Genomic DNA, 140012 nt, shown 5'->3' with positions numbered 1-140012 from the left:
CCTTGTTTGCTCTTCCCGGGCCTGGTGGCCCAAAGCACGTGCCCCCGTCAGGGAAGCACAGACGAGTGGCCCTCCGGGCCCGGCCCCGTCTGCTGAGGTGCTTGGGTGCTGAGACGGGCCCGGGACACGGGGTCTGGGGCACACCCCACGTCCATTTTAAGGGGTGGAGACACTGAACAAGGGGTCGCAGGAACGCCGCTTGAGATCTGTACCCAGGGGACCCCCGTGAGCATGTTAAGACAGAGCAGGTCCGAGCTGTTTTCTTCCTGCCCCAAACTCGGGAAGAAAGGCGTGGTGTCCCATGCACTGGAGACATGGTGTGCTTTCTCGACCGTCAGCCGGGAGCCCGGGAGCCGACTGGACTTTAGGGTGGGCTCGGGCTCCGAGCACCGGTCGCTGTGGTGGATTCTGGGCGTGGAGGGCACCAGCCGGCTCTGAGGGTCCCATGGGTGGGTGTGCCGAGCCGCGGGTGTGAAAATGGCCGCTGCGAGCACAGCACCCTGGGGCGGCACGTGCGAAGGGACGGGCCCAGCGGCAGACCGTCCCCTCCTGGGCGAGTTGCGGGAGGTTCGCCGTCCCCTGCGGCCCCCTCGCAGCACCACATCCCGCACACACCGCCGGGGGAGGGGAGCAAAGTTCCAGAGCTCCCGCCCGGGTCCTTTTTCTTTGTAGCACGGCACAGCTGCTCGGCTGCTGGTGGGGAGGCGCCCGCAGTGCAGGCGGCAGCTGCGTGCATGCACCTCTGGCTTGGACCCGGGCCATCGTCGCCTGGAGCCGGCTGAGTCTGACCGCACAGAAGCACGGGGGGCGTCGGTGCAGGCGGCAGCCTGGTGAGCGGCGCCTGCGGTTCTGAGGAACCCGTCTCTCCAGCACAGCCGCGACCAGGCCCGTTCGCGTGCCTCACGGTCGTCCTTTTCCACTGGACGCACACACGCGATTCCGCACGTGCTGATGGTTGTTCCTGCGGCCGGGACAGGATCAGGCTGCAGGTGATAGGCTGCGCTTCCCCGTTCTGGTTCCCCTCCAAATAGTTAGGGGGGCTGCTCTCTACGCCGATCCTGTGGGGGCAGTGTGGACCCCCCCAAGGTGTGGCCAGAGGCATCAGGCCACACGAGGTCCACACCCTCACTTCATTCCGGGATTCAAGGTCCCCGACACTCAGGGGTCGAACGGTGGCCACGGCCAGTGGGCAGAGGGTCCCAGGAGTCTGATTACTCCACCCTCAGCCAGGCACTGGGAACTGGGGGGCGGCCGAGGACCCCCGTCTGCTCCGACAGGCTCTGGGAGCCTCGGTCCTTTTCCGTGAGGGGGCGCTGGGTGTCTGCCCATCCCCCACTCACAGCGCTGCTAGGGCCCCAGGAGGAAGTCAGGGAGACGCTGTGGAGAAACACCCACATTTCAAGACCTCATAGAGGGTCCTGGTGGGGACTTTGGCTCTGGGGAGACAAGGGTGGTTGCTCCACGCCACCCTCAGCACCTGCACCTGGGCCCTGGGTCCCTGAACTCGGTGTGCCAGGCCCAGGATAGGACAGGTCTGCTAAGAAGGCTTGGGGACAAGAGCAGAGGTTGTGGTGGGCGTGTGCTCCGTAAGTCAGCCGGTTTGGGGGCCACATTATCCAAGATAATGTGCTCGGAATGCGGGAGGTGGTTGTCCGTCAGGCATTCTGGGGCAAAGTGACACACAGGCACTTCAACGGTGAAAGAAAAGGGGACTTTGGCCTGGACTGGGGGGCCAGGAGGGCAGCCTGGGGCCCTCTGGTGCACTTCTCCCTCCGGCACGCTGGCCCTCGTCTCTTCTGCATGCCCCTGCCCTGGCTCCTGCCCAACACAGGGGCTCCGCCCGCTGCCCCTGCCTGTCCTAAGGGGTCCCGCCCGAGCACAGTCCAAGCTGGTTGTCGTGCCCACCCCGAGGGCTTGCAAGTCTGTGTGTGCCCGGCGGTGGCTGCGTTGCCTGCATCAGGGACACAGTCGATGCCTCCGGTTCGTGGCTGCGCCCCAGCACAGCCCACAGGTGTTTGTTGAGTGAATGAACGAACTGCCCCAAGTGTGCTCAGCGAAGGGAGGAAGGAGTTGGAAGAGAAAGGCAGCCTTTCTGCTGCCCTGGGGGGGACGGGGGGCCAAGGCAGCAGCTCCGTGTGAGGGGACGTGCCCGACCTGGTGCTGCCCACGGAGAGGGGCCTCCCGGGGAGGGGCAGACCCACCCGAGGCTGGTTGGCACTCACACACCTGCCCATACTTCCCGCCCTCTGCCCTGGCCTTGCGCAGGCGGGCCCCCTCCCCTCTCCAGCAGGGGTCAGGGCCGTCCTGGCTCTGGCTGCCCCCAGCTCCCGAGAAGGCCCCTTGCTTGAGCCAGCCTCTGCGAGCAGGGACACCCCACAGTGCCCGGGTGGTTCGGGAGAGGCGTCCCGGGCCCAGGTGCCGCCAGCCCAGGAACGTGGCTCTGCACGAGAGCCGGTTGCGGGCGTCCCCGCTAACTCGGCTCGGCAGCGCCTCCCGACTCTGTTAATGGAACCTGGTGATCCGTAACCGCGAGTGGCAGGCGTCTGCTCGGGGTGATGGGGCGGCAATGCACACACCGGTGATCAATCAGCGGATTTGCAAGGGAGGCATAAAGTATTTAATTATAATTGCGCTGGCAAGTCGGCGTGGCCGCGGCGACATTTGAATAGGTCAGCGCCAGCCCTCACCCCGCTGTGTTGTTTGGTATTAAATGCCACTCACGGGAAGGGCTGGGAGCCCTTCCGAAGTCGCAGGGTATCACACGCTGGCAAATTGGAAATGTCCCTTCGCTCTTAAAACATGATTGATATCCTCTGCAAAACAAATGTTACACCTTGTAGTGCACCGGTCTCGCTGCTGGGGCCGCCCCCCAGCGCACAGGCAGCCCGGTGGGCTCCGCCCGGCAACGCGGGCGGACGGGCGAGCCGCACCGCTCCTCCCTCCCAGGCTGGGGTCCCCAGAGATTGTCTCTTCAGGGCAAAGGGTTTTCTGTCCTTAATCAGGCTTCCCTCGCCAACAGAATGCGGGCATAGAGCAAGAACCGGAAGGATAAAATGCACGTTGTATCTGCTCAGTTGAGAGCAGAAAAATGGACCTCCGGACGCTCTAGGCGCCGCTCACTTGTGAATAGCGCACCATCCAAACTGTTCCTGGCCTCGTTTCAGACACTGCCATTAGCACAACCGACAAAGGGAGTAAGTCGGAGGAACGCAGACGGACACACAGCGCACAGAGTCACAGCGTGCGCGCGCACGCCTGCCCGCGCACACGCCCGCATCCGGTCCGGCCCGCGGCGCGGCGGGCCCTCAGCTGAGCATGCGGACTGAGTGACAGCTCCTGGCGGGGCCCAGCGCCACCCCCGGCGGGCAGCAAGCTCCCAGCAGTCGGCAGCTGTCACTCGCCAGGCAGAGGCACCCTTCTGGTCCTGCTCTTGGGAGGGCCGCGTGAGCCAGAAGCTGCAGATGGTCGGCTGGGTCAGGCCGGGGGCACAGGTGGGAGGGGCGTGGGCCATCGCCAGTGCGGACCCCCGTGAGGGCCAGGCAGGCACCGCATTTCTAAGGGTCAGCCTCCTCTTCTTCCCCAACGGTGGAAGGAGCGCGCGGAGTCTCTGTTTACAGGGCGAGGGAGGCAGCTCACGGGTCAGGGAAAGGTCTTCTGAGTCAGAAATGCATCCGCCCGGCGTGGTCCTGTGCGCGCGCCATCCGCCTGCCTCGCAGCACGCCCGGCCCGTTTTCCCGAGTCCGACAACGCAACTACGCATGCCCCGCGGAGAGAGCAGCCTCTTTGCGCTCCTGTTTGCCCTTTACAAAGCCAGGCAGCCCGAGTCACCTCGTCAGTCAGACTGGGGGAATTCTTACTGAGGCTCCAGCACTGTCACGGATAGCAATCGACTCTGCAAAAACGGGCTCATGCAAAACGATAAGACTGTTCAAAAGTTTCACTGTGCATAACTGTGTTTTTTAAAAATGCCCATTTCTATATGGCAATTAAATAATTTACATTTACAAATGGAAGTGCCACCTCCAATGCGTGGAGTCACGCACCCCTCCCAAGAGGGTGGGGTTGTCCCCGCCTGCTCTGGATGTGACCAGGTGGGTGCACGGGACCTGCCTGGACAGGAGCTCCCTCCTCTCGGAAGCATCGAGGTGAGCTTTGCCTCCACGTTGTCCCAAATTTGGACCCTGTTTCTTCCTCCCTCCCACCCTTCCTTCTCCCTTCCCTCTTCCCTGTAGAAAAAAGTGCGTGGACTTCCCGAACAACACGAGCTGTATTTGTCACTTCCACGGACACAACCCTTAGCAGCAGCATGGTCAGAACGGGTGGGGGGGCAACAGCCATGGGTCGAGTGGCGTCTGCCTTCCGCGTTGGCACTTGATGGTCACTTCCACCTGCGAGGAAGAGGCCCACCAGTGTCCCTAACTGTCCCGGCACACACAGGCGGCTCCCGGGCGTGGCCGTCGGTGACAATGACCCTGTGCTCTCGGTCCCCCTGCAGGACTTCCCGGCAACTCTAGAGCAAACCGCAGTGCGGCAGGCGGCCGGTGGGGTGTCCTGCACGGGCCCCGTTCTGGAAGGGCGAGCTGCCGCAGGCCGGCTTCCCCTCCGGCCAGGCCGGTTCCAGACTCAGCGTGAGCTGCAGGTTTGTCCGGCGCTGCAAACCCAGCTTCTCGGACGGACTCGAGGCTGGAATCGCCCAGGAGACCCCCCGACTGTGTGGGCACCCGCCCCTCAAGGAGCAGACGGCCTCAGCACCCCCTCACATTGCCCAGAAGTGGAGGTTCACCTGCTGGGCCTCCTGCCCACTGGGTGGCAACCGGGGCCCAGGACAGGGGTCCGGGGAGGAGAGGATGTAGTCGATGCTGAACTTGATGTCCTTGTGCGGCTCCTTGCCCAGGGCAGCGGGGCTGGGGGGGCGCGGTGGCTCCTGGCGGAGGGCGGGGGACCCCGTGGCAATGGCCCGCTCCTGCAGACCAAGGGGACCCTGGGCGCACCCCCCTGTCCCCCCCTCACGCTTGGCTCCGCGCCGGCGCCGGCGCCGCCGGTAGTTGCCGTCTTCAAAGAGGTCCAGCAGCGACTCGCAGCCACTGGCGAACGTCCAGTAGTTGCCCTTCCCCTTCCCGTGGCCCTCGGTCCTCGGCACCTGTGCGAGGACCGGGGCGGGGGGGGCTCAGCACTGGGCTGCACCCACCGGCGAACGCCCCTCCCCCATCGGGGCCCACATGAGGCCCAGGGTAGTCCCGTCCGGGGGCGGGTGGCCTTGCTCTCGGAGCAGGCGGGGAAGCCCAGTTTGTTAGGACTGACCTTTCCCGTTCCTCTTCCTGCCACCCCCACCCCCGCCCCGGGGTCAGATGACTTGACCCAGGTGTCCCCAAGCCTGGGACGCTCAGGGGCGCCCGAGGGGGGGGGGCGGGGCTCACTTTGATGAAGCAGCTGTTGAGGGACAGGTTGTGGCGGATGGAGTTCTGCCAGGCGCGCTGGTTGGCGCGGTAGTAGGGGAACCTGCGCATGATGAAGTCGTAGATGCCGGACAGGGTCACCCTGCCCGTGGGGCTCTGCTGAATGGCCATGGCGATCAGCGCGATGTAGCTGCGAACCGGGGTGCGTCAGGCGGGGGCGGGGCCGAGCGCCCAGAGCGAGTCCGAGCGTCCCCCCGCCAGCCCTTCCCAGGCGCCCGGGGCTCCTCCGCAGACCACCGGCGCCTGGCGCGTCGGAGGGGAGAGCGGAGCCCAGGAGCTGTTCAGGGAGCGGCCCCTGGAGCCCCCTGCTCCTCCCCTCCTCCTGGCCCCAGAGCCTCTGGCTCTCAGGTCGTCGGCGCCCCGCGCCCCCACCGCGCCCCCGTCTGTCAACGTGTGGACGGCGCTGTCCCTTCTCTGAGCTCCGCCCGAGAGAGGGAAGCCCTTCCTCCTTCCGTCCCAGGCAGGCTCCCGCGCTCCGAGTGCCCTGCCCTGCGGAGGGTGCCCTGACCCCGCGGTCACCTGTACGCCGGCCGCGTGAGCCGCTTTTCCTCGTCGGAGCTGCCCGCGGGGTAGTCGTCGGCGTCGTAATTGAAGCAATTATAGGGGTACTGCGAGCTGTCAAACATCCTGGCGCGCGCGGCGCTGCCGCCTCCACCGCGCTGTCCGCCGGCCGCAGGGTCTGCACTGCGGGGCGCTCTCCTCCAGAGCTGGAACCTGGGCTTCTGGGGTCCCCGCCCGTGCCCACCCGGTTCTCTCGCATCCAATCCCGGCGCGGGGGAGGCCCCAGCCACCGCTAAAGAGGCGGAGGGGAGCGGAACCGCGACCCTCTGACCGTCGGGAAGGGGGAGGAGGGTGGGGCGCTGGGTGGTCCCACAGGCGGGGCGCCGTCCGCTGCCTCCCCTCGCTGCTCAGCGCCCTCCCCAGAGCTCCCGGCGGGGCCCGGAGGTGGAGGGGCTGAGTCCCTGAGCCAGAGCTGGGGGTCCTCCAGGGCTGCCTGCACCGAGGGACTTCTCCCGGGCGCTGGCTGGTCCGTGGGTCCTGGGTGCACCCGGAGACATGCAGGTCCTTCCCGAGCCCCTAGGTCCCCAGGGAGGACCTTCCGGCTGCAGGTCACAGACGGGCAGGCCGGTGGCTCCCTCCCCTGCCAGTCCCCCACCACCTCTTCCCCTCTCTCTGCCCCGGAGAGCAGAGGCGGCCCCCTGGGGTGGGGTGGCCGTCCATCCAGGGTGTCGCTGCCTGGATCAGAGCCCGTCCAGCCGCCACGGTCAGCACTTCTCCGGCGTCCTGTGTCCGCACAGCTCTGAGTCTCACTGCACACGGGTGCGCCTCCTCCCGGGCCCCCGGGCCAGCTCTGAGCCCCCGCCAGGTCAGCGCTGAAGCCGAGCGCCGCGTGCCCGGGCAGCAGAGCCGCTGCCGCTCCGCTGCCCCCAGGGGCCAAAGCTCCTGCTCCCGGTGAGAGCGGAAGAGAAGACCAGGGAGTCCAGGGAATATCAGGAAAAAGAAGTGAGGTGGGCCTTGGGGGGGGGGGGGCTTTGTTTCCCCATGGAGGTGCCACCCCAAGGAATTTCCACGAATAATCCGCAGAATTCTGCCCATGGTCCATGTCTGTGCACCCGCCTGGTGCCGGAAAGCCGGACAGTGTCCTCCAGAAAACCCTCCCTTCGAGCAGCACCCCAACCTCTGGAGCGGCCCATGCTCTGTCCAGCCAGCAGGCCCAGGGGTGCCAGTGCCGGCCGCCTGAGGCCCCGTGAGGAAGGGCGGGCCGGCCTGCCCCGGCAGGCGTGCAGCGGTCTGCTGGAAACTCTGAGGTGGCCGTGCCATCGCCAATCCCGCTGTGGCGTCGTGGCTGCCGGGCTTTGGCCAGCAGTCTGAGACCCACTCAGCTCAAATGCACTCCAGGGCCCCCTGCTGTCACCGCAGTCAGGCACCCAGGGAAGCGTTCTGGGGTGCAGGGGCATAACGTGGTGTAGCCCCTCTCAAAAACTGAACATGCTGCCACCACCACATGACCCAGCTGCTGCACCCCGGGGCGGTTTTCCGGGGGAGTCACACAGCACCTGTGTGCAGCCTTCAGAGCAGCTTTATCTGTGACACCCCCGGGTGGGCGTCGGCCCAGAGGACCTGCCCCAGGGAAACGGTGGGACAGGCTGTGGTGCGTCCAGGCCGAGGGACACCGCCCAGCAATGCAAAGGACCCAGCTGCGGAGAGCGGTGCACTGGGTGACTGTCCGACTGGGTGAACCGCGCTGGTCTCAGAGGGTCGCATACATGTGGTGCCAAGTAAATGACCTCCCTGAAATGACAAAATGACCACACGGAGAGCAGGCTCGTGGCTGCCAGGGGTTGGAGGAGGTGGGGGCCGCCGCAGGGATGTGGTCCTGGCTGCAGCAGGTGGCCCGAGGGGCTCTGAAAGGGTCCGTGTCTTGAGAGCATCGATGTCCTGGTCCCGGTCCCGGTCCTGGTTCCGGTCCCGGCCCTGGTCCCGGTCCCGGCCTGCACTAGGGTTCCCACGATGTTGTCGCTGCAGAAGCTGGGGACAGGGTGCATGGGACCTCTGGTCTTTATTTCTTACAACTGCGTGGAATCTGCAAAGACCCCAAAATGAAGACTTTAATTAAAAGCCTGGAAGGGCTCTGGAGGCCCCCAGAACCCTTTGTGCTGTGGCTACGGGAGCTGCATCCCAAAGCCGCCGACGCCACGGGGACGCACTGACTGAATGGGGCGGCTTGGGTGCTGAGTCACCCGTCAGCACCGCAGGGACGAGCCCCTCCCCGCCCCTCCCCCACCCCGTGGGGCTTGCTCTGCTGAACCGTGTTGCCCACACCCACTTGCCCGCCAGCCCCCATCCCCTCCTCCCTCTCTGTCCTAACCTCCAGGAGGCCCGGTCCTGGGCTTGTCCTCCTGGGGGCCCCACGGGCAGGCAGCAGCCAAGGGGGATGAGGGGGCAAGGGCCTGGCAGAGCTCTGGGCCCGTCCCCTGTCCCAGCCTGCGTGGTCAGTGACCCCCTGCTGCGGCTTAACCGCTCAGCCCTGTGGGAGGTGAGGCCACGACTTCACTCCAGCCTCCGGGGCTGACCCAGACCGAACCTGCCGGGAGGGGAGTTTGTCCTCCCTGCCCGGCACAGCCCTCTCTCTGCGGGACCACTGCTCCGGGGCCCCTGCATCCGAGTGTGCAGACTGTCTTCCCTCGGCGAGGGTGCACTCTGGCCCCCGGGGACAGGGGTCAGGGGACAGGGGTCTGGGCCTGCCTCCTGCAGCTGCTGGCCCTCCGGGCCCAGGTTTGACACCTGCCCTGACTCAACAGCACGTGCTCCCCAAACCCAGGGCTGATGGGGAACCCTGAAGCCAAAATGGCGTGACGCGGAGGCGGAGCCTCCCTCCAGCCGGCCACAGGCTGCTCTGCTTTGTTCGGGTGGGAACAGCCCCAAGCCGCTGGAGGCGCTTCGTGACCCCGCCCCCCACACACCGCGGGCACAATCCAGCTCCCAGTGGGAAGGCGGCGGACTCGTCCCGGGAGGCGGCCGGTTCTGCTGGCGCCTGTTTGGGGGCGCAGGCGGCTCGTGCCCCAGCTTCTGCAGGGCCTGACCTGTCACCCGTCCCAGTGGATCCCTGGGACCCCCCCGTCGTACCTGCACCTGGGGCCTGGGCGGCTGCTGGGTCACCTTCCGGCTGCTTCCAAACCCACCCACACGGAAGCACGGTTCATCTGCGGCCAGCAACGACAGGAGCCGCCACAGAGGACGGTCGCAGAGCGACCCGCTGAGCGAACCCGCAGCCGGCCGCGCTCTCGGGAAGCCGAAGCCAAGCCCGGGGGCCCCTCCGTGCGTGAAAATGCTCCCGCTCCTCCGGCACGTTCTCCGGCGGTCTCCAGGGCCAGCGCGGCTCAGGGTTCTCCACGTGCACGAACCCACCCGACCGCCGACCGCCGCCGGTGAGCGGCACGCAGCTGGTACCTGGCAGGGGCGGGGTGTCACGCAGACCTCGGCCCCCCTTAACAAAGACCTGGAAGAAGCTGCCCTGGCGTGGCAACACGGGTGACCTCTGGGGAGAGAACAGCCTCAGAGCTTTAATTTTTTTTTTTTAAGATTTTATTTATTTATTTTTAGAGAGGGAAGGGGGGGAGGGAGAGAGAAAGACAGACAGACAGACAGACAGACATCAATGTGCGGTTGCTGGGGGTTATGGCCTGCAACCCAGGAATGTACCCTGGCTGGGAATCGAACCTGGGACACTTTAGTTCCCAGCCCGAGCTCAATCCACTGAGCTACGCCAGCCAGGGCTGGAGCTTTAATTTTTATGAAGACGGTGTACCTCTCGTGAAACAAAATGATGTGCGAATCCACACTGATTCCTGGAACATCTTCGATAGCCTGGTAACCCACCGCCACAGGCTTCGTGGCGTAACCTACCGCCCGCTCACCAGCACGCAGCTCTGCGGTGAGCAGCCAGGCGCCGCGCACAGAGCACGGGCACCGTCGGCAGCAAGGCCAGAGCTGAGGGTGCAGGGCAAGAAACCCCACTGCTCGGAAACGCCACCCCAGGCAGTGCGTCCGAGCCTGGCTTACCTGCAGCCCGTGGCCAGTGGGAGGCTGGAGACCCCGGGAGGCAGAAGTGGGGGGTTGGCCCAGCAGCTCTTCCCACGGCCCCCTCTGGATGTGCAGGACCCCCCCCCCCCACCATGGTGGAGAAATAGCCAAACCATTCACTTGTTTAATTGAATAGAAAGCCTAGGCTGATAGGTTAGGAAATCTTTCTAATGAATTTCGGTTTCTTTGAGTTCTGAACAATTACTTCTTTTTATTTTTTTTTAAGATTTAATTTATTTTTAGAGAGAGGGGAAGGGAGAAAGGGAGAGAAACATCCATGTGTGGTTGCCTCTTGCGCCCCCTACTGGGGACCCTGACAGCAACCCAGCGTGTGCCCTGACGGGGAATTGAACTGGCAACCCTTTGGTTCACAGTTCAGTGCTCAATCCACACCAGCCAGGGCTTACTCCTAAAAAATAATTTATTAATTAATTTGGGGCCTGGCAATGGAAAGAAAGCCTTCTCTAGTCTTTAGCCACAAATTTCCTTAAAATACCACCAACAATGGCAGCACCGGCAGCAAACGGAGGCAGTGATGTCCCATGGTGTTTTCACAAATACCAGCTTCTCGGACGATCTCACGAGTGCGGTGCTGCCCTCGGCACCAGGGCCGCTGGAAGTCCAAGTTCAGGGCCGAGAATCGGTACCGCCGATGGATGTCACACATGACTCCCGACACCAGAGTGGAGATGGGCGGGGCCTGGGACCTCAGAACCGGGCTCTGACAGTGACGCGCCACTGGGAGCCTGTGGCCTCCCAGCACAGCCAGGGCACAGGTGCGAGGCTCACAGGGGTGTGAGTACCAGGAGGAGGGACCTCAGGGCTCTGCCTGGGGGCTGCGGCCCCCCAGGGAAGGCACACCCTCGGCTCCAGCAGCGTGGGGCACGGGGCACAGGGAGGGTCGGAAGTGCCCACACCAGGACGCGGAAGGAGAGCTGGGTGTGGCTGGGGGGCCCGTGCCAGGGCCCAGTGCTGGTGGGGGCCCAGTGTTGGTGGGGGTGGAGGCCGGGCTGGAGGGGACCGGGCTGGAGGGGGTGGGGGCGTGGAACCTGCCACGCTCAGCAGTGAGAGACAAGCAGCAGAGGTCCTCGGGGCCAGCTGTGCAGACCTGCTCCCCAGCCACGTGCAGAGAGGACCTGGGGTGTGGGGGGCTGTGTGGCAGGTGCGCCTGGCTCCAGCCTCCTGGGGGAGCCACAGTGGCCACGTTGTTCCGGAAACGCACAGCCCGGACCATGCAGGACGGCCTGAGAGAGGACCTGCAAAGGCGAGGACCAGACAAGCCCCCTCCCGGGGGATGTGGGAGCTGCACTCAGAACCGGGGTCAGCGCCGTGCCCCTGGCCTGGGGCGGAGGGCTCTGGGCTGGAGGCTGTGCTTCTTGAAGCTTCTGGAGGCCCAGAGTGCTTCCGTAGCTCCCATCGACTTCCAGATGAATTGCAGACTTCTGGTTGAAGAGCGAGTCTGTAGATGTTTACTGTTGTGCCAGGTCCTGGCAGGACAGTGGAGAGTGGGATGCCTGGGGCTTCCGGTCCGGCCTGGGCCGGCCGCATGAGCCAGACGCTGACCAGACAGGCTGGCCTGCTCGGGGCTCGGATGGCTGGCAGGGGCCTGCCTGGCTGGGGCCCCACCTGCCCGGCAGCAGGGGTCTCTGTGTCATTCGGACTAGGGCTTCCTTCCTGGCAGCTGATCCTCAGGAGCAGGGGGACCCCCGCCAGCACTGGTTCTCTGCCCTGCCGTTCTCAGGCTGTCCTCCAGATGGCGCAGTGGGACTGCGCCTAGCCATGTCCCTCCAGCCAAGAGCGAGGGGCTTGTGGGCACCTCCCACCAGTGCAGTTGGAGAAGACACTGACCTGGGCCGGGGCTCTAGTGTGCACCCCTCACCACCTGACCCCACACCGCCCGACCCAGCTCTGGGCCGTCAGCCCCAAGGGCCCCGCCCCCCCGCTTCCTCTCCCCGCTTACCCCATGAAAGCCACGAGGCCAGGGGCGATTGCCCTCCTCCAGTCGGGGCGGGCCCTGTGCCCAGCTCCCAGAAGGCCCGGGCCCCAGGCCGGCGGCCCTCCTGGCCCACAAACCCCTTCCTCCCAGACGCCACCTCCGAGTAGGATGAGCAAGGCCCTTCCGGCCCCCGGCACACACAGGGGGGCTTTGTGCTTCTGCTACGCGGACAGGTCTGAGGTCCACCTTCCCCCACCGAGAACCAGGCACCCCCCCCCCCCCGCCGCCCACAGCAAAGGCCACCGGGCCCCTTTGGGTGGGGGACTGACCCATGGTGGCTGGGCAGCGGTGGGGGGACAGGCTGAGGTGAGCGCACTTGGGGGCCAGCGGGGGGGCCCAGCAGTGCCCCTGTCCACAAGGCACTGTCCCCTTCAGGCCACGGCAGGTGGCCCCGGTCCTCGCCTGTGTCAGACCTCTGGACGGGCACGGGGGGTGGGATGCATCCCCGAGCCCACGGTGGGCCCCGTGCACACCTCCAGGTACCTGCCCATTCACTCGCTCCGACCCCAGGAGTGGCTTCTGCCCTCAGAGGCCCCCCGCCCCCCCACCGTCTGCTGGCCTCTTGCTCCTCCCAAGTGAGGTCCCAGGCCGACCAGGGAGGGGATTGGTCTGGATTTTTCTCTGTTTTATTTTTTAAATAGTGTTTGGATTCTCGCCCATGGGTTCTCCTGGACCCTCTGGCAAATGCTGCCCCAGATGCCGACAAGGCAGGCGGCTCAGCTCTGGTGGAAAAGCCATTTTCTTCCTCTCGGTCGACTCCCTCAGCCCTGGGCCCACACACCCTCCCCCGTCTCCGCTCCACACCGATACGTGGGCCAGCACCAGAGGCTGGGTGCACCGGGTGCTCCGGCGGGACCCCGGCCATCCAGCCGTCAGGCACACGTGGGCCCCAAATGCCACTCTCTCCACGCAGAACTCAGGAAGCCCACCCACCCGCCAGAGCCTGGGTCAGACGGCGTAAAACGGCAGGATGGGACAGGGTCCCGGCAGCAGAGCCCTGGCGGGGGCGGGGCAGCCCTGAGGCAGGAGGGAGGGTGCCCGGGAAGCTGTGGGCCCTGCACCAGGTGGGCGGGCATCACACCCCACGGCTGCGACTGGCGGATGGGGCGCCCACGCGGAGGCCGTGGGGCCACAAGCATGCTGGGCAGGAGTTGGGGTGGGGACAGGTGTCTGGGGGCCGCCCCAATGTCACGTCCGAGGCCTGGCACTCGGCTCGTCTGTGTGGGAGAGCCTGCCGGACTTGAGCTCGGCCCCAGTGTGTCCGGGGGCCCGGGGCCCAGGCTCTGCCATTCCTGGAGCCCAAACTGACCTTTGCACAGAGGGAGCCTCCCGAGCCTCAGTTTCCCCATCTGTCAGGTGAGGGAAACACTGACTTCTCAGCCCAGCTCCAGGGACCAGGGACACCGGTGGACAGGTACTGGGCCACGCCGGGGGGAGGACACGCCCAGTGAGAGGCCGGGAGGCTGGTTCCCAGACGCGGCTCCCGGGTCTCTCGAGCTCTGTGAGCACCGAGGCTCACGGCGCCCGTGTGTGCTCTCAGGAGATGCTCTGGCGGCTTGGACAGAGCCCGGACCTTCCCAGGCGGGGCTCACCGAGGCTGCCTCACGGCCCGTGGCCAGCAGGCGAGGGGAGCCTTCGGTTGGGGGGCTGGATCTCTTAGGCTCCTCTTCCTGCAGCCACCGCTGTCCCGGCTCCCCTGGGTGACCATGGTGCGCCCACCCGGTGCCGCCCTCGGCCTGCTCGAGGGGCAGTCTCCACCTGCCTCTCAGAGCTGCTCCCTCAGGAGTGGGACGGGTGGTGCCCGGCCGCCCTGCCCTGCCCTGCGCGCTCTCCCCCCGGAGAGCTCAGTGTTGCTCCGGGCCCCTCCTTCCAGCCCAGGTGCCTGGCCAGCGTGGACACTGCGAGAGCTGGGGCCTCGGCCGTGCCCGTCGCCAGCGCTCGCTCACCTGGGGGGCAGGCGGGGTGGGCCCCATGGAGGCCCCAACACGCACTGGCTGTCTCTTTATTGCACTTCCATCACATTGCAGACTACTCCGGAGAAGCGCGCCAGGGGCGCCTGGAGGGCCCCGTCGGAGGGACGCGCCATCGCCGAGTCTCCAAAGCAGAGTCAGAAGATGAGCTTCGGCCTCAGCTGCCCCCCGGGAGGGTCCCAGGTACTCGTGGGCGGCGCCGAGAAACGGAGTAACTGGCCGTTTTTGTCACTTTAAAACAGACGCTTGTCTGTCCACGCAAGTCCGTGCCGGCCACCAGGGCCGTGGTCTCGGAGGGGGCCCTCCAAGTGTGGCCAGGGAGGGAGGGGAAAGGGCTTTTATTCTCAGTTCGGCCAGGAGCCTGCGGGCCCTTCGCGGGGCACGTGGCCCAGGAGCAGGCCCCCTCGGTGTGGACCTGGGGTCTATGCAGCCCTCTCTATTCACACACGTGCGACCTGTGCATAAATAGAGAGCAGTGAACGAGGTTCCCGTCCGTGCGGAAGGGCGAGCGGCTGCTGTCCGCGGGGCCCCGTCCCCGACGCGCTCTGGCCGGGGAGACGGACGGAGCGTGTGCTGTGGGGCCCACTGCCGGGGGGCGCCCGTCCGAGGCTCCCGGGTCCAGGAGTGGCCCTGTGGGCTGGCGAGTGCGCGGCGCGGTCGCTCGTGTCCGTCCTCGGCGCCGGCCGACGGCTGCGGTCACTACCTGTCGGCGGAGCCTCTGTGCCCGGGGTCCAGGTCGTCGTCCACCACGTGGCGCAGCCCGTCCCTCCCCACACAGTCCCCGACGGCCTGCAGCACGAGGCGCAGGCGCCGGTCCAGGGCCTCCAGGTGCGGCTGGAACAGCACGGGGGCCACGCGGTCCTGGCGCAGGGACTCGGCCATCAGCAGGCTCAGCTTGTACTCCTCCTTGGCCAGCAGCTGCAGCCGCAGGTAGGTGGACTTCCTGATCCTGCGGGGCACGGAGACGGCGCTGACCGGCTGCGGGTGGGGGCCGTGGCACGCGGAGGGCCAGCGCCTCGTCGACCCCAGTGGGCCCCACCTGGAGGCCAGTGGCGCCCGGGAGGCCCGGCAGGCACCGCCACCCCAGGCAGACTCTGGGGAGAGAGGGGTAGCCTGCTTCTGGGGCGCAGTCCCCAGCCGGGAGCTCGGAGCAGGGTGCACGGTGAGGTGCTCCCCTAGCCCAGTGCAGGTGGTCTGCCCACAGCCTGCCCCCCCAACTGGAGGGGGGAAGGTGGGGTGGGGCGTCCCATAGAGGGGTGCGGAGAGGCTCAGAGTCTGCACGATGGGCCCTTAGGGTGACGAGAAGCTGAGCCCTGAGCTTGGGTGGACAAGCGTCGGGGGACGGCCGGGTTGCCGCTGGGCATGCCACTGGGCGGCGGGAGGGGCTGTGGGTCGCATCTGGGGCTCGGACGCCTTCCTTCTCGATTCTGGCACGGGGCGGGGGGCGGGGTGGCGCAGGGCGGCTCGGCCTGGTGTGTGGCTGGGGCCACGGGGCTCCTGCAGCCGGGGGCGGGGCTCCCTGCGGGGGGGCGGTACCTGCAGCCGGGGGCGGGGCGGGGGCGGGGCTCCCTGCGGGGGGGCGGTACCTGCAGCCGGGGGCGGGGCTCCCTGCGGGCGGGGGCGGTACCTGCAGCAGGGGGCGGGGCGGGGGCGGTACCTGCAGCACTGCTGGAGAGGCACCAGGATGGAGAGCTCGTCGTGGGAGTACTTCCCGAACCTGCGGGCGGGAGAGCAGGCCTGTGGGGAGGGCCGGTGCGCAGGGCGGCAGCCCAGGCCCCTTCGGGGACAGGAGCATGGGGCGGGCGTTGGGGGCATCTCCTGGGAGCCCAACACAGGGACTGGGGCGCTCTGGCCACTGGGCGGAGCAGAAGCTCATCCCCGAGGCGTCGGGCAGCCCCAGGAGACGGCGTGAGGCCCGTCGGCCGGGTCAGCGTGGCGGCACCTCTGACAGCTGGGACCGCGTGCCCCCACACGTGAACCGCCCAGGCGCCCGGAGCCGGCTTCTCTGAGGCCCGGAGCCCTCGCAGCTCTGACCGTCCGAACGGGGTCCCCTGCCCGCACACGCCCTCCCCGACCCCCTAGGAATGGACGACTCTCCCGCGTGACCCGGGCAGGGGGGCCGTTTGTCCCCGTGTGCCCGTCCCGGATGCCGGCTCGTGGGGTAGACGCCCCTGCCCGCTCCTTGGCCAGCGGCCTCTCTCGGCCCCAGTGTCCCCGCAGCCACTCGGGGGCGCAGCAAGGCCCAGCTCTCACGGTTGCTGCGAGGATTAGGCGGGAAACTGTTGCAGACCCTCCCTGCTTTCGGGGCCCGAGGGGCACAGAGTGGGCCTTGGGGGAGACCCCGCCTCCCGTCTAGGCTGGACTCCGGGGAGGTGGGGGCGGGGCGGGGCGGGGCGGGGCGGGGCGGCGGCGGCGGCTCACCCCCTTCCGTTGTCCAGGTGGATGATGAACGTCTCGTTCCCGAACTTCTCGAAGGTCTCGTAGTGGTGGCGGTCCATGTTTCCTGGGGAAGACGCACACCCGCCACAGCTCAAGCCGCACGCGGCTCCAGAGGCTTCCCTCCCTCCTCGCGTCTACCCCACCCCCCGCCCCGCCGAGTCCTGATCGCGGAGTGAGAGCGGGGACTGGGCGGGGAACGGGCCCCTCTCCCCACCGCGGCTGCAGGGGCCAGCCGGATGTACCCATGAGGAAGTCGAAAATGGTCATGTCCATGACGTCCAGGATGCGGTGGCTGCTGTCGTAGGGGGGCGTCCGCTTCACCTCCTTGCAGTAGTCGGGGTCCACCTCCCACCTGCAGGGGGCCCGTGTGAGAGGCCGGCCCTCCCGGGGCAGCGGGGGAGGCCCGACCCCCCGCTGGGGCGGCGGCCGCCTCACGCGAAGGGCGGGGTGTGGGGAGCGGGCGCCACTGTGAAACGACAGGTCAGCAGGCGGACATGCCCTGGCCGGCTGCTGCCGCCACTCACAGGGGCGAGGCAGCCACTCCGCTCTGCCCTAGAGTGGCCACAGCTGGAGGATACCGTCGGCCCAGGGTGCCCGGTGTTTGGAGGGCCACCGTTGGGGGACACGAGGGACCAGAAGGGCGGGAGGGGTGGACGCCATGTGTGGACACAGAGGCCAGCAGGCAGGGGTCACCCCTTGGGGCCACGTCCAGCTCTCGGAGTGAGGGCGCCCGCCGGACCGTGCGATCACGGGGTGGCCCTCACGCACACACACATATTCCTGTGGACAAGGCCCACACCCCTGCGGCCCCTCCTTCCCGCTGCGAGGGGGCAGAAGCAGGCCCTCCCGAGACCCCGGGAAAGCCGGAACCGGCCGCCGCGGCCTCGGCGGCCCACACTCACTCTGCCTTCTTGCGCTTGTGGTAGGAGCGTCGCCAAGGGTTCCGCCACGTCTTCCTCTTGGCCAGGGACAGGTCCGGCAGGAAGGCGGCCAGCGAGCCCTCGATCTGGTCGGGCCGCCCGCACAGGGCGTGCTCGGTGGAGCAGTAGTAGGAGCACTCCCCGTAGAAGCAGACGTTGTTGGCTGCGGGCGAGGGGCGCGCTGTCGGAGGGCCCTGGAGCCACGGCCCCGCCGGCCCCGCCTGCAGTGACCGCCCCGGGCCAGGCCCGGTCCTCCGGGGAGGCTCCCCCAGCTCTCCCCTTCCGCCTCAGCGGCCCGCCCCGCCCCCACGCTGCAGGAAGCTGGCGCCAGGAGGGCGGCCGGCCGAGGAAGGGGGCACGAGTGTGCGGGAGGGTCGGGACCAGGAGCTCCCCGCTCGCCCTCCGGGTTAAGGGCCCGAGTCTGCGGGAGCCCCAGAGCCCGTGCCGACGGCTGGAAAAGGCGTTTGTGCTGCGAGGAGAGTGAGGAGACAGCCCCCGACGGGGAGCAAAGTCTGCACAGCGTCGCCTGATCAGGACCCGGCCTTTCCCCGTGCAAACAGCTCTGGCAACTCGACATGAGAAAGAAAAGTGGCCCGTCCACCAGTGGGCGAAGGAGTTCGACGACCATTTCTCCAAAGAAGACCCTCGAAAGGCCGGCAAGGGTGTGAAAAGACGCCCAGCCTCTCTGCTTGCCAGAGAAATGCACGCCAGCCGGTCGGCAGTGAGATGCCCCCCCGCCCACTGGGGCGGCTCGGACCTAAAGAACCGGCAGGGCGAGTGTTGCCGAGGACGCAGAGGAACCGGCGCCGGCGCAGTGCTGGTGGGAGGGTGACGCGGGCGGCCACTCTGGAAACGGGCGAGCGTCCTCAGAGTGAGACACAGAGTCACTGCAGGTAGGCCCACGGCAGGCACCTGGCGCCCACGGCAGCTTGACCCCCCCTCCAGCGCAGGGCGGCGGACCCACCCGCGGCTGTCAGGCGGTGCGCGGACCCACCAGACTCGGACGCTGCTCCGCCCTGGGAGGAGGAGCTCGGAGCTCGGTCGGGCCCGAAAACCACGCGTCTGTGACTGTTCTCACGCGCAGGGCCCAGAGCAGGCACACCCGGACAGGGACACTGGCGGGTGCCCGGGGCTGGGGGAGGGGACAAGGGGGGTGACAGCCAACAGGGACAGGGCTCTTTGGGGCGGGGGGAATGTTCTGGAATTAGGTAGTGGTGATGTTGTACCACATCTCAAACTGTTCTAAAACCACTGAACGGTGCAGTTCAACATGGCCACCTTTACGACACATGAGCTGTGTCTCAGTCTAAAAGAAAGAGTAATTTAGAAAGCACACACGCTTGCTGCCGGACCTGCTGGGTGCCACGGTCCGCCGCTGTGCTGCGAGGCCCTGGCCGCTGCCTCGGGCGGACCCGGCCTGGCAGGGCCCGCTTGCTCGTGCATCTCCCGCCGGGGTGGGTGCGTGTGCTCCGGGGAAGCACTGCACTGGCGTGCTCGAGGAACCTCGGGAGCCTGGGCGGTGCAGGAACGTGGGAGCCGAGCACCCTGGACCCCACGGTCCAGCCCGAGGGGCCACACCCACGGCACGTTCTCGGCGGTAGCGGGCGCCGGCCCCTCTCTGCCGACCCTGAGACTGCCTTTCGGGCGTCTCCATGGAGACAGCCCTGGAAACAAGGCAGGGACGCGCGTCTGACGGAGGAGGACGCCAACCGGGTGGTGGGCGCAGGGGAGCCTGGTGTGATCTTAATTTTCGAAGCTCTGAAATACGTCACTGGAAACGTGGCCATAAAAACTGCACCAGAAAGCGGACGGGCGCGGCCAAGCGCCCAGGCAGCCCAGCTGAGCGGTCCCGGGGGCGTGGCCCGGGCCAGACCCCAGGTGGTCGGCACCAGGGACAGCACAGTCTCCGGGGGAAAGTTTGGAGACCAGCGGTCTCCCTGGCTGGGCCACCTGGAGAAGATCCCGGGGAGCTGGGCGGTTTCCCAAAATGATTTCCTTTTGCCTTTGAAAACAAGCAAATGGTAGAAACAAGCCCTGCGCCCACCCAGGGACAGGCCGAACAGGCGCGCACCGCGGGCGTGGCGGCCCCTTGAGGCAGGAGCGCGCGCGCAGGCGGCGGGAGCGCGCGCACAGGCGGGGGAGCGCGCGCGCGCAGGCGGCTACCGGAGACCGGCGCTCCGCAGTGTCTCCGTAGCTGGGCAAGGGAACCGAGCTCCTGGCTCCTGTGAGCAGCAAGCCGGGCGCGGAGGGAGCGGCGGCGGGCGCCCCCAGGAGCGTTCACCTGGAGAGATGAAGAAGGTTCTCCACAACTTCTTGTCCCGTGTGACGTCCCGGATTTCCCTGGTCATGTTGATCATCCTGCCGGCCACGGGAGGGACCCGGCGGAAGTCCAGGATCCTGGCGGGACAGGGGTGCGGGAGGGAGGCTTCACCTCGTGCCCCTGTGGCCGGCCGAGGTGGGGCCCACTGAGCGCCCCCGCCCCCCACCTCCTGGGCCTGTGGTCTGGCTGGTCTGCAGGACCGGGGTCAGCCCGGGGCTCTGTGCTCCAACCAGCCTGGCAACATCGTCGCTCTGGGCCCCACACCCCGAGCGTGGACCCCAGAGTCAGGCATGCGAGCTGCCCGTGGAGGAGGCGGAGCCACGTGAGCCCAGGGGCTGCTGACTGTCCGTCCCTCCCTCCCAGTCACACACTGGCCACCTGGCCTCCTCCGCAGCAGCAGGGGACCTCGTGGAGATCAGAGAGGAATTCCTTCTGCAGGTAGAGGTGCCCCCAAGACAGGTGCCTACGGCAGGGGTCAGTTGTGGAACTTCGTCCCTCCCTCAGCCCCCAGAGAAAGGTACCCGTGCGACCCCCGCGCCAGACTCCCAGTACGTGATGCCCCCTCCCCTCTCCCTTCGTCCCCAGCAGGCCACCGCCCCCCCTGGGGTGCCCAGCCACTCCCGAATCAGCCCTGCTGATGCCATTTCAGGGGTGGGCACGGCAGGGCACATCCGTCTGGGCCGCCACTCGGGGGGCAGGGGCCAGCCCTCCCTCGGGGGAGGGACAGTTAGGCACAGGGGCCACCGGCCTCCGTGGGGAGCGGCAGGTGGGCGGGCTCACCTGTCCAGGTGGAAGGCAGCGATCTCCGCGTTGTGCCTCTCGTAGTCGGAGAAGTAGAAGAAGTCAGGAGGCGTCTCCTGCTCTCTCGTCTGCCTGGGAGATTGGACAAAACGGGAAGGGCTCGTCCCTGGGGAAACCTTCCCGCGGAAAGGCACTGGTGGCTGAGCCCAGTCCCGCCTGGACCCCGGGGCCAGGTCCCCCTTCTCACCGGCTCCCGGCACCCCCCAACCCAGGACGGTCACAGTCAGAAACCTCCCCCTGTCAACATCCCCCCCCGCCGCCCCCGGCACCGCTCTGCTTGCTCGGCCTGCGGCTGCGCCACCGCTGACTCCCAGCAACCCCCGCCCTGGTCCTGCCTGCCCCCGAGCCTCCCCCGTGCTGTGCCCACAGCGCCCCGGCCGGTCTCGGCCCCAGGCCACCCCCCCCAGCAGCCCCGGACAGGCTCCTCCACACCCCGGGTCGCCGTGTGCAGGGCCCGGGCAGGAGGGCCTGGCTTAGCACCTGCTCGGAGCAGGCGCTCAGCAGAGGGTGGGCCGAGGGGTGGCTGGGGAAGACGCGGGGGGGGGCAGAGACCCCCATGCGGCGAGAGCTCTCTCCACTGTCGTTTCGTCACACCCCATTGTCACCACCGCCATCGTCATCGTCACCACCACCGTCACCGTGGTCACCACCATTGTCACCGCCACCGTCACCTCCATGGCCCTTGTCCTCAACACGTGGCAGACTCCCGCTGCCCGGCGTGCAGGGCCGCGGCTGTGACGCGGAAAGGCGAGCCTCTCTGCCAGGCAGCGCCCCGGCCTCTGTCTGCTCTCCCCGCCTCTGGGAAGGTCACACACCCGGACCGCGGTGGCTCTGAGCCCTGTGGCTCTGGGAAGAGCCCAGCCACTTCCTGCAGGCGCCGTGACCGGGCAGCAGGTTAGTCCCTGGTTCCCTGCCACCCGCCACCTCAGGCTCCCCCCGTCCCTGCTGTTCTCAGAAAGAGGCAGCGCGGTCCCAGCCTGAGGCCACACGGGCCCGGCTGCTGCTCTGGTGTCCACACACCCCTCCCTGGAAGGCCCGGGGCTCAGGGTCAAGGTGGAATGCTTTTCTGTCCGTGCACCTGCAGGCTGTCCTCACACCTGAGGGGGTGAGGGGCCCCAGGGCTTCTGGGCCGTGTGGGCGCCCCTCCACCCACCTGCACCGGTGGCTGCTGTTAAGGCTCCCTCGGACCGGGAGCTCCCGGGGCAGGGGCCCGATTCAACCCGATCGGGGAGGAGGGTGCACGGGCTGATGGCCGACCCCGGCAGGGGCCTCCCCATCCCTCTGTTTCGTCGGACGCCCACGGGTGGGCGTGGAGGAGCCCGAGCTGGGGGTGCTGGCCGGGCCCCTCAAGGAGGCTGCGGGAGTGCACTCCGGCCAGCCCCTCACCCTGGGTCTCCCCGGCCAGGACACAGGGGCCCTTTCTGCACATCTCCACCACCCTCACAGCACACTCAAGCAGGGCTCTGGGGTGCGGCTGGTGGACCCCGGCCCAGCGGGCCCCTGAGGGGTCCCCGCCCCCCACCCCCCGGGGAGGAGCAGGAGGAAGGGCCTGGACCGGCAGGAAGGCCCCCGTGAGGGGCGAGGCTGAGAGCGTGGCGCCAACCCGGGAGCCGTGGGTGGCCGGCAACGGAAGGGAAGGAACAGGGCCAGCCCCCCCCCCCCCCAAACGTCTGAGAGATGGTGGCCCCCTCGAACCACCAGCTCCGCCCCGGGCGGCTGCCCCTACCGCCAGCCCAGGCCCGAGGACCGTCTCAGGAGGATGAGAACTTGCTGCAGGGGGCGCGCCGCTGTCCTCGGGGCCCGGCTGCCCAGCAGGGACCCCGTGGGGACCGACGCGGGGAGGCCTGCCCCCCCCCACCCCGGGCCACGCTGCAGAGCAGCAGGTGCTGCCGCTGACTCAGCCATTCCGGGGAAACACTTCGGAAAAGTACTGACCCCACTGCCCCCGGCCGGAGGCTGGACTCGCTGAACCTGGTCACCTGGCAACCTCCCCTCCCTCCAGGTGCCGGGCAGAAGGTGTGCCCGGGGTGGGGGGCCGGCGCAGGGCAGGGCCCAAGCGGCCGTGGGCTTCCTCCTGGGGCCGGGGGTGGACACGGTGAGCAGCCTGCACCTGCCCGACGAGGTGGGGGAGGCGAGGGGGCTGCCGACAAGCGTCTCCCGGAGCAGCCCCCAGGAGCACAGCGCACGGAAGCCTGGGTGCCCTGCCGATGGCAGGGGCCAGCGAGCGGGCGGCCTCTGGCCCGGCCCCGGGCCTCCTTGCCCCCCTCGGGGCGGGGTGAGTGCCTTGAGCCTGCGCAGCAGGAGGCGGAGAAGGCCCAGAGGCCGACGTTCTTGGGAGCAGCGGCCGTGGCCCAGCGACTGCTGCAGGGAAGGGTGGCCTTGGCCTTGGGGACGAGGGGACTGAACAGGGGGAAGAGGCAGAACCTGGAGAAACGAAGAAGAGCCGGATCCCAAGGTCCCCGTCCGCGCCTGCTCCCCCTGGAGGGCCCCCGGTGGGGCACCTCTGCCTGGCGCGGGCGGTCACGCTGAGCCAGGGTGCCCTGAGGTCACGGGTGCCAGTGGGAAAACCGAGGCCGAGAGGGGGGCCTCATGCACACCCCCCTGCAGGACAGAGGCCGTGAGCACCCTTGGGGGAGGGCACCGTCCGCAGACGGAGGTGCACACGCCACGCAGCCAGACACACGCACACACACGCACACGCACTGTGTTCACACCAGGCTGCCCGGGCGCCCTGACACGCTCTGTCTCACACAGGCTGGCGAACGGGCCGGTGCAGGCCCCCCCGTGTGCCGGTACCAGGGCCGCGAGGACCTGGGCGTCTGAGTCGCCTGCGGGGACCCCCTGGGAGCTGGGGGGCAGCGGGGCAGCGGGGCAGGGGTCTCCTAGCAACACGGCTCCTGTTTTGGCCAAAGGTCTGCGATGCCTCGAGCCTCGCAGTGACCACCCGGGGCCGACGCGGCTCCCTGCCGGCACTCGGTCCCTGAGGCCAGACCGGCACTGCCCCCCACCGCCCGGCCAGCGCTTCAGAACGGTGGCTGGCCGCCACGCAGGCAACCACGAGGGGGCTTCCGCCTGCCACGCCGCCGGCGGCCGTGGGGAGACAACCCGCCCAGAAGAGGCTCCCAGAGCCGCGGAGCCCGATCCTCGGAAACCAGGCGTCTGACGGCGACTCAGAGGTCGCGCCCCTCAGGAGGTCTGAGACTTGTCCTTGCGGTGATGGCCGCGGTGACCCGGTGGGGGCGGGGGGCGGACGTGCTCTGTGACCTCAGATCTGCCGCCTCTCTAACGCCCGCTGTGGCGTGTGCAGCGCTCGCGGAAGTGACGAAGGCACTGAAGTGGGGACGGGAGCGCCTCCCCCGGGGCCCCAGGACGCAGGTGTGCACACGTCCCCGTTTCAGGGAACCCGGGGAGAGTCGAGGTCGCTGCCGTGCTTTCCCCCAGCAGGAGGGGCACTCGGGCTCTGGCGGCTGGCGGGGGGCTCCCCCTCGGGGCCATGTGAGGAGCTCCGTGAACACCGCCAGACCGGTCACACCGCTCCTGGGAGAAACGCCCCGACTTCCACTTTCCTTCTGTCCGAGGAGGACGAAGGCCACACCTTCTTCCCCGGCTTTTCACCTCCCCCCGCCCTTCCTGACAAGTAGGGCGCCGGCCCCCGCCCCCCGCCCCCCGCAGGGGCTGCAGCAGCCAGAGAGAACACAGGGACACACTCTGGACACTGCCGTGCAGGGCGGTGGTTTGGGGGGGGGGCGGGGAACAGCTCGCTTGCTTTGAATTTAAACGGAGGGGACAGTCTTTTCCAGAAGCCCCCAGGGAAATGCCGCCTCGGTCAGCGAGGCGCGGGGAGACCGAGGCGGGGCGGTGGGAGGCCTGAGCACAGCTGCCCACCGCAGGGCAGGCCCGGCGCCCACTCTCCGGGCCTCACTGCGCTCCTGCCCTCCGCACGTCTCCCTGCCGGGGCTGCAGCAGCGTCGCTGGGTCCCTCTTCCTCTCACCTGGGGAGCAGGGAGTTCTCGGGGGCCACGCAGAGCGGCCGGCGGACTTTCGTGGCCAGCCCGGCCCGAGGTGCGCGAAGGGGTGTCTGGGGAAGCCCGGTGGCCTCAGTGGGCCGAGACCCGGCTCGGCCCCCCCAGCCCATGGAGCGTCCAGGCCAGTGCGACGGCCGCCCGGTCCACAGAGGGCCTCGCAGGCGGCTGGCCGGCGCTGGCGCCACGCACTCTGTGAACCGGGGGCAAGGACAGCCACTTCCCAGGCGGCCGTGAGGGCTCGGAGAAGCCTGCGCCCACCTCGCCCCGGGTGCCGCCCCTCGGTCCCAGCAGAGGCCCGGCCCCAGGGCATCCCTGCCTCGGCCTGAGTCCTCCCCGGGGACGGACCCTCTGACGCGTCCCTGCTTCTCTGTCCGCCCGGCTGGCCGTCGGCTCCGGCGGAACTGCAGCTCCGTGCCAGGCGAGACTCCGCGTCTGGTCGTACGACGGCAGCTGCCGTCGGCCCTGCCGGCTCTCCCAGGTCACGGGGCGGGGCCGGGGGAGGGATGACCCTGGCCACCAAGACCGTAAGGGCTGGCTCTCTTCCGCACAGGGGCAGGGAGGCCCCGGGTGGGCCCGGCACTGGCAGATGCAGCCCACGTGGGGCCGGGGGCCCGGCGGCGTCCTTGGAGCCAACCCTGACCTGAGGGGGGACCCAGGCTGGGCCCTGCCCCCGCCCGCCCCGGGGGGAAGGTGCCGAGCTCCTGGAAGTCAGGAGGCGGCCAGGCGTGGGTCTGGAGGCGGCCCAAGCCCGGTGCGGACACAGAAGGGCCCTTGTCCGCCCCTGGCCAGGGCGCCCGCTGGCTCCACACCCAGTGGCGGGCGGTTGGGCGGTCTGTTTGCCTCCGGGCTGTGGGAGGGCACCTCTCCGAGAAAACGCGGAGTGTTTACCGGGAGAACGCCAGGACGCAGATGCTCCCGACCGAGAGAGATCGCTGGCCCGGAAACCCTCCCTCTCCCCAGGGCTTCCGCGCGTGAGCCCCGGGGCAGCTCCTGCTCCCTCCGCAACACCCCCTCCCAGGCCCGCCCACCCCCACCCCGCCGGCCCCGCCCGGCTCCTTCCCGCCCCCTCCCCCCGGGGCAGCTGCCCACAGGGTCCTACCCTGACTCCTGCCTGGGTCTGTCCACCCGCCGCCAGGGCGCCTCGCACCCAGCACCCTGACCACAGGACCCGGCCTCCCGCTGCCCTGCCCTCCCGCCCTCCTCTGCCTGGGCCTGGCGGCCTGGCGCACGCGGAGTGGCGGGGGTGGGGGGAGCTCCAGCGTCTGCGTTTGGAAGCGCCGGGCGGCAACCGTGCACGCGTCTCGGCCACGAAGGACCCCTGGGCCTCGAAACCCCTGTTCCCAGACGGTTTCGCTGGGACACGTACACACGTGTGTCTGTTACGTGCAGAAGGAAGGGAAGTGGGCGCCCCGTGGGGAGGCTCTGGGCACGGGATGGGGGCTGAGTCTGCACGACGACGCCCGGCCTGGCAGGGCACCGGTTGACCGAGGCCGACCGGGCACTCGGGTGGGGCCCCGCCCAGTGCGGGGCGGGGGTGGGGGGGAGGCGGGGACGAACCAGCAGACCGGAGGCCCCTCGGCCGCGCAGTGACCCTGGAGCCACTGACGTCTCAGCAAAGACGCCCCGGGCGGCCTGGCCGCGGCCGGACGTCCAGCCTGGCCTTAGCCCTGGTTTGAGCCCCACCCCTTGTTGACACTGAAACGCACCTGATCCCCCTGACGGACAGCCGGCGGTGAGCCTGCCCGGGACGAGAGGCCGAGAGACTCCGAGCGTGAAACCGCGTCCGCGGCCCTGGCAGGTGACGTCCGGAGCGGAGACGGTCAGGCACCGCCGCCCACACGAAGAAGCAGCTTTTTTTTTGGGGGGGGGGGCCGCTCCACCCGGCAGAGCAGCCCCCAGAGGGGAAAAAGGAGGGAAAGCGGAGCCGTGTTGGGCGGGGCGTGTGGCCCTCTGCGCACGGGGGGCGGCCAGCACGCGGGGCGGGAGTGGACAGAGGACAGAGGCCCCGAGGAAAGGCCGCCTGGCCCGCAGGCGCTTAGGGGACTCCACCGGGAACTCCAGAACTCCAGCCACACACGCCCCTGAACCGCTGCTCCCGGGGCAGGCGTATTTTTCAACATCAAAACTGTTACACTGCCCTGGCCGGTGTGGCTCAGTGGGCTGGGTGTCGTCCCGCCAACCGAAAGGCCGCCAGTTCGATTCCTGGTGAGGGCACGCACCTGGGTTGCTCGTGCCGGCCAGGTCGGGACACATTCGAGAGGCAACCAATGGAAGTTTGTCTCCCCCATTGAAGTTTTCCTCCCTCTTTCTCCTTCCCTTCCCCTCTCTCTAAAAGTAAGTAAATGCAACCTTTAAAGAAACCCTTAGATACTCCAGCAAAGTCACAGGCACCAACAAAACCTGACCGCACGTCCTCAGGACCGAGGAGGACACCACCGACACCACCACCTGCAGAGAGCCTTGCATCTGAGACGCACAAGGAAGTCGTCCGACCTGCCCCCAAACCCGCCCCGCCTGCCCCTGCCGGAAGGGGAAGGCCGGGAGCAGCACTTCTGGGAAGACCGGCCTGGGGCCCACGGGGACCTGCAGGCCCGCGGCGGGGGCGTCAGCCAGCAGGGACGCGCAGGGCGAGCCCACGAGGAGGCACCGCTTCCCGCCCGCCGGCGCGGCCCCAGGCGGAGGAACAAAAGGGCAGTAATGAGGGGTGTCGGCGAGCGCGCGAGGCTCCTCCAGGATTACGGGGTAACTGCTGCGGACAGCAGTCTGGCAGCCCCGCGAGCGGCGAGATCCGGTCATTACTCGACCCCCAGTTTGTGCGCCTGGGTGTTTGCCCCGAAGACACGGACACATGCGTCCGCCCGCAACCGGCAGGCGAACGTCCCAACAGCAAGACTCTCGCGGCAGAGCTCCGCCGGGGTGACCCGCACACCCACAGCGGAGGGACGCGTGGCATTCGCCTCGGGGGGGGGGGGTCAGCCCGGCCCACCCGAGTGCCGCCCCGTGCACGGCCCCGAGGACACACCGCCGCGCTAGAGGCGCAGTCACAGAGCACACGCGTGTCATGATTCCGTTCACGTGAAGCCCCAGAGCAGGAAAACCCACGGAGACGGGGGTGGGCCAGGGGCTGTCCAGGCCCGGAGGAGGGCTGGCAGGAACCGGGGGCACCGCGGGCCCCCGGCAACACTCTGCCCCCGGTCTCTGGGTCACGCTGATGGGACGCGCGGGGAGCTAAGTCCCATGTGCGTCACTTAGCCGGCGGTGACACCTTTCTTCGCCACCTGCCGTCTCCCAGAAAGCTGCAGAGCCCCTGAGGCCGCTGAGCGGGGACTGGCTGTGCGGCTGCTCTCGGGAGCCGGGCACCGGGCGTGCCGACCACCACGCGCACACCCAGGCTGCTGAGCTGTGGCTGTGAGCGGGCCAGCGTGCGCCGCGTGAGCCGTGTCCTGGCAGAGCTGTTAGAGCACCCCGCGCGGCGGTCCAGGCACTCACGGGCTGGCGGGCTTGTTATTTGCTCTTCAAAACACGGACCTGGCCGCCCTTCAGCGGCCAGGTCGCCCACAGGTCAGGACCCCTGGGCCCCACCGGTGTCACCGGCTGCCCCTCCCAACTTACCTGCTTCAGGATCTGGGGGGAGGGGGGGAATACTACCACCTAATGAGTTGACACTACTCTACCAACAACTTGCACAGAGTATAGGTTTGTAAGAGAAAGTTTCTAAAATTTCTGTATTTCTGTATTTCTGGCTCATCTTGAAAATCAGATCTCAGGGCGGGTGTCCAAGACCTGCGGAAGCTGCCTTCCCAGCAGCCCTGCAGCCGGCCGCCCCCCTGCCCCCCCCCCCCCGGAGCCGGCAGGGACCCCTGTCCACACCCCCCGCTCCGGCAGGGACCCCTCTCCACGCCCCGCCCCCCCGCCGGCGCCGCACTCACTTCATGGGCTTGAACAGCGCCTGCCCGTAGTTCTGGAACGTCATGACGAGCTTGAGCTGCGTGCCCCCCGACTTCATGGCTGCAGGGCGGGCAGAGAGACAGAGTCACCGCTGGCCCTGCGGCCCACACCCTGGTCGCCGCCAGGGGCCCCCTCTCCCGGGGATGTGTGGGGCTTCCCGCGGAGCTGCGGGCACTCCTCGCCCCCTGCCCGGGGCCCCGCCTTTCCCTCCTCTCATCTGGGGCTCGCGTCCTCCACGACGCCCGCACCCTGGCCGCCAGGCCTTGGCCGCGTGCAGAGACGTCTGGAACTCTGCTCTGGAGGCCGCTGCCGTCTCCCTACAAGACCAGGCACAGCTGCCGGGGCCCTGGCAGCGCCCAGGGTGGGGGGCGGGGCAGAGCTGCCCGAGCCTCACCCCTGAGGGACGGGCCTGGGGGTGGTCAGGCCGGGGTCCCGGCCCCGGAGCTGGGACACCGACGACGGGCCTTGGGGAGCAGGGCATGAGGAGTTGAGGGTCCTTCCTGCAGAGAAGCCGTGGGCGCCCACTTGAGGGGCGATCTCGCCCGGGTGCCGGGAGCGGTGCCGTGGGGGCAGAGGCAGACCCCAGGTGAGCGGGCGCAGGCCCTGGGCCAGAGCTGCTGGGCACGCCCGCACCTGGTCGGGTCTCCTGGTGTCCTGGGCACAGAGGTCCAGCTACCCTCAGCCCTGGGGAGGGACCTGACGGAGGGGCGCATCCCCGGGGCAAGGGGCCAGGCACAGGCCAGCGGCCACGTCCCCGAAGTCACTCTCACCCTGAACGTGTCCCTGTCACCTGCCCCCTTCCTGCCACCTCCACAGCCACCACCCAGCCACCAGCACGCGGGCAGGCAGCCGCACAGCCTCGCGGCACCTCCGTGCCCGCCCTGCCCCCTCCCATCGGCCGGCCCGCCGTGCAGACCCTGGGCGTCACCCCGAAGTCACGTCATGTCCCCCACGGTGCCCCGATACGCTGTTGGCTAACCCTGACGGAGGGCCCTCAGCGACAAGCGCCATCCGCCGCACGCGCCAACCTAGTTAATGGGGCGCCCGAACGCGTAAGCAAGGCCAGCTGCCGCCCATCGGCACCGGAGACCCCGGGGCTGCCAGCGCCCTCGGCTCCGCCACCGCCTCAGGGCTCCGCCCGCCCCCTTGGGGCCGTGTGCCTGCCCCCCCACCCCCGTGTTTCCGAGAGGCGGGGGGCGCTTGCGTTCTGGACTCGGTGCCCTCGAGGGGAATGGGGACAGCGGCACGGGTGGACGCCTAGCCTCCCGCCCTCGGTGCGCAGCCGCTGAGGGACCCACGCCCTCGGGAGTCCAGGCCGCAGCGGCCGTCTGTGCAGACGGAGAGAACAGGTGAGGGGCCTGGGCTGGCACCCCAGGGCTTCTGTCCTTGACCTGGGACCCAAGGGCGGGGAGGAGAGTCCGCAGCTTCCCTCCCTCCCTCCCCGCCTCCCGCAGCCCCTCCAGGGAACTGTGCCGGGTCTGGCTCTTTGGGCGTTTCCAGTTCTCTCTCTCCAGGTCCTTGACACGGGCCCCCGAAGCCGCCCCCCCCCCCGTGCCGCCTGGGGCGGGCGGGGCCCGGTGGCCTTTCCGGGGCTGGAGCAGAGGCAGGACCACCACGCAGCCCCCAGCACCCGGGGTTGCCCCTGCCCCTGCCTCTGTCCCCCAGCCAGGGGGTCCTGGCCTCCAGCTCCTCCGTCCTCTGGGGCTGCCCCTCTGCCCAGGGACCCCCCGCCCCCGCGGGTCTGTCCGGATCCGGCTGCGTTCCAGGCAGGGCTGCCCAAATCCCCCCTCGGTGCGGCTTGTGCTTGGCAAGGCGTCCCGAGCGCGGCGGCGTCCACGGCGTCGTCTACTCTCTGCAGCCGCGACCCTGCAGGGCAGCCCTGGCGGGGGGGGGCACCGCACGCCCGGCCCCATGCTGAACACAGGGGACGGCGTCTCCGGCCTCTTGCAGGGCGGCGGCAAGGCCACGCAGCCGCCCGGAGCCTGGCTGCACACACAGCCCTGCCGGCCGCGCACGAGGCAGGAACAGGCCGAAGGCTCGGGGGGGGGGGGGGGCTTCTGGACCGGTCCTGAGAGGGAGCTCCAGCAGCGGCCCCCCGGGCAGGGTCGGGGTGCACGGGGGGCAGCTCGAAGGTCAAAGCGCCCGCCCGGCAGACGCCGAGGCCGGAACCCTGTGCCGCGAGCAGGGACGTGCCCACTGCGGGCGAGTCTCTGCTCTCGGAGGCCTCAGTTTCCCTCTTCGTAGAGCCGCTGCTGGAAGGTGGGTGGACTTCCGGCTCTTTAAATTTAGAACTTTTTACGCCACCCCGTGTGTCACCGGCACTTCCACGCTTGTCTCTGCTTCCCTCTCACGCTCGGGCAACCGCAGCACCAACGCTCGCATCCTCGGGTTGGCTCTGGGCTCCCGTAAGGGGCTGCCATCCACCCAGGCGTCCCCAGGGGTGCAGCCCACCCGGTCCCGCAAGGCCAGGGCCGGGGCCACCGGCAGCAGGCAGCCCCCACCTAGGGGCCCTGGTCTCCAGAGCCGCCAGCAGGATCTGCTAAGCTGAGGGCCCAGCTGGAAGCTGTCTCTGGCATCGGCCGAGGGGCAGACACCCGGGGACAGTGCGCTTCCTCTCGGGGGCTGCCCGCAGCCCGGCCCTCCCGGTCCCTCTCCCGCTCTCAGCAGGCAGGCAGCCCGGGCCGGCACACCTGAGCGCTGTGCCCCTCTGCTCCGGAGTGGGGTGGGGGGCTCCTACTTCCCCGGACACAGGGCCTTGGCCCTGATGCGAGCTCGCCCCAGAGCAGCTGCAGACCCGGCAGTCAGAGCGTCCAGCCCGGTCGGTTTCCAGCTCTGGCCGGCCCTCGGGGACCCGGCCTCACGCTGCTCTCACGGTCCTGCTTGCTCCGGGGTCCCCCCCACGGCCCCGCGGTGCACGCTCCTCGGACCGGGTCGCAGCCTTGGGGGGCAGAGCTGTCTGGAGGCTCTGACGGTCTCGGGTGACCGAGTGCTGGCAGTGCAGACGCAGCGCAGACGGCCCGGCGGGTCCAGGCAGAGCCCTGGGGCTCCACACACGCTGACTTCACTCCGAGTGGAAACCAGGGTTTACGAAGTCTCGCCAGTTCAGGTGTGCCCCCGTGAGTGCAGGATGAGTCAGGGTTTGGCTGGTTGTTTGGATCTCAGACTTGCAGCCTGGCGATGGCAGGGGCCGGTCGCAACCCCCCAGTGCTCCCCATGAGCACTGGAGAGGCTAATCCAGGTGGCTGCTGCCTGGCAGAACCCAGGCCCACTGCCCTGCCAGGGCCGGGGGGCACCAGGCCATCGGGGACCCCCGCCAGCACTCATCAGCGCCTGCAGAGTGACGGGCAACGGCCAGCCTCCGCTCCGGAGGGCTCAGCGCCCCAAGGGACAGACAGGGTTCGGACACGCTCAGCTGGTGCACCCGCGGGGAAAACGAGATCCGCTCAGACAGCCCACAGGGCAGCGACAGGCAGGGACTCAGCCCCGGTCACTGCCAGCCAGAGCCCTGGGGTGGGGGCACCCCAAGGCCAGGCCCCCGTGGGAATGGGAGGGGAGGGTGCTCAGGGTTAGGGCAAGGCTGCTCGTGAGCCGTGGAGGCCCGGCGCCCTCTGCCTCTGCCCCAGGGCCCGGCGGCGCTCTGGCCCCTGACCCTGCCTTTGCCCTCCGTCCCTCCGTGGGGGGGCGGGGGGGGGCGTGGAGGCCCAGACTGCAGAGCGCTGGTTAATGTTTCACAGGCTCACAGGCACTCGCCATCTGCTCAGAACGAGATGAGGTGCCCCTGAGCAGGCGTGAGCCCACTCGCAGGAGGGGCACTGAGGCGGAGAGAAGCGCGGACACTGCCCTGCCCCGAACCCACTGAGACGCGGGCTCACCTCCCAGAAGCCCTGGTCTCTCCGCGGCTGGGCAAAGGCTGCAGTTGCCCGGGCCCGGCCAGCGCCTTTTCTCACACGGGGGGCCCCCTTGGCCGTCTCCTCTCTGAACGCTCCCAGACTGTATCCTACGGCACCCAGAGCATTTTCTCTTGGTCCGCGTGTGCGACCCATGCCCGCCTGGAGCTCAGGTCGGGGGGCAGCAGAATCTCTCTGCGACAGGATGCACCCCCAACTGCGCCCGACCCAGGAGGGGCCTGAGAGGCAGGCAGTGCCCATGAGGCCCCCTGAACAGATGAAGGAGCTGGTCAAGGCGCTGGGTCTTTCTTTAACAGCCACGGCTGCTCTTGGAGTGAAAGGGGAACCCCGCTGAGGGCGTCCCCAGCCCCACCTCTCCCAGGGGCTGCCTCCCAGCAGAGCAAGAGGCCTGGACCCCGGAAGGGCGCAGCCAGCTGCCTCTCACGAGGGCGCACAGCGCGTGCTGGGAGAGGCCGTCGTCCTGCCTTCCCCCAGCCCGTGCGCTCAGACCGGGAACATCAAAGCCAGTCTGTGAAGGGCTCTGGCTCTGGAGAACTCACCTGCCTGTCGCACAGGTGACACCCGACTGCCCTCTGTCAGCAGTTGGACAGAACCCCGGGGGCGGGAACGGGGACCGCTCAGCACACGCCAAGACGCGGTGCCCAGAGCGGCCTGCTCCGTGCGCAGCGTGCAGACCCGCCCTCGGGCGTCCCCGCCGGCGGGGCACACCCTGCCAGGCCCCTGGGGCCCAGCCCGCCCCGGGCTTCTCCGGGCCACCAGTGACTAACAGGGACTTTCCCGAAGGATCGCCTGCAGGCCCGAGAACGGTGGCACCAGACCTCCCCACTCAGAAACTGCGCTGGCACGCTGTCCTGAAACTAGCGGCTCCGTGGAGCCCAAAGTGCTCAGAGATGCTGCCTCCCGGCGACTAAGCGTGTGGGCCTCCACCCCGGACAGCAGAGCCCTGGTCACTCCCCGTCCACAGGGAGCGGCAGCAGCACTTGGCTGTGCTCGGACGCTGGCCCAGCCGCAGGGGGCCCGTGGGTGCGGCTGAGGGAGGGGCCGCAGCCCCCAGGGGCACCCCCCTTCGCTGGAGCAGGGGGCCTGTGGCCTGGAAGGGCCGGGCCCCTCCGCAGAGTGCCGACAGCAGGACGTGCCCTGTCCCCTCCCGAGAGGCCTGCAGCTCCGGGGCCCGCGGAGCCCGCGGCAGGACCTACCCACACTCGTTATCTTCTGCGCGCCCAGGTCCTGCAGCAGGGCCCCCACCGCCGGGTTGCGTCTGGAGTACAGCTCGTAGCGGTTGATGCCGATGTGGAACTTGAGCCAGTTGGGGTAGCTGTCCACCGCCGCCTCCCCCGTGGGCAGGAACTCCTCGTCGGCGGGACCTTCCTGGGGCCTGTGGCAACGAGGTGGCTGGTGTCAGCAGGGAGAGGACAGGCAGCGAGAGGGGTCGGCCGCAGGCGCCACGGATGGACTCTGGGTCCAGAGGACGCGCCCATTCCACGGCCCTGCTGTGCCGGCGGGACCCTGCCGCGTCCGCGCTTTTCCGAGGCTGCTGTTGTGCCGAGTAATAACACACCTCAGGGCCCGTAATTCCTACTTACCCCCGGAGCCGCCACAGACAGCTATAACTACCGCAGGGCCTGGCCCAGGGCGCCCGCGCCAGGCCCCACCAGGTCTGTCCTGGGGTCACCAAAACAGCCCGACGAGCATGACATCAGCCTGGGGGACCGGCGGCCTTGGCGCTCCCCGGGGCGGGAGGACGGGCTCACCTCTGACCACGGCCTGACTGTGAGTCTCAGACACGCCCAGTCTGTCCGAGTTGCTTCGGTCCCAGCAACCGGGGCAGGGATGATGCAATACGCTAAATCTGGGCCTAATGAGAACAGGCCGGCGTGCGGGGAGAGGAAGGTGGCAGGACCTGCCCGCCACCCACGAGGCCATCCTCACACACGTCTGGACGGAGGGGCCGCTCTGGGGGCTGCAGGGAAAGGTGGCCTTGTCTCTGCTCTAATCCACTGGCACGTGAGGTGCTCAGGCCCTGGGCCCCCTCCCACAGTGGACGTGGGGGGGCCCTAGATGCCATTTCTCCTTGGAAAGCCTCGGGCCAGGGCCCTGTTCCGATCCCTAAGCTTTGAGCTTCTCCCTGATCCTGGCCAGCAGACAAAGCCCAGAGGCCCCCAAGCACACACCTGGGGGTGTTCAGGCACACAGCTGTGGGCCTGGTCTGCTGTCAGGGGACACGGGTCCTTACGGGTGTTTTGCACGCCCGGCCTCCCCCTCCCGGCCTGGCCCGGCCCGGGGGGCCTGCTGCGGGGAGTTTTGCTCCAGCCTCGCTGCTGGTTAATGTTCCACTGCCGGCGGCAGCACCTGCTCCTCCTGATCTTCGTGGCCGAGGAGGGCCTGGGGGGAAGGGCGTAAACCAGAGCAGCTCGAAGAGGTGTTTCTGGAGGGTGCTGCCCGCCCCGAGCAGCCGGCCCGGAGGCTGGGGGCGCCCGGCGAGGCCGCTTCGGAGCCTGCACGCCCTCTGCGGACAGCGGCTCGGCGACTGGCTCCCACAGCTCCCTGGGCCTCCCCAGACGGACAGCCCCGGCGTGTCCGCCAAGTGTCTGAAAACCCGGCAGCCAGCAGCTTCCCGGGAAGGGGTGGGGGTGGGCTGGCCCTCACTCCTCGCTCCCTCGCCAGTTCATTCATTCAAGGCCCGACTCCCCTTCCCAGGCCGGCGCCCAGGGCCCCGCAGGCACGGACTGTCCCCGCTCCGCTCGCCCAGCGCCCGGCCTGCCTTCCGGGCCCGCACCCCAGGCTCAGCCCTTCCCGGTTCCCGGGAGGCACAGCCGTCTGCAGACAAAGGCAGTGCCCTGAGCAAGGGTCGGCCTGAGGGCGGAGGGCACACAAAGCCCCCTTCCAGGGGCCGCTGGGCCGCTGGCCGGGCACACAGCACCTGGGATGCAGAGGGGCCTTTCCAGGCACACGACAAGGCAGGTCTTCACTGTCGGAGGACGCGCGGCTGTCTTAGGGGTCGGATCTGCCTGCACCCACCCCCAGCGGCCCTGGACCCCACTCACCAGTTGGGGTTCTCTGCCGCCGCCTTGGGGTTGAACCTGATGTCGCTGTTCACGTTGAAGAGAACGTCGTCCTCCGTCAGCGGCGGGACGGCGACCTGGTACAGCGGGTGCTCGAACAGCCTGGCCAGCAGGGAGCCGTCCCCACTCGGGCCAGGGGGCGGCGCGGATCGGCGGGGACCGAGGTCTCGGAGCAGCGGCCGGTGCGCGGTGTCGCGGGGCCTGGGGGCGCCGGGATCCTGCCGCCGCAAGGCTCCCTCCGCCGGGTCGGCCGCGGGAGGCAGTTTCTCCAGGGAGTGGGACGTGAGGTTGGAGGAGGGGTCGGAGCTGAAGTCCTGCAGGATGCGCAGCGTGTGCTTGTTGGGCCAGCCGGAGTCTCCGGCGGCAGAGGCGGGGGCCGGAGGCTCCCCCGGCCGGCCGCGCGCCTTGGCCCAGCCGGGTGCCGCCGCCTCGGCCGCGGGCTGCGCGCAGGAGCAGCCGGGCTCCCCGGACGGCCGGGCGGCGCGCCGCTCCAGCTTGGGCAGCAGGTCCAGCACGATGTGCAGCGCGCAGGCCACCAGAAAGACCATCAGGATGAGCACCCGGAACCTGCGCACCAGGATCATCTTCTCGGCCGGCGCGGAGCGCGGCCTGGGACTCGCGCCCTCCTCAAGCGGGCCCGCCTGAGCCCCTCTAGTATCGGCTGGGCACGAGATCGGCGCGGCGGCTCCGGTCAAGGTCCATCTGGCTTCGGACAGCTACCAGCTCGGGGGCTGTCCCCGAGCCCGCACCACGTGTACGGAGCCCACCGCCAAAACGCACGCTCGCCCGGCCATCTCGGGGCCGTTCTGTCTCGACTGTCCGGAGCGGCCGCGCCCTCAGCAGCGGGGCCCAGTGGCCTTCGTCCGCGGAGCTGGGAGCGCAGTCGGGTGAGTCCCGGCGCACCAAGTGTCCAGCTCGGGTCTCCGGCCGCGCTCATCAGGCGCGCAGGGACCCCGAGCTGCAGCTCATGCCGGCCGCGGCGCGGCGGCCTGGAGGTGGCGGCGACCGTGCGGCGCAATCGGATCCGGGGCTCGGTGGGCCTTGCTCGGCGCCGGGCTGGCCAGGCGAAGAAGGGGCGGCTCCTTCGGGCAGGGCTCGGCTCTCTCTCGCTGCGGCCGGGAGGCGGGGACCTGGAGGGGAACGAGGGCGCAGGGTCGCGGGCACGGAGGGGGAGGCGCGTGCGGGGGGTGGGGGCGCACGGGGCGGCTGGCGAGATCCACAGCAGGTGCAGCGGTAGTCCCCAGAGCGCTGCGCCCTCGCGGACGAGCCTCTCGGCGACCCGCGCCCGGGCGGGCAGATATCCGAGCGCGGCGGAGCCGCCCCCCGCGTCAGCGTCCGCAGATTGGCGGAGCCGCAGCCCCGCGAGTCACTGCCGGCCCGGCCGACTCCGCTCCCTTTCTCCTTCCTCCTCCCCTCGGCCGCGCCCCGCGATGCGTGTGCAGCTCCGGGCCGCTACGGAGAGGGCGCCTTCCCCCCGCGGTTTGCCGAGAGGAGCCGGAGACGCCCGAGAGAGGGCGGCGGGAGCGCGCGGGGTCGGCGCTCGGGGCTCCTGCGGCCGCAGAGTGTAGCCGCGCCGCCGCGGACGCCGTCCCTGTGGGCTCCCCGGCCAGGCCGCCGCACCCAGCGCTCCTGCCCGCCCGCCCGGGGCCTGCTGCGGCCTCTGTCCGGCTGAGCGGAGGACCAGAAGCCCAGGCCACGTACCTCCCCGGAGCCTCTGGGCGTCTGCGCCGGCTGACGGCGACCTTGTGCCCCACCCCTTCGCCGCGGGAGAAGGGGCGGAGGAGGGGATGGCAGGGCCACCATCGGAGACCACGAGAGGAGCCAGGAGCGCGGTATTTGATCCCAATCCAGAGCGGGCCCTAGCATGGCGCGGCTCCAGCAGCCGGCCGGGCCCCACCCTACCCAAGGGGACCCCACCCGCGGCTTAACTCTGGCGACGCCTGCGCCGGAGCTAGGACTCTCTGGGCAGGGAGAGGGGCCGGAGGCGTGTGGTGAGGCTGCCTGTGTGTCACTCCTCCCAGAAGCCCAGAGACAGCTGCCCGCCCCCCCGGGGCGCGTTACTTCCACATCGTGGCCTTTGCTGGGCCCACAGCCTCGGGCCGGCAGCCCCCAAGAGGTTCTGTGAGGGTGAACGTGCACCCAGCCCAAGGCCGGAGTGAGGAAGGGAAGGGAACCTGGCCGGCCTCCCCCGACCCCCCCCCAGGCCCTGCCGGTGGAACCGCCCCAAACGCCGCCTCTCCAGCCCGCGGACCAGGCAGTCTCTGGAGGGAGAGCCCCGAGGTGGGAGCCCCGTACTCGCCCGCACACTGGGCACCCACTGCCCTGCAGGGCCTCAGCTTCCTCTCCCTCGCGTCAGGGCCCATTGTCTCTGATCGCCCTGGACTCCCAGATGCTGGTTCAGGGAAGGGGGGGTCTCCCCTCACTTGGCTGGAAATGGATGAAAGGGCTGGAGCTGGAGGTTGGGGAGCAGTGGCAGGAGGAGGAGGCGACGGTGCATTTGAGTCGGGGTGGACAGTGGGGCAGTTTTGTCCTTGGAGCCGGAGCTCCCTCCCTCCCCGTCTGTCCTTCCCTCCCGCCCCCTCGCTGACAGCACCGTCTGTGTACAGGGAGGCCACCTTGCTCTGGTCACTGAGAGAGACCGAGGAACCGGGGTCACAGCTGAGGCGCAGGTCGACCGTCAGGCCCCGCCCGACTGCACCTGGGACCGGGGGACCGGGGAGCAGGACGAGCCTCCTGGCACAGGAGCTTAGGTGACCACCCAGCCCTGCCAGTGCCTCGTTAGCTGGGGGGCTCTGTAGCTGCCACACCCCCCTCCCCTCCCCTGGTCAGTGTCCTCAGGGCCGGGTGGGGTGAGCCGACCCTGGAGACGGTGGACACGCTGAGGCCCCCTGGGCATTTCCAGCGCTTTGCACCCTGCAGCCTGAATTCCCCCCCTGCTGCCCTTGGGCTCACACCCCCTTCACACAGGACCCTCAGAGCATGCCGTCTGCGGTCGCGTGTCCACAGGCTGGGGTGCCGGGGTGGACTGCGCCTCCGAGAACCGCACTCCCCAGGAGGGCAGGCTGTGAACAGCCCTCGGCCGGCCCTGTCGCCTGGTTCCTGCAGACTTTGCTCCAGGAGTAACTTGATTTGGTTCGATCGATCGTCTGGGGGAGTCACGAAGAGCAGACACGCACACAGGCACTCAAGGGCCGGAAACCCCGCAGGCCTCTGCCTCACGGTTTTCGGGGCAGGGCGGGGTGTCTCTGGGGAGGGGGTCAGGGGGCTAACATGTGGCCTCCCTGGACCCTGGAGACTGGGGAATGATTCTGGGGGCTTTGTCCCCCCAAAACTGGCATTCCAAAGCCAGTGTGTGGCATGTCAGGTGGTGACAGAGATCCCGTGGAAGAATGTGTCCCTGGGAGGGGATCAGACGGCGGGGGGGGGGGGGCGGGGGCGGGACAGGGAAGGCCCCTGGGAAAGCGACATTTGCGCAGAAGCTCGTACAGGAGGGAACAGGAACCTGCAGGTCTGTGGGACAGTGTTCTGAGTGGGGGACCCAAAAGTGCGGAGACCCTGGGGGTCCCAGAGGGGCATGAGGGCCTTGAGCCGGGAGGTGAGTTGGAGATGGGAGCAGAGACCCCCCAGCAGGATGGGCCCCTGTACTGGCCGGCCTCCTTCCCCAGAGCAGCCCCACCTGCACCCCCAGGCCAGGCACAGGGGAGGGGACCTCAGGCACCCGCCCACCAGTTCGGGTCCTGGTGCCACACCTGCCCGGGTCTGCGCTGCTTCCCTGAGGGTCACTCGTCTCAGACCTGCCACGGTCACTCCTGGGGCTGGTGGCCACAGGCTGGCTGCGGCTCGTGTCCTAGGCAGCAGGGAGGGGGTCTTCACTGAGCACTCACCAGGGGCCCAGGCATCACGGGGTGTGTGGTTTAACCTCTGTCTGGCGGCACCAAGAACATTTAAGAGGCCTGACCTCCCCACCCCCTGCCCCCGTGCCTGGGACTCAGCTGGCGTGGGGCTGATGGGAGTGGAGAGTCACACTGGGAAGGGTTCGTGAGACCGGCCTCCTCTGTGCTGGGTTTGAGGGCCTGGGGGGACTGTGGACAGAGGGGGCCTGTCCAGTGGACGGAGGCGGCCTCCTCCCTGAGCCGCCAGCACAGACCCGAGAACAGGTGCGCCCCCTTGCTGGTTGGTCCTCTGGCCCTTTCCTTCTCCTGCTGTACGGCCACAGCCCGGGCGTCCCTGGAGAAGAGAAACTCTTCACTTTAATTCAGAATGACAGACCGAGAAACCCCCAAACAAATGAATAAAACAATGGAAAAACATTATTTTCTATGCTTTGTATCATTCCAATGCATAATTTACATTCTTTTCTCTCATACGTGCAATAACCACAAAGACTGTCCATTGACCATTAGGAAAATGCCAAGAATTCTAAAGGCAGGCCTTGGCTGGTGTGGCTCAGCGGACTGAGCACCAGTCTGTGAACCGAAGGGTCGCCGGTTCGATTCCCAGTCAGGGCACATCCCCAGTAGGTGGGCTGCAGGCCAGGTCCCCACTGGGTGGCATGCAAGAAGCAACCACACATCGATGTTCCTCTTCCTCTCTTTCTCCCTCCCCCTCTCTCTAAAAGTAAACAAATAAAATAAAACAAAAAGACCTCCAAAGGCAGATATCAGCCTGCTCACCGAGGGGGCACAGACACAAACGCAGACACACGGCATATGGAATCTGCAGTCTGCTCACTGAGCACCATGCAGCCTAATAAAATATGAGCTAAGCCCTCAAAATACTTCTATCTGGGAAATAACACCACAAATAAAAACACTCACATGTAATTTAAAGGAAACCACGGACGGTTGAAACATGAGTGCAAATGATAACAGCACCTGGTAGAACCAACAAAACACCACAGAGGGCGTGCTGGGGGACACGTGGGGTGGCCTCCAGCCTCTGTCTTGGGAGGGTTGTGACCGAAGACAGGAGAACTCGGCTGTCAGCTGGAGAAGCTGGAGAAAGAGCAGGGAGCCCAGGTAAAGAAGAAACGGGTCCGTACAGGACAGACTGAAAACAAGTGCGGTCGGAAACAGAAAGTGGCTGAGCTGGCCGGAGAGACCAGGACGTCTCCCGGAAGGGACCAGCACAGGAGACAGCGTCACGGGGGGGCCCGACGGAGGAGGGATGGGGGAGACAAAGCAAGTGCCTAGAGTGGGGGCGGTTTAAAGTCCCAGGAAAGACGGTACCCTGACATCCGACTTTAAAGAAAAATTACACCGACTAAAATGGACTCAAGAGGCACTAGAACACGGAGCTGGACCCATCTTCTTAGGAGCAACCGAAAAGGGTCACATGTTTGTCCCTGAAAGTAGAACCTGGGCTAGTTTTTTTGGAAGCTCCCCCAGACATTCCTGGGGGACATGGAGACTCTGCCCTGTGGCCCTGTCACCTGGGAGCGCAGATGACTCCACCATCTCCCCCACAGGAGAAAGTCCCTCATCAATAGTGCGGAGAACTGCTCTGTGAGATTCCACGCTCTCCTGCTAGGTCGAGCAAACCAGGCACCGGGGGGAGTGGCGGCTCTGACAGACGACCCTCAGGGACATTGGCCTGCCTGTCCTGGGAGGAGGGGAGTTGTTCCAAAAGGGGGCATTTTGTAAAATCAAGTCAAACATTTTACCGATCACTCTATGCAGGAGTGTGCAACCTACAGTCTGAGATTACAGACGAGCACGTGAACAAGAGGCAAATAAGCTTTGATACCTGGAGGCCAATGCCAAGTTCAAGTGAGAATACATTACAGCAGGACATCTTATGCAGGACCCTCAGATCCCCGGGTCTGGAGCTGATAAACTGCACGCTGGGGGGACGCGCCAGGGGGCAGGGACCCCAGGCCGCCAGCGAGCCCTGCTCTGCCGCTTGGGCTCCCATCTGGCAGGCCCGCCCCCGCAGCCTTCAGACTGGGCTCCGGGGGACGTGTCCAGCGGGTCCCCACCACCCGCGCTGGGGAGGTGTCCCCTCAGCGACGAACAGACACAGGACAGGGCCGAGCTCTCCTCCCTGGCCCCCCGGGGCCACTCAGGTGCCCCTGTGAGCACACGTGTCCGATGGCGCAGCGCGTGAGCCCGGCGGCGCCGGGAGTCAGCCCCAGGGACTCCCCGTGGGGAGTCAGCCCCAGGGACAGGTCCTGGGCCCCCGCGGCTGCCAGGCACGTCCTCGGCACGTCGGTGCCTCTAGGGCCGGAGCTGCTGGAAAGGCGGCCAGACAGCGGCGCGGTGACCGTGTGCGTGGAACATGGCTGTGCAGAGATGGCCCTGCAGACGGCGCCTGGGGCGCAACACGTGCTGGAAAGTGAGCTTGGGGGTCGCCCGCCATCCAGACTTCCACAGGCCGTTTCTTGGCGGAGCCCCAGGAGATCTTAGGGCTCAGGGCTTTGCTGAGGCTGTGTTTTATGGGCGGCAGATGGCTTTTATCACACCTCTGCGTTATCGCTTACGGCGACGGGGCTGGCGGCCCTGCAGCTGCGGGCCCCAGAGCAGGGTCCAGGTAAAGCTGGCAGGTCCAGCCCGGAGCGGAGCCCAGCGCGGAGCTTAAGGAGGCGGGTTCCTCACTCACTGCAGCCGGGACAGCTGCCTGAGCCCCACGGGAGCCGGAGGGTGCTGGGCTCCAGGACCCCTCCTCGGGCATCCGCAGGATGGTTCTTATCCAAACCCATTCTCCCTGCCAGATGAGCAACGCATCCCCCTGTCTGCCAGAGCCCCCAGGCAGGCCGCAGCAAGCAGTGCAGGCGGAGCCCCCCGGTCTTTGCTCGCTTCTGCAGGATGACGGCACTGTGCCCGGGGCTCCCAGCGTGGCCAGGGCGGCGACGGGAACAGAAGTGGAAAGGTGGATGGAGTTCTCAGTGCGAGAACCAGCACATCTGGCCGCAAGAGGCCAGGGCTCCACCACCCTCGCAACCAGGCTCCTCACCTGCTCTCACCGCCTGAGGAGGCGTTGGTCCCGCCAGAGGGTCCCGGTTCCCAGGGCCCCCGCAGCAGTCAGGGCGTGGTGAGTGGGGCCGGCAGAGAAGGACCCAGACGCTGGGGGGGTGGGGGGGGCGGAAGGACCGAACGGGAACAGGGGTTGGGACAGATCGTGGGGTGCAGGTGCCATTCTGTCAGAGGTGGAGACACCCGAGCACCGGCTGGGGCGCCCACTGCCTCCCTCTCTCTCCGAACGCTGTCACTGCCTGAGTCTCCAGCTCAGCACGGTGTGCCCCCCCCAGACACCCCACCAGAGCCTGCTGGACGCCCTCCCCACCCACGGCCAGGTGGCACCTCTCCCTGCCCTCTGAGCAGAGAGCCTGGTCCAGGCTGCCCCCCAGAAAGGATCAGACCCTGGTCCAGTCTGGTGCCACCCAGGGTGGCCTTTGCTCTCTCCGTGGAGCCAGGAGGACAGCGGAGACCCCCACAGCGGCCTGCTGCCCCTTCCCATCGTCCCTTTTGGAGTCTTGACCTCCTTGGGGACCGAAGCCCGCGCTGGATGCCTGCCTTCCCGCACGGGGCCTGTCTGCTGCTTCCCCCTCCGCAAGGCCGGCAGCCTCGCAGGCCAGCTGTGCCGTTTCTGCTCAGGTCTCCGAACGCCCTTGCGGGTGGGTGGGTGGGGCGGCCCGGCAGGCCCGAGGGCGGTCGCCAGGCCAGAGCCGGGAGATGGGGCGGCGTTAATGAAGTGCTTCCCGCACGTCCTGCAGCGTACAGCCAGAGACTCAGGTTCCAGGGAAACGCTTAAAAATACACTTTGCTTGAGAAGATAGAAAAATGTAGCTACTTTAGCGTGAGGCAATGACAGCTTAAGCAATGACACGGTCACAAGACACCGAGTTTCTGCTTTCGGCTTTGGGGACGGCACCCCTGACGCGCACTCGGGGGCCTTCTGCGGAAACTCGGGCGCCGACCACGGAGATGAAGACACCGGGCGTCAGGGCCGGAAGCAGCCGGCCCCGCCCGTGACCCCTCGCCCCCAACCTCTGCCGTGAAACGCCTGATGACGGTCACGGGCGGGGTGGGGGGTCGGATTTGGGGCCCTAGCCGCTGCTCTCCTCTCTTGGTGCCGCTGAAACTGCTCTCACGTCTCTCCTGCAGAGTGCGGGGCGGAGTGTGCAGCCCTACTCTGTGGCGACTGGGCGAAACCCTGCCGGTCTGGTGGCTCTGTGCCTCCCGAGGACCCCCGCCCTGGCAGTGGGCCTGGACCCCGGTCCGGCACCCCGCCCCCACCTGCAGGGGGCGGGTGCAGCTCGGGGGAGCTGGGGGTGGGGGTGGGGGTGTGCCTGGACACAGGCAGCGCCGGCCATGCCCCCAGGGCAGGCTGCCCCACGCAGCCGGCGAGGAGCGCCCAGCAAACACCGCGCAGGGCGGTCCGGTCGAAACACTGTTCCAGCTTTGGGGGGAAAAAGGCAGAAAGTTCCTCTGCCTTTTTCCAAGGCCAAGGGTAAACCCGCTGAGGACAAAGGCAGCAGGATGGTCATTTATCACCGGGAGCCGGAGAGGACGCTGGGAGGCCCGCTCTGTCCCCGTGACTCAAGGTCAGAAGCTTCTGCTTTCCCTCATTATTTCTATTTTTAACAACGGCGTTCGGGCCTTTTGCAAAAATAGCAAGAGGTGAGGACATTTCAGGCACGAACACGCTCCCCTTTGTCAGAAAACCACAGGGATGGAGGGAAACCGGCTGGGACGTGGCCGCGCGGCCGTGAGCGCTCCTCCCCCGGAGCCGGCGGCCCCTGGCGGCGCCCAGATCCGTCCACGTGCCACACCCGTGGGTAAGCTGAGGACAGCCAGGCAGGCGCCTGCCCGAGGTCACTCGGGGAGCGAGGCCCCCGAGCCCCGCGTCCCCTCCCCCTGCCCACCTCGGGGCTGCCAGAGGGGGGTCAGCTTCGCCCCGGCGCGGGCTGTGGGAGGGGCTCCGAGTGAGGGCGCTGGCGGGAGGTGAGGAGGGCGCCAGCCTCCGGGAGCTTCCTGGTGGGGTCCACCAGGGTTAAAGAGACAAAGGTCAGTGATGGTGACATTCTCCCTGAACGATGGTGCAGGAACTCGTGACCGAGAAACGGTGTTTGCAGAGGATGGAAAATGAGTCGTGATCACATGCACAGGTTTAGCTTTTCGTCAGTCGGACTCCGAGAGAAGCCGGTCCTGGTGCCTCCCTCCCTCTGTCCTGGCCGTTTCTGAGCCGGCTTGGGGGCCAGAAAGCCGCCATTCCCCTCACTCCCGGCCCGCGCCGCGGCAGGGAGGCGCCCGGCGGGGGGGGGGGGGGCGTGGAAGCGCAGCCTGGGCCTCAGCAGGCTCTGACCTGAGAGGCGGCGGGTCTCGCCATTCCCAAGAGGACAGTGTGCGGCCACCAGAGCGTGTGGGACCAGGAGCCCCACCCACAGCCTCGGCGGCCGCCGGCCAGCACAGTCGGGACCCGGTCCGTGGCTGCGAGGACTCAGGGTCCTGAGTTGTTGGCCCCGTGACCGTCAGCTCGGGCTCCACCAGGGAGAGTCGAGCACGCCCCTCCTGCCCATCACACAGGAAGGCAGCCCCCCACCCACCCCCGGCCCCTGGAGCCCTGTCACCCAGGCGCTCTCCCTCTCCCGCACCCCGGCCTGGCACAGACGGGGACCGGTGGCCACGTCTGGGGGAGTGAGAGGTTTAAGAACGCAGGGGCGTTGCCTGACACCCCCTTCTTTTCAGCAGATGCCCTGACCCAGCGGCTCCTTTCTGAGCACAGACACCTCTGCGGGGTGGGACAGCCCCTCCCCCCACTCCGCCCCTCCTTTCCCTCGAGACCACAGCTCCCAGGTCCGAATTCTGGCGGATGGTCAGGTCTGGCCGTTGCAGCCGAGACCTGTCACCCAAAGCCCCAGCGTGGTCCTCCTCACCGGGACTTGGGTTCCTGCCCGTGAGCCTGGCAGCCTCTGAGCCCCCCTCCCCGGGCAGGTGCCCAGCGGGAAGATACCTTGACCCCCTGTTCACGCCCACTTTCCCCACCTCCTTCTGCGTGGAGCCAGGCAGGTGCGAAGCCTCAGGACAGGGGTCTCGCAGACCACCCGCTCCGAGGGCATCCAGCCCCCACCCTGGCATCGGGAGCTCAGCGCCCTCCCCGCCGCTGGCTGGGGCTCAGGACCAGGCTCTCGCCACTCCCTCAACACCTGCTGCTTTAGCCCCGCCGGCGGGTCGGCCGGACATTTTCAGGGGAGACGGGAGGGCCCAGCCTGTCCGCACGGCCTGCTCCGTGCGGTGCCCCAGCTCTGAACCGGGCCTGTGTGTCGGGGCCGAGGACGGCTGTTCAGGAACCTGGGGTGAGGGGGTGCAGCCCTCAGGGGGCTGTGTGCTGCCTTGAGGAATTTTGCCTCAATCTTGGAGACACAGGCCTGGGAACCGGTCTCTTAGGGGCTGCCATTCACAAGCACCCTGGCGCTTTGCGCTTGCGGCCACAGCAGACAGGGCACGTGGCTCGGGCCGCAGGGACCTGGGCGCTCGGGTGCCACTCCCCACGTACCCACGGCAGCCCTGGGCGAACGTGGGAAGGGCCTCTCCCGATGGGTTGCCAGTGGGTACAACGTCGGCTGCGCACCTGCCTGAGGGTTAGGTTTCTTCTCTGGAGCTGCTGCCACCAGCGCAGACCCCGAGGAATGAGATGTGCAGAGCGACCCAGGCCCAGCAGGTCACCCCGGAGCCAGGGGTGTCGGGGTGGGGAGAAGAGGCAGCTCGCCCAGCAAGCTCCCCCGAGGCCGCAACAGAAGCTGTGGCTGCTCTGCACTCGGGGGGGGGGGGGACTCAAGTCTGCGCCCGTGAGGGCCACAGCCCGAATCACTGAGAACAAGGGCGTTCCTGTCCAATCCCTCTGCACCCCCGCCCCCGGCCCCTGGCAAACGTGTCCTGTGTCCCACCCGCAGATCTGCACGGCACGGCCTCGCCTGGGACACAGAGACCTGAGCTGGCGTGCCGCAGCAAGAGCAGGAGCGGCCCCGTGGGCTGCCCCGGGGTGTGCACTGCCCGCCCCCCGCCCCTGAACCCCCGGGAGAGACTGCTGCGGGCCACTCGCTGCTGGGGAAGGGTGCCCTGAGCAACCTTTATTCTGTGAAGTAAAAATAAAAAGTCCCTGGACCTTGTCTACCGGAAGAAAAAGAAATAATAGTTATCAAAGGCCACAACGTGTCCATTAAACTCCATGTAAAGTATACACTTGAACTGTCCGCATGCTTCCTGACGGAGCGTTTTCAAGGGCCTTTCTCGCAGCTACGGCTGCAGTTGGCCACCGCAGAAGCGGACCTTTACCTTGAAGAAGGGCCAGGAGGGAGGTGCGTGTGTGGGCCTGCCCTGCGACTACACCCGTTCCCGTGGGTGCCTGGCCGGCAGCCGCTCTCGGCCCCGACAGAGCCCCGGGCCTGGCTACCCTGCAGGCCCCTCGGGGCCACCCCACTGCCAGGTTTCACGAGCGTCCATCTCGGCTTTGAGGGGCAGCACACCTCCCAGGGCCCAGCAAACGAATCTCGCAGTCACTGGCCCAGCGCTCCCGTCCGGACAGCCGCCTGCTGCGGAGTCTGGGCCTGTGCGCCAGGCCCTGCCCGAGCGCTCTGAGCTGTCACTTCGGAAACAGAGACCCGAGAGCTTCTTGGCAAACGCACCCCTTTCCCCTTGTGTTGCCCCTGACCCGTGGGGAGTGCCTGGGGGCCTGGGTCTCGAAGCAGAGCCGGGAGAGCCGGCAGCGCTTTATCAGTGAACCGAGTCGTCCGTTCTCAGTGTCACGTCTGCCGAAAAGCATGGGGTCGACTAGCACCTCTTCTCACAGGAAACCGCTGTCCTCTCCTGCTCAGTGGCGGCGAGGGGGTCCTGAGCCCTGCAGTCAGTTTGCGAGGAGCTCTCGGCGCTGGACCCTGGCCAACAGCGTCTTCTGGGGTTTCATCGATGCGGGGACAGCCTCCTTGTGCCCCAGACAGACTCTGCTTCCCCGAGGAGCTGGGGGAGACCTGCCCCCTCCCCTCTGGGCCACCTGCTCACCAGAAAGGACACGCCAGCCAGGGAGCACGAGCTGCTCTCCAGCCTGGTCTCCGGCCTGGACTCCAGGAGCCCTGGCTGCTCACAGGGGCTTGCTCACACCAAAGCCCCGAGCCCTGGCCACAGCGGCTGGGGCGGGGCTTGCCGCTCCCTAGTCTTTGGGTTTGAAGTCAGAGCAGACGTACTCTCGTCTCCCCATCCCATCCGCCGCCGCCAGCCCCACACAATCCGCTTCATCAGGGGGCTGTCTCCCAGGCCAGCTGCGGCAGGGTGTCACACCGACAGAGTCCCCGGCAGTTGGAGAGCTGGGGGCTCTGACAGGGGCGGGGCTGGCACCGGGCCAGTTTGTTCACGGCAGCGTCTCCCGGGAGTCGGCGTCTCACGCTCAGCTGCACTGGGAACACCTGCGTTCGCAGCTGACGTTGGCAGCAGGCTCTCCGTGCCCAGAGCTGGTGGGCAGGTAGGGACATCCGGCTTTCCTGAGGCTCAGGTGCCCAGAGGGGTTAAGCTCTCTAGGAGCACAGGGCCAGGACGACCCAGAGGAAACAGGTGTCGCCAGGTCCAACAGTGTCTCCTGGTGGCCTTGGGGACCACGCACCCTGTGTGTGAGGATGGCTCGTCCCAGGCTCCACACTGTTGGCTGGGGAAGCAGGTGTTGGGTGACCAGGCAGGGACACAGCAGGGGCTAAGGCAGGGACCCTCCTGGCTCAGCAGACTGGCAGCGCTGGCCCAAGGCAGCTCCGTTCCAAATGAGGCTCCTGGGATGAACGGTTGGGGGATGGGGGCAGGGGGGAGGGGCTGTCAGCCTCCCACTGCACCCAGGCCAGAGGGTCTCTTCTTAGTGAGCCCCCCACACAGCAATGCCGCTGAGGAAAAGCACCCTGAACCAGTGGCTTTTGTGAATGGCACTTGCCACAGTGGGTCCAGTTCCTTTTAGGTGGACTCGTGGTCACTTGGATTATCGATACGCTTCCCAGACTCCCTTGCAGGGGGTGTGGTGGGCAACTGAGCTGGGGATGATGGTCCCAAGCAGGAATGGTGTCTGGGGCTTCTGGAAACCTCCTTGTACGCTGGGGAGCAGCCAGAGGCGAAGGCTGGGCTCCGGCGGCCGCTGTGGGAGGGAGAACGAACACCATGGGCAGCTAGAGGGAAGCATCCCCGGCCGCGGGTGACCCCACTTCGAACTTCTTCCGAGCTGGGAGTGCCGGCCTCCACACTTCCTCTGCTTGACAGAACGTACACTCCGGTCTCGTTTTAGCCACTGTTATTTTGGGTTTCTGTTTGTGCAGCTGAGCCTAATCACAGGGAACACCAAGCAACATCGGCCACGTCTGTGGTTGCTCCCAGGCAGTCTCTCCTGCAGTGCGACGCTGCACACAGGCTGCGTCGGCACCCTGCCCCTTCCCAGGGTCACGGTCGCAGGCTGCCGTCTGGGGGCAACTGCTCCTTGCTCTGCCCCTGCTGGTTTCATGCTCACGTGCGCTGGGAAGCCCACGGCACCCGGCTGTGGTTCTGACTCAGCATCCTCTGGCTTTGTCCTTCCCGCTCCCCAGTGTCTCTCCCCCAGATGGCTCCAGGTCCCGCCTTTCTGATCTTGTCAGTTGCAGAAAAATTAACTGAGCCACGTGGCCCGACATCTCACTGCTCACCTGTTCGAGTCTGGTCAGCCACGGGCTGAGCTCGCCAGGTAAGGGCTCCTGGGCCAGGCTTTTCTATGCTGCAGACTGTGCCCCCATCACAGCCCTGGAGGGCTGCTTGTCACCCTGAGGCAGGGACAGGGACAGAACCGGGCAGGGACAAGTCTTCACAGAGGCCTGGAAGAGAGACGTGCACGGGGGCCAGGTCTGTGGGGGCTCTCCGGGTGGCCCCTGAGGTGGGCGTGAGTTGCCATCCCAGCTTTGGAGACAAAAGGTCAGGAAACAGGTGCACAGCAGGTCTGCCCACCTCTCTAGGCCGCCCTTGCCACCGCTGCTCTGTGTGTGAGTCACTGTGGAGCCCACACCAGGTGCTGCTGTGAGGTCACAGGTGCCTCTAACTTCTGTGCCCTCTGAGGGGGTGTGTCACCTGCACACGCATCCCCAAAACAAACATGTGCTGCATTTACTGATTTTAGAGAGAGGGGAAAGGGAAGAGAGAGACACACGTCGACTTGGTGTTCCACTTACTCATGTCCTCACTGGTTGCTTCCTGCGTGTGCCCTGCCTGGGGACGGAACTGGCAACCCCGGTGCCCTGGGACGATGCTCTAGCCAACTGGACTGCCCAGTCAGGGCCAGAGACGTCCTGTGCAGAAGGCAGGTCTGGAATGCTCCCCAGGACTGGCGGTGGGATGTGAGGGGAGAAGAAACCAAAGGGCACTAAGAAAATCCATGTTCTCAGACTAACATCTGCTGGACAAAGGTTGGGCAATATTTCTAGACCTTTTGTGTCTCAATAATTGAGCAGCTGGTTTATGAATCATTAAGGTCACCAGGCTCACGATGAGGGGACCTCCAAGAGGTATGGAAAAAGGGAAGTTACCTTGACATTCCAAAGGTGTGTCATCAGAGATGTAGAAAGATGACAGGATCCGTTAAAGAGTCACCTTTGTCAGGGAGAAATACTGGCCTGAGCCATGACTAGCTGCCTTTAGTTAATAAGTTTCCATTTCAGACCATCCTATGTGGTTGCTTTAGGTCTCTGGGTTTGTGAGTTGGAAGCTTCTGGAAGGAGCTGCAGAGACAGTTCCATTGGCTGGGTCTTCCTGCCAGGCTACACCGCGGTAGCTCCAAGCAGGTCACCGGTGATGGACATGCTCTCAATTTCACTCTCCATTCACAGCAGTGAGAATCGCATAATGGTGTCGTTAAATATCCCAGAGTTGTAATTAACTGTGATTAGCCAATAAAACCTCAGTGTAGTAAGACCTTGATTAACCAGGACTGAAATAGCCATGCTGGAACCATGTTTTTTAAGAGAAAGAGAGAAATCAAGCAGAAATAGAATCTAAAACCAACCTGTAATGCAAAATGCCACGTGACATCCTGGGACTGGTGTGCGTTTAGCCAGGGCCAACAGTTTCCTCAGCTGCAATGCAGGACACACTCAGATTTGGCCTGGGGGGCCCTGCTTTGGCTGGGTGGTCCCCTGCGTCCTGGCGGCCCTTGGGGGTGCCAGATGCTCGCCTCTTCCCCACCGGCCTGCTCGTTCTCATTGCAACACCCGGTTGTAGTCCTGGCTGTGGTTGGTGCATCTTTGCTGTTATTGTCCTTTGCGGATACACGCTCCTGCCTAAGAGCCATTAGAACGGACATGCTTCCCACCCCCACTCCTCAATACTGCAGCCCCACAAATCTCAAGGAGCACACGTAGTGAAAGGAGTCTCGCGAGAGCGTGGGAACGGGGGGCGGGACGCGGGAGCCCAGGGGCACCCGCAGAGGGCAAACCCTGGACAGCAGCTGCACCTGTAGCCCCACCCACGGGGGAGGCGGTCGCACTGGGACCTCTAAGCCTCGGGCGCGACTTATTTTTCAGTCCTGAGGTGTGACCATTTCTCAGTATCATTTTCCAGTCCCCGCGCTTCAAGAGCTCGGGGCTGCGCCATGCCGAGGGCTCCCGTCTGGGTTTAAGCTTCTCATGGCGGTCGCTGTCCACACGGACACAGAGTGTACTTGATTTTTAGTGCAAGGTTTTTCTGTCGCAAGGACTTCACAAGAATTACGTCTTTCTAACTAAATACTAATACTCTTCCTTGTACGTAGTTAGGGGCTGTCCCCTAGGGCCCTCGGTGCCACTCGTCCTGTCTCCGTGGAGAGGTCATTTCTTCGAGCGGTTCTCCGCCCCGGAGTCCCAGCCCCAGCCAGGGGTCCAGCCCGGGACTCCAGCCCGGAGAGGGCGGCGCGTGGGGAGTGTCAGCCCCCGGATGCAGAGCCACCCCGCGCCATCCCGGGGACAGGCGGCCCGGGGGGCCAGGGTGCGGGCAGGAGAGGCGCCGCCCGCCACCGCAGACGGCTGGGGAGGCGCGGGTGCCAGCTGGTTAGAGGGAGCGGAGCGCGACGCAAGAGGGGGTTCCCGAGCCCGCGAGCCGAGCCGTCAGACTCCGACAGTGGTCCGGGAGAGGACCGCACGGCCCTTTTCCGGGGGGAAACCCCGGCGGAGGGCGGGCTTCGTAACCGGGCGGCCCAGGGGTCTCAGCTGCCCGGACTCGCACGTGCCCGAGGCGGGGGCGCGAACACGGCACTGCGCAGGCGCGGACCTGAGGCCGCGGGTCCGACGCCCGAGGGAGCGGGGTCCCCGGCACGTCTCTCCCGTCTCCTCTTCCGGGCACCCTTCCCAGGTGTTTATCTGCGCCTGACCGGCGCGGCCGCCCCCAACCTGGGGCTCACGCCGGGGCCGAACCACGCTCCAGGAAGCGCACTGCGGTGTCACGCAACCATTTGTGTAGCTGTGACGCAAGCAGAAGGCGACGGGACTCTAGGCACGCTCCCCGCCCCGCCCACCTGCTTCTCTCCGCCCCGCTTCTGACGTCAGCTCGGCGACCACGAGGCGAGTCCTTGTCCGCTCCCGCCTAGGCCCCTCCCTCTCCGCCCGCGCGCACGTGGCGTCCGCGGTCCCGGGGCGCGTGCCCCGTCCTGGGGTCAGTGAGCAGATCCGTCCTTGCGCGCGCCTGTGCGTGCCGCTCGCGCCAGAGGGCCCCGGGCCCCTGGCCTTCCCTTCCTTTGTTGACGCGGGCCCTCCTCCCGCACGGGGAGCGGAGGGTCGCTGCTCCCGCCGCGCCCCGCCCCTCAGAGCAATAGGGTCCCTGCGGGCCGCCTGCCAATGGCTGGTTAAGGGCCGTGAATCCCCAGACTATCCAGTCCTGCAGGAGCTGGGAGTGCTGCAGGGAAGCACAAAGCAAGAGAACAGCAGCTCTGTGTCCTTTCAGGAAAACCCCCAAGGGGCACCGCGTCCGTGAATCTGTTTCCCGCTCCTCCTGCACCCTCCTCCCCCCAGCTGCTGCGGGCATCTGGCACGTGGCTCGGTCTTTCTGGCGCAGACCAGCCTCTCACCGGCCGCACCCCAGCTCGACCTGGTTCATCGTGACTAGAGACCAGGGGCCCTGGGTCCCCCCACTTCTCACTCCCTGGAAGTGAGTTTGCAGGGTTTGCTGGGTTTGCAGGGCCAGGAGTCGGGGTGGGGAAGGCTGCACGCGTGCGTGCAAAAGAAAGGTGTCTAAACGTGGAACTGTTTGTGTTCCCATTATGGTTTTCCTGTGCCCTGTTTTCAAGCCTGTGCTTTTTGTAATTCTTTGTTCCAAGCATTTTGATGTGTAGCAAATCAGGATTACCACGGAGTGAGTAGGCGGACCGGGGTCAGGGGGCGTGCTTCTGAGAAGCTCTGATCTAAAAATACTTCTGGACCACCATCTGTCTCACCACCTCCCCAGGGAAACTGACACACACCTTGGGGGAGAGGCTTTCAGGCTCTGCCAATATCCTGTTTCTCCTCCGATTGATTTTCGTCCGGCGGCAGGAAGCAGTTTCTACGATGTTGTTTGCCTGATGGTTGTGTTCTGTTTCCCTCTGTCCTTCAACATTTATTAGCAAGAGTTTTTCCGCAGGAGAGCACTGTTTCTCTTCCTACATTTATTTGTTCGTTCGAGTCTTTCGTCATACCAGTATCGACTCAGAGACCTTTCGCTCTGTGGGCGATCATCCAATACCGTCAGTGTTCATTTTCCCCTCAAATCATCCCGATTTTGGCCCTTGGGAGCCCTTTGAGACTCCTTGACACCCCATGAAGTCCTCAAGGCCACCCTTCCTCCCGGATAGTCGCACCACCCTGACTTCACACGTGGGGAAACTGAGTCTGGGAGCTGCCGCCCCTCAGCTGGGTTTGCCCAGCTGAAGAAGAGGAGGGGCCCTGGGAAACCGCGCCCCCTCCCGGTTGCTGGCGCGTTCACAGCGGACCAGCGCTCCGGGGCCCAGTGGCCTAGTGCTCGTCCTTCCAAGACACTCCTCCCTCGGGGGTCCAGCCGCTCGGAGACAAGGACCCTGCGGTGTCTGTGCCCACGCAGGCGCTCCCTCCCAGTGAGCTCTGGGAGCTCAAAATAGCCACGTGTTTTCTGTGTTGTGCAGAAAAGAGGAAATGTGCAGTTTGTTTCGTAACGTTTACTATTTTTGAAAAGCTGAGTTTTTTTTCCCCACGTGTATTCTTAACACATTTCTGGAGGTGTCTTTGGAGGAAAAGTCAGGATGCAGGTTTCACCACGGGTCCCTTCACTGTGTGATGCAGGTCCTCAGGGAGCAGCTGGGCAGGCCCTGGCGGGGCAGCTCGGCTGCTCAGAGCCTCCCCATGTGCCCAGGTTGTGGGTCTGACCCCTGGTACAGGAATCACCCGGTGAATGCATGGACGGGCGGGGCAAGGAATCAATGTTTCTCTTTTTCTCTCTGAAATAAGTTTTTACAAACTAGAGCTCAGATAGAGGGTTCAGGGAGAGGAAAGCCTGTTCTCAACATGCCTAGCCAATGGATACAGGTCACCTGGGGGCACAGGAGGAAGGAAAGCTGGCTCTTGAGGGGCTGGGGGTCTGCAGCCGAGGGCGGAGGGGCGAGGCGCCTGGACTGAGGTCTCTCCGAGTCCCGTTCCCTGGGCGGGGGAGAGGTGCCTGTCCTGCAGCCGCGGGCTGGAAGAGGCTGGGCTCCGTGGTCCCGAGATGCCAGCAGGAGGCTGCAGCCCTGCTCAGTCCCCACAGTCTCTGAGGTCGTGTGAGCTTTTCCTTCGGTGAGAACGGCCCTAGACACGGCCTGAGGAGGGTCTGGGGCGGTTTCTGTTACGTTGTTGGGGAGACATTGGCTAATAAGGGTGTATAGGTTTCAGGCGAACAATTCGGGAACATGTCGCGTGTATACTGTAGTGTGTGTTCCCCGCCCCAAGCCCTGTCCCCTCCCAGCCCCACTTATCCCCCATCTCAGCTGTGTTTAAGGGCCCCCCGTGTCAGACAACCAGGGCTACGGGTGTTCAAGGGTGTTTCCCGGCCTTTCTTCTCGCTGAAATAGTGGAAGGCTGAAAATATAAAAATAACAAACTAACTAAAAAGAGAGACACAAGTTACCCACAGCAGGAAGCTGGGCACGCAGGTGGGCAACCAGAGCACCCAGCAGGGGGCTGCATGTGAGTGTGGGCGGCACCGTGGTGGAGGGTGTGTGCCCACTGCCCCAAGGCCGCCGGGGTAGGCACCCCCATCCGGCTGTGCAGCCCAGACGCGATGTGCCGACAGGAGCAGAGCCGCCTGGGATAGGGAGCAGGAGCAGGGGCTCGGGAACTAATTGGTAGGAATACGTGGAGGGAACAGTGGTGTCCAAGTGTGCCACATGGATGCACTGTCACGGAGAAACAAAGTCACTAGTGATGTGGACAACGTAATAGGGGTGACCCCAGTAGTGACAGCCCTGGGTCAGACTCACTGGGAAGGCCACATTCCCACTGCGGCTGCGCAAAACAGCCTCAGGGAGGCCGAGGCGCACTGGCCTGGAGCAGGCTGAACCGCAGATACGTGAATTCTCCTGGGTTTTTCACAAGACTCAAAGCAAGATTATACCTGGATCTTTTAAAACCCGTGACTCAAAAGCTTATCTGGAAGAATGAGTGAACACGAAAACCGCAAGTGTTTTAGCAGAACGGCAAGGGCGGAGGTACTGCTCCAGGTGGCGCAAGCTGCAACCGCTGGGAGGCGTGGACAGGTGCAGGAAACACCTGCCTTGTGTGTGGGTGACAGGGTCTGGCACCAGGCATGTGCCAGACCCCTAGGTGGCCTTGGGCCACTCAGGGCAGGAAGGCAAAGGGCTGCGGCTGGACTCGTGTCACTGTCCATCCATGACAGGGCCACCCTCTGGTGGTGGCTTCTACAGGACGGGCAGTGATCCGAGTCTTGCCCAGCCCATCACCACGGCTCGGTGCCCAGGAGTCAGGGCCCATCGCACGGGGTGGTTGAGACCCAGGGGTGCAGAGCTATGGCCGCCTGCGTCCACAGTTCCTGAGTTGCCTGCCGTGCTCCTGCTCCCCGGCCCACAGAGGCCAAGCACCCAGCTTCCAGGGCACCCGGGCTTACGACTTGAGGTCTTGGTGCTTTCAGGGTTTCTTGGTGAATTAATCAAGGGTGTCCAGCCGGGTTCCCTCTGAGGGTCGCAGGCACCAGCTCTGACAGCTGGACAGTCCGGCCCGGTGTCCAGAGACTGCCCTGACCTGGGGTCTGCTAGTGGGCGGGTCCCAAACGCACTGGAACCCTCTCCGTGCACGCTGAACGCAGCCCAGCCTTCTCTGTCCGCATCATTGCATGCACACACATAGGCACACCGTGTGCCCGTGCACACACACAGCACACACAACGCATGCACACACACAGATAAACACACCAGATGAGCACCAAAGGGGCTCCTTTTCGACGACTTGCCAGCTCGCACCTTTGGGGTCACAGCTCTATCGAGCGTCCTCATCAGCGGCCGGAGCGCCTGCCTCTGGCCGGCGCAGGTTACCACAGGGACCCGCGCCCCCGCCCTCCCGCGGTGAGCCCAGGCAGGGAACTGACGCGCAGCTTGACTGGCTTTCCACGGTGTCCTCCTCGTCGTCGTCGCTCTGTGGGAGGGTCGCAGTGTCGGCAGGAGCCTAGAGGCTGGGTTCAGACATCCCTTCTCTCTGCCTCGTCCACTCTGGGGTTTCGTGCAGGACAGAGGGACTTGTCTCAGCGTCCCTTCCCCGGGAGGCCTGCCCCACGGGCTCCCTACTCAGCAGGTGCCATGCTGTCCCACCTGGCAGAGCAGGGCGGCCGGGACTTGCCCAAGGCTGGCCTGCGGGATCCTCTTCTAAGCCCCCAGACGGGGTGGGGGGCAGGAAAGAAGGAAGGAGGGAGGGAACAAGCGACCATGGGGACCCTGCTGCCAGAGCGACAGGCAGGGGAAGCCGGAGGGGCCTGGGGGCTCCCTGGGGTGGAGCAGGGTGCCGTGAGGGTGGGCGCAGGAAGCAGGAGCCAGTCACCGATGGGCCCCAGGGCCCTCGGAGCAGGTGAGGGGAGACCCGTGAGGCAGACACACCAACTGCCTGAGCAGGGTGCTCCTTCCCTGGGCCTGGACCAGGCTCCGGCCCCTGAGACAGAGGGTTTTGACCCAAACCCCAGCGTGAGGCTCCTGGAGCGCGTTCCTGGCTTGGGAAGTGGAATCCGTCTGTAAAGGTAAAGAACTCGCCTCCAGGAGCAGGTGTCACACGCCCCCCTCAGAGGCTGGGCACCCTAGTGGGGCCTGGCCCTGCCCCCACCCCCACCCTCGTCCAGTCCCCTTGGCACGAATGGGGGGCTGGCCGGCCTCTCCACACTCCTGGGGACAGGGCCTGACCACGCCTGGAGCTGAGCCCTGTCTTCCTGACAGATCCGGCTCTACCTGGCCTGTGGTGCAGACACATGGAGGTACATGCATGTACACACATAGGCACATGGAGAAACACGTGTGCACACACACAGATAAACACACACACACCTCTCCAGCTCGAGGCCCACAGCCGCCTGCCCCTGCCTTTCCAGTGAAGGGAAGCAGAAAACCTCAAGTCTTAAATACACTAAAAATGCTCCAAGTATAAAATAAGAAGTAGATAGCTCTGGCCGGGTACTCAGTTGGTTAGAGCGTCGTCCCGGTGCTCCAAGGTTGTGCGTTCGAGCCCCAGCCAGGGCACATACAAGACTCAGCCCATGGATGAACGCATAAATAAGTGGAAAACAAATTGATGGCTCTCTCTCTCCCCGCTCGCCTTCCTCTTCATCTAAAATCAATAAAAAATAAAATAAGAGACAGATAAATTAGACTTAAAAAAACACAAAACCTGTTCATCAAAATCACCTTAAAGAAACTGAGAGAGAAGTTAAAAATGAGGAGACATTCACTAAGGAGACGCTGACACAGGGTGAGCCTCGGGAATCTGTCACAGAATTTCCATAAATCTGCACGCCTGGGGGCCAGGGCCCCGGGCAGACAGACGCATGTCCCAGGAGGAGAGGGAGACACGCAGCGAAGGGTGGGCGTGGCTTGTGTCTGGGCTGCGGAGGAGGCTGCGGAGAAACACGAGGTTCCAGTCTGTCCTCCGGCCTCACAGCCCCCCACCCCCAACGACCGGCCCCCTGGGCGGGGGGTGCTCCGGGCCCAGCCAGACCCTGGGATCCGCCTCCGCACAGGCCCCTTCCTGTGTCCTCGAGTGCCCTTCCCGGGACACGTCCAGCTGGAGCCGGCCGGGATGAGTCAGGGCTGCGGGTCTGAGCTGTGGGCGCCTGTGCTCCCCAGCGGTGGGGTGGGTGCGGGCGGGCAGGAAGTGGCTCTGAGTCAGCGCGCCTCGGATTCGTTTTCCAGGACACTGACCTCCCGGTGGCCCTGACCGAAAGCCAGACAGAGGAGGGCGTGGGCTGTGGCTTCGGACTGTCCTGTGAGCCAGGACACAGACAGACACACACAAAGGCCCACAGACCCACGGGTGCACACAGGCCGAGACAGAGGCCCGCGCGCCCTCCCCGGGCAGATCTCAGAGCCCAGGCTGGGGCTGGCCCGCGGCTGTGGGGCTCGGGCGGGGGTGGTACCTGACTGCCGCTCCAGGGCCCTCGGCTCCAGGTCCACCAGCGGCGGGGGGCCGGGGGGGCCGGGGGGGCGGTCCTCGGGGCCGTCTTCAAGAGTGTGGCCCTGAGCAGCAGGGACGTGGGTGGAGGGGCCCCAAGGGATTTGGGCTTCCGCACGAAAGCAGTGGAGAGTTCTCAGGTGGAGACAGCAGGAGGCAGCCTGGGGCCTGCCCACCGCCCTCCAGGCTGATGGAGACCGCCCTGGACTCGGACGGCTGACCGGGCTTTTTCGTCCATTGGTCAGGAGACTGGCCCTCACGGCGAAACAAAGCCCCCAGTTCAGGGCCACTGGGCCGGAGAGCCGTGCGCACTCTGGCCGCTCGGGGAGCTCGCTGTGCGTGTGTCCGAGGGAAAGGACCGGTCGCCTCTGCATCTCCCACCCGCTCTCGCCAGCCAACCCCTCCAGGCTGCTCACGAGTCCCAGTGCTGTGCCCAGGCCAGTGTGCAGAGCCCAGGGCCTGCCTGCCTCCTCTGGGTGTCTCGGCTCCCTGTGGCTTTGAGGGTCAGGGGTCAGGGGTCAGGGCAGCGGTGACTCGCAGGGCCCAGCTGGCCTCCCCCGGCAGCCTGCTGTGTCTGCCTGAAGGGGGTGGTGGAGAGGCCCCTGGCCCTGGGGCTGGGCACTGGCCCCCACCTGGCCCGAGGACTTGCGGGGCAGATACAGGGCCCACCCAGACCCGGTGCCCCGCTGCCCGCAGCTCCGGGTGTGTGCGGCCAGGGCCCCGGTGGCTCAGGTGGAGGACGAGCAGCCGATCACCTGACGGGCAGGAGTCCAGTGTGAGGCAGTGGCAGGGACAGCAACGGGTGTGAGCGGGGGTGGGGGGGGCAGCGCAGAGTGCGCTCCCCTTTTCTCGGCCTGGAACCCTTCCAGGGGCGTAGCAGCAACGAGCTCAACCAGAAGACACTGCTCTCTGGGGGTCTCGGGAGCCGAGGCTGGAGAGCAGGGCCCCACCCAGGGTCTCGGGCGGACCCGGCTCCCGGTGGCCAGCCGAGCGCCTGCGCGGAGCTTCCTGCTCTCAGCGGGCACGGGCCCGGAGCCCCTGCTCTGGCTCAAGGTCAGGCCCGGTGTCACCATGTTTGTGGCAGGCTCTCCTGGGTCTAGGTCTCGGGGCCCTGGGCAGTGCCCAGCCACCGGTCTGGGTGACCAGGGACACAGAACACTGGCGGGGAAAGAGCTGGTGGGCTCTTGCTGGGGGCAGGTGTGTCGTGGGGGCAGAGCCGGGCACCTTGCAGGGAGGCAGCCGGGCCGCGCCGGGACATCCCCTCGACCCATCCCCCCACGCCAGAGTCTCCATGGCAACCACGGGCCGCGCCCAGGGACACGGGGAGGGCAGACCCTGACGCGCGTCCTGGGAGTGAGCATGCAAGGGCAAGGGTGAGGGGGTGTGTCTGAGAGTGAGTGGCGGCACCTTTCTGTGCGGGTGTGTGACGAGTGTGCGAGGCTGCGACTGTGAGAGACCGTGGACCCGCAGGACCAGAGGTGTCAGCCCAGGGTTCCTCGTTCCAGGCGCCCCGTCAGCCCGGGGTCGTGTGTGTGGGGGGGAGGGGGCACGACGGGTGGGGCGCGGCCTGGCCGGGTGCGGTGCTCAGGGCAGTAGAGGTGCAGCCTCCTCGGGCTATCGTTGTCCCCAGGCACTTCCTGTGGTCAGCTGTCCAGCACCGCCCCCACCCAGCAGCCTTGTCTCTGGACAGCTCACCCCACAGCTTGAGAACTGGCAGGCGGCTGCGCCCACACTGATGCCCACATCCGGGCCACTTCTGGCTGCCCCGCCGGCCTCCTGGCCTCATCCTGCAGCCCCCGGCCCCTCGCAGCCCCCGGAGCCTGGCCTCTGCCCTGGCCTGAGGCTGCTTCTCCCCCTCGGGCACACTCTCTTCCTCCTGCCACACTGTGCAAGTCCTCACGCAAAATTAAGTCGGAAACCACCTCAGGCACTCCCAGCTCTGAGACAAGTTTTAAAATGGTGTCAGGATTAGCATTCAGCTCCTGAGCCCAGGGCTGGAAGGGACCCTGGGGGTCGCTAACCCTTCACCACCTGCGGGCTCCCAGTGCGAATCCCGCCAGGCAGAGGAGACTGCTGACCCGCCTCACCTGCCAGCGCTTGCTCGAGGCGCCCGCGCCCCTTCCCACGGGTCCGGGGGGCCCCGCCGTGTTCTCGCTTCTTTCTGCCCCTTTCCTTAAAATTAAACGTGTAAATCAGCTTGTTGCCTTTATCGATCAAGTCCAAAATTACTCCCATAAATTACCCTGGGGGGGACTGTCGGTGCTGCCAGGACGGAGAGGGCAGCCTCGTCTGGGTAACCCCCTCCGGGGGGGAGGTGGGCTCCTCCTGTTCCCGTGGAGGCCCCTCCAGCCGGCATCGGAGGTGCAGGCGGCCGGTGGGGCCCCACGGTGGGCTTGCCCCTCCCTGGGCTCCACGCCCTGGCGTTGGTCTCCGCAGCTGGGGCGGGCCTCTCGCCCCGCCCCGTGGGCCGCTCGTCGGGTCCCGTGGTCGTCTCTGTCCGGCACAGACGGGGCGGCGGGCGGGGGGGGGGTGTCCAGGTCCCCGACGCACGTCTGGGTCAGGACAGAAGGATGTGGAGCCCACCCTTTCCCGCGGCGGGTCTGAGGGGAGCTGTCCCCTGGTCCTGCGGCGCTTCGGTGGGAGAGGCGCCGGGGCGTCCCGGAGCAGCCGCATGCGCACGCCAGGCGGGTCCAGGGGAGCCCAGGTCTGTGTGGGTGCTCAGGCGGCAGGAAGGCCCTTGGGCAGCTGGTTGGAGGGGGAAACTGAGGGAGCCGTGTGGCGGGCAGGGTCGCGTGGGTGGGTGAGTCCCGCGCGAAGGTGCTGGCCGGCCGGCCGGGGCTCCCGGAGCAGGCCCGAGCACCTCCAGCTCTCCGCGTCTCCCCGCTGTCATCCGACTGGGGACGCCCGACCTGGCGGGACGGCCTCGCTTTCTCCGGAGGAAGGGCCCCAGCAGCTCGCCTCCAGGAGGCCCGTTCCTTGGACGGCCACTGAGGACACGCCTGCTGCGGGCACCTGCTGGGGGAGCCCACCTGCTCTCAGAACTGCGTGCTCCCGGTCCCTCCAGGGGCGGTGGCACCCCCTTCATGAGGCTGGGGCGGCTCCTGTCACATTAATTGGCAGAAAGTGTGTGAAGCAAACGGCTCTTGGCGAGCACTCCAGAAATGGAGCGAAACAAACGTCGATGTGAGTTGCTGGTGGGAGCTGAGCTGTGGGCAGGGCCTGGCTGTGTCTTTGTTTCCTCTGCCAGGTAGCCACTCCCCTGCCCCCACAGCCCCTGGGGGGCCCCAGACGGGCAGAGGGGGAGGAGGCAGAAGTGCAGGACAAGCCCACGGTGCGGGGGGGACTCGTCTCCCTGGCCTGCAGGCTGTCAGCCAGGCTGTCCCTCTGGGGCAGGGCAGCCTCGGGGGCGGGGTTGGGGGGGCAGCAGCAGCTCCACTGCAGCAAATGATGCACCTGTCAGGGCGCGTGCTCTCTCCCCCTCCCTCTCTCTCTCTCTAAAAAAGGAAAAAGTCACTAAATGTATCCTCTGGTGAGGATTAAAAGAAGACAAAATTTAGTAAATGATACATGTATACTTTATACTGAAAATTCACTCATGTTTTTAAAATCCTCACCCAAAGAGGTTCACTGATTTTTAGAGAGAGAAGGAGGGGAGGGAGAGAGAGACATCGATGGGTCGTCCCCCACACCGGCCCTGACCAGGGGAGATTGGAGACCGGAGACCGAACCCAGGGCCTCGGCGGCCGGGGGCACAGAATGCTCGGAGGGGGCCGCAGGCGACGCGGCCGAAGCAGAGGGGGAGGCCGAGCCAGCACGCCAGCGCAGGGAGGCTCTCGGGGTCGCTGCCACAGTTTGTCAGAGGACGGTGGGCAAGGGCGGCCTCACTGAGGTAACACCCGGCCATTGTTTGGTTGTCTGAAGGCAGGGAGGAGGATTCCACTGTGCTGTTCGCTCACACACTTTTGTTCTTGGCGCTTCTCTGGGTGCACGCAGCTGGGCTGCACGGTGTCCGTCCTCGGGGTGAGGGGACTGGGGTTGGTAGGGAGACGGGCCCGTGAGCCGGGCCGAGTGGGACGGGAAAACTGAGACAGACAGTTGAACCAAGTGGCTGAGCAGTTTACAGCCAGATACAGAAGGTCACCTCCCTGGAGATGACATCAAGGCCTTGGTTGTGTTTCAGCTCCAGGCCCAGAAAAGCAGCAAAACCAGGTGCGCAACCAGCCACAAAGACTGGCTACCCACTGCCCTGCCGCTGACCGGTCAGTGAGACCACAACCCTGCAAGCGCACACCTGGGGCATTGATGGACACCTGCTGAAACCCTCCCCGGAGACCTCCCGTAAGATTCTCAAGAGAGATGAAATCCCAAGACACAGGACCCAGAGTATGGCTCTCCCGCTGCGGGGAGCGGCCTGTGCCCACTCCTTCCCCCTGAGGTTTGCGGTTGGGAGCAGTGGGCAGTGGCAGCTAATCCCAGGCTGACCTTCTGACCCTGTCCCCAAAGCCCCATTTCTCCGACCTCCCACTGAGCTCAGGCAGCCCCGCCTGGGCTCTCCTGTCGCTTCTTCTGCACTGAGCCCTTCCTTGTTTCACTGTCCTCAGCTTTAGTAAACGTACCAGTACAGTCACCTGGACTTGTGTTGTGAAATCTTTTCTACACGAAGTCAGGAACCCACGCACTGCTGGCCAGCCCTGGACAGCCCCGCTCGGGACCTGGCCCCTGCCCGGCACCGGGAGCACCGGCGGCATCACTCGGAACACAAAGTCTTCTGTTGCTTCAGGCCTTGCTCCAATTTCTTTTTTAAAAAGATTTTATTTAGTTAGTTTAATGGAGAAGGGGAGGGAAAGAGGAGAGAAACATTGATGTGCAAGAAAAACTTTGATAAGTTGCCTCTCACACAACCCCAACCGGGGACCTGGCCTGCAACCCAGGCATGTGCCCTGACCTGGAATCGAACCTGCGACCTTTTGGTTCCCAGGCTGGTGCTCAGTCTGTTGAGCCACACTGGCCAGGGCCTCAGAAACTCTGTTTCTTCGCTCTGACGAGAGGCTTGATTTAAATTCCGGTCTGACCTCCGAGGCTGTGAGCCGGACCACCGGCAGTGAGAGCTCCGCAGGAGATGTCCCCACGTCCCTCCCAGCGAGGGACCGCAGGGCTGCCGGCGCCCGCTGAGGACCCCTGCCGGGGCGCTCCGGCTCCCACCGCACCTGGAGGTGGGCCTTGCAGTCTCCTCTTCACCTTCTGCTGCCCTCCAGAGTGTCTTTGGGTCTGTGTCCGGTGTGCGCAGGGCTTGTTCGTGCCAGGGAGTCCGTGCACCGACGCCGTCACCCCGCACACGTGTGCACCTGCACTCGTGAGCCCTCGAGTCGGCCTGCGTCCCACAGGTCAGGGACTCTCCGGCCGAGCTCTGCTCAGGGGTGTGAGGGCCGATGGCGCGCCTTCAAGTAGAGAGAGCCCTGAGCGGGCTCCACACCATCGCCTGCGGGACGGTCACTGCCAAAGGTCCTCGGGCCCTGCCCCCCCCATCACACAGCAGGTGGTCCTGAAACTGCTCTGAACCCGAGCGGGTGGGCCTGCACACTGGGCACGGCCCTCACCAACAGGCAGCTTGTCCTCAGGTTTCAGAGATTCTCCCGTGTCTGCTGGCTCTTTAAAAACATTAATCAGCCCCCAATAATCCTTGCACCAAAGACGCATGCTTGGGGCCCAGGGCACATTAGGGGAGGGGGGAGGGGACATCCTGAGGTGAGCGGGGGCGGGGAGCACACGGGGCCAAGACTGGCCTGGGGCACCCGTCTCAGGTCCCCACGTAAGTGACCAGCTGCTCGGGCCGCCGTCCGCGGGCACCTCACCTGCACGGGGCACCGGGTGCCGTGTCTGCTCCAGTCTCCGCACAAACCACAGACGTTCGCTCCCGTGCGTCTGACGGTGCAGCCCGTCCGTTCCAACCAGCGAGCTGAAAACAAGTTTGTTTCCGTTCCAGGACGTCGAGGACACTTCAGTCTGCATCACGCTGAATGCATGAACAACCGTGGGAACCCGACACCCTAAGGCTTTCACCGCGGAACCTGATGCTGTTCTCCAGGGTCACACGCCGGGTGCCGTGTGGAACGTGCACACAGACCGCGCGCGTGCTTGCTGAGGTCGGCCTTCCGTGTTTCGTCTCTCGTGTTGCCGTCGGTTCTTTTCGGTTCTGCCTTCAACTCAGTGTTCCTTTATGCGTGTGAAGGGTATTTACCTCCCCTCGCTGTAATACATTGTATTACTTGTAATTATATCGTTGCTGTTCATGATTCATCAAGGTAAATAAAGTTGTGTTACTTTAGCTATGTAGAAATGTAAAAAATAGATAAAACTTGGAAGAAACCATAATGAGGTAATGTGAGGAGTTAGAAAAATTTCGCGGGCGGCAAGTTCACTGGTGACTCAGTGAAACAGGAAGAGGAGACTTACTTCTACGGGAGTCCGTCCAGGGCCTGGACCCCGGCCTCGCGGAAGGCAGAAGTGTGTCGTAGGTGACACGGCGCCCCCTGGGGGTTTCCCGAGGAACTCGCGACACGGCAAAGGCGCGTTTTCGATCGGGGAGATTTCGGGTGGGGACTTTCGGAATCCAGGAAGGCAGGAGTATTGATTGTTAGTGACGTCACTGGGCAGTCATCAAGGAGTGACGTGTGAGCGATGACGAGAAAGCCGTCCTCCTCGGGCGCCCGCGGCGCCTCGCCGCCGGGACTCAGCCTCCCCGGGTGCGCGTGGGCAGGTGTCCGCGCGGCCTGGACGCTTCCCCCGCGGCTCCGCCGGGTGCCGGGCCCTTCGCTGCCGCTTCTCCAGAGACAGGGTTTTCCCCCGGTCACTCATTCTTCCGTCCGAAAGTCCTGTTCTTTTTCTTCGCGGCACTCGCCTCCGCGCGAAGTAAGGTGTCTCCTTCCGGCCCCGCGCGCAGTGGGCCCCGCCAAGGCACGTGGGGGCCGCGCCTGCCCCGCGCCGCCCTGCGGTCCTGCCGGTCCCGGAGCCCTTCCCAGACCCAGCCCGACCCCCGTCAGCATGCCCGTCCCCTCTCTTCCCCCCCAGCAGCCACAGGACCGGGACGCGCAGGCAGCGGAGCCCGCGTGGGCAGAGGGGCATCTGCGGGGCCGCGTGGGGGCGAACGTCCCGGGACCGAGAGTGCAGCGGGCGCAGCGGCGTCCCTCCAGAAATTTCGGGGTCTTCGGGGGAGGGCTGACCAGGACGCTGTCCGGTGCGGGACGGAGGGGCTGGGAGGGGCGCGATCTCGGCGGGTGGGGCCAGGGTTTGGGGAACTAAGCCCGGGTGAGAAGGGGAGGGCGGCGCGTGTCTGGAAGGACTGGCCCCGGGCGGGCGGTGCTGGGGAGCGGCGGTACGGACGCGGTGGGGCCGGGACCCCGGGGGGAGGTTTGGACGGGTTGGGGGGGGGGGCGGGGGCGGGAGGGGAAGGGCCGGCGCGGAATTTGGGTGGAGCGGAGAGAGCTGAGGTTTGGGGCCGCGGACCTGCGGGTGGGCGGAGGTGCCGGAGGACGTAATAGACTGGAAGGACAACGGGGCGACAGATGGGATACGGGGCCGCGCGCTCGTACGGTTTTGGGGGCCCCTCTGCCCCGTGGGAAGGAGGAGACGGCGGAGTGGGGCGGCCCCAGCGCGAACTGGCGGGCGGGGCGCAGGGCTCGCGAATTCGCGAAGCGGAGCGGACGAGGTTCACGTGGACGCGCTCTCCAAGGCCGCCTCTCTTTCCTGGTTATGAACAGAAGGAAAAAACGGGGAAACCGGCGTCGCGGGAGCGTGGTAAAGGAGCGAAGGACTTCTCCCGTTTTCCGCGGTGCGAGAACAAGGAGAGAGTCGCGCTGCGCTGGACCCCACGTGCCCACGCGGAGGCTCCGGACGCCTGAGCCAGGGTCCAGGGCGCACGGGCCGCCTCCCGACAGCGGGCTCTTTACACGCGCGCTTTTCTCTGCGGACCTTTCCTCGGCCGTTCGGCGCCAGGAGGCAGGGTCGGCGTCCCTACATCGGAAACGTCCCTGGTGAGAGACAGGTCCCCGTCCGAGCGGACGACGCCCCGGGGGACGTCTCGTGCTCACTGTGTGCTCGGCGAAGGGGAGGCCGAGACCGAGTTTGGGGACAGTTCTGGTCCGATCAAGTGACATGATTGACAGAAAAGGTCCACGCTGTAGCCACGGCGACCAGTTCTCCCTAAAGAGGAAAGTTAATGTTGATGTTGTAACCAAACTGGGCGTGTCCCCATGGCCTTGAGGAGTCCGGGAGAAGGTGGCAGAGGGTAATTGCCTTTCCCTCCGGTTGTTCAATTGGGGACCTTTCTTGCCAGCAGCTGCTGCGTCTGGAAGTTCTCGGAGCTGGTGCTGTTCTGTGACTTGTTACTGTGACCCGTCCTGATTTCCCAGCGGCGAGTGATGTGGAAACTGGAGGGCTTCCCTTCCTGGGGGCTGTAGTTTCCAATCGTGTTTTAACTATTTTAGGAGAAGTCATGGAAAGTGTCGATTCATTTCAGCTGGAATTTTTCCAAATTAATGGATTTAAGCAGGACTGCTAGAAGGGGGCCCCGGGGCCGGCCGCTGAGCTATGAGGTGCGGGCTGCACGGCCTCTGGGGCCACCTCCACGTCCCACATGGCACTTGGGCACTCCTATGGGGTGGTGGCATCTCTTGATGCCCAGCAGCCCCCAGCTGACATCTCCTGGGACCAGGAGGAACAGGTGAGGTGCAGGGACCATCAGTCTGCATAGGACCAGCAGAGGTCTGCTCCTTGTGGAGAACTGTGGCTTTTTCAGGTTTTTGTGTGGTGTAAGGGAGTGAGAGTTCACGTGAGGATCAGGCTGATGGAACACAGATATATTTGTGTTTTGCTGCAAATTATAGAGGAACTAAGGATATTTGAGACTACTGGTTAACTTCTCTTGTGGAATATTGAAAATTGTGCTATAAGTAAACATATCTTTAGCAGTGATTGAAATTGTTTATAAACATCAATCAAAAGCATACTGGTGTAACAAGCAATCCACAACTCTTTACTCTTGGTTTTAATTAGAAATTGAGGTTTTTTCAAAACAGTTCAGGCCCTGGCTGGCATAGCTCAGTGGATTGAGCACAGGCTGCGAACCAAAGCGTCGCAGGTTCGATTCCCAGTCAGGGCACATGCCTGGGTTGCAGGCCACGGCCCCCAGCAACCGCACATGGATGTTTCTCTCTCTCTCTCTTTCTCCCTCCCTTCCGTCTCTAAAAATAAATAAATAAAGTCTTTAAAAAAGAACAATTCAGTATTCTAGTTAAAGTATACAGAAAAGCAGCAGAGAAAAGTAACTGTATAATAGAAAACAAGATTTATTGTTGCTGAATGAGAAGGTATGAACTATGGGCGTGTATTTTTCAGAGACGGGGAATTAATTTTGTCTTAAGTGAGAGAGAGGAAAAGCAGGACACAAGCGGAGTGTGAAAAGGAAAGTGGCAGAAGGTCTGTGAAGGGAAGTGCAGAGAGAGGAAGTTTTGTCCGTGGCGAAGCTGAGTGCAAGGGGAATGAATTTCATTAAGTGCATGAATGCAAATATGAAAAGTGAGCTGAGGTAGAAGCAGAGTTTGTTTCCATTTTACTTTGAAAACAGGACAAAGTGTTCCTGCAGTGCGCAGCACCGAATGAGACAGTGTGAAACATTTTCTGCCTGTAAAGCAAAGGCACTGTGTTTTCTTAAAATGTGTCTCTGTTTCGTATTGTTTAAACAGGCCTCTGAATACCGAAGAAGACCGTCTTCTCAGTCCCAAGGACAAAGATGTGACAACCGCGTCTGGACCCACAGCCGAGGTGTCCGGACCCTGCGTCTCCACGAGTGGGACCCCTTTTCACACTGCAGCGCTCCGCCATCTAGTGTGCATCTTTGGAATAGCATCTGAGTTGAGACCAACAGGAAATGCTCTTTTTTGTTGCCACCTTGTGGACATGTTGGGAATAGCACCTTTCTCCCAAGCAGCTGCCCTTACGTTGAATCCAATTTGCTGCTCATGGTGTTTCTTACACGCTTACTGAATTTTTTGAGGTGGTCTCTTGTTTCTGAAAGAGGTGCGCTCTATCTATGATTAGAGACTTTTGTCAAATCTATTATGATTATAAGTTTTTATTTTTGTCTCTCTGTTCTATATAATTTAAGTTTATGACATTAGGTACACAGTGAATTTGGATCTTCCTGGTGAATGAAACTCCTTGATAGGAAGTGCTCTTCATCTCCAGTCATGCTTTCTACCTTGAATCCCTCCGCATGTAATTTTCATGTGATTTATGTGTGCATAAGACAGGGTGGGGCAAAGTAGGTTTAGAGTTGTGAGGATGAGAAACAAAATTTATTTTTGCCCTATTATTTAATAATGATGACATTATTTTCATGTGAACAACTGTAAAGCTGCTTTTCATCATCCTGTGTACCTGTTCCTATTCTATCACTTTCGATGTTTTTTTGCCTCACATTTTAGGTAATTCATGTTTTCTCCCAGTTTGTGTCTTGTCCTTTTAATCTCTGAACTTTTTCAGAGTATTATTTAATTTTGTAAAGTATACATTATTAATGTATTTCTTCATTACACTGCATGTCCACAAGTATACATGACTCCTGGCTATTTTTTTTTTAAATGGACCACTCAACCTCAAAGCTACAGACGAGGGGCGGGGCCTAAGGTCAGAGGCAGGACTGGGCTGGAGGTGGGAGTGGGCCACCCAATGGGGGGGGGGGTGGGTGGGAGGCGTATTTAGGCTGGCGAGTGTGAAGGGTGGGCAGTTCTGGTGGAGAGAGGAACAACTACACAGCCTGGAGTTTAGGCGCTGCCGGGACGCCACTCTCCATGGGCACGAGGTGACGCGCACAGGCTAACGTGATGCAAGCAAGGTGGTCCAGGGGCAGGAGGTGAGCTGCGTCGGGGCTACGAGGTGAGAGAGTTGGGGGGCAGATGCAACCACCCTGTGGGGAGCAGGAAAGGGGGGACCAGACTATTTCTGGGGTACATGTCTGAGGTCCCAATTTAGCTGATCACTTCCTGTGGGACCACTTTTCTATATTTATCTAGATTATATTTCAGTTATAGATAACTTCAGTAAATGGATATACAGTGATACCCATTTTTTAACCCCAAAGCACTGTGATATTTTTCATTTGTAAAAGTTTCTGTTATTGCATAGCAATGTCCAATTTAGTTCATATAGAGCCTGTACATTGTTGTTAAATTTATTCCAAGTTTTTTTTACCCGTTTTGTTGTTGTTAAGTCTTTTTTTAAAAATTATATCTTTAATTTACTAGTTCTACATATTTATTTCTGCATGTTATTTTCCCATCATTGTACTAAATTGTTTGTGTTACTTTTCCATTGAATCTCATGAGTTACGAGGGTAAACTTGCTCTCATGCAATAATGATCATTCCATGGTTGTAGCTGTAGGTGACCTAGAAATAGTTAAAGCTTGAAAGAAAACAGGAAGAAGTGAGGTAATGTGAGGAGCTAGGAAAATTGTGTTTGTTAGTCACGAATATGTTAATGACTAAATAAAAGAGTAACATCCCTCTCGACAGTTTAAATGAGTCTAGGGTCTGGAAGCACAGTGTTCTAGAAATCAGAAGTATTTTGTGACAGGAAAGGTGCCTCCGGGCAGGTAATCTGAAGAACACAAAATATAGCAAATGTCCACATTTTCAAAGAGGAAAACCTGAGATGGTGAAATCTGGAATCTAACAGAGTAAGACTGTTTGTTCTAAGGGACATTATGAATCAGTTATTAAAGTGATATGTGAGCAATGGAAAGAAGCAGGGATCCTCAGAGGACTACTGTGTGTAATCACAGTGTGATCTGGTCTCCTAAGTGGGCAGATCTTCCTTTGCCTCCTGACTTATTGCCTAGGACACTTCTCCCCGACATTTGCAAGTTGGCTGGCATTTTTTTGTTCTTCAAGTTTCAGCTTCAGGCTTCCTGTTCCAAGAAAGGCAGCATTTCAGATGTAGGGTGCAAAGGGACATGCTGTTTGTGTTGTAATGGAGTCTTCATGATATAGAGTAGGGTTTCTCATTCTCAGCACTATGGAGTTTTGGGGCCAGAGAATTCATTCTCCTGGGGGGTTGTCCTCTGCATTGTAGGTGCTCATTAGCATCCAGTACCTCTGTTCACTGCCAGCAGCCTCGCTTCCCTGCCCCTCAGGACAATCTAACAGGCTCAGTACTTTTCCTAAAGTCCCCTCGGGGGCAAAAATCACCCTTGGTTGAGAAACAGAGTTTGAAGCTTTGATCATTTTTGAAACCAGAAAGATCTTGCTCTGTAGTATTTTTATTATTTTTCTATGCAAATTATTTTCCACTCCAATTGTGATTTATTTGGAGAAGGTATTTGGAAGTGTATTTTAAAACATCTAAATATAGGGACTTTCTAGTTACTTTGTGACTGGTTTCCAGATTAATGACAAAGAGAGCAGTAACCATAGTTTGTGAGACATTTGTTGAAACCTGCTTTATAGCTAAATATAGTCAGTTTTAAAAAAGTTCCAAGTGTGCTTGAAATGCATTTTTATTTACTTTGATCACTTAAACAATGAGAAAAAAATGTATTCAAAATTCTATCCCAAGAGTTAAAAAGAACTGCTGTCATTTTATGTGTATACACTTGCAGATATATTGATATGCACATTTCTGTCCACTTTCTCTGGATTTCATTTACTATTTTATGTTCTAAGTATGGGTACACGACTTGTATATTTTCAGCTTTTATTTTTGATACTGTGCATTTAAGGGTGAAGATGTTGTACATAAATTTTGGTATGTAGTATCTTTATCACAATTCAGTTTATTTTGTAATTCAACTTGTTTTATTTTTGAGGTTATTTGGAAGTACATTACATAACTACCAAACATAAGGACTTCCCAGTCACCCATTTGTAGTGAATTCTGGCTGAAGTGCAATAGGAGCACTTAAGAAACATATTGTATGTAATTTCAATTCTGTGATGCTTGTTGAAACTGTCTTTATATTGACTTGGCTAAAAGATAAAAACTTTTGGGAAAATGGAATTTTGAAGATGCCTGAAAGATTGGAGAAGGTAGTGGAACAAAACAGTGAATACGTTGTTCAGTGAAATTATTGGTGAAAATGAAAAATGTCTTTTTCATTGTGTCTTTACCTAAAAACCAAATGAACCTTTTGGCCAAGCAAATAGTATAGTGTTCCAAGTGTGCATGTCTGCTGCCATCTCGTGGGCATTTTGGGAATAACATGTTAGTGGCAGATGAGCACTGTTGATTGCAATGTAGTTTAGAAGTGTATTTGATAATCTTGAAATGTAAGGATATATTAATGACCATTTATTCCTGATTTCTACATTACCAGCAAGGAGAGTAACAATTATAGTCTATATAATTTTTGTTCTTTGTAATGTGTTTGATCTTGCTTTATGGCTCATTATAGTCACTTAGGAAAATGTCCTAAGTGTGGCTCTCTGCTCATCTCAAGTGCATCTTGGGAAGGACACCTTAGTGCAGGCCAGCAGGAAAGGCTGTGAGCTGTGGTGAATGATCTACGAATGTTGAATGGAGTGGCGCTTAGTCGTGGATGTTATTACTTTCATATAAACGTACTTTGTAGTTCATTTTTCTTTCTTTCCCACACACAACAGTGGTGTCTTTACGTCAGGTAACTAGGCGCCTGTTGTGGGCCAGACCTGTGTTCATGTCTCAGCCGTGTCCATGTCTCTGTGGTCCAATGTCCCGTGTGTGTCGACATCCTGGCAGCATCGATGTCCCTCTGTGTCCATGTCCTCGCCACACTAATGTCCCAGCCTCGCCGAAATCGTGACTGTGTCTAGGTCCTTTCTGCCTTGATGTCCTGGCCGTGCTGCTGTCCTGCCTGTGTTGGTGTCCCTCCCACATCGCTGTCCCGTCTGTGCCGATGTAGAGGCCGTTGTCTGCCTTGATGTCTCAGCTGTGCTGCTTCCCTATTGACGCCGATGTCCTGGCTCATCGATGTCCCAACTGCATCGATGTTTAAATGCACCCATATCCCAGCTCCCTGATGTCCTGGCAGTGTGGACGTTCCTACTGTGCCATTGTCCTGCCTTTGTGGCCAAGGCTCCCTTCCTGGTTGGGGCCACATCATCACCTACCCTGCACTCGGGGGCCCCACTGCCCTCCACTGGCTGCAGGCAGAGGAGGATGGTCCGCACTGCACTGGACAGGGATGTTCTGTCCTTTGACCCCCTGTGGGCAATGCAAGGCCCTCCTGGCAGCTGGTCGCTCTCTCGGGCAGTGTCTGCTGCCGCCGCCACAAGATTTAACAAGTTAAGCAAAGTAGCCTATTCTCAACTGAATGATTATGTTAATAAAATTTGAAAAAGTTTATTAATTTAGCTTTGTGTTCTATAGTTTTGAGTATTGCATAACAAAAAGTAATATTCTATGAATGCTGCACTTCCCACAAATTTCCTACCACCCATTTTACCTCTATAAGGCCCTGTTTCCCCATACTCCCAAAGGTCCTATACACCTGATATCACCTCATTGTCTCGTATTCATTTGTACTCATGCACATATTAAATGTTGAATATCTTGTATTGATCTGATTATGTCATTTTGATTATTATCCTACTGGTGTTAGAGCTGACAAGGTTTGTGGAAAATAATCCCTTTTTAATCCCCACAGTTTTGAAAAGGTGGTGGTGTGGAATGAATGGTGAGACAGTGCTAACTCCTGTGCCTGTTGCAGCTGAGAGATCATGGATGTCTGCCTCCAAGGTCAGCATCCTTCCTGTTTACTCTGTATTCTGGCCCATTGCTGCTGGGTTTGGTAAAATTTGAAGTTTCATTCAGAGAGACAAGGGTTTTATCTTATTGAATTACAGTTTGTTACAGTGGGAAGATCCAGTTCAGTTCCTGCCTCTGGCCTCTGGCAATAGGGGCCTGGTGTCTGGCCCCAACTCCAAATTCTGGCCATGGCATCCTGGTTACAGAGCAGCATCCTGGTTACAGATCTGCATCCTGTGTCCAGAGCTTGTGCCTCAGAGTCAAAATGTATTTGGTTGTGTGTCTGCAGTCTTGCACCTCTTAGGATGTGGCTTTGTGTCTTGAGTTCACATGCGAGGTCCATGTGCAGATGAAGATTTAGTTTTTGGTGCATGGAATCTGGCATTAAGGTTCCCATGTCAGTTCCTGGCATCTGGTGTTTGGCCTTTGGACCACATAGTCTGGCTCAGGCGAGGGCCCACAACTTTGGGTTTGGGGCTTTGGGCCTAGAGTCCTGGTTTTCTTTTTTGTTTCCACTCCAGGGTCCAGGTTTCAGAGTCAAGGGTATGTGTCCAGGGTCCTGACTTTGGCTCTGGTGTCTGTTGTCTGTCAACAGATGATCATTGTGACAAATTCAATGCCGTATGAGTCCCCAAGTGTATGAAGTTGAAGCAGGTTAATAAAAAAAAGTCGGAAAATTCTTTGCCAAGTGGAATGGAAAATGTGAGTTTGGTAGCTAAATAATGACAATGATTTACAGCCCGGTAATAAGTCTGAGGATCTTATCGTCCCTGACCAAGGGCATTTGAGAGCAAATGGTTCACACATGCCAGACCAGGCAGGGGAAGACCCACCTCAGTGCCAGCCCCTCTCTGGTGACTCTTCTGAAGGAGAAGTTCACCAGAGAAGGACCCTGACCACTCTGTGTGCTCGCTGTGTTGCATCAGCACATCAAAGGGCACCCCTGGAAAGCTGAGTATTCTGTGCAGACGACTCTTCCAAGACCTCCTCTAAAGTCCTCAACACAGGTGAGGACTTTAGAGAACAGGTGAGACACTGAAGACAAAGGATGCAGCACGCACTGTTGGTTGAGCACACACCCGCCTTCCCTGCTCTTCTTTCCTTAGCCCAGTGTCTTCGCAGTGGCCCCACGGGTCTCGCAGACCAGGTACAATAGAGAGACAACCAGGGCAGACGTTAATTGAGGACAAATCATGTGGCAGGAAGGAGACAGGTGACATACTCAAAGTATCCTGATCAAGCTTCGAGAATCATCTGCGCCAGCTTGGTTATGTGAATCGCTTTGATGCTTGGGTTCCACAGAAGTTAGGCAGAGTGGTGGGGAACACTTTCTGCGTACATTTCCACATGCCGTTCTGCACTGAAATGTAAGGATAACGTTCTATTTCCATGAAGGTTGTGAGGCAGGGGAAGGATGAATAGTTGCTATTTGAGAATAATGTGGAGTGGGAGGCGTTGTAGAAAAACAAAGGAAACACCACCAGCAGCCCCTGAAAAGGGCAGTCTTCATCCAGAGGAGGTCATGTTGACCTGTGGTTGATTCAGGAGGGAGTCCTGTAACGCGAGCCCCTTGCTGTAAGCCAGCAGGTGACTTGCAACAAGCACTGCTCCATGTCAGACCAACTGAAAGCTCGGTGGAAGGGAAAGGGTGTGGAATTTGTCAGCAGAAGAGACGTAAGCTTCAGGATAAGGTGAGAGTGCAGGTTTCTCTGTGATGACCAGGGGCAATAGTTCCAATGTGGCTGTGCAGTCGTGATTCTTCCACAGTACTCACCAGACGTTGCACCTTTGCATGGCTGTCTAGTTTGGTCTTTTCAAAATTTTGTTAGTGGAGAGAAATTTCCATTCCCTGGAAGACTGCAGAAGACACCTGGAAGAGCTCTCTGCTCCAAAAGAGAACGTTGTGGGACGATGGAACCGTGAAGTTGTGTGAAAGGCGGGAGAGGGCAGTGGAACAAAATGGCTACCATGTTTCCTAGTCACGTTGTTGGGGAGAAATTAAAAGTGTGCCTGTCATTGTATCTCACAGTAAAAGCCATGGAACCTTTCAGACAAGTCAGTAGTAGGATATAGGTTCCAGGTGTGGTCTCTTCTGCCATCTCGTGGCCAATTTTGGTAGTGACACCTTACTCTTGGTCAGAAGGAAAAGTGATTGATTTGAGTGGGATATCAATGGATTTTTGATAGTAGCGTAATTTAGAAGTGCAGTTGAAGACGCCCACATGTCAGGATTGTCCAGTTACCTTGCAACTAGTCTCCAGATATTGTCTAACGGAGGAATAAGCATGTTTTATGTGACGTTTCTTGGAACTGGCTTTGTAGCGGAATAGAAGCAGGTTTTTAAAAGTACCAAGTGTGCTTGAATATCGTTTGTAATTTGCTTTGTCTGTTGCAGCTTCCTTAAATAACAGAGGTCAAATTCATTTAAAATTCTCCACCAAGAGGTAAAAGAAAGTAAAGTAAAATACAAACACTTTCATTGTATGTACCTGCCCCTCAGAACATGTGTACCGGCCCGTTTCCTCCACTTTGCCTGGACTTCCTTTACTGTTTTAGGTTCCTCTTAGGGTAAAAAGTGCAGGAAACTTTCTGTGAATCCTATGTTCCAAGTGTCAGTCTCTGCTGCCATCTGGTGGCTATTTTTGTGAATGACATTTTAGTGCTGGTCAGCAGGAAAAATGGTTGATAAATGTCCGTAATGTCCAGTTACCTGTGACTGGTTTGCAGGTTCAGGGCAAAGGGAGCGATGAATGTCATGTGATGTTCTTGGAATTGGCTTTGTAGCGTACTAGAGTCAGGCCCTGACAACCTGCATGTGTGCTTGAAAATCATTTGTAATTTGATTTTTGTCTCTTGAAGCTTCCTTAAACAATGAGAAAAGGAAAGTTTATTCAATATTCTCTACCATACTGTAAAATATAAAATAAAATATATACATAAAATAAAAGTGTCATAGTTTTATGTATGTGTCCTTAGGGACATGTCTTTGGGCTCTTTTTCTTGTTTTTGTCTGGATGTCCTTTACTATTTTAGTTTCCTCATAGGGGTGCAAAAACTGGTGCATTTCCAGCTGCTGTTTCTAACATGTGTATTTCTGGGTGAAAATTTCTTCTTCAAGTTTTGGTATGTAGTAAGTTAAGCATATTTCAGTTAAAGTTATTTTGTATCTCAAACGTTGGTTCATTTTGGACATTATTTAGGTGTTTGCTTCATGAATATCAAACAACAAAACTTTCCAGTCACCCACTTCCAGTGAATTCTAGCTTAAGTGCTATGAGAGCAAAAAACTCACTGTATATGATCTCCATGCTGCAAAGCTGGGTGCAGCCTGCTTCATACCAGGCCATCCAAAAAGTCAGTTCGGTCCCTCACCACCCCACCTTCACTCCTCCATCATGTGACTCTGGTCGAGTTCTTGTCTGTAACTTCATTGAAACCCTTTGGTTAAACTGTGTCATGACAGATGTTCTATCAGCATGCATTTAAAAAACCCTCATCAGAACTGTTGAGTGTGTGGCCATTTTCATATTGAAAATGGATAAATGGAAGTAATCTTTTCAGTACATTACACTGTGGCATATCAAGAGGGTTAAAAGGCCAGTTAAATGGAATACCAGATTTGTGGCTTGTGGAAGAAGGTGGTGTGATGGATTGAACATGTCAGAAGTGGTTTGTGAAGTTTCTCATTGGAGATTTCTTGTGTGAGGGCTCCCCACCCGTTGGATGGACCAGTCACAGTCGATAGCCATGCAGTCCAGACTTCCATCAAGGACAGAACCTATTGTGCCACGCGGGAGACAGGTGACATACTCAAAAAACCCAAATCAAGCATCAAAAATAATTTCCACCTGTATGGTTACATTAATGGCTTTGATGCTTAGATTCCATAGTAGTTAACCAGGGAAGAGGGGGGAACCTTTCCTGGCCACATTTCCACATGAGATTCTCTACTGAAACTCAGGGAAAATATTCTGTTTCCAAGACAAATCGTGGAGGGGGAATGAATCATTGATATTTGACACCAATGTGGATTGGGAGAGGTCATGGGCACACGAAGGGAACCACCAGCAGCCACTCCAAAGTGTCTGCACCCAAAGGAGGTGATGCTGTGGACATGGTGGGATCATTACAGAGTCCTGTAGTAGGAGCTGCTCACCGGAAACCAGGCAGTTATTTCCACAGTACTGCTCCCCATTGCACCAACGGAACTCACTGCCCCAGGGAAAGAGTCCTGAATTTGTCAGCAGAAGACGTGTAATTGTCCAACAGGAAAAGGCGAGAAAGCACATTTCTCTTTGGTGACCAGGGGAAAACAGCTCCAGCCTGGCTGGGCAGTCCTGATTCATCCACAGTACTCACAAGACGTTGCACCCTCAGACTGCCAGTTATTTCAGTCTTTCCTAAATTCTGTTAGTGGAGAAAATTTTCCAGTTGGTGAAGACTGCAAAAGGTACCTGGAGGAGTTCTGTGCCCCACAAGATAACAATGTTGTGGGAAGATGGAATGGTGAAGTTGGCCGAACAATAGCAGAGGGCAGTGGAACTAAACAGTAAAACCAGTGTCCAGTCACATTGTTGAGGGAAATGGAAAAAAAAAAAAAATGTGCCTGTCATTGCATAGTACCAGAAAAAGCGAAGAAACTTTGTGGCCAAGCGGATAGTTCAGTACATGTTCCAAGTGTGCATCTCTGCCTCCATCTCGTGACCATTTGGGGGAATTACACCTTAGTGCAGGTCACCAGGAAAAGTTACTGATTTTAGTGGAATATCAATGACTTTTGTTAGCAGTGTAATTTAGAAGCACATTTGAAGATGTCCAAGTGTCAGGACTTTCCAGGTGCCTTGCAACTGGTCTCCAGATATCAGCCAAGGGACCAATAAGTGTATTTTATGTGACATTTCTTGGAACTGGCTTTGTAGCATAACAGAGGCAGCTTTTTACAAGTGCCGAGTTTGCTTGAACATTGTTTGTAATTTGCTTTGTCTATTGCAGCTTCCTTAAATAACACAGAGTTCAAATTTATTTAAAATTCTCCATTAAGAGGTAAAAAACTACAGTAAAATATAAGCACTCTCATTTTATGTATGTGTCTCTCTGGACATGTCTACAGACTCATTTCCTCCACTCTGGCTGGACTTTGTGTAGTATTTTAGGTTCCCTTTACATGTAAAAAGTGAAGGAACCTTTCCCTGAAGCAAATAGTAGATTATGTGTTCCAAGTGTGCATCTCTTCTGCCATCTCGTGGCCAGTTTGGGGAATGACACCATAGTGCGGGTCAGCAGGAAAAGTGGTCGATGCCAGTGGACTGTCAATGAATTTGGGTGGCAGTGGTATTCACAAGTGTATGTGAAAATCTCTAAATGTCAGCACTGTCCAGTCACCTTGTGACTGGTTTGCAGGTTAAAGGCAAAGGGTGCAAGGAATGTGTTTTATGTGACATTTCTTGGAACTGGCTTTGTAGCATAATAGAGTCAGGTTTTGACAAGTTGCACGTGTGCTTGAAAATCGTTCGTCATTGTTTCATCTGTTGCAGCTTCCTTAAAAATTGCAGAGGTTAAATTTGTACATAATTCTGTCCCAAGGGATACAGAAGAAAGCAAAGTAAAATATCAGTGCCACCAGTGTCTGTATGGTTGTTTCCTCCACTTTGCCTGGACTTCGTTTACCATTTTAGATTCTTTGTATGGGTGCAAGCCTCGTCCTTTTCCAGCTTCTGCTTCTAACCTGTGCATTCCAGAATGAAGATTTCTTTCTCAAGAGTTAGTAACTGGCATCTTTAACATCATTCAGGTCAAGTCATTGTGTAATTCAAAGGGTGGTTCATTTTGGGGGTTCTGTAGGAGCCTGTTTCAGAGGTCCAGAGCAACAGAAGTGTCTTCTCATCCATTTTCTGTGAATGCAGGCTTAAGTGCTATGGGAGCAAAAAGATACTGTATAGGATCTGGAAGCTTCGATACTGGTTGAAACTTGCCTTAAATGGGGTTGGTCAAAAAGTCCATTCGGCCAAAAAGTAAGTCCATTCGGCCCCACCCCACTTCCACTGATGCCCCCACCACACCATCACCTGGCTGCGGTTGCCCATACTTGCCTTTACTGGCATTCAAAAGTGTTTTGTTAGACTGTGTGGTACAGCTGCCTTAACAGTGTGATTAAAAAAATGTCATCACAGGTGGTGAATGTGTGTGTGGTCCTTTTCACACTGAAGACACATGAACATAAGCAACATTTTGGGCCCCTTAGGCCTGTTATTTAAAGAAAGGCACACATGCAACTGTGAGGCAAGACAAGGTTTGTGGTGTGTATTGAGAAGGTGCTGTGACTGAGAGAACGCATCAGAAGTGGACTGTGAAGTTTCATGCTGGAGATTTCTTGCACACAGTTGCCCCACGGGTCTCGCAGACCAGGTGCAGTGGAGAGTCATAAGTGGCAGACGTTCACTGAGGACAGAGCACATTGTGGCACATGGGAGACAGGCAACATGGTCAAAGTATCCTAATCAGACTTCGAAAATCGCTTGTACCAGCATGGTTACGTTAATTGCTTTGATGCTTGGGCTCCACAGAAGTTAAGTGGGGAAGTGGGGGATACTTCCTGATTGTATTTCTACATGCAGTTCTGCACTGAAACATAAGGAAAACATACCGTTTGCATGAAGAGTGTGCATTGGGGGAGGATGAATCATTGCTATTTGAGAATAATGTGGAGCAGGGGAGATTGTGGGTAAACAAAGGAACCACCACCAGCAGCTCCTCCAAGGGTGGTCTTCATCCAAAGGAGGTGATAATGCCCTGGTGGTGGATTCTGGTGGGAGTACTGCAGTGGGAGCTCCTTGCAGAAAGCCAGCAGCTTACTTGCAATGAGTACTGCTCCCTGTCAGACCAACAGAAAGCTCTGCTGAAAGGAAAGGGTGTGGAATTTGTCAGCTGAAGATTCAGAAGCTTCGGGATAAGGTGAGAACACATGTTTCTCTTTGGTGATCAGAGGAAAATGGTTCCAGCCTGGCTGCACAGTCATGATTCATCTGCAGTGCTCACCAGCCCTTGCACCTTCGCATGGCCAATCAGTTCGATCTTTCTGACTTTCTCTTATTGGAGAGAAATTTCCATTCCCTGGAAGACTGCAGAAGGTACCTGGAAGAGTTCTCTGCTGTGAAAGAGAACAATGTTGTGGAACGATGGAATGGGGAAGTTGCCTGAAACGTGGCAGAGGGTGGTGGAACAGAACAGTGATGGCATTGTGTGGTCATGTTGTTGGAGGAAAATGAGAATTGTGCCTGCCATTGAATCTCAAGGTAAAAAGTGAAGGAGTCTTTCATCCCAGCCATTAGTGGTAGTGGGATATGCGTTCCATGTGTTGGTCTCTGCTGCCACCTCGTGGTCTTTTGCGGGGAATGACACCTTAATGTAGGGCAGCAGGGAAAGTGGTTAATTACGGTGGAATATCAGTGACTTCTGATGTCAGTAGTATTTTCACCTGCATTTGGAAATGTCTAAGTGTCAGTACTGTCCCATTACCTTGTGACTGGTCTCCAGATTTACAGCCAGGGACCAATAAGAGGGTTTTATGTGACGTTTCTCAGATCTCCCTGTGTAGCTTCATAGATTTGGGTTTCTAGAAGTGCCAAGTGTACTTGAAAATTATTTGTAATTTGTTTTGTCTGTCGCAGCTTCTTTAAACAATGCATAGATAAAATTTACTTAAAATTCTCCATCAAGAGGTAAAAAAAAATATTTAAAATGCCATCACTTTCATTTTATGTACATGCCTGTCCAGGCATGTCTACAGGCTCATTTCCTCCAGTTTTCCTGCATTTTGCTTACTATTTCAGGTTCCTCGCATGGGTGCATAATGTGTACATTTTCAGCTTCTGTTTGTATCCTGTGTATTCAAGGGTGGGGACTTCTTTCTCGAGTTTTGGTACGGAGCATCTTCACTATCAGTCAGGTCAAGTTATTTTGTAATTCCAATGGTGGTTCATTTCAGAGGTTATGTAGGAGTTTATTTCACAAGTCCTGAATGACAGAACTGTCTAGTCATCCATCCTCAGTGAATGCCAGCTTAAGTGCTATGAGGGCAATAAACATATTATATAGGATTTCAATGCTTTGATGCTGGTTGAATATTGCTTTACTTCGGCTTGGCCACAAAGTCATTTCATTCCACCCCCACCCCTGCCTGTCATGTGACTCTGGTCCTGTATACTTGTCATTAAAGTCATTTGAAACCATTTTTGAAGACTCTACTGTGACACCTGTCATATCTGCTTGCATTAAAAAAGAATGCATCAAAACCGGTGAATATTTGTGCTGGCATTTTCACACTGAAGATGGGTGAACATAGGCAATGCTTTTTGGTACATTAGGCTTTGTCATTTCCAGAATGGTACAAGCACAACTGTAAGGCAAAAATGTGGTGTGTATGGAGAAGGCAATGTGAATGATGGGACATGTCAGAAGTGGATTGCCAAGTGTCTGGTGGGAGATTTCTTGTGTGCAGTTGCCCCATGGGTGGGTAGAGCAGTTGCAGCGGAGAGCCTTGGAGGGGAGACGTTCATTGAGGACAGATCGCGTTATGGCACGCAGGAGACAGGGGACATATTCAAAGTATCTTAATCAGCCTTCAAAAATCATTTGCACAAGCCTCGTTACATTAGTCGCTTTGCCATGTGGGTTCCACAGAAGTTAAGTGGGGTGGTAGGGGACTCCTCTTGACCACATTTCCACAAGCAGTTCTGAACGGAAAAGTAAGGAAAATGTTCTGCTTCCAAGACAAATTGTGAGGGGGGATGAACTGTTGATATTTGAGAATAACGTGGAATGGGAGAGATTGAGGGAAACAAAGGAACCACCACCAGCAGCCCCTCCAAAAGGTGGTCTTCATTCAAAAGAGGTGATGTTGTGTATGTGGTGGATTCCCAAAGGAATCCTGCAGTGGGAGCTCCTTGTGGAAACCCAGTGGGTTACTCCCAGCAAGTACTGCTCTCCGTCAGGGCAACTGACCGCTGCCTGTGGGAAAGCGTTTAGAATTTGTCAGCAGAAGACACAGAAGCTTCAGGATAAGGCAGGAGCGCACATGTCTCTTTGGTGACCAGGGGAAAACGGTTCCAATCTGGCTGGGCAGTCCCAATTCATCTGCAGTACTCACCAGAGCTTGCACCTGTGCATGACCATGTAGTTCGGTCTTTCTGAATTTCTCTTAGTGGAGAGAAATTTCCATTCCCTGGAAGACTGCAGATGGCCCCCTGAAAAGCTTTCTGCTCTGAGAGATAACAATGTTGTGGGGCCATGGAATGGTGAAATTACCTGAAAGGTGGCTGAAGGCAGTAGAGTAAAACGGTGACAATGTCGTGCCATCTGGTTGTTGAAGGAAAGTGTGCTCGTCATTGTATCTCATGGTGAAAAGTGAAAGAACCTTTCAGCCAGGCCATTAGTGGAATATGCGTTGCATCTGTTGATCTCTTCTGCCATCTCGTGGTCATTTTTGGAATGACACTTTGGTGCAGTTCAGCAGGAAAAGTGGTTGATTTCAGTGGGATATCGATGTCTTTTGACGCAATGTTATTTACAAGTGCATCTCAAAGCGTCTAAATGTAAGGACTGTCTGGTTACTTTGTGATTGGTTTGCAGGTTAAGGGCAAAGGGAGCGATGAACATGTTTTATGTGACCTTTCTAGGAACTGGCTTTGCAGTGTAGTTGAGTCCGGCTTTGAGGAGTTGCAGGTGTGATTGAAAATGATTTGTCATTGCTTCGTCTGCTGCAGCTTCCTTGAAGAAGGATAGAAGTAAAAATTATTCAAAATTCTCCATCTAGAAGTATAACAAGGAACAGAATACCAAAGCGCTGCCATCACGCGTCCGTGCCTTTCCGGACACGCCCACGAGCACTCATTTTCTGTGCTTTATCGCTCGTTTATCCTTTCAGCTTCGTAATACGGGTGCAACTCTTCTGCATTTTGTGCTTCTGTTCCTAAGTTGTGCATTTAAGGGTGAAGATTTCTTTGTGATGTTTTTGTATGTAGTGTTTTTAGCATCATTCAGGTCAAGTTATTTTGTAATTCAAATGGTTCATTTTGGAGGTCCCTTTGGAGTCTATTTCAGAAGTCCCAAATGACAACTTTCTAGTTACCCATTCTCACTGAATGCTAGCTTAAGGTCTATGAGAGTAAAAACATATTGTATAGGATTTCAATGATGCGATGCTGGTTGGAACTTGCTTTAAATCAGGTTGGCTACAAAGTTTGTTGGGTCCCCCATCTCCTCTGCCACCCCAGCCCTGCCTGTCACATGCTCTGGTCGCTCATGCTTGTGTTTAGCATCATTGAAAACCACTTTGTTACACTGTATCAGGACAGCCCCCCATTGGTGTGCATCAAAATTAAACTCACCACATGTTTTGAATGGTTGTGTGTACATTTTCCTGTCTCCATGAAGATTGATAAACTTTTTTGGCACAGTATGCTTTGTCATTTCAAGAAAGGTAAAAGCACAACCTTAAGGCAAAAAAGAAAGAAAGAAAGACTTGCTGTGTATATGGAGAAGGCGCTGTGACTGATGGAATGTGTCAGAAGTGGTTTGCAAAGTTTCATGCAGGAGAATTCTTGTGTGAAGATGCCCTACTGGTCTGGCAGACCAGTAGCAGTTGATAGCCACGAAGACCAGATGTTAGCTGAGGACAGGCCCTGATATACCACGCAGGAGATGGGTGATGTTACGTTAATAGCTTTGATGTTTGGGTTCCACAGAAGTTAACTGGGGTGGGGGATCCCTTCCTGACGGCATTTCCACATCAGGCTGTCTATTGATACACAAGGAAAACATTGTGTTTCCAAGACAAATTGTGGACAGGGGGATGAATCGTTGATATCTGACACTAATGTGGACTGTGGGCACACGAAGGGAACCCCCAGCAGCCACCCCAAAGTGCGGTCTGCACCCAAAGAAGGTGATGCTGTGGGCATGGTGGGATTGTTAGTCCTGTGCTAGGAACTGCTCACCGGAAACCAGGCGGTTACTTCTAACAAGTACTGCTCCCCATTGGACCAATGGAACTCACTGCCCCAGGGAAAGAGTCCTGAATTTGTCAGCAGAAGACGTGTAATCTTCCATCAGGAGAAGGTGAGAGAGTACGTTTTTCTTTGGTGAGCAGGGGAAAACAGCTCCAGCCTGGCTGGGCAGTCTTGGCTCATCCAAAGTACTCATGAGACCTTGCACCTTCCATGACCCTTTAGTTTGGTCTTTGTGAATTTCTCTTATTGGAGAGAAATGTCCATTCCCTGGAAGACTGCAGGAGGCACCTGGAAGTTCCCTGTTCCAAAGATAACAATATTGTAGGAGGGTGGAATGGTGAAGTGGCCTGTAAAGTGACAGAGGGCAGTGGAGCAAAGGGTGATAACTGTGTGGTGACGTTTTTGGGGAAAAATGAAAAGTGTGCCCGTCATTGCATCTCACGGTAAAAGGCCAAAGAACCTTTCAGCCCAGTCATTAGTGGGATGTGCTTCCCATGTGGTTGTCTGTGCTGCCATCTTGTGGCTGTCTTTGGGAATGACACCTTAGTGCAGGTCAACTGGAAAAGTCGTTAATTCCAGTGGAATATCAATGAGTTTTCATGGCAGTGGAATATACAAGTGCATTTGAAAACGTCTAGTGTCAGCACTGTCCAGTTACCTTGTGACTGGTTTACAGATTAAGGGCAAAGGGAGTGATGAGCCTGTTTTATGTGACCTTTCTTTGAACTGGCTTTGCAGCATGCTAGAGCCAGGCTTTGATAAGTTGCAGGTGTGCTTGAAAATCACTTATCATTGCTTTGCATGCTGCAGCTTCCTTCAAGAATGTGTAAATAAAATTTATACATAATGCTTCACCAAGAGATATCAAAAAAAGCAAAGTAAAATATCAGCACCATCATTGTATGTACATGCCCTTCTAGACATGTCTACAGCCTCATTTCTTGGATTTGCCTGAACTTCATTCACCATTTTAAATTCCTTGCATGGGTGCAAAACTTGTACATTTCCTGCTTCTGCTTCTAACGTGTGCATTCAAGGGTGAAGATTTCTTTTTCAAGTTTTGGTTCATAGCATCCTTAGCATCATTCAGGTCAAGTTATTTTGTAATTCAAATGGTGGTTCATTGTGGACGTTCTGTACAGGCAATTTCAGAAGTCCCAAACTGTCTACTCCTCCATTCTCAGTGATATCTCTAGCTTAAATGCTATCCGAGGAAAGAAACAGGATGTATAGATTTCAGGCTGCAATGCTGCTTGAATCTTGCCTCAGCATGGTTGGCCAGAAAGTGAGTTTGGCCAAGAAGTACATTTGGCCAAAAAGTGCATGATGCAGTCAAAGACTTTGGCCAAAAAGTCCATTCTCCAAAAAAGTCCATTTAGCCAAAAAGTGCAGTCAAAATGTCTGTTCTGCAAAAAAGTCTGTTTGACAAAAAAGCCTGTTATGCCAAAGACTCTGGTGAAAAAGTCCGATTTTCCAAAAGTCTGTTGGCCAAAAACTCTGGCCAAAAAGTTCATTTTCCCTAAAAGTCTATTCTCCCAAAAAGTCTGTTTGGCCAAAGATTCCAGCCAAAAAGTTCTTTTGGCCAAAATGTCTGTTTGGCCCAAAAGTCCATTCGTCCCAAAACTCCGTTTGGCCCCTAAACCCACTTCCATCACCCTCCCCCATCACCTGAATCTGGTTGCCCATACTTGCCTTTAACGTCATTTGAAACCGTTTTGTTAGACTGTGTCAGCATCCAATAACAAAACCTTGTCACAACTAGAGAATGTGTGTGTGGCCCTTTTCACACTGAAGATGCATGAAGGTAAGCAACATTTTGGGCCTTTTAGGCTGTGTCATTTCAAGAAACATACAAGTGCAACTGTAAGGCAAGAAAAGGTTTGTGGTGTGTATGGAGGAGATGCTGTGACCGATGGATCGTGTTGGAAGTGGATTGAGAAGTTTTATACTGGAGATGTCTCTAGAGCAGTTGTCCCACAGGTAGGCAGAGCAGTTACAGTGGAGAGCCATGGAGGGCAGAAGTTAACTGAGGACAGATCATGTGATGGCTTGTGGGAGACAAGGGACATACAAGTATCCTAATCAGGCTTTGACAAGCATTTGCACCAGCATGGTGACATGGTTGCATTGATGTTTGGCTTCCATGGAAGTTAAGTGGGGTGGTGGGAACCCCTCTTGACTGCATTTCCACAAGGGGTTCTGCACCGAAACATAAGGAAGACATTTCATTTCCAAGACCAGTTGTGAGAGGGGATGAACCATCGACTTTTACAACAACATGGAATGGGAGAGATTGTGGACAAATAAGAGTCACCACTGGCAGCCTCTCCAAAAGGGGGTCTTCATCCATAGGAGATGGTGTTGCCCTTTTGGTGGGTTCGGGAGGGAGTCCTGCATTAGGAACTCCTTGGGAAAACCAGCAGGTTACTCGCCACAAGTACTGCTTTGGTTCAGATGAAGTGAAAGCACCACCGGAGGGAAAGAGTCCGGAATTTGTCCGCAGAAGACACAAAAGCCTCAGGATGAGGTGAGAATGCACGTGTCTGTTTGGTGACCGGGGGTAAATGTTTCCAGTCCGGTTCACAGACGTGATTCATCTGCAGTACTCATGGTCGTTCCAAATTTCTCATAGTGGAAAGAAATTTCCATTCCCTGGAAGACTGCAGAAGGCACCTGGAAGAGCTCTGCTCTGAAAGATAACAATGGTTTGGGACGATGGAACGGTGAACCTGCCTGAAAGATAGTAGACGGCAGTGGAACAAAATGGTGACGACGTTGTGCAGTCACGTTGCTGAGGGAAAAGGAAAGCGCACCTGTCATTGCATCTCATGGTAAAAAGTGAAGGAACCTTTCAGCCCAGCCATTAGTGCCATATGCGTTGCATCTGTCTGTCTCTGCTGCCACCTCGTGGCCCTCTTGGGGAATGACACCTTAAAGCAAGTCAGCAAGAAAAACGGTTGATTCCAATGGAATATCAACGACTCTGGTTGACAGTGGAATTAAGTACAATTGAAAATGTCTAGCACTGTCCACTCACCTAGTGATTGGTTTGTAGGTTAAGGGAAAAGGGAGAGATGAACGTGTATTCTGTGATGTTTCTTGGAACTGGCTTTGTAGAGTAATAGAGTCAAGTTTTTACAAGTTCTAAGTGTGTATGAAAATTGTGAATTGCTGTCTGTTGTAGCTTCCTTAAACAAGAGGAAAATAAAATTTATTCAAAATTTTCCACCCAGAAATAAAATAAAATAAAATAAAATAAAATACAAACATTATCATTTCATGTACGTGCCCTTCCAGATATGTCTAGAGGCATATTCCTTCTAGTGTGTCTTGGCTTCATTTACTCTTTTTGGTTCCTAAAACGGGTGCAACTCTTGTAGAATATGAGGTTATGTGAGTAACCTGTGTGTTTAAAGGTGCAGATTTTTTTCCTCAAGTTTTGGTGTCTAGAATATTCAGCATCATTCAGTTCAAACTATTTCATAACTCACATGGTGGTTCATTTTGGAAGGCCTGTAGGAGTCTACTGCAGAAGTACCAAGTGGGAGAACTTTCCAGTCACCTATTTTCAGTGAATTCTAGCTTAAGTGCTGTGAGAGTGAAAAACATAATGTAAAATATTTCAATGGAGTGATTCTGGTTAAAGCTTTGTTTATACCAGGTTGGCCCAAAAGTCAGTTCGCCCCCCATCACTGCCCCACCCCATCCTGTGATTCTGGTTTGTGAACTTGTCTAACTTCATTCGAAAGTGTTGGGTTAGAATACACCATGACAGATGTCACACCAACATGCATTGAAAGGAAAAAATGCATCAAAACCAATGTGATTTTGTGGCCATTTCCATACTGAAGATGGATGAACATAAGGAACACTTTTGGCACATTAGGCTTTGTCATTTCAAGAAAGGTAAAAACACAACTGGAATGCCGAAATAAAGATTGGTAGTGTTTACGGAGAAGGCGCTGTAGGTGATGAAATGTGTCAGAAGTGGTCTGCAAAGTTTCATGACCAAGATTTCCCCCACAAAGGTGTCCTATGGGTCTGACAGAGCGTTTGCAGTTGAGAGCCACCGAGTCCAGATGTTAACTAAGGACAGACCATGTTATGCCATGTGGGAGGTGACATATTCAAAGTATCCAGATAGAGCATTGAAAATCATTTGTACCTACATGATTATGTGAATTGCTTTGACGTTTGGGCTCCACAGGAGTTAAGCTGGGTGGGGGGTGGGAACTTTCTTGACCTCATTTCCATATGCAGTTTTCTACAGAAACATAAGGAAACCATTCTGCTTGCAAGCAAATTGTGAGGGGGGTATGAACCGTAGAAATCTGAGAATAATGTGGAATGGGAGAGATTGTGGGCCAACGAAGGAACCACCACCAGCAGCCCCTCCACAGGGCGGTCTTCATCCAAAGGAGGTGATGTTGCCTGTGTGGTGATACCAGAGGGAGTCCTGTAGGAGGAGCTCTTTGGGGAAATTTGCAACACGTGCTGCCCCATCAGACCAACTGCAAGCACCGTCTGAGGGAAAGAGTCGAAGGAGAAGACAGGAAAGCCTCAGGAGGAGATGGGAGCTCATGTTTCTCTTTGGTGACCAGGGGATAAATGGTTGCAGCCTGGCTGCGCAGTCGTGATTCCTCCGCAGTACTCACTAGACCTTGCACCTTGGCATGCCCTTTTAGTTCGGTATTTCGAATATCTCTTCGTGAAGAGAAATTTCCATTCCCTGAAAGACTGCAGAAGGCACCTGGAAGAGCTCTCTGCTCCTAAAGGTAACAGGGCTGTTGGATGGTGGAATGGGAAGTTGTCTGAAAGATGGCAGAGGGCAGTGGAACTGATTGGCGATGACATTGTGCAGTCATGTTGGGGGAAAAGAAAAGTGTAACCGTCATTGCATCTTACAGTAGAAAGGGAAGGAACCTTTCAGCCAAGCTATTAGTGGGATATGTGTTGTCTCTATTGGTCTCTGCTGCCATCTCGTGGGCATTTTTGTGAATGACACCTTCGTGTAGGTCAGCAGGAAAAGTGGTTGATCTCAGGGGGAATATCATTGACTTTTCATAGTAGTGTAACTTAGAAGCGCAGTTGAAGACGTCCAAATGTCAGGACTGTGCAGTTACTTTCTCTAGATATTGGCCAAGGGAGGAATAAGCATGTTTTATGTGATGTTTCTTGGAATTGGCTCTGTAGCATAATAGAGGCAGGTTTTGGCAAGTGCCAAGTGTGCTTGAAAATCGTTTGTAATTTGCTTTTTCCGTTGCAGCTTCCTTAAATAACACGGAAGTCAAATGTATTTGAAATTCTCCACCAAGAGTTAAAACAAAAGTATAGTAAAATACAGGCGCTCTCATTTCATGTCCGTGTCCCTGAGAACATGTCTACAGGCTCGTTTCCTCCACTTTGACTGGATTTCGTTTACTATTTTAGGTTCCTGGCACAGGTGCAAAACTTGTGCATTTCCAGCTTCTGTTTCTAACCGGTGCATTCAAGGGTGAAGATTTCTTTCTCAAGGTTTGGTCCATAGGGCCTTTACCATCAGTCATGTTGAGTTATTTTTTAAATTTATTTCAGTTCTTAGTTATTTACGTTTATTTATTTTTTTAAGTTTTTATTGATTATACTATTATAGTTTCCCCAATTTTTCCCTTTTATCCCGCCTCCACCCTGCACCCCCAACTCTCCAGCATTCCTCCCCCCTTTAGTTCATGTCCATGGGTTGCACATATTAGTTCTTTGAGTTCTCTGTTTTCTATACCGTTTTTTAATCTCTCCCCATCTATTTTATGCCTACCAATTATGCTTATTCTTCCCCGTACCTTTTCCCCCTTATTCCTCTCACCCCCCCTCCCCACTGAAATCCTTCCATGTGATCTCCACTTCTCTGATTTTGTTCCTGTTCTAGTTGTTTGCTTAGTTTTTGTTTTCAGAAGTTAGGGTTAGGGTTAGGGCTTCATTGTTTCTCTTTTCTTTTTGGTTCATTTGTTGATAGTTGTGAGTTTGTTGTCATTTTACTGTTCATAGTTTTTGATCTTCTTCAATTTCTTAGATAAATCCCTTTAACATTTCATATAATAAGGGCTTGGTGATGATGAATTCCTCTAACTTGATCTTATCTGGGCAGCACTTTATCTGCCCTTCCATTCTAAATGATAGCTTTGCTGGATAGAGCAATCTTGTATGTAGGTCCCTGCCTTTCATGACTTCAAATACTTCTTTCTAGCCCCTTCTTGCCTGCAAGGTTTCTTTCAAGAAATCAGCTAATAGCCTTGTGAGCACTCCTTTGTAGGTAACTGTGTCATTTTCTCTTGCTGCTTTTAAGATTTTCTCTTTATCTTTAATCTTGGGTAACTGGATGATGTGCCTTGGTGTGTTCTTCTTTGGGTCCACCTTCTTGGGGACTCTCTGGGCTTCCTGGAAGTTTATTTCCTTTGCCAGATTGGGGAAGTTTTTCTTCATTATTTGTTGAAATTAATTTTCAATTTCTTGCTCTTATTCTTTTCTTTTTGGCACCCCTATAATTCAGATATTGGAACATTTAAAGTTGTCCCAGGGGTTCCTAAGCTTCTCTTCATTTTTTTGAATTCTTGTTTCTTCATTCTGTTCCAGTTGTACGTTTATTTCTTCCTTTTGTTCCAAACAGTTGATTCAAGTCCTGGTTTCCTTCCTGTCACTTTGGTTCCCTGAATATTTTGCTTTATTTAATTTTGGGTAGTCTTCATTTGTTCTTTCATTTTGTGACCAAGCTCAATCAGTTCTGTGAGCATTTTGATTACCAGAGCTTTGAACTCTCCATCAGATAGGCTGGCTATCTTCTCATCGCTTAGCTCTCTTTCTGGAGTTTTGCTCTGTTCTCTCATTTGGGCCATAGTTCTTCATCTTGGCACACCGGTCTGGCTGGTCTGATTGACTGTTTCTTCAATTCTTTGGTTGCCAGAGTTCCATGCAGTTTGGTTTTCTGGCATTTCTGGTTGTTTATTGATTTTAGATAGGCTGTTATCTTCCTTTTGGTTGTTCAAGGAAGCAAAGGGTTTCTACCTATGCCTCCACCGTGAACCCTTGGGCTGTACATGGGCACGCTCTGTAGACAGACATGCAGTGCTCTGCCCTGGGGACCAGAGGCAGCTTTGGCTCATCCAGCCAGCGCCACCCAGAGAGCAGATGAGGAGCCCCTGAGGCACCCACCTAGAAGGACCATCCTCTCTGTTAAACTACCAGATTCTGGGTCAGGTCCTGTGAGGTGTTCAAGGCAGGGCTGACAGGCAGCTCAGCTTCTGCCTTGGCTCCCCGCTCCACAAAGAGGTAATTCAGACCACCCCCTCCCAGAACTGACCTGAGGAGACTTTACCTGGATTGGGATCTGACTGATACATTCCCAGTCCCAGCACCAGATAAGGGGTTCTGGGATCCCTTCAGTTATGTGTTCTACTCTTGTGGTGGGCAATCTTGGGAGTGTTTTCTATTTTCAGCAGAGAATGTGGTCTAATTTTGTGAGAGGCCATTTCATCCTGCTATGTACAGGGCAATCTTGTGAGGCACGTTTCTGATGTACTCTGGTGATTCCTTAGGGCTAACTCTGCTCACGGCTCAAAGTCAGCTTGCGGGCACCAGCAGGACCCAGTCTGCAGCAGGTGCCCCTTCTGACTGGTTGGTGCATGTTGTAATTAAGAGTCTGCTCTGATTGGCCGGTGTCTGTGCCCACCAGCTGGGACAAATATACATGGACCACACCACCCAGTGGCCCCTCCTGCCTCCCACCCCGTCGGTCCAGCCCTGAGGTGAGCACAGCGATGATGCCCGTGTGCTGGTTGATGGTGAGCGTGTGGTGCTGAGGAACTGTGATGTGAGCCGTGCCTGTGTCGTAGGTGTTCTCGTCGTCAGCTGTGTCCATTGCTGTGACTTGTATCCTGATAGTGCATGCAAGGAAATGCGGGGAGGGGGTGGGGGTGGTGGCGGGGAATCAATATCCCAACAGCGAACAACCAGCATGGCAACAAAATTAGCACAGAAGTCTGAAGTGCAGCGTGCTCCCGTTTTAGTCCACTCACTGTGCAGACGATAGCACTGCCTGTGAACTGACACAGCAGCATAGTCCACCACATTCCTGTAGCAATTTCAATGTTATTTGTTCACTCATTCTGGAAATATTTAGGGCTTCTTCTGACACAGCTGTAGCTGTGGGAACACTGTCCCTCAGTAACACGAAACTATCAGGGACCTGAGGGAAGGGCATGTGGCTGTCCCAGGTCTCATCCCTCCACCTGCTCCCAGGCCTTCATCTGTCTTTCCCTGACAATGTCAGGGGAGTCCTGTCTGGACACTGGCCTCACAAGCCAGAGGGGAGAGCTGGGTGGGGGGAGTGAGTCCTGGTCTCTTAAACCAAGACTTTGGAGTTTGGTCCATGAATGGACCTGAGGTGGCTATTCCCCTCATGTGGTCATCCTGAGATGGTTGGTGCTGGCTGGTGAGCAGAGTTTGCTGTGGGGACAAAGCTGCCATGATGGCAGAAAGGGGAAGAAAAGGGGGAGAAAACAGCAGTGGCTCCCATTGGCAGGCGAGGGGGACCAGAGATCAGCCCATCGGAGTGTCCTTTCACGTGGAATTTTCAGTTTCATTTATTTTTCAGCTGCTGCTGTCTACTCTGAGCTCAGAAGCTGGCCTGTCATGTAATCTTCATGTCCAGTGAGGCCCAGAGCTTGTCTGTGATGGACACAGCTCAGTTCTGCACCTAGCCCTGCCCACCTCCACCCTCTTGACTTTCATGTGCAGCCCCTGGAATGTGAAAGGGGCTTAAAAATGTGTCATGAGTAACTTCACAAGACAAGTGGCTGTCTGAAGTATTTGGAAAGTGAGGCCCTTACCCCTGGTTCTAGAACCCCCTGAAGCCACACAGGAGATACTTGCAACAGTGTGGATCACTTCTCCCCATCCAGGGTTGTCGTCACCCGTAGCCACCGACTTTTCCTTCTTACAACAAACACCAAAGGAGGTTTGTCAGCCTTGGCCAGATGCTCAGTTGGTTGGAGCATCTTCCTGTAACTGAAAGGTTGAGGGGTCCATTCCAGTCAGGGCACGTACCTAGGTTGAGGGTTTGATCCGTGGTTGGGACGTGTATGGGAGACAACCAATCATCACACTGATGTTTCTCTCTCCCCCCTCCCCTCTCTCTAAAAGCAATGACAAAAATGCCCTTGGGTGAGGATAAAGAAAAAGAAAAGAGGTTGCTCAGCGCCTAGGCCAGTGATGCTGTAGGGAACCTGGACTTCCTCGTCCTTGTTTGATTTGATCTGAATGTGACACAGGAACAGAACCTGCAAAGAACAATCCCCATCAGGTCTAAATCCCCTCAGCTGGGCTCCTTGAATGAGACCCGAGTTTTCCCTTTGCTGTTTCTGACCTACATTTTTGGGAATGGGCCTCAGTCATTCTCTGGGAAGTAGATGGGAGGGATAGCCCAGTCTCTCCTTTGCCTCTTGAGACCAGGGGACCATTGGGGAACATCAGTAGTCCATCTGGTGCCCAGAGAGAGCTTCCTAGAAGGACAACAGGAGAGAGACCACAGCACAAGGCTAACTGTCGAGTAAGCCCAGTGGCTGTCAGCGCCACACTGACCTGTGGGAAGGGTTTGGGTTTGCTGCGTCCTGACCTTCCATTACCAACCACAGCATGTGATGCATCTTGGGGGCCCTCATTAGAAGGCATCACCTGGGCAAAAAGCTGCAAAACCAAAGAGAAGTAGGCCAGGGCACAGAGGACAATGCCCGTGGTCCCACGCGAGAGCCACCACTCAGCGTCGTGTTTCTCCTCTGCTCCCCAGAAAGCAGTGCCCCCATCCCCACCATGGTCTCAAGGATTTTGAAACACCTTCCTCAGCAGAAGAAGGCTGGGAGGAGGAGGCTGACATCCTGCAAGGCCTGAAGGTGGACTGTGCTTTCTCCTTACGTGCAGGACACTGGAGAGCTCTCCTGGGCCCTGAGCGCACTGCACACACTGCACACTCACGTCTGTACCAGAACTAGGCTGACATGTGCTGTACAGACTCTCCCTGGAAACACCATTCTTGTCCAACCAGGGGTGGTTGGTGAAACCTCAACCCAGCCCGGGGTGTGGGACCCAGTGTAACTGTGGAAACTGAAGGAAGGTGGTCAAGGCATTTGGAAGGGAAAGAGGCTGCTGAGGAAGTCAGACAGGGCTCTGTACTGTTTGTAAAGGAAAGGTGTGTGGGTGTGCCCATGTGTGCCTGTGTGTGCAGTGAACAGAAAACTCTAACTCGCTGTGTTAATTGGTGTGCCTTCTGGATTATGGAATAATGGGTGCTTTTCTTTTCTGTATTTCCTAAACTTACCTTTTTAAAACAATAACTGCATATCATCAGAAAAAAATAATGCTCCCATCAAGTATGAGAGTCTGCAAAAGAAGATCTTAAAGTGCAAATTTCAAAATGTTACAGTTTTTTCCAGGTGATGAGATTAACAATCTCTTACTGTAAAAAATTATTTAAAAAAATGTTTTCTCTAGTAACTCCTAAGAAGCTGATATTTGAAGACAGCATCTGTGGGCAACATACCTCCCCAAGGGCGGCTGTCAGAGGCTGGGACAGGAACATTCCAGGGCATTTAGTACCAGGGCCAGACCAAAGGCCAGACCAGGGGCCAGACCAGGGGCCAGACCAGGGACAGTCAGGGAAGGGTGTGGGTGTCAAGACAAATCTGCAAAATTTGAGAAAGGCTTACCTGACCCCAGCTTGGAGGGCAGTGAGGTGGTCTGTGTTTGTGGCTGACCATTCTGGCCAGTGACCCCTCAACAGCTCAGCTATGGCCCCCAAGCCATCCCAGAGCTCCCTTACCTGGGTGGCAGACAATCAGAACATAAACCAGGTGGAGCTGGCCATAGCTGTGGTAGCCACTGTAGTCACAGAGTCAAATGTGTGATGGAGGTAAGTGACCATGCTGTCCTGTCGCCTCAACCACTGATGTCCTTTTTGCTCAAGGACTATTGATCTGCCCCATCCAGGTTGACCCCAGTGTCATGTGGAGGATTTGGGAAGCCAGCAGGTGTAGCTAGTGTGGCCTTGGAGGCATACCAGGTGTCATGGGGACAGGACAGTGACTTCAGCTTCCTGTCAAGGGCGAGAGACTCAGAATCCAGCAGATGTCAGGCTGCACTCACTTCTTGGAGCCTCTGAAAACAAGGGATGGTGGCTGCCAGCCACTGACCGGTGGGTGGGAGGGGTATGCAAACATCCAGCTCCCTAGACAAGGTGGTCTGAGACTGTGTGAAGAATTTGAGCAAGGCTAAAACAAAAGGGCCAGTTTATGACTTAGCTTTGAGAGCCGCACACCATTTTCACAGCACAGATCAGCCTGGTTGTATGAAGGAGGGACTGTACAAGGGCAGGGGTGACAGCATGTGTATTGGGGGACACCTTGGAGGCTGGCAGCTACACTAGGATGTGGTTTGCTGCTGAAAGGGAGGGAGAGGGAACAGGACTCTGTCTATTCATCTTGAATCGCGAAGCCTTCTGGGTGAGATCCAGGGTCTGTCCTGGTGGGGGATTGTGGTGACCATCACCTGGAAGTCTATGTGTTCCCCTCCCTATTGTATCTCAGTCCCAGCCCTTCTGCCAGCATCTCATAGGACTCTGCTCCTCTCCCATGGCCCATACTGAAAGCCACAGAATACTGAGTTTATGGTGTTCTTTCTGGGCTATGGTGGTAGGGGGAGAAACAGGGAAGGGAAACAAAACCCAAGAGACACCTTCCTTTAAAGAAGCATAAAAGATAATAATAGTGGATATTTATTATTGAAATCCACGTAGTTTATGTAAACACTCTTCACAAGCCTGGCACTGAGAGGACAGAAAGGTCATTGCTCTAGGTCATGGGGGTGGGTATCCCTTCATGAACCCACTCCAGCAGGAACAGGGTCGTCATGCTTAGGTCTCCCTCATGCAGGAGAGGGTATGATGACATCCTCACTAATTGTTCACCATCTCCGTATATTGAACCCAGCTCTGGTTCTAAGAAAAGTGTGACCTCTGAGATCTGTTAGCACCCTTCCTTATCCTTATGCAGAAGTAGATGTTTAGTCTGTTCTCACTCTGGTTCTCGCTGAACTCCCACCCATTGGGTCCATGGGAATTCTGTGCTCTTGTACCATTGTGGACATTATCTGTGAATGACTGGCCATGACTGACCAACATTGTGCATGCCCATTATGCCATCAGACTTCACAAACAAGAGTTTAAAGATACAATTTTGAGATGGTGTCAGTGGTGTATAAAGACCTGTGGTGCCCAAACTGCATTACAGAAGCTCCTGTGTTGCAGTCCTTATAAATGCCACATGCAGATTGGCTGTACCTGTCACAGGAGCTTGGTTCTTCTTGCCAATACAGTACAGGATTATGGATCAGCAAGTGTATTAGTGTGCAAGCAGGGTTTGTTAGTGATATGATCTCATGGAAGAGGACAGGTCTTGCTGAGATGGGAGTGAAAGTAAAGAGCTTGGGTGGCAAGAGGACCAGGTCCTTTGTCCTGAGGACTTATAGTTGGTGGGATGGGGGTGAAGTGAAGTTACATATTGACAAGTAAAATGGTGCCAGCTTCCATGGGGCACATGACTACCCAAATGTAGGAATGTGTGGTAGTCATTAGCCTGAATCCTTATCTCACTTCAGATCCAACTTGGTCATCTTTTAAAATAGATACGTGACAGGAGACAGTTCAAGTTGAGGCAGTTGCTCAAAGTTACCTATGGACTCTTTCTGTAAGCACTAGGGACCCTCTCCTAAAACAGATAGTGGCCAGAGACAAGCAATTAGCTGAATTTGTTTTATGGGCCCTTGCTTTGAGTGCTATGGACCCCCTCCCAATTTCTGGGCCCTGGGATGAATAGTTTGGATGCCTTTCTTTGCCAGATAGTGGAAACGATGCCTAGAATTTCAATGTTAGCATGGTGTTTCATGTGATGTTGGAACATGTGGCAATAGAATTGGCCCAGGCTCAGGACTGCTGCGTTAGCGGGTGACGTGTCTTCCTCATCCTCCCTGCTTTGGCTTACCATCTACCCTACCACACCAGTGCAGGCAGGTGCTGTTCTCAGTGTCAGTTCTCAGCAAGGGGTGGATGAGGGACTCATTTCACAGGTCACTGTCAGTACCAGCTGCCTGTGCTGAGAAGGCTCGGAGGGTACGCAGGGTCAGTGGGAGGGTGGTAATCTGGAGGGAAGTGAATCTCCCACCTCAGGCCTCCTTCTCAGGGCAGCTGAGTTTATATGGGTGAAGCAGTGGGGTCTGCTCAAATTCTGAATTTGGCCACAGACACCTACCCCATACTTATCTTCCTTTGTCCAGCACTCAACACCGGGGAGACATGAGCACTGAAGGCTGTTCAGTGGGACTTGCGATCTCAGTGATCCTCTTGCCAGATTCTGTCTGTGCTGACTCAACTTTGAATGTCAAACTGAAAGGCTGGAGTTCCCATTTCCAGTGTACAGACTAGGAAGCAGGCAGAGATAAGCTGAGAATCTTGCCTTAGGTGGCACAGCTGGAGGAGACAGAGGTGAGACTCACATCCAGTATGGACTGATGTGGAATCTGTATGCTGTGCTCCAGGAAATACTGATCCTCAAGGAGCAGTAAGGAGAGTGAGGAAGACCAGGTGCACATATGTGAGCCAGGCTTGTGTCTGTACACAAACATACATCCCTCTCTGCTGTCCACCTCTCAGGCTCCGGAGGTTGTAGGAAACTAGAAGAGCCAAGAGAAGCCAAGGGAGGAGGGCAGGGAGCCTATTAGGAGAAAAGGCCCCACTTCCCAGGAGTCCAGGAAATTCCCTTCCCTGATGAGTCTGTCTCAAATCTCTCTCTGGGCAGTAACCAAAGTACATTGACTCAAGACTTATGCATGTGCAGGAGTTCAATTTCTGTGTCTGAGAGTATGAGTTCTTTGTGGTTCTTCCCGAACTCTGCTTTCAGTGATGAGGGGGAATGAGGGATGTGGGCTTCATGTTTGTATGGAGACAAAACTTTTTAGAATAGAACGTCAAAAAACCATGAAGGATATTGGTGCTGACATCCCCATATCCCTCATGGAACTGTTTGTGCATCTTATTTCTTGTCATGAAACTGGAGTGTTGAACCAGTCAGTTCTGTAGTAATTACAATCTTGCGGAGTAAACGGCCATAGACTTCCTATGACCATTGATACTCGACTTCATGGTAATGACTCACTCAGTCCACCTGCAAACATAGGGCTTCTCCTCTGAGTGTGTCCTCTGGTGTGTGATGACAACTGACGTCTGTATAAAGCCTTGCCCACACTCCCTGCAAACATAGGGTTTCTCCCGAGTGTGTCCTCTGGTGTGTGATGAGTAGTGACTTCCGTGTAAAGCCTTGCTCACACTCCTTGCAAACATAGGGCTTCTCCCCGGAGTGTGTCCTCTGGTGTGTGACAAGATGTGATCGCTGTGTAAATCCTCGCCCACACTCACTGCAAACATAGGGCTTCTCCCCAGAGTGTATCCTCTGGTGTGAGACAAGATGTGATCGCTGTGTAAATCCTCGCCCACATTCACTGCAAACATAGGGCTTCTCTCCTGTGTGTGTTCTGTGGTGTGTGATGAGATATGACTTCCGTGTAAAGCCTCGCCCACACTCCCTGCAAACATAAGGCATCTCCCCTGAGTGTGTCCTCTGGTGTGTGATGAGCTGTGACCCATCATTGAAGCCTTGCCAACACCCTCCATGATGGATTGTTATAATTCTTGGCATTCCTGTTTTCAAAAATACCTTGTCGGTGTCCTCTGGACTCTCTTTCTGGCCTCTACGGGGCTCTTCCTCCATCATTTTCTCATGTTCACTAGAGCTCCTCATTCGTTCTTTGGAAGGTTGGGGAAAGGGTCTTGAGATTTTCCTCTGACTGATCCTTTCAGGCAAAGGTTCAGACCTTTCTGTGAACTCTTCACCTTCAGCTTTATCATTCCAGCCAAGTGTACTAGTCTGTTGCTGCTGCTGATTCTGATCCTCTGCACAGGGTTCCTCTGCTTGGAGGTGTTTTCTTGCAGATGTTCCCGGGAGACTCTGAGAGGGGTGGCTACGCTTCATGTGTCGGCTGAGGAAGTTCTGACTGGAGAAGGCCAGAGAGCAGGAGGGACATGGGTGGACCTCTGGCTTTGGTTCTGCTGAAAGAGAAAGGTTTGGTCAGGGCAGATGTTGACGAGAATGCCTGGGCCACATGATTAGTCTCCTGGTTAGACCTGCCCCATGAATTTTTCTTACTGTGGTGACAACACAAGCTCTGTCTCCCACAAAGTGTCCACTTCCGGTCTATTTTCCTTTTTGCAGTGAATCTCCTTCAGAAATTCAGAAAGCCCACAGCAAGGGTCTTTTCTAATATTGCCCAGACTAGGGGCTGTCAAGGAGCATGAGAGGCCATTTCACTCCCTGTGTGGGTGGAACTGTAGTGACCTTTCCCTTCTATCATTATCTTCTAAGTCATGTTAAAAATGAAAACCACAGGCCCCAACTAGGCATTGCTTCTCTCTGGTTTCTAAAACAGCAAAATGAAACGTCCTCCTGCTCTTGCTCATGTGGCTCAGTGGAGTGAGTGCCAGCCTGTGAAGCAGAGTTGCAGGTTTGATTCCCAGTCAGGGCACGTGTCTGGGTTGTGGGCCAGGTCTACAGTAGGGGGTGTGTGATAGGCAAGCACACATTAATGGTCCCCTCTCTTTCTCCCTCTTCCCCTCTAAAAATAAATAAAATCTTTTTAAAAAGTCCTTCCTCAAGCCTCACACCAGATGTTTATGCTTCATTTCATTCAGTGTTAGCCCATTTCAAATACACTAAGAAGTCCTCCTTCGAAATATTTCTCCAACCACACATCTTACATGCCCGACTCCTGTCTCTGGCCAATCCACCATGCCACTTGGAGATGAAGTGATCTCTGAGGGGATTCCCCACTGGGGTTTATTTTCTAAAACTTAACAAAGCATGATCAGAACAGAGAACACACCACTCTACAGCTGATGACTGCACACTTGAACTCAGGCAAGTCCCCAGGGTTTCAACTCACATTACCAACACTGCACTTCAGGGCTGCTAAGCATCCATCTGATCTCCGTTCTTATCCTCTGTGCTGAGACGAGACCTGAGTGACCCTCAGCCAATTCAACGCCCCTTCTTTTCTTCTCTGCACTAGATGCTCCCTCTGCCTGGGATCATTTGCCCCCAGGTAATTTTGTAAATGTTATCTCCTGAAAGCCCTTCCCAGACCACCTGCCATACTGCACCTCCCCTCACACTGATCTCTAGGCACTTGTCCTGGATCAGTTATCTCTAAAGCACTAACCACTGTGTAGTGGTATGCACATGTTAAGCACGTGTGCCTGGTTTTCCCTCAGGTCCTTCAAGAGTAGTGATTCTCACCCTCAGGTTAATCTGTATTTCTAGGTCCTAGGATGCTGTGCACCAGAGTAGGATCTCACACGACAATTCACTGAAATGATGAATGAATGTGCCTTGCCTGAATGGTGTGTCTTGGTGGGTTGGGTGTTGTCTGAAAACTGAAAGGGTACAAGTTCGATTCCCAGTCAGGGCACATGCCAGAGTTGTGGGCCAGCTGGGGGTGTGCCAGAGACAACTGATTAATGTTTCCCTTGCACATTGATTTTTCTTTCTTCCTCCTTTCCACTCTCTGCAAAAATAAATACAATTTTGTTTAAAAAGATTTGATTTATGTATTTATTTTCAGAAAAGGGGGAAGGGAGGGAGGGAGAGGGAAAGAAACATCAACGTGTGGTTGCCTCTCACATGGCCCCTACTGGGGACCTGACTCAAAACCCAGGCATGTGTCCCAACTGGGAATCAAACCAGCAGCCCTTTGGTTCACAGGCCAGTGCACAATCCTCTGAGCCACACCAGCCAGGGCAAAATCTTTAAAAAATAATGAATGCCTATAAACAAAAACATTTTATTCAGAAGTATGGAGGAAAATGAACAACAATAACAACCACCAGCTATAAAAGTTTCAGAAAAACTGCCTTGGTGGGAGAACTGGTAAGTGATTGAAAACTTCTTTTTTGCCTTTCAGTCTTTCAGCACTATGAGTGGTTGTGTATTTTGCTCATGAAATATTTTAAAAATAAAAAATATAAAAATTTTGCCTAAGAGTCAAAGGCATATGATTGCATTGTGAACTTCTGCAGCATGTGATTTGAAACTTTACTGACTTTAGAGTGGACTTTACTCTACTTAGGAGTTGGATCATGAATATTTCTATGGAAAATTCTCTTTTTTCTTTCTGTTTTGAAGAACAGTGGTGCCCACCTCTCCTGGACATGAGCTCTCTCTTCCACTTGCTGCCCCACTTGCTGCCCAGCTCCTGGCCATACTCGTCCCCAAACCACACCAGCAGCTCACAGCCTGGCCTGATGACCCGGCAGGTTCGGTAGAAAATCTGCCCGTGGTATTGAAAGGCCACCAGGTTCTGCTCTTCATCATCCCGGGCACAGTTCACATACCTGGAATTGAGGCAGATGAAGGGAAAGAAAACCACGGTGATGAGTTCCCACTACCTGTCACATCCACGTCCAGCTCCTCCCCGATTCTTAAGGCCCATTAGGCTCTGGTATTGCCCACTGCCCCTCATGCTCCTGGGGAATCTGTGTTCAGTGTCTGAGCCTCTGTCAGCATGTCATGTGAATTCTTATCTCCAAGTCCTGCTTGCAGTGCAAATGCTGCCTAATACCATTTCCTAAAACCCAGATCTAGACTTAACTTCCACCCTGATTGGCCATAATACCCAGTGATATCTTGCATCTCCAAGCTCTCAATCAAATTGTCTCACACCACAGAACATGGTGCTTGATCTAGGGCCCTGCTTCTAAATTAGCTCACTAATTATCCAGTACTCAGCCCATGTCTGTTTTCTCCCAAGAGGCCTTTCTCAACTCCTCCACACTTTATTTAGGGTACCATTCACTTGCCTGCCCAAGGTGACCATAGAAAATTGGAGGTCTTTTTGTCTTAGTAAAATGAAACAGAACAATAGTAGTTGATTCACATTCTGTTATCCCTGATGAAACAGAGCCCCTCTCAGGAAAGGGGCCCATGACCATTTCTCTGCAGGCCTCAGAGCCCAGCTCCAGTTTGAAGTGAGGCTGGGATGGTTTGCTGCCCTCACAAGTTTAGGCCACCCTTTTTTTGTGGTATCTTGACACTGTGAACTTCTTGGAAATTATAGTTAAATGTTTCTAAAAGTGGCTGTTTTATGTCTGTCTGCAAGAAGTCTTTCATAAGGACATGGGTTGTGTGATCTGTAAGTAATGTATTCCTTCATCTAAACTGGAATATAGTAAGTGCTTAATTAATGTTCATTTGATAAATTAAAGTGTAATCCAGTGTCCCTGTTGTATCTAGCTAGGCTCTTCAAGGTCCTTTCCAGCACCCAGATTGTATCTAGCAGAGAACTTTATAGTTTGAGGACATATGCTACTTTTTTCCTAAAAGAACCCTGAAATGAAAGAACACTGTATAGAGAAAAAAAGGGAAAAAGGATTAAGGGAGACTGTTGAGGGAGGCATGACGAGAGGGAAAGATATATGGGCTTGTGGGGGATGAGAGTCCCCTCTGGCACCCAGAGACCTGCTGACCTCACCTCATCCAGTTGGCCCAGGATCTGTCCTTTCCATCCACATACTCATAGCAGTTTCTCCCTTTGGTGATCTACATTTCAGAAAAAAAGTTAAAGACCTTTTAATTTTTTTTTAGTGGGGAGGTGTAGTAGTCAGAATTATTTTACTCCACTGTCATCAAAGTTCCTTCAACCTGCATGGGGATTCAACTGCCACCTGTGACCACATGATATTTTCCTTACTCATTGCCTGTGGTGGATCCTGGCCTGCAGGATCCATGTGTGTTGTGGCTGCTCGAGAACAAATACACACGGACTACAGAAGTCCTGTGGAGAATAACAGTCGGCATGGACACTCTCTGTGAGAGGGCAAGAGGGCCAGAGAGCCCAGTCCCTGCAAGGACAGGCTTTTATTGCTTCTCTGGGTACATTACATGGAGGGTAGTCCTTATTTACTATGTACAGCTTTAGTGCAGGGGATTACCTTTTAAGGATAACCAAGTAAAGAATGTTGCTAATAACTTCAAAGAGAGGATGTTGCAGACCAAGGGGAAAAGTGGTTGAACCGGTCACACTCCATACTTGGGAGGTTTTGCTCAGATTTTAGGAAGTTACAGTAAGCCCTTGCTGCCTGAATTCAGGGTGAGGGAGTTTTAGCAAAAGCACGTCTCACAGCAGTCTGGGTACAATGCAGGCCTGATTCCCCACGGGAAAACCTATCTGTGGGTGTGGTCCCGTGTGCCACTTGCACCCCACTGGCTTTCCACATGAGGGCTGAGCTACATTTCCACGACATTCGAAACAGTTCCCTACAATTGCCTACACATCCGAGTCTACCTGTCCAAACAGAGCAAGAGGCCACAAGGGAGGAGCCACTCTTTTGTGTCTGTACCACTTTGCTCCCACTTACCGTCTGACCATTAAACAGGAGCTCTGTGTTCATGTAAAGTCCAGTCAGTACAGAGTTAACCACATTGTCCCCTCCATGTCTAGAATATAGGAGATGAGGTCCCTCCAAGCCTCAGAAGGAATGTGGGAAGCCGGAGGACAGGGAAAGAGGTAAAGAGTTCTCACCAGCCAGGAGTATCTGCTCTTGGCTGCCTCTTCATCTTCTGTGATGTGTCCTTCATAAGGACCAAAGTGCAGACCCACTGGCAAGGCAGTTGCCTCATTCCACACTCCAAGCCCAGACTCAGGGATGCCCGATGGCCCGATTTTCAACCCAGGGGGCAGGGTGAGGGCTGAGCGGTGGGGATGCCCCTTGTCCACTGCGCTGTCCTTTACAAATGTAGGGGGCCCATGCACAGCACAGCTGTCGATGAAGAAGTTCTGACACTTCTCACAATCTGGAGGTGAGAGCAACAGGGGTTAGGGAAGGTAGAGCGCCTGTTCCTGGACACAAATAGCTTCAGAAGGGGTCCTGCACTGACATCATTGAGACTCATTCCTTTACTCCAGGTTGCTAGAGGATGGGAATGATTTGGGGACCAAAGGACTAGATGAAATTATTGTAGCATAACATGCTTCTTAGTGAGGGTCACTTACAAAGGTAGTCATCATCCTGGGGCTCGGTGACTTCTTGGTACACACAGTCCTTTCTTTCCTGTAGGCTGTACATCTTCATGACCATCTCCTTTGTCCTGAGTTCTAAGTTGGAGAAGGGCAGGTGAGCAAGGTTGGTGGGGTCTGGAGTGTTAGTTCCTGTTTTTTCAGATAACACAATCTCCTCCCATCAAACTATCGCCTGTCCTTTTGCATACTCTGGTATTTTACTCAGTTAACTATTGGTTCAGAAGACTAAGACTCCACACTAACTACAGAGGACTGATTAAATTTTAGTTTCTAGATCTTCCCATTACCAGGTTTAACTTGCCACCCTTCAATCATTCATCAAATATTTATAGATGCACATTATGTGTTAGGCATTGAGGAAAGGCCTGGGCACACAACACCAATGAAGTATGGTTGCTATTATCACAGTGGATTTATTGGACAAGTTGCATGTGTCAATTGTTTTAAATGTAATTTAATGTTTTCAAGCAATATATGAGTGATGTATCTTTATCTTCACTTTACACATTAGTATCCAGGAGCTCAGAGAATTTGCCCAAAGCTCCATTGCTAACTTCAGTCTCAGGTTAGCCCCGCTTAAATCCAGGCCCATCCAAAGTCTGCCCCACAGACCTAGGCCATACTTATCAGACCTTTTGTAGGACTTTGAGGAACATTTTCAAATTATTTTCTCTTACCCGATTTTCATCTAGTGTGCTTTACAAAGGCACATGCTTCTCCAGGAGGGGACACTGGTTTCTGGGGATGCTCTGAGTCACTTGCAGTCATCAAATTTGCTGTTCCTGATAATTCCTTCAAACTATATTCATTGCTTAATGGCACCCTGGATGCTGCCTTCAATACAAGAGTCACATATTAAAAGATAACATGTATTTAATTTTTTAAGGCTTATGATAGTTTACATGCATGTCTTTAATACTTCAATCCTTGGAAATACCTAGGGAGTATGAATATTAGAGGGGATAGGGCCAATGTGGGTAATGAACCCAAGATTAGAACTCATACCTTATGGCTGTTTTCTTTCAACTGTCTCTATAATGTTGAGAGTGAAGGATAAGGCTGTAGAAGTAGTTAGTTGTCTTCAGTTTCCTGTTATATAAAAAGCTAATTTTTAATGTTACAGTGAATGTGCAATTAAATGTTGTTGATTAAAGTGTTCTGTGAATTGTGTAATTCTGTATGAATGTGATATTACAGTCCTGCGATCAATTTACCCCTCAGCTCTCTCCATATCTAAAATCTCACAAAAATTACCTTCAGTGTTCATCAATCATCTTCTAGTTTAACTTGTAATTGTGAAATCATTCATTCAGCGAACATTTGGGGGCCCTCAGGGTCCCTGATGTGGGCCTGTGACTTCTGAGAAGTCTGAGGTATGAACCAGGCCTTCAAAGAGCTCACAAGGCAGAGGTAGGCAGCCTGAAAAAACAATTCTAAACAGGATGAGAGTGGCCATCCTCTTTTCCTCAGAGAAAAAAGTGGTTACCTTATAATAAGTGGCATTTGAAATGATTTCCAGACAGATGAGTTTCTGTTGAATAGTGTATAAGCTTTATGAAGACCTTAAGTCATTTTGTTTGTTGTTCCTCAATCATCAAACCTGAAGCTCCTCAGGGGTGAGAGATGCTTTCTCTGATTATAGTCTGAGGTCGTGATCCTGGGGATTTTACATTCTTCTTCACCTGGGACCATCCACTGTACCAACTGCCTGCACATTGTACGCTTTCCTTAGTCAGAGGGTCTTAGTGCATCTCTCACTTCAGCACAGCAGAGAACTTTGATTGAAAGCATCAGTCAGATGAATGATGTAATGACATATGGATAAGACAATGTAAAATTTAGAAAACTATGAAAGTTATATTTTTAATTTTAAAAAGGATTTTATTTTTTGAGAGAGGGGAAGAGAGGTAGAAAGAGAGGAAGAGAAATATCAATGTGAGAGATAAACATTGATCAGTTGCCTCTCTCACACACTGCAACCGGGAGCCTGGCCCATAACCCAGGCATGCGCCCTGACCAGGAATCAAACCAGCGATCTTTTGCTTTGCAGGATGACACCCAACTGAGTCATGCTGGCCAGGGTAAAACTATGAAAGTTTCAATGAGTTTGTAAATGGTTTAGAGAAGCAACTATGGGTTGGATTGCAGTACCACTGATATTGAGATCTTAGACATATAGTCAAACATTTCTGTATCTCTGAAAGCTCACTTCCCTCATCATAAATGGTGACAATTATAGTATGTACCTCATCAGATTGTTGTAATGTTTAAGTGAGTGTATTCACATGTAACTCTTAACGTCTGAAACAGTGTGAGACTGAAACAACTGGTAGTTACTACTGTTGCTGTAGTTGGTAACCATTAAGATGATGATGAGCCCTGGCTGGTATGTCTGAGTGAACTGAGCCTGCAGACTGAAAGGTCACCAGTTCCATTCCCGGTCAGGGCACATGCCTGGGCACAAGCCGGACCAGGTCCCCCAGTTGGGGGCATGTGAGAGGCAAGCTATTCATGTTTCTCTTGCATGTGTTTCTCTTCCTCACTTTCTCCCTCCTTTCCCCTCCCTCTAAACAAATCGATAGATAAAATCTTTAAAAAAGGATGATAATGTTGGACAATGTGTTGAAGAGAACAGGAAAAGAAGGTGGCAGTTCTTAGGATACTTTCTGTATTTCCCTGCTCTTACCTGCATTTCTATCCATGAGGAAAATTTTGTTGTCAACAGGATTTGGGAAATACTCACATTCTGGTGTTTACTCTGTTCCCTTCTGCAGGCCACCCAGGAAGGTTTCACTGAAAAATGATCAGAAATCTGTGTTTTGGTTGGTAAATGCTTGCAAAAGCTGGAGATTCTTATTAGGGACACAGAATTCTGAATGAGAGCAGTCCAAGAACAATCCCAGGATGATTGGAAAATGTTTTCTGTTGTTCATTAAGGCCTAGGCTTCTATTGGGGCCATCCACTAATTTCATTAGAATGTTTAAAAAAATAGGCAAAGTGTCATCCATGCTTCACCCTTTGTTCATAAAGCATCTGTTACATTTATTAAAGAATAAATTGTCCTCTCCTGACAAAAAAGTAGTAAAACTAACTGCACAGAAACTCCATGTCTTCAACATAACCCTTTCTCCGTCCTGTTGTCTTCATTCAAACTGGCCTTGTCTGGGCTAAGGGCACCAGGACCACCCGGCCTCCTTTCTCTGGTATCCTCCCCCAACCCCCCCCACTCCCCAGTGCACATACCGGCCACCCACGCCCTTCCTCAGTCATTAGACTCCGGTCAGCACCCACAGTGTGCTGACCCCAGAAAGGGAATTCCAGTGAAGTTGAAGATCACATCTTGACCTCAGCCGTGTTGCAACCCCAGACCCATGAAAGTGGATGGACCCCACCCTCCGAACACTCACGATACTGGACGGAACATGGGACCACATCAGGAAACCACACGGTGATCAACCCCTCCCGACCCTGGCCCTCCCCCCAGCTCCCGTCATCACCAGGGTGAACACTGTCCCCGCCCGTCCGTCTCCATGCGGGCCATCGCGCAGCCAGGTGTGGGGACATCCCTCACCGGCCAGACCCGCCTCCCTCTCTTGCGATGACGACCCTTCTGAATTAGTTATTTCTCGCTCACTTTATGTTCTTACACATTTACTGCTTACTAATGCATCTATAAATATAGACGATTACGTTGCCCACGTGAAAGTTTACGGGAACAGCCCCTCACTGTGCGACACACTGCTGTGCCTCTTGCTTGTTCGCTGCACCAGCAAACCTGTTCCCTGGTGACGTCCTGAGATGCCGCCCGACCCACACCAGGTCCGAGTCGGGAGGGCAGCGCTGGCTCCTCCCGCCGCCGCTCACCTTGCTGCCTCGGAGCCCGTTCTTCATCCGAGTCCTCACGGTCCTCCTCCTGCAGCTCGGTGCTCTGCCTGCGGCGGTGACACAGGAAAGCCGGTGGTGGGGCCCTGAGACCTGGGAAGAGACAAAACCCCTGTCCTGGAGCAGAGAGTGTGGGGGAGGGACACGCCCCAGGAAGCCCGTGGGACTGGCTCCGAGGGGACGGGAGCCTCTGCAGTGAGTTGCTGTGAGCGCCGCACGGTCAACTCAGCGCCAGCCCCGCTCTGACTCGAAGGAGCAAACTCCCCCAATCGGTGTTCCTGCGGGAGGGAGCTGCAGGCGCATGGAGCCGCCTGAGCCAGGTTGCGGGGCCCAACACCTGCGCATGCGCTACCTGGGACCTGCCGGAAGAGGGGCTGGATAGGGCGGGGCCGCGCAGCCGCAGACCCACCGGACAGGGTGCCCCGCCCCCCGCGTGCCGCCTCAGCGCGGGCTCGGCAGGCCATGACGTGGGCGTCTGAGGCCCCCCCCCCCCCCCTGTCAGCTGGGTGGGCTGTGAGGGGCAGGAAACGCGCTTCTCCCACGGAACGGCCCGCAGGCGCCCCCGGGGTCCCGAGAAGCCCGCACGAGGCGCAGGCGCAGTATCCGGCACTCTGCCGTCTCTCGGGCTGAGAGGCTCGGGGTCCCTCAGGACTCGATCTGCGTCTTCCGGGGGGAGGACACTCCGCGTCCCGGGGGAGAGGGTCAGGCCGCCGCAGCTGAGGGGAGTTGGGGCGTCTCACGAGGGGCTTCCGGGTCCCCTCCACTGAGTCGGTTTCCAGGACGACGGCATTCGGGGTCTCTGCGTTTGGGGGGATTTGGTCTTTCCGGGTGGGCGAGCTGCAGGAAGGGCGCCCCGAGCTGAGGGGAACTGGGGTTCCAGGCTGTTTGGGGGTCTGAGCGTTGGGGGTCAGGAGACGTGGGGTCCTCCGGGTTAGCGGGACGCGGGCCCCTCGGTGCTGAAGGGGTTTGGGCCCCTCGGGATGAGGGCATCTGGGGTCTCTCTGGCTGGGCTTGGAAGGTGTCGGGCTGAGGGTTGCACAGGCAGGGCCCCCGCTTACCGGTCCGTCTCCCAGGTCTCTGTCGCGCTGCTCACCGCGGCGGAGGGTCCTCTCCGGGCTCCTGGGCTTCCCGCCCTCGGCAGGAGTGAGGGTGCCCGAGGCGAGGTTCCCGCCCGGATAGCCGAGTGGGAGCAACCCGCCAATCAGCGCTGCGATCCCAGGGCCCTGCCCGCCAATGGGCGGCCAGAAGAAGCTGAAAGGGGGGACGGGGGTAGGGGGGCTGACCCCCCTGGTTCGGGACCGGCCAGCGGAAGACCCGCCCCACCCGCGGGGATTGGCTGCCCTGCGTCTCCCGAGCTCCTGTCCGCGTCCGGCAGCGAGGACCACGTCGGCGGTTTCCGCGGCTATGAAGAAGGACCGTGTGCTCCCAGGAGGAGCCGACTCCCCAGCACCTCAGCCCTGAGAGAAGCCGTCGTCCCCCTGAACTGATGCTTTCCTCCAGCGCACTTTCACTTGACGTGACCCCTCCCAACTTCCTCCTTTCTCCCTGTGGAATTCGCTCCTCTCCTTTACTTGTGGAGCCGGCCTGTGGTTTTTGCTACACCTTGCTTGACCTAAACTGCAATTTTTTACTGTTTCTGAGCAAACCCCTTATCTGCCGGTAAAATAACTGACTGCTCTATTTTTAAGGTCCACATAGTTTGGTGGCCCATATGGGGATCCAGAGGACTCCTGACATGTCTGAGGCTGACGAGCAAGCAGGTGCAGCGTCCTTGCTCTGAAAGACTCCGGGAAGGGTCCTTTGGTGCAGACTTCCCAGTGATCATTTTGAACATAGCTATCCAGAAATAACATCCTCATACCCTCTGACCCAGAAACTCCACTTTTCAAAATTTTCCCCTAGTGTCCCTGGCCTGGTAGCTCAGTTGGTCGCAGTGTCCTGCCTGCATGCCAAGGTGGTCAGTTCGTTCTCCGGTCCGGGTGTGGCAGGAAAGGAAACTGCTCTCCGAAACACTCGCAGGTTTTGTGGGACAAAAGCTGAGTAAGAGTTATTTTTAGGTGAGGAGCCGGCTGGCAGTCGTTGCTAAGTAAGGATATCTGCAGTTCCCTGACCTCGCCCCTGCTTCTGAATGCTTGCTCTCAGCAGCTGGCCCCCTCCCTTTCTCCTGTGTGACTGGTGCATAAAAAGGACCCCCAACCCAGCCTTTTTGGGCTCAGAATTTGGGGTGATTCTCCTCTGAGCACCCCCGGTAATAAAGTCTGTGCTTCGTTATCTCCCCGAGCGTGGATGGATTTTCCACAACATTTTGGTGCATTGGCCGGGAAACCCCTCACGTGAGCAGGTATTTTGCCTCCGGTGAAGGCGACCGGGGGAGTCGGCGGGGGAGCCCTGCCGCAGGGGAGGAGCACGTGCCCTGGTGATTCCAGGCTTCCCGTGCGGAGACTCCCGTGCCGCGTGCCCGACCGCTCTAACCCCTGGGCAGAGGCGAGAGACGAACCACGGACTGTCGGAGGCGCCACTCAGGAATCGGTGAGTGCCCCGGGGACCGGACTGGAGTACCAGAGCGGGGCTGATCACCCCCCAACCGGAAAATGCAGGGCTCTGGGCCAAGACCCAGACCATCAGACTCCTACTCGGGGGAGAACTGGTGACTGACTGTGTGTGAATGTGTTTGTGACTCTACGGCCCGGCCAGGCTTACGGAGTCTGATTGGGCCCCCACCTGCGGCGGGCGTGTGAAAGATCCCCTTGTCCTTTGTTTGTCTGCGTCAGTTGGGAGAATTCATCATGGGCTGGGGGGGTTTCTGCCCCAGTACTATCTTGCACGTATGTGGGTGTGCCGCCATTTTGGGTAAGATGGAGGACGAGCCACGTGAGTGCCCCCTCCCCCCAGGGTGGAGGTGCATGGTTGTCATCACCTTGGATGAGGGGTCACGTGAGAGCCCCTCCATCTTGGAACTGGGCAAGGTGCCAGGCTAAGGGCCCTCTCCAGACTGCATCCGTCCGGTTCTCTGTGTAACTGGTTCTGATAAGGATGGCTCTGAAGGACATGTACTGAAGTTAAGGAAAACATCTGGCCTGTAGGGTGTTTGCAGGGTCTGCGCTTCAGAAAACTGCAGGACGTCCCTGCAAATCTAGGGGATTTTAGTGGAAGGTACCGGCAGTGCCAGGGACTTTCGGCTGTCCTTCCCAGAGTGGGAAAGGAACCAGCATTGAAAAGAATAATGGTCAAATCTAAATGAGTAAAATTATGTATAAAGAATGTAAAGTTTTAAACCTGGAGTAAAGGAAACCTCAACTATTTGTTTTCTGGTTTTGTGGGAAAAGAGCAGTGTTGTTTCTGATCAAAAACCCTCTGTACTTAAAATCTGTTTCAGGTCGCCTATAACCGGTTGGGGAGGATGCCTTTGCCACTTGGGACCCAGGAAGGGTCATTTGGGGCTGATAAGTGCTTCAGCCGGAGGCAAAGCAGCATGTCTCTGCCAAAAGACCGGGCCTGAAGGAGCATGTCTCTGTGCGAGAGAATGGCCCTACCTGTGTACTGTTCTGGAAACTCTGTGTTTTGGGTTTTGCTCTGCATCTGCTCTGAAAAGGAAATTAAGGATTCCAGGGAAGGTTAAAACTTCACACTCTGTAGAAAAGTAAATAATTTATATATATATATAAATGAAGAAGGTCTGTGGGAAACTGTAAAGATAAATGGAAAAGTAAAAGTTTTGGAATTATGTGATGTTAGTTAATAATACAATGCATAAGGCATAGAAATACACTCCTGGTGGATATCAGAAAATGTATGAAAAAATAAAAGGGTTGTAAATGTTGCATAAGTCTGTGGAAGTAAAGGTTTTAAGAAGCCCAGTAAATATCAGAAAGGAAAAGTTTTTCCTTCAGGCTTTGTATTTTTCTCCCTACCTGATCCCTCCAGAATTTGGCATTCCTAAGGAATAAGTGAAAACATAAGGTTTCTTTGCATAAGACCAATAAGACCAGTCGTTAACAGTGGTTTTGTTAACCAGGACTCTGACCAGAACGTCACGTCTGAAGGAGGCATGTATGGGTTCTGGTCGGCACCGGAAAGCCCTGAGGAACTGGGATTGACTTGTGAAGCTAGCGTAAGCCCATGAGAAAAGCCTGATACTTTGGTTGGTTGTGCGGTTCGTGCCAGTCTTTCCAGGGAAGGAACGAAGGTTGCTTTCCTGAAAGATAGACAAAAAGGAACCTGTAAGCACAACGGAAGCCTCAAGGATTTGAGTGAAACAACCGGTACAGGCGAAGCCAGATGGCGGATGTGGCTCTGCTTCTGTGCCTTGAGGGGCGGACTGAGAAGTCAATCTGAAGGTTCCCTGTGTGAGTTCCAGCAAAGCAGAATTAAAGATCATAAGTAATTCAGGCTGCTCTTGGTGAGTTTATGCAAACAAACAGTCAAAATAAAAAACAGAACTCAAAGTAGTCCCTTTAATAACAGTGAGGGTGATCTTAAGGAGAAAAATTATGGTTCAAGGAAAATCACAGTGCTCAGTATTAAACATCAGAATAAGGCAGCTAACTGTCTTAACAGTTTGTTTTCATTTGAAGGTTAAAACTGGTTTTGTAATATCATCAAAATGTACTATTTACAGGTATGAAGGACCTGTCCAATTGCCATTGCTGAATGTCATTGCAGGAAAGACCTTGCAACTGAATGCCTTCCCAAAAGACAGTGTCACAGGCACAGAGACTGGTTTGGGGACTATTGTGTAAATTAACCTGTGTGTTCTCTTTTCATAGGACGTATGCCTATCACTTCATTATCTGAGTGGTTGGTTGCAATATAGGCCTCACTTAAGGGGCCCATTTTTCATCATCGCCCCCTGGAGCTCAATGGTTTTGCTAAACTAAGTGGTTGGGTTAGTAAGCAGTTTGGGCGATCTGTGGGCTTCACTTTAAAACTGATTTTCCCTTTTCTGCCTTAGTGGCTTAAACAGGAAAGGTTTAGATATCTGAAAGGAGGGAAATAATAATATATTCCCTCAGCCTGAGTAAAGTATAATAGACCACAAAAGCTTTGGATAAGTGTAGCATGCCTTGTACATCTTCCTCCAGATAAGCCATACCTAAGCCCCTGCCTTTGTCATTTAATGGTTATGATTTAATTGTGCCTTCCAACTCTTTCCAAATCTGTCACCTCCAGAATATAACCAGATGCCAATGGTCCAATAATGCCAGCCTTTGGACCCCGAGCCTGCGACTTCCTGGTAACAGCCAACTGACCAGGATTCTGTAAGGTCCTTTCCCTTTCCCTTACAGGAAGGACTCCCTCCGTGCTGCACCCCCTTTCAGGGCACCCCAGACACACAGGTAGGTAAAACAACGTCCATTTCCAGCCGGAAGCAGTTACAAGAAGATGAGACCTTCGTCCATTGTCCTTTAAAAGAATTTAAAGTGGGTATATATCTAAAATGAAAAATTGTTACAGGGTGCAGCCAAGGAGGGGGGACCCCAAATGGGCATTTGGGACGGGGTCCATAACTCAAGGTGTCTGGGAAATTTGAAGATGTCTTCACCCCTTCCCACAGGTGTAAGTTGGGCAGGGACACACAGAGCAAAATATGCGGGGCTGTTTTGTACACTAACAGCTTTACAGTTAACCCATGGCATAGTCATTTAACATACCTATAGCCTTTGGCTGGTCACTTGGATATGCTATATGGCTGTGGCCATGCTCTGGGCCAGGGAGGTAAAGAAAGACTCCCCTGCCCAGGATGTGACTGGGAGGCAGATCCCCTGAGTGGGAGCTTGGAAAAGATTGGCTCCATAACATGAGGCCACACCTGCCCAGACCCATAATAGCAGCCAGACGGGAGCGGGTACCAGCCTGTCCAGGATCTGTGGGCTGTCTGCAAAGCAGCCGACAGCCGCCACCCAGTGGTCCTGAACCCGTACACCCTCCCGAGCCAGCTTCCCCCAACAGTAATGTGGTTTACCTGCCTTGATCTGAAGGATGCCTTCTCCTGCATTCCTGTGGCACCTTCCAGCCAACCCATTTTTGCCTTTGAATGGAAAGATCCACACCCAGTGGTCAAGACTCAGTTGACCTGGACTAGACTGCCCCAGGGATTTAAGAACTCCCCAACCCTATTTGGGGAAGCCCTAGCAGGAGACCCCTCATTAAGGGGGGACAGACCTGACAATTCTGCAGTACACGGACAACCTCCTCCTGGAGGTCCATCCCAGGAATGGTGCCGGGAGGGCACACGCTGTGTATCTGAAGTGCCTCTACAGCCGTCCACACAGTCCTCTGTCATGGCCCTTCATGTTGCTCTGTCAGGTTCGCCTGCCCCAGTGGCCTACAAGCTCCCTTGCGGCTCTGGCAATGTCACCAGGTGCAGAGCTCAGCAACCAGGCTTGCTGGAAGTACTCATGGTGTGATCAGGGGCGAGGACAGAAAATGGCAGAGTTTCCAACGCCCTCCAGAACCTTGTCTGATTTCTAAGAAAAATGCTTGTTCTCCTGAGGAAAAGCCAGCCTGCACCCTGCAGCTGTGGAACTCGGCCCTACTACCAGGCTTTGAAGGGTCTGGACATTAAGAAAAAGCCTTCCAAAATATTAAGAGGTGCCTCAGTAATGTTCCTGCCCTTGGACTGTCAAAGCCGGGGCGGCCTTTTAATCTGTATACCCACAAGAGAAACAAGGTAGCCCTTGGGTCCTGACCCAGCCTGTCGGACCATGGCAACACCCGGTGGCTCACGTGTCTAAGCAGTTGAACCATGACGCCACCGGCTGGCCACCTCGTCTGAGGGCAGTCACTGCTGCCATAACCCTCTTGCAAGGGGCATAAGTGGCTGTCGAACCCCAGACTGACTCAATACCAGGGCATCCTCCAAGGAAACCCGAGGGTGCATGTTAAGACCATGAAATAAGTGAATCCAGCCACCTACTTACTGACAGAACTTAGAAAGCCGGACCAAGAATGTCTTAAAGTAACCCAAGAGGTCCACGCCAGCTAGCCAGACCTCCGAAACCAGCCCCTGGCCCAAGCTGATGTTGATGTCACCCACTACATGGATGAAAGCAGCTATATGGTTAAGGGCAAAAAAGTCGCCGAGTATGCAGACCAGAAAACTGGACTGCCCTGGACAAACTTACTGCTGCAGGAGTCACCCCTTGGATCTACTGCAGCCGGGCCAAGACAGCAGCAGATCCCGAAGACCCGAGGACTAGGCCTGTGGCAAAAACCCATGCTAAGACACTGGAGGACGCCAACCAGTAAAAAAAGACACTAAGAAACAGACCGTTCCGCAGGGTACCTGACTTTAATTGGCACCTTCGCAGGAGCATTGACAATTGGACTAGTGACTGTGGCCCCCGAGGAATGGAATCCCTGCAAAGCGGGCCACCCTAGAAATAGTTTGTCTCTGTTTGATCTCTGTATTTGGATTTATTGTATGCTTTGCTTAACAAATGCGGCCCCTGTCTCAGCCCCAGCCTGCAAATGTAATACCCCCAGGCATAGGATTATGCTCAGCGGTAGAGTGGTCTCTTACTATCTCCCAGGGTCAGCTTTCAGCTTCTCCACTGACATGCCATTGGGTTGCGTTCAGCCACAGCAATCCCTCTGCACTTGGGGAGGGAAGGTATACTGTACTGGAGTAACATCCAGGACCGTAAAGTACCAGACCTGGAGGTGTCAGGCATATAGGACCCTGCATCCTCCAGACCTTAGTCCCACACCTAGGGCTACAGTGACTTGTAGGGCAGCCGCCCCAGTGCTAGCCCTCCAGTGTTACCAACACCACTATCAGCAGTTGTAAAGTAACCCTCCCAAGGACCTCAGCCTTATAGCCAGGTATTAGTGATGCTAAAAGGGATAAAACACCTTATAGCATCAAAGGGGGGAATGTGGCAGGAAAAGCAACTCTCTGTAACTGCTCTCTGTAACTGCTCTCTGTAACACTTGCAAGTTTTGTTGGGACAAAAGCTGAGTAAAAGTTATTTTTAGGTAAGGAGCCGGCTAGCAAACGTTGCTACGTAATGTTATCTCAAGGCCACTGACCTTGCCCTGCTTCTGAATGCTTGCTTTCAAGCAGCTGGTTCCCCCTCACTTTCTGCCTGTGTAACTGGTATATAAAAAGGACCCCTAACCCAGCCTTTTCGGCTCAGGATTTGTGAATTAACCCCCCCTTGAGCCCCGAGCGCGCATAATAAAGTTTGTGCTTCGTTGTCTTCCTGAGTGTGGGTGGATTTTCCACAACAAGGGCACTTACAAGAAGCAACCAATGAGTGAATACATAAGGGGAACAACTAAATCTGTCTCTCTCTCTTTCAAATTAACACATGAAATGAAAAGAAAAGTATTAAAATTTTCCCCTAGTTATGCTTCCCTGTGTATGAAATGAAGTATGTTCCATGTATTTTATCCAACACATATAATAACATATAAAGTTTTCAGTAGAAGAGAAATTGTTACATTATGGTTTGCTCACACTGTTGAAGCAGGAGACAGCATAGGAAGAACTCGGAGACTGCAGTACTGTCACTGGCCAGCATTTATCAGCCTGGTTGCCAGGAAACACCTTTTACCAATTAGGTAGAATAAATAGTAAACTGAGGCAGGGAGGAGGAAGGAGACAAGTCTCACATACTAATTCAGCAGTCCTAAGCCTGTTCTGATAATATTGCCAGGTGTTTCAATATCACAAGAAACACTATATTAGCAAGAAAGAAAGTCCTTGAAATTCTATGTAACATTTCCAGTATCTGGGAAAGAAAGCCTTGAAACTTTCATCCCAAGGCCTGAATGTGGGAGAGGGTCCCCGGTGACCAAAGAAAGAGCCCATAAAACAACTTTGGTTAATTGCCTACCTCTGGTCACTATCTGTTTTACGAGGGAGTCCCTGATGCTTACAGAAAGAGTCCATAAATGACCTTGGAAAGTGCCCCAATTTTAATTAACTGCCTCCTGTCACATACTTGTTTTACAACAAGGTGAAAAAATAGGGTCTGGAGCAAGATAAGAATTGGGGCTAACAGACCCCCACACATACCTAAGTGTGGGTAGTCACATTCCCCCGGGAAAGCTGGCACTGCATTTACCCGTTAATCAATTAGTAACTTTTTTTCCTCCCATCCTACCAACTATATAAGTCTTCAGAACAAAGCCATCTCTCTCTCTCTCTCTCTCTCTCTCTCTCTCTCTCTCACTCTCTCTCGGGATTGGGGTGTTCTTGGCTCTCAGGCCACAAGGCTTCTGACCACCTGGCATCAGGCTACCAGGGGCTTGCCACCCTGGTCTTCAGCCACTCTTGCTTTTGTTCTCTTTGCCCTGAAACTTTGCCTTTCACCCCCTACTCTATCCAGTCCTGTTCTCTTCCATGGGAACAGGCCAATAATAAACTGATTACATACTATTAGGTTTGCTGATATATAATTCTTTACATGCGTCAGCAAGAAGAACCAGGTTTCTCCCATCAACAACACTGTGTATCAATTCAGTAGTGCTGCTTCTTAGTTACGTAGCATCAGACCTGTGAGGAGGCCCTGAGGTGAGGCAGCCCTGGGGGAAACTCCCTCTCCTGCTGTGCTGCTTAAGGCTTCTCTGCTCATCTATAGGACTTCTCATCTAGACCTTCATTTCCACTGCTCTGCCGGCCGCATTTGCACATGAAGAAGTGAAAACTGGAAAAGGAGCCCCTCTGAACAATGAGATCAGGCTGGGTGAGCAAAGAAAAGGCCTCTGGTGTTGTCACCACAACAGACTAGATTATTATTATTATTTTTAAATTATGCTGTGTTTTCCTGTAGTACTTTTTAAGCCCAAACGGAGACGGCCTTTTTGTTGTTGCTGCTGCTTACTTAAAGTATATATAAAAATAAAAATAATTGAAAATCCTACCCAAACAGGTAATATCTGCTGTTATATTAAGTATATATGCTTCTAAAGAAGGTGGGGGTGTGTGGGCTGGGATGGGTGGAGGAGGGCAAAAGGGAAGAGTTGGGAAAGTGTAATAGAATAACAATAAAAAAATCATTTCATGAAACAAAGTGTATACCCTTCCAGACATCACTACTTGCATATTTCCATTCTTCCACTTTCTCTGGATTTAATTTATTATTCCGGGTCTGTAAGATGATGCAAAATTTGTGAATTTTCAGGCTCTGTCCCTAATGTGTGGATTTATCAATACAAATTTCCCAGAGTGTTTTTTATGTACTATTTTTATTATCATTCGTTTCAAATTATTTTTTAACTGCAATTGTAATTTAATTTGCGGGTTATTTAGAAGTGTATTTTATAATTTTTAAATGTAAGGACTTTCTAGTTATATTTTATTACTGATTGTTAGATTAGGTGCAATGATAGCATGAGACATACTTTATATAATTTCAGTCTACCTTTCATTTACTTTTTTTGAAACGATCCTTACTACAATAAGGTCAATGGAAAAAAAAAAAAAAAGCTCCTAGTGTGGTTGTCTGCTGCCATCTTGTGTTCATTTTTGGAATAACACTTTAGTGCAGGTCCGCAGGAAAAGTTGTGTCTAGTCGGTTGGTTCTTTGTGAATGTTGAATCCAATTTGCTGCTCATGGTGTTTCTTATACCCTTACTAAATTTTGTGAGCTGGTGTCTTGTTTCTGAAAGAGGTATGCTCTATCTCAGATGAGAAAGGTTTGTTAAATCTATTATGGTTATAAATTTTTGTTTGTGTCTCTGTTCTATATAATTTAATTTTATGATATTAAGTACATGGTGCATTTGGATCTTCTGGGTCAATTAAGCTTTTTGAAGCACTCATCACCTCTAGTCATGCTTGTTACCTCGAAGTCTACTGCATATTATTCTGTAATTTTCATGTGATTTATGTTTCTGATTAAAGCTACTTTTGCACCATCCTATGTATCTTTTCATATTCTTTCTCTTTTGATCTTCTGTCAAAACATTTGATCCCCAATGTTTTAGGTAATTCATATTTTCTCCCAGTTTGTGTATTTTATTTGTACTGTCCAAAGAAGTTCTTTTTCAGAGTTGTCTTTCATTTTATGAAGTATATGTTATTAATGTATTCGTTACTTAATGTATTTCATTACATTATTGAGTTATGTACATTAATATATAATGCACACCATGTCTTATTAAAAATACATAATGTGTTATGTACATAAAGTATATGTATTAATAATGTATTCATTACATTAATGTATTTAATGTATGCATTAAACTGCATGTCCACTAGTATACTTGATTCCTGGCTACTTTTGTTTAAATGGACCACTATAAATCAAACCTACAGATAAGGGGTGTGGTCTGTCTAAGGTCAGAGGCAGGACTGGGCTGGAGGTGAGAGGGGGCCACAGATGTGGGTGGGGCTGGGTGGGAGGCGTATTTAGGCTGGCAGGTGTGAGGGGCGGGCAGTTCTGGTAGAGAGACAAACAACTCCGCAGACTGGAGTTTAGGCGCTGCTGGCGCCTGTCTCCATGGTCACGAGGTGATGCTCACAGGCTAACGCGATGCAAGCAAGGCGGTCCAGGGGCAGGAGGTGAGCTGCGTGGGGGCTATGAGGTGAGGGGGGGTGGGGGGCAGATACAGCCACCCTGTGGGGAACAGGAAAGGGGTCCAGACTGCGGTATACATCTCAGGCCTCAATTTAACTGACCACTTCCTGTGGGGCCACTTTTCTATATTAATCTACATTATATTACATTTATAGACAAGTTTGGTAAATGGGTGTCATTATGTGTTTTTTCTGAAATCCAAGAACAGGATGATATTTTTCATTTTTTAAAATTTCTGTTATTGGTAGCAATTTCCAATTTTCTTCACACAGATCCCATCTACTGTTAAGTTATTTCCAGGTTTTTTAAAAAACCTGTTTTGTTGGTATTGAGTCCAAATAAAATTATATCTGTAACTTAGTATCTCTACATATTTATTTCTGAATGTTATTTTCCTATAACTGCACTAAATTCTGTTTGTGATACTTTTCAGTTGATTCTCATGAGTTATGAAGGTAAACTTGCTCTCATGCAGTAATGATCATTACATGGTTGTAGAAAAATTCTCCTTGATATTCATAAATATATTAATGACTAAATAAAAGAGTAACATCCTTCTTAGCATTTTAAATGAGTTTAGGGGCCTGGAAGCACAGTGTTCTAGAAATCAGAAGTATTTTGTGACAGGAAAGGTGCCTCCGGGCAGGTAATCTGAAGAACACAAAATATAGCAAATGTCCACATTTTCAAAGAGGAAAACCTGAGATGGTGAAATCTGGAATCTAACAGAGTAAGACTATTTGTTCTAAGGGACATTATGAAATCAGTTATTAAACTGATATGTGAGCAATGGAAAGAAGCAGGGATCCTCAGAGGACTACTGTGTGTAATCACAGGGTGATCTGGTCTCCTAAGTGGACAGATCTTCCTTTGCCTCCTGACTATTGCCTAGGACACTTCTCCCCGACATTTGCAAGATGGCTTGTATTTTTTGTTCTTTCAGTTTCAGCTTCAGGCTTTCTGTTCCAAGAAAGGCAGCCTTTGAGATCTAGGATGCAAAAGGACATACTGTTTGTATTCTAATGAAGTCTTCATGATATAGAGCAGGGTTTGTCATTCTCAGTACTATGGAGTTTTTGGTCCAGAGGATTCACTCTGGGGGAGGGGGGTTGTCCCCTGCATTGTAGGTGCTCATTAGCATCCAATACCTCTATTCACTGCTGACACCCTTGCTTCCCTTCCACTGAGGACAGTCTAACATGGCTGAGAACATTGCCTGAAGTCCTCTTGGGGGCAAAAATCACCTTTGGTTGAGAAACAGTTTGAAGCTTTTATCATTTTTGAAACCAGAAAGATCTTGGTCTGGTATGCAGTCTTTTTATTATTTTTCTATGCAAATTATTTTCTACTCTGTGATTTATTTTGGGAAGGTATTTAGAAGTGTATTTTAAAACATCTAAATATAGGGAATTTCTAGTTACCTAATGACTGGTTTCCAGATTAATGGCAAAGAGAACAGTAAGCATAGTTTGTGAGACATTTGTTGAAATCTGCTTTATAGCTAAATATAGTCATTCTTAAAGAAGTTCCAAGTGTGCTTGAGAAGCATTTTTTTAAAAAATGTTTAAATTTCATTTATTTATTTTTAGAGAGGAGAGGGAGAAAGAGAGAGAGAGAGAGAGGTTGCTGGGAGATGTGGCCTGCAACCCAGGCATGTGCCCTGACTGGGAATCGAAGCTGCGATGCTTTGGTTTGCAGCCCGTGCTCAGTCCACTGACCTATGCCGCCAGGGCTGAAAAGGTCACCCGTTTGTAGTGAAAAGTCTTCCCAGTCACCCATTTGTAGTGAATTCTGGCTGAAGTGCAATAGGAGCACTTAAGAAACATATTGTATGTCATTTCAATTCCGTGATGGTTGTTGAAACTGTCTTTATATTGGCTTGGCTAAAAGATAAAAACTTTTGGGAAGATAGAATAATGCAGATGCCCCAAAGTTGGCAGAATAGTGGGACAAGATGGTGAATATGTTGTTCAATGAAATTATTGGTGAAAATGAAAAACGTCTCATTGTGTCTTTACCTAAAAACCGAATGAACCTTTTGGCCAAGCAAATAGTACAGTGTGCATCTCTGCTGCCATCGCGTGGGCCTTTTTGGGAATGACAAGTTAGTAGCTGGTCAGCAGGAAAAGTGGTTCACTGCAGGAGAACATCAATGAATGTTGATTGCAATGTTATTGAGACGTGCATTTAGTAAGTTTTAAGCATCAGGACTTAGTAGTTACCTTCTGTTCCCGATTTCTATATTATCAGCAATGACAGAAAGAAACGTACTGTATACAATTTCAGTCCTTTGGAATTTCTTAAAACTTAGCCTTAGCACAGGATGGTCCCTTTGAAAAATGTCCCAAGTGTGGCTCTCTGCTGCCATCTCGTGTGTAACTTGGGAATAACAGCTTCATGCAGGCCAGTAGGAAAAGTCATTGGCGATAGTGAATTATCTACCGAGGGTTCATGGAATATTATTTACGAAGTGTCTTTCATTACATTTAAATGATAGGACTTTCTAGTTATCTTCTCTTTCTGACTTCTACATTAGCAGCCATGAGGCGACACATGTGTTTTTTATAATTTCAGTCTTAAAGTTGGTTGAAAACTGATGGAAGGTACAATATGGTCATTTCCAAAGTGTTCTAAGTGTGCACACTGCTGCCATCTCGTGGGCATTCTTGCAAATGACACCTTCGTGCAGGTTGGCAGGAAAAGTGATTGATTCCAGTGGAGTATCAACGACTGTTGATTGCAATGTCGTTTAGAAGTGTATTTTCTAACGTTTATTTATTTTTAAGAGATTTTTAAAAGATTTTATTTATTCATTTTTAGAGAGGGAGGGGGGGAGAGAGAGAGAGAGAGAGAGAGAGAGAGAGAGAGGAACATCAATGTGCAATTGCTGGGGGCTGTGGCCTGCAACCCAGGCATATGCCCGGACTGGGAATCGAACCTGCGATGCTTTGGTTCGCAGCCTGCGCTCAATCCACTGAGCTACGCCAGACAAGGCGTATTTCCTAACCTTTAAATGTAAGGATATATTAGTGACCCTTTGTTACATTACATTACATTACATTACATTACATTACATTAACAACAATGAGAGTAACAGTTATAGTCTATATAATTTTTGTTCTTTGTAATTTGTTTGATCTTGCTTTATGGCTCATTATGGTCACTTAGCAAAATGTCCTAAGTGTGGCTCTCTGCTCATCTCAAGTGCATCTTGGGAAGAACACCTTAGTGCAGGCCAGCAGGAAAGGTTGTGAGCTGTGGTGAATGATCTATGACTGTTGAATGGAATGGTAGTTAGTCATGGATGTTATTACTTTCATATAAACGGACTTTGCAGTTCATTTTCCCTTCTCTCCCCCACATACAACAGCGGAGTCTTTATGTCAGGTAACAAGGTGCTTCTTGTTGGCCAGACCTGTGTTCATGTTTCAGCCGTGTCCATGTCTTTGCGGTCCAATGTCCTGTGTGTGTTGACATCCTGTCAGCATCGATGTCCCTCCCATGGCCACGTCCTTGCCACACTAATGTCCCAGCCTCGCTGAAATCGTGACTGTGTCCAGGTCCCCTCTGCCTGATGTCCTGGCCGTGCTGCTGTCCTGCCTGTGTTTGTGTCCCTTTCACATCGCTGTCCTGTCTGTGTTGATGTAGAGGTCGTGCTGCTCTGTGGCCTGCATTTCAATGTCCCACATCTGCACTGATGTCCCCGCTGTGCCGCTGCCCCACCTGCATGGATTTCCTGGCTGTGCCACTTTCCTATCTTTGTCGATGTCCCAGTCCCTTGGTGTCCCTGTCGTACTTTCTGAGTCAATGCCTTGACCAAGTCAATATGTGAGCTGCGCTGCTGTCCTTTCTGTGTAGATGTCTTGGCCTTGTCAATGTCCTGTGTGTGTCGGTGTCCTGGCTGTTACTTTGTCCTCCTGCATCAGTTCACCTGCTGGTTGATGTCCTAACTGCACTGATGTTTGAAACGTGACCGTATCCCGGCCACCTGATGTACCAGCAGCACTGAGGTCCTGACTGTGTCATTGTCCCACCTGTGTGGCCATGGGTTGCCTCCTGGTTGTGGCTTCACGGTCACCTGACTTGCACTCGTGGGCTCCACTGTACTCCGCCAGCTGCAGGCAGAAGAGGATGGTCCACAGTGAACTGGGCAGGGACACTCAGTCCTTTGACTCCCCTGTGGGCAATGAGCTGGTCGCTCCCTCAGGCTGTGTCTGCTGCTGTTGCCACAAGATTTAACAATTTTAAGCAAAGTAACCTATTCTCAACTGAATGATTACATGGATGAAATTCGGAAGAGTTTATTAATTTAGCTTGTGTCCTATAGTTTGTGGGATTGTCTAACAAAAAGGAACATTCCACGAATGCTGCACTTTTCAGCAAATTACCTGTCAATCACCCACTTTACTGCCATAAGACCCTGTTTCCCCATACTCCCCAAGGTCCTATACACCTGATATCACCTCATTGTCTGGTAGTCATTTGTACTCATGCATGGATTAAATGTTGAATGTCTTGTATTGATCTGATTATGTTATTTTAATTATTATCCCACAGGTATTAGAGCCAACAGGGTTGGTGGAAAACAATCCCTTTTTAATTCCCCACAGGTGTTTTTAAAAAATATATTTTATTGATTATGCTATTACAGTTGTCCCATTTCTCCCCCTTCACTCCCCTCCACCCTGCACACCCCCTCCCACCCACATTTCCCCCCTTTAGTTCATGTCCATGTGTCATAAGTTCTTTAGCCTCTACATTTCCCATATTATTCTTGCCCTCCCCCTGTCTATTTTCTACCTCCACCACCTATGGTACTTATTCTCTGTACCTTTTCCCCCTCTCCCCTCCTCCCACTCCCCTGTTGCTAACCCTCCATGTGATCTTCATTTCTTTGGTTCTGTTCCTGTTCTAGATGTTTGCTTAGTTGTAGTTTTTGTTTTAGGCGTGGTTGTTAATGGTTGTGAGTTTGCTATCATTTTACTGTTCATATTTTTTATCTTCTTTTTCTTAGATAAGTCCCTTTAACATTTCATATAATAGGGGCTTGGTGATGATGAACCCCTTTAACTTGACCTTATCTGAGAAGCACTTTATCTGCCCTTCCATTCTAAATGAAAGCTTTGCTGGATAGAGCAATCTTGGATGTAGGTCCTTGCCTTTCATGACCTGGAATACTTCTTTCTAGCCCCTTCTTGCCTGAAAGGTCTCTTTTGAGAAATCAGCTGACAGTCTGCTGGGAACTCCTTCGGAGGTGACTGTCGCCTTATCTCTTGCTGCTTCTAGGGTTCTCTCCTTCATTTTAATCTCGGGTAATGTAATGATGATGTGCCCTGGTGTGATCCTCCTTGGGTCCAACTTCTTTGGGACTCTCTGAGCTTCCTGGACTTTGTTGCTCTTCTTTTTCTCCTTTTGGTACCCCTATAATTCAGATGTTGGAACGTTTCAAGATGTCCTGGAGGTTCCTAAGCCTCTCCTCATATTTTTGAATTCTTGTTCCTTCATTCTTTTCTGTTTGGTTGTTTCTTTCTTCCTTCTGGTCCACTCCATTGATTTGAGACTCAGTTTCCTTCTCATCACTATTGGTTCCCTGTGCATTTTCCTTCATTTCACTTAGCATAGCCTTCATTTTTTCATCTAATTTGTGACCAAAATGAACCAATTCTGTGAGCATCCTGATCACCAGTGCTTTGAACTGTGCATCTGATAGGTTGGCTGTCTCTTGGTTGCTTAGATGTATTGGCTCTGGAGCTTTGATCTGTTCTTCCATTTGAGCCACTTTTTTGTTTGTTTGTTTGTTTGTTTTTGGTCTTGTTGCACCTGTTATGTATGAGGGGTGGTGCCTTAGGTGTTCATCTAGGCGGGGAAACCCAATTGCTGGGTTGTGATGCTATATGTGGGGGCGAGGTCCAAGAGGGAACAATTGCATTTGCTCCGCTCTCTGTCAGACTTCAGTCCCTTCTGCCACTTCCCACAAGCAAACTGGGCCCTTCTGGTGCTGGTTCCCAGGTGGGTGGGCTTGTGTACGTTCTAGGACCCTGTGGGTCTCTGCAACAAACTCTCCTGTGAGGCTGGCAGTCTCTCCCGGCACCTCAACCCCAACAAGTGTTTCCAATCGGTGCTTTCAGGCTTTATTTCCAGGCACTGGGGCCCTGGGTTGCGTGGTCTGTCTCGCTCCCTGTTTTCATCTGGCCTATCTGTGCGGGGATGTGTGTCCAAGGTCAGCCAGTGGCCTTGCGAGCCTCACTGGGTCTGCCCGTGGCCACCCCGCGCCGGGGTCTGCTAGCCTGTGCCTGTGCACCCAGGACCTCCAAGCACCGCTTTCTCCTGCCGCAACCCCCTCTCCACAGGCCGTGGACTCTGCCCCTCTTACCGGTCAGGATGAATGGTTGTCAGACTTCTGTACAGTTCAATTTTCTGTGAGATCAGATTTTTTTTTGTTTCTAAATTTTTTGTTGTCCTTAATTTTGGTTGTGTGAGGAGGCACAGTGTGTCTACCTATGCCTCCATCTTGGCCAGAATAATTCCCCACAGTTTTGAAAAGCCGGCAGTGTGGAATGAATGGTGAGACAGCGCTAACTCCTGAAGCTGTTGCAGCTGAGAGATCATGGACATCTGCCATGCAAGGTCAGCATCCTTTTTGTTCACTCAGTGTTTTGGCCTATTGTTGCTGGGTTTGGTAAAATTTTGAAGTTTGCATTTGGAGAGACAAAGGTTTTATCATACTGAATCACAGGTGGTTTACAGTGTGAAGATCTGGTTCAGCTGCTGCCTCTGGCCTCTGGCAACGGGGGCCCAGCATCTGGCCCCAACTCCAAATTCTGGCCGTGGCATCCTGGTTACAGATCTGCGTCCTGTGTCCAGAGCCTGCGCCTCAGAGTCAAAATGTATTCGGTTGTGTGTCTGCAGTCTTGCACCTCTTAGGATGTGGCATTGTGTCCTGGGTTTGCCTGCAAGGTCCACGTGCAGATGAAGATTTAGGTTGTGGTGTATGGAATCTGGCATTATAAGGGTCCAATGTCACTCCCCGGCATCTGGTGTTTGGCCCTTGGACCACATGGTCTGGGTCGGGTGGGCACAGGGCTTTGCTCCCGGAGTCCTGGTTTTGGTTTGGGTCCACTGCAGGGTCCAGGTTTTGGAGTCAAAGGTATGTGTCCAAGGTCCTGAGTTTGGCTCTGGTGTCTGCCCACAGGTGATCATTGTGTCAAATTCAATGCCAATGTGAGTCCCCAAGTGTATGGAGTTTAGGCAGATTAGTAAAAAAGCGAGGAAAATTCCTTGGCAAATGGAATGGGAAAAGTGAGTTTGAGAGCTAAATAAGGCCAGCGATGTACAGCCCGGTCATAAGTCTGAGGATCCAACTTCCCTGACCAAGGGCATTGGAGAGCAAACGGTTTACAAGTTTCAGTCCACGCAGGGGAAGACCCACCTCAGTCCCAGCCCTTCTCTGGTGACTCTTCTGAAGGAGAAGTTCACCAGAGAAGGACCCTGACCACTCTGTGTGCTCGCTGTGTTGCATCAGCACATCAAAGGGCGCCCCTGGAAAGCTGAGTATTCTGTGGAGCTGACTCTTCTGAGACCTCCTCGAAAGTCCTCAACGTTAGAAAACAGGTAAAACCCTAAAGACAGAGCACCCAGCATGCACTGTTTGTTGAGCACACATGTGCCTTCCCTGCTCTTCTTTGCTGCGTGTCTTCACTGTGTTTGCTCCTTATCTCCTTATCCCTGTGGGACTTGCAGCCAGGGAGCAGTGGGCAGCGGCAGCTCGTCCCGGGTCACCCCGATTCTGTCTCCAAGGACCTTCTTTGCATCTGACTTTTCTGTTTCCCCAGAGGCAGTGCCACCTACGCTCACTCTTGTTGCTCTGACTGTGCCTCTTCTCTCTGAAGCCCTTTCTTTGTTTCACTGTCCTTACATTTAATATACAAACTCAAAATTCCCTAGGTTTGTGTTATGAAATTTTTACTGCACAAAGTCAAGTATCTACATGTATGACACCTTGCCAGGGCAAACCTGCCTTGAGTAAAAGTCCACTAACTTCTCGGTGACAGAATAACCAAATTTTGTGTATTCATTTACTTGTGGATGGACATTTGAATAATTTCTACCTTTTGGTTGTTGTTAACAGTGCTGTTAAGAATAATCATGTATAAGTTTGTTATAACATCTGTCTTCAAATTCTCAGGTATGTGTTTCGAAGTGGAGTTATTGAACACAGTAGGGTAATTCTTTTGAGGAAATGCCAAATCATTTTATAAAAGGTTTGCAATAGCTTTTTTTTATAACTCTTTATTTTATTTTTTCTTTTTTAAAAACCATTATATATATATTTTTAAATATTTTATTTATTCATTTTTAGAAAGGGAAGGGAGGGAGAAGGAGAGAGAGAGAGAAACACCAATGTGCGGTTGCTGGGGGCTGTGGTCTACAACCCAGGCATGTGCCCTGACTGGGAATTGAACCTGCGATGCTTTGGTTCACAGCCCACGCTCAATCCACTGAACTACGCCAGCCAGGGGCTTGGTTTGCAATAGTTTACATTTACAAAAGAAATGGTCAGTCATTCTAATTTTTGTTTGTGATCATAAACATTTCTCAGTTTTGCTTTCTCATTATAGCCTTTGTAGTGTCTGGGAAGGGGCATTGTGCTGTGATGTAGCCATGGGACATCTTCTCTGGTATTTTTTTTTACCACTTCTATGAATGTCTTCTCGTTAGAAGGGACTATTCAAGTTTTTTAAAATACAGATGCCTGCCTGGGTGGTGTGGTTCAGTGGATTGTGCACCGGCCTGTAAACCCAAGGGATCTCCGGTTGGATTCCCAGTCAAGGGTATATGCCTGGGTTGCAGGGCAGGTTCCTAGGAGGGGACGCGTGAGAGGCAACCACCCACTGATGTTTCTCTCCCTCTCTTTCTCCCTCCCTCCCCCTCTCTAAAAGTAAAGAAATAAAATGTTTAAAATAATATAGGTGTCTCTTCATTGATGAGTCATAAAGTTCTTTGTTGTGGAAGAAAGAGTCTTACTGAAAGTATAATGTGCAAGCACTTTCTTCAATTCCGTGCGTGGTCTTCTTACTCTGAGAATAGCTTCTCCTGCTACCCAGAATATTTTAATCAAGAGGACATCATGTTTATTTGTTTACTTTCATCAGTTTTGCTTTGGAAGGGTGTGCCTTGATATGCCAGCAGCAGCCTCATGCATTTCAGTCTTATGTGTGTCATCACTGCGTTATTTAATTTGCTTGATTTAATAGAACTTGTTTCACAGAAACCTGCTTTATCGTTTTAGACATGAGATGATGACCTTTCAAGGGCTTACACATTTAAATAGGAGGACACAGTGTTCTCTGCGGTTTGATGTCCAGAGTCAGGGACAGGCTTCGGGCACTCAGTCTGGTGTCTGGTGCGTGGCATGGTTCAGGGGTTAGGATTACGGGGTTGGGGTTGTGGTGGATGCCATGACTTGTCTTTGAACCTCATTCGAACCCATCATGTTAGACTGTATTGTGACAGGTGTCCTATGGGTGTGTGATTAAAAAATCTCACCACAAGTGGTGAGTGTATGGTTGGCCATTTCCGCAGTGAGTATGCATGAACATAAGCAACATTTTCGGTCCTTTTGGCTTAGTCACTTCAAAGAAGGTACAGGGGCAACTGTACGGCAAGAAAAGGTCTGTGGTGTGTATGGAGACGATGCTGTGACTGATGAAGTGTGTCAGAAGTGGACTGCGAAGTTTCATGCTGGAGAGTCCTCCTCCCACAGGCAGGCAGACCAGGTGCAGTGGAGAGCCCTCAACAGCAGACGTTCACTGAGGACAGAGCACGTCATGGCAGGCGGGAGATGGGCAACACGTTCAAAGTGTCCTAATCAGGCTTTGAAAACCATTTGCACCAGCTTGGTTATGTTAATTGCTTTGCCATTTGGGCTCCACAGGAGTTAAGTGGGATGGTGGGGACCCTTCATGAGTGAATTTCCACAAGTGGTTCTCCACTGAAACATAAGGACAATGTTTCATTTCCATGAAGATTGTGTGTGGCGGGGGTCGGGGGGGATGAGTCTTTGCTGTTTGAGAACAACCTGGAATGTGAGAGATTGTGGGCAAACCAAGGAACCACCACTCGCCCCTCCCAAGGGCGGTCGTCATCCAAAGGAAGTGATGATGCCCTTGTGGTGAATTCTGGAGGGTGTCCTCCAGTAGGAGCTCCTTTCAGAAAGCCAGCAGGTTACTGGTGACAGGTACTGCTCCCCATCAGACCAACTGAAAGCTCCGCCTCAGGGGAAGAGTCCGGGGAATTTGTCAGCAGAAGATACGGAAGGTTAGGATGAGGTGAGAGAGCACATTTCTCTTTGGTGACCAAGAAAAACGCTTCCAGCCTGGCTGCGCAGTCCTGATTGCTCCACAGTACTCAGGAGACCTTGCTCCTCCCCACAGCCATTTAGTTCATTTCTCTGAATGTTTCTTTGTGAAGAGAAATTTCCATTCCCTGGAAGAGTGCAGAAGACACCTGGAAGAGTTCTCTGCTCCAAAAGAGAACAGTGTTGTGGGACGATGGAATGGTGAAGTGGCATGAAGGGGGCAGAGGGCAGAGGAAGAAAACGGTGACGGCATTGTGCAGTTATGTTGTGGGGGGGGGGGCGGGCGGGGACAATGAAAAGTGTGTCTGTCGTTGCATCTCAGGGTAAAAAGCAAGGGAACTTTTCAGCCGGGCCAGCAGTAGGATATGCATTGCATCAGTCGGTGTCTGCTGCCATCTTGTGGCCATTTTGGGGAATGTCACCTTATTGCAGGTCCGCAGGAAAAGTGGGTGGGTATACTGTATCATCTAGGAATGTGGAATCCAACATTATTTCGATGTGCATTTCATCACTTTTAAAAAATAAGGACTTTTTGGTAACCTTTTGTTACTGATTTCTAGATTAACCGAAATTAGTGCCAACAATCAGCTTTACATAATTTCAATGTTTTGAAGTTTGTTGAAACTTGCTTTACAGTACACTATGATCACTGAAAAAGTGTTCCCAATGCGCCTCTCTTCTGCCATCTGGTGTTCACGTTGGGAAAACACTTTGGTGCAGACCAGAAGGAAACGTTGGGTGTAGTGGATCATCCCTAAATGCTGAATCCAATTTTGCTGCTGCATGTTAAGTTTATTTTTTAAAGATTTTATTTATTATTGTTAGAGAGGGGGTAGGGGAGGGAGAAAGAAAGGGAGAGAAACATCGATGTGTTGATGTGTGTAAGAGATACATCGGTCGGTTGTCTCTCACACACTCCAAACTGAGGATCTGGCCCCCAGCCCAGCCATGAGCCCTGACTGGGAATCCAACCATGACTGTTCGGTTCTCACGCTGGTGCTCAGTCTGCTGATCCACACCAGCCAGGGCTCATGTGAAGTTTTTATATCTCTACAGGGTTTTTTTGGGGGGGGTAAACAAAGCTACAGGTTTGATCCCTGGTCAAGCCACGTGCAAGACAAGCAATGGCTCTGACTGGTGTGGCTCAGTGGGCTGGGCATCCGCCTGCAAACCAAAAGGTCACCAGCTCCATTCCCAGTCAGAGCACATGCCTGGGTTTGAGGCAGGAGATAGTCAGGAGGAAACTCCGGAGGTGCTCCAGGGACAAGATAAAGGACATTGGTACAGGACAGAGACTGTGTTCTGAGACCAGTTGTTCCTGCTTTCTGGGAAAGTGCTGAATCATGGCGAATCATAACTGCATCTGTGCAGAAGACTCTACATGACCCCTGCCTCATTATAATAGCATTATAATAAACCAGCATTGTGGGACCCCCTTCCCTCATAGTCAATTAAGGAAGATCATGGGAGACCACATGTACAGTAGGTTTGCACTAATATAACGACATGGGCAATAAAACCCTGCCAAAACTAGCCAAGAAATATCACCCTGTGAGTATAGAATCCCTGCAGCTCCTGAGATCAGATGTCAGGCTGATATTGACAAAGAAAAAAAATACCAATACACCCAAGTGAGATGCTTGGCAGAGAGAACCCACAGTCAGGGGTGTTGGCAGGGGTAGGGCTGGGAGCCAGGGATCAGGGGCTGGGTGGCTCCTCACAGGCTCCTGGCTGACAGTCAGCTTCATCCCATCCCAAGACCCAGAGTCCAGTCAGACAAGGAGCACTGATCCTCCAGCAGGGGCCGAACACCTCACAGCCCTGATCCCAGGTGGTCCGCTGGCAGAAGGAGGAGGCTGCAGTGTCTATAAGAGGCTGTGCCAAGACTGCACACCCTCAGGCCCCGAGTCTGGCTATCAGCCCTGCAGGGCTGGGAGTGGAGCCAGAAGTCAGGCCTGGAGTGTCCTCTGCTGCCAGTCCCCCCTACCACCACCACTACCTTCCTGTCAGAGCCCCTCTGACTGTGTTTCCGAGGGGAGCAAATTTCTCTGTCCTGAGCCAGGCCTGTGCAGTCTTCAGGAGAGTCCAGGTGGAATGCCCAACAGCCCCAGGTGAGACCCCGACATCTGTTCATCATCTTGGGGGCAGAGCTGGGTTTACTGCTCGGGACCATTTAGACGAGAGAGTTGTGTCCAGACGTGCTTTCACATCTCCGTCACTGGAACAAGGGCACAAACTCATGCCATTCTCTGTCTGTGTCCTGGCATCTCTGTCTTGGGATCAAAGGATATAAACTACAGCTTCATCCAGAGTGGGGAGGGCTTCCCAACTGTAACAAGCCCAGCAGTAGTGGCCTCCCAGTTCAAAAGAAACTGACTTCCGCTCTCCTACCTTCCAGTCTCTGGGATGAGATGAATGTGATGCTGGAAGTGCAGGGGCCCCTTGCTACCAGGAGGACAAAACTCAGGCCCAGGAAGACAGAGCAGAAAGACAGGTGAAGCTGTGTGCCTGGTGCTGCTGCTGGGCTGCCTGGCAGCCGGGCCTCTGGGCCTGGACTGTGTGCCAGAGCCACAGTGCAGTTGTGCTCTTGATCCATCTTGCTAACATTTCCGGGCACGTGGCTGAAGGTGCTTCTGCCTCATAGACTTGAGACCATTCAGGTAAAACATGCTGCACATGCTGCTCAGTAACCTAGAACTGATGTTTCGTCTTGGTCAGCCAAGACCCTGAGCAGAGACCTGAGATCTGGTCTGGCTGCTGTCTGGAGAAGCACCGACCACAGGGAGGCTCACGAGTCACAGTGGCTGGACTGTCACAGGAAGGATGCCTGTGCCTATCCTTGATGCCACTGTGATGGGAATTTGTGGTTTGAGTCAGAGTCTCTCTCCTGACCTCAGAGCAGCCACATTCGGAGTTTGTCATGGACACTGCCTGCTTTACTTGTTTCCCCATTTGAGTCACTGCCCAGGCCAGAGATGGCTGCCCCTACCCTGGGACAGAGAGTCAGTTGGTGTGTCCCAGTGAAGTCCAGAGGGTTCTAATGAGCCACCTGACTGAGGACCACAGGCCCAGGCAACACTGCGGCCCAACATAGTGACACACAAGCCACCAGTGAACACAGTTCACGGCATGTGTACTGGCCTCTGCTGGACATGGTCAGGCTGGAGGCGGGAGGGTGGCTGTTGCTGTCAGTGAGTGTGAGTCCAACTGTCACTGCAGAACATAACTCGTCACCTTGAACCATCGGGCTGTACATGGGCATGCTCTATAGACAGACATGCAGTGCTCTGCTCTGGGGATCAGAGGCAGGTTTGGCTCATCCACCCAGTGCCACCCAGAGAGCAGATGAGGAAGCCCTGAGGCACCCACCTAGAAGGACCATCCTCCCCATTAGACAACCAGCTTCTGGGCAAGGGCAAGAGGCTAGGAATCCATCAGATGTCAGGCTGCAGTCACTTCTTGGAGCCTGCACTTCAACACAAGGATGGTGATTGCCAGCGACTGCCAGGTGGGCAAGGGGTATGTGTGTGTAAACACCCAGCTCCCTGCACAAGGTGGTCTAAGATTCTGTGAACTATGCAAGCAAGGCTCAAATAAAAGTCTCTCTTTCTCACTTAGCTTTGAGAGCCACACAACATTTTCATAACACAGATCAGCTTGGTTGTGTGAAGGAGGGAGTATACAAGGGCATGTGCATTTGGGGGGTACCTTGGAGGCTGACAGCTATACTAGGAATGTGGTTTGCTGCTGAAGGGGAGAGAGAGGGAACAGACCTCTCTACTCATCTTGAATCACTAAGCCTTCTGGGAGAACTCCAGGGTCTGTCCTGGTGTTGCGGGTGGTGAGCATCATGTGGCAGTCTGTGGGTTCCCCTTACCACTATATTCAATGCCAGCCCCTCTGCCGCCAATACACCAGGACTCCGCCCCTCCCCCATGGCCCATGCTTGAAAGCCACAGAATATTGAGTTTATGGTGTTCTCTCTGGACTGTGGTGGTGGGGGAGAAACAGGGAAGGGAAACAAAACCCAAGAAATACACCTTCCTTTAAAAAAGCATAAAAGAACATAATAGTGGGTATTTATTATTGAAATCCACATAGTTTATGTAGACACTCTTCTTCACAAGCCTGGCACTGGGAGGACAGAAAGGTCATTGTTCCTGGTCATGGGGGTGGGTGTCCCCCTTTGGTGAACCTACTCCAGCAGGAATAGGGTGGGTCATACTTAGGTCGTGTCCCTCATGCAGGAGAGGGTATGATGGGGTCCTCACTAATTGCCATCTCTGTGTATTGAATTCAGCTCTGGTTCTAAGAAAAGTGTGATCTCTGGGAGCTGTTAGCACCCTTCCTTATGCTTATGCAGATGCAGATGTTTACCCCGTTCTCACCTTCAGTCTTGCTGGACTCCCACCATTAGGCCCACTGGAATTTTGTCCTCCTGGGCCATTGTGGACATTATCTGTGAATGGGTGGCCAGGAATGACCAACAGTGTGCATGTCCATTATCTCATCAGTCTTGACCTCACAAAGAAAAGTGTAAAGATACAGTAAGTACTAATTTCAAGATGGTGTCAGTGGTGTATTCAGCCCTTGGGACCCAGGTACAAGGAGAGTGCATTACAGAAGCTCCTGTGTTGCAGGCTTCATGAATGCCATTTGCAGACTGGGTGCACCTGTCACAGGAGAAACTCGGTTCTTCTTGCCAATGCACTAAAGGATTACAGATCAGCAAGTGTATTAGTGTGAAAACAGGGTTTGTTAGTGATATGTTCTCATGGAAGAGGATAGGTCTTGCTGAGATGGGAGTGAAAGGCAAGAAGTTGGATGGCAAGAGCACCAGGTCCTTTGTCCTGAGAACTTATATAGTTGGTGCGATGGGGGCAAAGAACTTACATATTGATTGACAGGTAAAAGTGGTACCAGCTTCCACGGGGGATGAGACTACTCAAACATAGGTATGTGTGGGCGTCGGTAGCCCAAATCCTTATCTGGCTTCAGACCCCATTTGGTCATCTTGTCAAATACATACGAGACAGGAGACAGTTAAAGTTAGAACGGTTACCCAAAGTTATCTATGGGCTCTTTCTGTAAACATTAGGGACGCTTCATAAAACAGACAGTTGACAGAGGCAAACGGTTAGCCTATTTTTGTTTTACGGGTCCTTCCTTGAGTGCTGTGGACCCCCTCCCATCTTCTAGGCCTTGGGATGAATAGTCTGAAAGCCTTTCTTTCCCAGAGGGTGGAAATGATACCTAGAACTTCCATGTGTTAGCATGGAGTTTCTTGTGATGCTGCACCATCTAGCAATAGAATTGGACCAGGCTCAGGACTGCTGAGTTAGTGGGTAAGACCTGTCTTCCTTGTCCTCCCTGCCTTGGCTTACCATCTATCCTCACACACCAGTGCATGCTGTGCACGAGGAAATGCTGACTCTGAAGGGGCAGCAAGGAGAGTGAGAAAGACCAGGTGCTCAGATTGAGCCAAGCTCACTCCCGTGCACTAGCATACATCCCCCCCCGTCCTGTTCACCTCTGAGGCTTCGGAGGTTGTAGGAAACTAGAAGAGCCGAAAGAAGCCAAGGGAGGAGGGTAGGGAGCCTATTAAGAGAAAAGGCCCCACTTCCCAGGAGTCTGGGGAATTCCCTTCTCTGGTGAGTCTGTCTCAAATCCCTCTCTCTGGGCAGTAACCAAAGTAGACTGGCTCCAGACTCACCCATTTGTAGGGGTTGAATTTCTGTGGCTGAGAGAGGGATGTGGGCTTCATTTTTGTATGGAGACAAAACTCCAGAAAAGGCCATCGAAAAACCATGAAAGAGATTGGTGCTGATATCCCCATATTACTCATGGAACTATTTGTCCATCTCATCTCTTGTCATGAAACTGGAGGGTTTGTTTAACCAGTGACTTCTGTACTAATTACCATCTTGGGGAGAGTAAGGTTCCATAGACGTCTGAGGGCTATTGACATGTGATTTAATGGTAATGATTCATTCACTTCACCTGCAAATATAGGGCTTCACCCCAGAGTGTGTCCTCTGGTGGGAGATGAGATTTGACTTCCATGCAAAGCCTCGCCCACACTCCCTGCAAACATAGGGCTTCTCTCCTGAGTGTGTCCTCTGGTGGGAGATGAGATTTGACTTCCATGCAAAGCCTCGCCCACACTCCCTGCAAACATAGGGCTTCTCTCCTGAGTGTGTCCTCTGGTGGGAGATGAGATTTGACTTCCATGCAAAGCCTCGCCCACACTCCCTGCAAACATAGGGCTTCTCTCCTGAGTGTGTCCTCTGGTGTCTGATGAGAACTGACTTGTCTGTAAAGCCTCGCCCACACTCCCTGCAAACATAGGGCTTCTCCCCAGAGTGTGTCCTCTGGTGTGTGATGAGATTTGACTTCCAGGTAAAGCCTCGCCCACACTCCCTGCAAACATAGGGCTTCTCCCCTGAATGTGTCCTCTGGTGTCTGATGAGACCTGACTTATGTGCAAAGCCTCGCCCACACTCCCTGCAAACATAGGGCTTCTCCCCAGAGTGTGTCCGCTGATGTGTGATGAGATGTGACTTCTGTGTAAAGCCTCGCCCACACTCCCTGCAAACATAGGGCTTCTCCCCAGAGTGTGTCCTCTGGTGGGAGATGAGATTTGACTTCCATGCAAAGCCTCGCCCACACTCCCTGCAAACATAGGGCTTCTCTCCTGAGTGTGTCCTCTGGTGTTTGACGAGATCTGACTTGTCTGTAAAGCCTCGCCCACACTCCCTGCAAACATAGGGCTTCTCCCCAGAGTGTGTCCTCTGGTGTCTGATGAGAACTGTCTTGTCTGTAAAGCCTCGCCCACACTCCCTGCAAACATAGGGCTTCTCCCCTGAATGTGTCCTCTGGTGTCTGTTGAGACCTGACTTATGTGCAAAGCCTCGCCCACACTCCCTGCAAACATAGGGCTTCTCCCCAGAGTGTGTCCGCTGATGTGTGATGAGATGTGACTTCTGTGCAAAGCCTCGCCCACACTCCCTGCAAACATAGGGCTTCTCTCTTGAGTGTGTCCTCTGGTGTTTGACGAGATCTGACTTGTCTGTAAAGCCTCGCCCACACTCCCTGCAAACATAGGGCTTCTCCCCAGAGTGTGTCCTCTGATGTGTGATGAGATTTGACTTGTCTGTAAAGCCTTGCCCACACTCCCTGCAAATATAGGGCTTCTCTCCTGAGTGTGTCTTCTGGTGTGCGATGAGATGTGATCCATCATTGAAGCCTTGCCAGCACGCACCGTGCTGGACTCTTAAAATTTTTGACATTCCAGCTTTCACAAATAATTTCCCTGTGTCCTCTGGACTCTCTTTCTGGCCTATGCGGGGCTCTTCCTCCATCATCCTCTCATGCTCACTAGAACTTGTCATTTGTTCTTTGGAAGGTTGGAAAAAGGGTCTTGAGAATGTCCTGTGACTGATCCTTTTAAGCAAAGGTTTGGACCTTTCTTTGACTTCCTGACCTTCAGCTTTATCATTCCAGCTGTGTGTACTAGTATGTTGTTGCTGCTGATTCTGATCCTCTGGACAGGGGTCCTCTGCTTGGAGGTGTTTTCTTGCAGATGTTCCAGGGAGAATCTGAGAGGGATGATTGAGTTTCACGTGCTGGCTGAGGAATTTCTGACTGGAGAAGGCCAGAGAGCAGGAGGGACATGGGTGCACCTCTGGCTTTGGTTCTGCTGAAAGAGAAAGTTTTGGTCAGGGCAGATGTTGATGAGAATGCCTGGGCCATATGACTTGTCTCCTGGTAAGACCTGCCCCATGAATCCTTCTTATTGTGGTGACAATGCAAGCTCCGTCTCCCACAAAGTGTGCACTCCCAGTCTTTCTTTCTTTTTATTTTTATGCAGTGCACCTTCTTCAGAATTCCAGAAAGCCTACATGAAGGGTCTTTGCTAACATTGCTCAGACTGGGAACTTTCGAGTAGCAGGAGAGGCAATTTCACTCCCTGAACTGCAGTGACCTTTCCCCTCTACGTCATATTAAATAAAACTAGGAATTGGATCTCTTTCAGTTTTTCAAAACTATAAAATAGTATCTTTCCTGCTCTTGCTTGTGTGACTCAGTGGATTGAGTGCCTGCTCGTGAAGCAAGGGCTCACTGGTTAGATTCCCAGTCAGGGCATGTGCCTGGGCTGTGGGTCAGGTCCTCAGTAGTAGCAGGGGGCATGTGAGAGGCAACCATGCATTGATGTTTCCCTGTCTTTCTTCCTCTTCCTCTCTAAAAATAAATAAAATCTTAAAAAGGAAGTCATTCCTCAAGCCTCACACCAAATATTTGTGCTTCATTTCATTCAGTGTTAGTCCATTTCAAATATCCTGGTAAGTCCTGTTTAAAAATATTTCTCCAACCACACGTCTTACATGCCTGACTCCTGTTGCTCTCTGGCCAATCCACCATGTGCTCTCACTTGGAGAGGAAATAATCTCTGAGGGGATTCCCCACTGGCATTTATTTTCTAAAAATTAACAAAGCATGATCAGAACAGAGAACACACCACTCTGCAGCTGACGACTGCACACTTGCACTCAGAAAAGTGCCCAGTGTCTCAACTCTGGTCATCAGCACTGCATTCTCGGGCTCTTAAGCATCTGTCTGATCTCTGTTCTTACCCTCTAGGCCGAGATGAGACCTGAATGACCCTCAGCCAATTCAACGCCTCACTGTTTTTCTTCCCTGCAGTAGCTGCTCCCTCTGCCTGCAGGTATTTTTGTAAATGTTCTCTCCTGAGGGAGCCCTTCCTGGACCATGTGCCACACCTTACCTCCCCTCACACTGATCTCTTGGCACTTGTCTTGGATTAGTTTTCTTCAAAGCACTAACCACTGTGTAGTGTTATGCACATGCAAGCACGTGTGCCTGGGTTTCCCTCCTTTATTGGTCAGCTCCTCAAGAACAGTGATTCTCACCCTCATGTTAATCTGTATTTCCAGGTCCCAGGACCGTGTGTGCCTCAGAGTAGGATCCTACCTGACAATTCACTGAAATGGTGAACAAATGTGCCCTGCCTGAATGGTGTGGCTTGGTGCTTTGGGTGTTGTCTGAAAACTGAAAGGTTACAAGTTCCATTCTGTCAGGGCACATGCCAGGGTTGGGGGCATGCCACAGACAACCAATTAATGTTTCCCTTGCACATTGGTTTTTCTTTCTCCCACCTTTCCACTCTCTGTAAAAAATAAATAAAAGCTTGTTTAAAAAGATTTGATTTATGTATTTATTTATTTTCAGAAAAGGGGGGAAGGGAGGGTGGGAGAGGGAGAGAAACATCAATGTGTGGTTGCCTCTCACATGCCCCCCTACTGGGGACCTGGCCCCAAAACCCAGGCATGTGCCCCCAACTAGGAATCAAACTGGTAATCCTTTGGTTCATAGGCTGGTGCTCAATACTCTGAGCAACACCAGCCAGGATAAAATCTTTAAAAAATAATGAATGCCTATAAACAAAAATGTTTTTAGAAGTATGGAGGAAACTTAGAAGAAACAGCTATAAAAGTGTCAGAAAAACTGCCTTAGTGAGAGAACTGGTTAGTACTTGAAAACTTTTTTTTGCGCTTCAGTCTTTTAGTACTATATGCAGTTGTGTATTTTGTTCATGAAATATTTTAAAAATAATATAAAAATTTTGCCTAAGAGTCAAAAAGGCATATGAATGAATTGTGAATTTCTGAAGCATCTGAGTTGAAACTTTACTGACTTTAGAGTGGATTTTACTCTAGTTAAGAGTTGGATCATGGATACTTCTATGGAGAATTCTCTCATTTCTTTCTGTTTTGTAGAACAGTGGTGCCCACCTCTCCCGGACGCGATCTCTCTCTTCCACTTGCTGCCCCACTTGCTGCCCAGCTCCTGGCCATACTCGTCCCCGCACCAGACCAGCAGCTCACAGCCTGGCCTGACGACCCGGCAGGTTCGGTAGAAAATCTGCTTGTGGTATTGAAAGGCCACCAGGTTCTGCTCTTCATCATCCCGGGCACAGTTCACATACCTGGGATTGAGGCAGAGGAAGGGAAAGAAAACCACAGTGATGAGTTCCCACTACCTGTTACATCCATGTCCAGCTCCTCACTGATTCTTAAGGCCCATTAGGCTCTGGTGTTGCCCACTGCCCCTCATGCTCCTGGGGAATCTGTGTTCAGTGTCTGAGCCTCTGTCAGCATGTCATGTGAATTCTTATCTCCAAGTCCTGCTTGCAGTGCAAATGCTGCCTAATAC

General features: G+C 55.8%; 2 protein-coding genes and 1 pseudogene across 2 annotated transcripts; all 3 read right to left on the bottom strand.

The window, feature by feature from the left end:
* Positions 1 to 4310: 4310 nt before the first annotated feature.
* FOXL3 (forkhead box L3) lies at positions 4311 to 6082 on the bottom strand. The gene is made up of 4 exons (XM_045821738.1): positions 5976 to 6082; positions 5418 to 5586; positions 4784 to 5140; positions 4311 to 4388 (listed from the first exon to the last, which is right to left on the bottom strand). The coding sequence occupies exons 1-4, from the start codon at positions 6080 to 6082 to the stop codon at positions 4311 to 4313; spliced, it is 711 nt and encodes a 236-aa protein (XP_045677694.1).
* A 6562-nt stretch (positions 6083 to 12644) lies between these two features.
* FAM20C (FAM20C golgi associated secretory pathway kinase) lies at positions 12645 to 36013 on the bottom strand. The gene is made up of 10 exons (XM_045819358.1): positions 35412 to 36013; positions 33564 to 33742; positions 28441 to 28519; positions 20466 to 20558; positions 19647 to 19762; positions 17348 to 17528; positions 16688 to 16797; positions 16428 to 16509; positions 15664 to 15723; positions 12645 to 14955 (listed from the first exon to the last, which is right to left on the bottom strand). The coding sequence occupies exons 1-10, from the start codon at positions 36011 to 36013 to the stop codon at positions 14706 to 14708; spliced, it is 1752 nt and encodes a 583-aa protein (XP_045675314.1). The 3' UTR covers positions 12645 to 14705.
* A 62665-nt stretch (positions 36014 to 98678) lies between these two features.
* LOC123807683 lies at positions 98679 to 139785 on the bottom strand (annotated as a pseudogene).
* Between the last annotated feature and the right edge of the window lie 227 nt (positions 139786 to 140012).

Source organism: Phyllostomus hastatus, unplaced genomic scaffold, assembly GCF_019186645.2.
Source record: "Phyllostomus hastatus isolate PE091 unplaced genomic scaffold, TTU_PhHast_1.1 phas_contig_150, whole genome shotgun sequence".
In the NCBI taxonomy this organism is placed as follows: domain Eukaryota; kingdom Metazoa; phylum Chordata; class Mammalia; order Chiroptera; family Phyllostomidae; genus Phyllostomus; species Phyllostomus hastatus.
The sequence above is the reverse complement of the archived record's forward strand: the minus strand, read 5'-3'. Positions and strand labels throughout refer to the sequence as shown.

Excerpts from the sequence above, each read along its gene's own strand:
- FOXL3 (XM_045821738.1), bottom strand. The coding sequence starts at position 6,082 with ATGTTTGACAGCTCGCAGTACCCCTATAATTGCTTCAATTACGACGCC. Across the intron at positions 5,587-5,975 it reads CTCACGCGGCCGGCGTACAG|CTACATCGCGCTGATCGCCA; the intron begins GTGACCGCGGGG and ends CCCGGTTCGCAG. Across the intron at positions 5,141-5,417 it reads TCAACAGCTGCTTCATCAAA|GTGCCGAGGACCGAGGGCCA; the intron begins GTGAGCCCCGCC and ends GTCCTCGCACAG.
- FAM20C (XM_045819358.1), bottom strand. The coding sequence starts at position 36,013 with ATGATCCTGGTGCGCAGGTTCCGGGTGCTCATCCTGATGGTCTTTCTG. Across the intron at positions 28,520-33,563 it reads GCAGAAGATAACGAGTGTGG|CCATGAAGTCGGGGGGCACG; the intron begins GTAGGTCCTGCC and ends CCCGCCCTGCAG. Across the intron at positions 15,724-16,427 it reads CACCTGGACAACGGAAGGGG|GTTCGGGAAGTACTCCCACG; the intron begins GTGAGCCGCCGC and ends TCCCGCCCGCAG.